Genomic DNA, 141,398 nt, shown 5'->3' with positions numbered 1-141,398 from the left:
AATGAACATTAGTTCAAATGAACATTAGTTCAAATGAACATTAGTTCAATTGAACATTAGTTCAAATGAACCTTAGTTCAAATGAACATTAGTTCAAATGAACATTCTCCCGAACAAACATCTGAGTAAAAATTAGTCCAGATGAACATATATTCTTGGAACAAATGGGTCGAAATAAACTATGTCAATTTAAAAATATTGTCTATATCAACATTAGTCGATTATACTGAACAATGAACATTTGTTCAAATGAACATTAGTTCAAATGAACATTAGTTCAAATGAACGAAAATTAGTTCAAATGAACATTAGTTCAAATGAACATTAGTTCAAATGAACATTTGTTCAAATGAACATTAGTTCAAATGAACCTTAGTTCAAATGAACATTAGTTCAAATAAACATTAGTTCAAATGAACATTAGTTCAAATGAAAATTTACCCTAATACAATAAGTTCAGATGAACGTTATTTCGATTCTGAGGGTCAGTAATAATGATATTTAAAGAACCAAATTTAATTATGTTGACAAAGAAAACAACATTCAAATTAGTCAACTCTTCAATTTACGCGATTAACAAAAACTACAATAAGGATTTGAATATTACATGTTTAGAAAAAAATAAATATCAAACATTTTTTTTAATAGATTCCCACCTATCTCTTACTTTTAAATTTCTTAATTCCAACATTGACACACCTTAATATATAGTTCCTGAAGCTTGGATCTCATGAAAATGAAAAACCTTTTAAAGTGTAATATTTCGTTTAAACCTCAGTTCAAACTTTTCCCGAGACAAACGATGTTGATTCCAAGTTTTCTACTTAGTTTATATCTGGGGGTTGTTTATACTTGTCATACCACTGAAATACAATACAACTGGTCTTTAGGGACAAGATACATTAAAACCTGAGCTGATTACTATTTTTTAAAACTACTGTTTTCATAACTATAATCTGCTCTTATGAGTAAAAATAATTTTATCTATGATTTCCAGGTGTCCTATATTTTTCAGATAAGTAGTTGTCTTGTGTTGTAAATTTTTGCGTACCAATTTTAACTTACAGGGTGTCAGAAAATTTAAGACAAATAAATCATTTTGAAAAATTTAATAAGGCAAATAGAAAATTTTTTTGCAGAAAATGCTAGATTTTTCGAGTATTGTGTGCATATTTTGGCGTTAAAGATGGAGATAATCTAATATGATATGGGGCGCTGTATTGGAAAGATAAGATTGTTTTTTTTTTCTTCAAAATTTTAATTTCTGTCGTTAATGGATCGATAGATTGATTTGATCAAAAATAAGTCTGAAATATACCTAATTGGTAAAACTCCTCTAAACATGTTCATTTGTTGCGCATTTTTATTAGAGTTATGTTCAAAGATTAAACAAATTATATCTGTATAAAATAGATCCCCTTCGTTTAGACGAGCTCATTTTTTTCTTCAAATGAGTTAACTTAGTGTTTTTTTATTTTAGGAAAAATCTATATTTTACCGGTATTGAAAAAATTCTGCCTAAAATCTGCACACAAACTATTTTTGAAAAGATATCCATACTAGGCATGCAAAGAAATTTAGCATTTGCAATTTGCATTTTATTAGTTTGTCCAATGTATCTAGTCTATAGGTGCACCTAGCAAGGATACAGATGGCTGTATAGAAATGAACACTAGTTATGATGGAACTGAGATCAAGCAACTCATTTCCCCAAGTTTTGTGAACTGCCAAGCTCAATGCGCTATTGTCAATGCTTGTGTCTGGTTCAAATTTAAAAGATCAGACCTAGCTGAAACTTGCTTTTTAATGTCAACCAAGGGTGCCAAGAATAATGATACTGATGCAGTATCAGGCCCACCACATTGTTTAACAAAAGATCTTAAAACTACATCAGTCATTCCCACTTTGGTCACACTTAAACCAAATGCATCACTTAACAACTCAACCAACTCTAATTCTGTGACCCCGGCCACTAAACCCAAAAATTTTGATCCGGTAACCTCCATGATTCCACCACTACCAGGTCCTACCGTTTCCTTCAATCTATCTGCACTATGCATGCAAGCAGTTGCATATGATGGAATTACTCTTCCAAATGTCATAGTTACAAGTGATTACATCCTCAAACATTGGCAAGAATGTCAACAGAAGTGTTTTGAAACAAAGTTATGTACATTTTTCACTTACAATACCGAAACAACAGTTTGTTCTTTAACAAAAGACAAGGCTGAAGACGTTAAACCCAAACCTGCCCCTGGAGAAATATATGGCCCCAGCACGTGTGTTAACATCACAGAAAACTGCATTAAGCAAAATCAAACTTTTTCAAATAAACTTAAACGAGCAGGGGTGAAGGAAGATTTTGGAGTCTTTGATAATATTACGAGTTGTCAGGAAGCATGTCAAAATAAAGCGGGTTGTGTCTGGTTCATGTTTTCTTCCAAAAATAGATGTCAGCTTCTATCTGCCAGGTAACCAGCTCCTTATAAAGGATTGTCATTTACTCTCAGAAAATCTAAAAGAACCAATGGAAATTTAAACCTCCTAGGGGTTCTAAGAAAAACCGATGGTCTTTTAAATCTCTTGACCATTTTCATAACAATGTAAGGTTTTCTATTTTCGAACATATCCTGAATTTGAAACATTGTCGCGCTTTCGAGACAAAACCCACTTTCCCGTTTTTTGTGTAAAATCCACAATTCAAAAAACTAAGTTTCCACATTTTATCTGATAAATTAGAGAACATTGATGATTTATTTTCAAGCCTTTTAAACAAACAGTTCCCCGCATTTCTAGTTAAATAATCTATATTGTAAGAATGAATGATATCAATATTTTGATTTCTCAATGCTGTAATGATTTTTAAATTATAAAATAACAGTCTGTTTTTATTTTCTATTTTTTTATATTTTAATGATCAAAAAATCTTGTTTTCTTATGTAAGTGCGTAGATACTTAAAAATTTTCAACGATATGAATTCCGGTAATTGTCTCAAATTGTCCGAAAACGCAACAGGAGCTGAAATCTGAGGCTCAGACATGGTTGGTTCCACCGAAAATCGTATTCATTGTTTCAAGATTTAAGCCGGTGCAAAATTGAAATCGGTTTTTGGCAAATTTAGTCGCGGCTCAAATTCATTAAATTCAGACACTGTTAATTGTTTCAATATATGAATATGATCGAAATCCAAATCAAGAATCATCATAGACTAATTCTCACACCTTATTATTAGTTTGGAATTGACATTCATTGTTTCAATATATAGTTTTAGCCATTTTTGATAAATATATGGTGTAATTTTGTTCTACTTGTCTTTGATTTAAAGATATATACTCTTGAAAAAGATAACCTTGCAGAAACCATTTCTAACACTCAGTGTTAGAAATGGGCCAAGTGTTAGTTTTGGGACTAATGTTCTCTGTATTTGCAACTGAATACAAGCGGGTCTCGATAGGTTTATACACAATCTCAAACAATACACACAGATTTAAAGGGTAATCTTGTAAATCTGACATTGCCCTCTTTGCATGGAGGGTCATTGAAACTACAATTACAATCCATTAAACATCTGTATTCCTAGGTTTAACAAGACAGGGCTGCCGGGTTATATATCTGGTCCTCCCTCTTGTGCTGAGGATAACCCTGAGAGCCCTGTTATACCTCCTCCTGATGAGAACTGTATAGAGACTGATGTAGAATATGCTGGATACAATATATTTAAAAAGACATCTAGCATGGACTCAATTCAAGACACTGTAGAAAAGTGCCAGGAGGCGTGTAGGAACAACACAGACTGTAAATGGTTTAATTATTTAGCCAGTATGAAGAAATGCTATCTCAAGTATAAGAAGGGGTACAAACAGTACAAAAAGGGGTTGAAATCAGGGCCCCCCAGCTGTGAAAATATTGAACCTGAACTAGACGAAGAGAGGCTAAATGATTTGTGCATTGTAAGAGGGAAACAACAACTTGGCTACAACAAGTATAGTTATGACAATAGGTCATCTAGTGGTATCAAAAAATCTCATTCTGAAGCCACCACTATTGAAAAATGTCAAGAGTTATGTAAAAATGACAGTGACTGTGTTTGGTTCAACTTTGATATAGAAGAAAATAGTTGTTTTTTGTTAAGCTTCTTTGGAGGAGACGATAGATTTTTTGAAATGTATGACATATGGAGCGGACCTCCGTCTTGTGAAAGGAAAGATGGCCCTTTCCCCAGAACTTATGCAAGAGATAATTGTCTTGATAAAAATATGAGATATGTTGGGTTTACTAAACCAGTAAATGACACAGTTGTTATCAAATCTGTTGAGGATTGTAAGAGTTTATGCCTTGCAACAAAAGAATGTCAAAGTTTCAGTTATTTAGAGGATAAATGCTATCTGACTGAAACCCCTGTGTTTCTGGAATTCAATGAAGGAGCTATGATGGGCAGGAAAACGGATTGCAGTTAGTTTTCTTTATGATAAATGTTATCTAATAAATTGATCCAATATTTTTTTTTCAAAAATTTAATTATTTAATTAGGATAATAATATATAAAACAAACCAATGTGTTAAAATATATCAAAGCCTCCTTCAGCGGCATGATAATCAAATTATTTCTTCCATTTCAAAACGCAGAATATTTTAATAAAACATTCCTAGAATCTCCCTTTTTTCAGATGGTTTAACCTTGTAAATATTGAGGGCCCTATTTTTAGACTATATCGATTACCTGCTGGTTATATACTTAAACATCATAGCACTAGTCAGAGAGTGTAATAATTCTCACTAGTGCTATGTAGAGCAAAGCCAGACCCTCACTCTGATTCCAACTGAGAAGATCTAGCGCTACTTCTGCGTAGCACTGGTGAGAATTAGGGTTTCCAATCGGAATTACGCTGCGCGCAACTGTTCTCAAAGTGTAAGCAATTGTTCGGAATTGTGCGCAAGTAAAATCTACTTGCGTTAGAAACCCTAATTGCAATAGGGAACCAACAACTTGGCTACAAGTGTAGTTATGATAAGAGGTCATCTTGTGGTATAGAGAATGCATACACTATTAACTGACTTAGAACAGTCATAGCGAAAACAGTACATGTGTTATTGTACATTGAGTGCACCTGAGCCTGAAACTTAAGACAGAGTATTGTAGACTGTAGTGAAACCCAGTATCGGAAACCCTTTCGCATAAATTGGGTCAGGCAGTTTTTTAGATACTATATTTTTTCTTGATTTTTGTTCAACATTCATCACTACTCTCTTAAATATCCAGCTCTGGGTGAACACAGTTGGAATTTCTTGTTTAGTGGCACAAAGATTTTTGCTGTTCACAATTCAAACTTGGTTATTTTACATGACTTTTGCAAAGAATCTGCGCGCATTTTTTGCAAAAATAATTTATCACAATTGCAAAAGCACAAAGTGCTCACTTCCGCACAATAAAAAACCATGGGCCAAAAAGTAACAGTTAAAAATAAAAATTATTAAATTAATAATATTTTATGAATGTGCTATATGCTTTTTAGTTTCCAATAATAATCCAACCTAAAATTCTTTTGACATTAAGTGCAAGGGCGGTTTCAGGGGGGGGGCTGCATTCCATTACCCCCCCCCCCCCAAGTGAAAGAATTGTCACAAAGGAAATGAGTCTTTGTCACAAACTCTGATTTTCTAATCACTATATCTTTGGAACCAAATGTTGTAGACCTTTGATATTTCAAACTATGAATTCTGTTAAATCAAATAATCAGAGTTTGAAATATCAAAGGTTTACAACATCGGGTTCTAAAGATTTTGTGGTTTGAATATTTGATTTTGTTACAAAGACTCAATTCCTTTGAAACGAATCATTTCAAGTGGTAAATACTAATGTATTTTTTAATTCTAAGAAACATTTACAAAAGGCATTTTTTGATAAAATAAAAATTGACAATCTCAAATGGCCTTTTGTGATATAAAAACGCTGGTAAGAGTGTTTTTTTTTTCTTAAAATATGTCAATATGGCCATCAAAATATTGTTCTTTCCAAGCCATATTCAACGGAAAAAACTTTTTTACAAAATAATGAAAAACAGCCGAGTTGGAGCTGAAAAACTAGGGAAAACAGCTGATTTTGTGATTTCCTTGATTTTTTCCACTTTAATGTTCCTAGATCGCTATTTCGAATATTTTTATAAACCGTTTGTATAACCGGTTTTTTGGCCAGAATAGCTATTTGGGATGGTCAGTTTTGAGTTTATCGAAAAATGCTTTTTGTAAATGCTGCTAAAAATTAGAAAAACAAAGAAAATCAAAAATACATCCGTGATAAGCCAAGTTTTCCACCATGCTGGAATATGTGCATTAGTCTAAACTTATCAAGTCTTTATTGACAACTGAAACTTTGTGATGTAAATATTGCTCAATGCTCTGATTGAATAGGTCACTTATTGCAACCGACAGGTTGGTCAACTTGAGAAGACTGGCGATGCACCCAAAGAGGCTTGTCTCAATTTCGGACATCAGTGTGTTAAATGCTTTTAATTCAAGGGACTCAAGAAAACTAAATTATTGTAGATTTAGATAAACGATATTTTAATTTTTTTTATTTTGAAAAAAAATTCCTCTATTTTCTTTCTTTGGGTTATTTTAAACTCTAAAAATAAACATTAAACCTACTTGTAGTCTCCTGCAAGAAAAATTAGCATGATTTAAGAAATAAAAAAATAATTCTCCCTTCATTAGAATAAGATGATCTTATATTAAGACATTATCCTACTCTGTACTTAAAGAAACTGTAATTTTTGATAGGGTTAGGGCTGTAAAAATAAGGGATGGGGAAAAATTTCTCTTTATAAGATTAAAGGATGGGGTAAAATTAATAAAGGGGGGGGGGTAAGCATTTTTTTGTGCTTTGCGCGATTATAAATCCTGGAACCGCCCGATTTGCAGTCCAATATCGTAGACTTTCGCTATTTCAAACTAGGAATTATGTTAGATTAAATAATCTAATTTAGAAATATCAAAGGTTCACAAAATTAGTAATTAGCAGCAAACAAAATTTTGTGCGCAAAATCCAGAATTTTTATTCTGCTGAAAACCCTGGATTATCAGAGCCACCTAAAGTGCGTTGTTAACAATGTTAGAAAAGTTCAGATTCAGAATGTACAAATGTTTTAATACCAACTCGTTTTTTACCCTTGGATACACATTCTTTATTCGCAAAGAAGTTTGTTTCTAATAAAAGCTTTGGAGGATTAATTTTCAAAATCATGATTTATATCAGACACAATACATTTTAACTCACAGTGATCATTTTGGTACTATGCAGCAATGAAGCACAAAAATGGCGGAGTGTAGCAGCGGTGGCGGTTGGAGAGCAGGAGGCGGAGAAATGGCATCAAACTAATCAGTCAGGAATAAAAAGTTGATTTAAAGGTTCAATAATGTTTTAGTCGGTTCTTGATCAAGAAACATTTTTAATACATGTTATTTAGATCAGGATGAAAGATCAAAATAAGCTTAATATTTCTTTTGACAAAATACACATATATGATAAATCAATATATGTATTGAATAAGCACGAATAAATATGAACAGATCATATTTCAGACCATAAAAACCCCAACCTAATCTAAGTAATTAAAGTTGAACAAGTATAGCAAAATAGCAAAATGATACACCTTTTGGACCGGATGAATAGGTAAATATGAAAGGGTTAGAGTGNGAAAGGTCACTACAGTTGCATAGTAGACTAAGGAAATTATGTACAATCGTCTCTGAAGTCTTCATGGGTTTTCCTGAATCTTGAATCTCAAGTACATGAAAATCATTTTAAAGTGTAATATTTCTTGTAAGCCTCAGTCTCAACTTATGCTGCCAACAGAGCGCATGATGTGGATTCTAAGTGTTCTAACTAGTTTATATCTTAGGATTTCTCAATCATGTCATACCACTGAAATACAATACAACTGGTCTTTAGGGACAAGATACAATAAAAACTGAAATAACTGATGGAAAGGAATTGAGTCTTTGCCACAAACTCTGATTTTCTGATCACTATATCTTTGGAACCAAATGTTTCAGACTTTAGATATTTCAAACTATCAATTCTGTCAAATCAAATAATTTGAGTTTGAAATATCAAAGGTTTACAACATCGAGCTCAAAGATATTGAGGTTTAAATGTTTGATTTTGTTCAAAAGACTCTGCAATTCGTTTTTCCAAAAAAAATGTTATTCCATATTTGTGAAACCCAATTTTGATATTTAAACTATGAATTATTTTTATACTCTCAAGTTGCTAAGATATTGGTATTAAAAAATAACTACAGGGTGTCCCAATAAACATGGGAATTCAGTGACGAATTCGATATCGTCTTTTTATATAATTCTTTGATTTAGTATAGTGATACCTACTGAGAAAGCTGTAATCTGTAAGAGTTTCGTCTGCTATGTTCACATTTTGTTTGTTTATGTTTTGACTGCATACGGTTGTACTTAGTAAAACAAGAAAATTGCAGTATACAAACAGAATGAACTTGTCTGTCTTCACTATTCATCTTGCGGAGACATTTTAGACACATCTTACAGTCTTCTACCCTTTTCATAAAATAAACTCTAGCAGACATAATAATATTATGGCTTTTGAAATTAGGTATTACAATGTTAATTCAAAACAAAGACGATATCCAATTCGTCACTGAATTCCCATGTTTTTTTGGGAATTTGTATTTGTAACGCTGTTATTTTGGTTCGCATTGTTATAAAGTTTTTGGACAAAAATTTTCTTTTTATCGAGAAAGTTCAAGCCTTTTTAGATTTAATTTTGTCCCGAGCTTTAAAAGGTTTCTATAACTCTGCTGTATCTATTCATGGTCAAAAGGTGCACCTAGCAAGGATACAGATGGCTGTATAGAAATGAACACTAGTTATGATGGAACTGAGATCAAGCAACTCATTTCCCCAAGTTTTGTGAACTGCCAAGCTCAATGCGCTATTGTCAATGCTTGTGTCTGGTTCAAATTTAAAAGATCAGACCTAGCTGAAACTTGCTTTTTAATGTCAACCAAGGGTGCCAAGAATAATGATACTGATGCAGTATCAGGCCCACCACGTTGTCCTTCAGAAGATAGACCCACATCCCTCTGTATGCAACATGTTGCATATGATGGAATTACAATTCCAAATGCTTATAAGGCTGGTGGGTTTAAATACTTTGATTGGCGTCTATGTCAACAAAAATGTTTTGAAACAAAACCATGTACATTTTTCAATTTCAATGAAAAAACAAAGGGTTGCTATTTAAGCGACACACCTGTAAAAGATCTTCAACTCTATCTGCTAGCTGGAAATATTGCTGGGCGCAGGACATGTGTTAACACCACGGAAAAGTGTATTTTTCAAAATGCCACTTTCCTTAATGATGACGCAATGATACGGGTAGTTGTTGACAACGATTATGGAACTTTTGAAAACGTTACAAGTTGTCAGGAAAAATGTAAAAACACAGAAGGTTGTGTTTGGTTCATGTTTTCTTCAACTAAAAGATGCCAGCTTCTCTCTGCCAGGTACACTAGATTCTATCTGCCAGGTACACTAACTTCTCTCTGCCAGGTACACTAGTTTCTCCCTACGGTACCGTCCCGTTTCCCTTATATAGTCTGTATGCAATCTGTACACGTGTACTGCTTAAAGTCTGCTCGGTACTGAAAATTAACAGAGCCCGAAATTTAAAAGAGTATCGTTGAACGAAACTCCCGAGTTTCCTTTTTGGGGTCTTAACATTTGTGTAGATTTTGATTTAAGAGATTCGAAAAAAATGGAGAATATAAATCAAGTGAAAAAAATAATATTTTATTAAAAAAATATTGATCTTCATAAAACTGCCTAACCCCATTTGTGAAACCCGGGTTTTAAAACTGGTTTTCATAACGATACCCTGTCTTAAGTTTTGGGCTCAGGAATAACAAGTGGGTATTATTGCGCATACATTTGGTTGGTTTTAATGAAAAGTTAACCATAGTTCTTTAAACTTTCTGCTTTTTTCCACTGATATGGATAAATGCACACAACATTTGTTGGTCTTTTGCCTCAGAGAGGAAATTGAGCCTTTGTCACTAACTCTGATTTTCTAATCCCTAGCTATATCTTTGTAAACTGATGGTGCACACCTTTGATATTTTAATTTTAGATTATTTAATCCAGAAACCATAGTTTGAGAACACCTGCAAGTTTGAAGTATTTATAGGGATAGAAAATCAAAGTTTATGACAAAGACTCAATCCAAAGAATCAGTTTTGTCAATTACTAAATTATGTCAACTGGCCCAAATATGTACGCTGAACAGTTAAAACCACTTTTTAAATTTTTAGCAATTTTGATGTGACTTTTGAAAACAAATTTTGTTCACATAACATACATTTTTTAGATGCATATATGCATAAATATTAGAAAGTTTTTCTTTTAAAGAAATGCTATGAAAACTGACCGGGAAAATTTTTTTAATGTTTCTTTTGTCTTCAATGATGTTTATAAGTGTAAAGATACAATTAGATTTACACGACAGGAATAATGTGTTTATTACCTGTAGATTTCCGTATTTATTTTCTTGGAGAACTATCAGAGACGGGTTTCAGAGACCGCCAGATTTTCATCAGAACCCCAATCTTTTCAATAGAGATCCCCAGATTTTCATCAGAACACCAATCTTTTCATCGGAGACCCCAATCTTTTGATCTGAGAACCCAATCTTTTCATTGGAGACCCCAAGATTTTCATTGGAAGCCCCAAGATTCCCACTGGAGACCACAAGATTTCCACTGGAGACCCTTAACTTTTCATCTGAGACCTCAGATTTTATTGGAGACCCCTAAAGTTTGATTGGAGACCCCAAGCTTTTGATCTGAGACCTCAGATTTTCATTAGAGACCCCAAAGTTTTTCTCTTACGTCCCAAACGTTTAGTTTTTGAACCCCTAATTTTCAAGGGGAACCCAAAGATTTTCAGTGGAGACCTCAAACTTTTCGTTTTAAACCTCCAATTTTCATTTGAGATCTTGGAGGGCTCAAGTGTAAATCTGTGAAAATTTGGGGTTTCAACGAAAATTTTGGAGTCTTTAATGAACATCTTGGGGTTTCTCCACTAAAAGATGATAAGCTCGGGGTCACCAATAAATATCTGGGGGTCTCCAATGAAAATCTAAAGTCTTTGGTGAAAAGTTTGGGGTCTCCAAAGAAAAGAGTAGAGACTTTCATGAAAATCTTGTGGCTCCACTGAAAATCTGGTGTTGGTCTCCAATGAAAATGAGTTTAAGACGGAAATATTTGGGTTTCCAATGAAAATCTGGGAGTCCACAATGGAAACCTGGGTCTCTGATAGTAATCCATTGATGATGATTTTCCCCCAAACTCTCAACTTTTGAGACTTGGCTGACTTCAATGTATTGCACGGGCATTTTTATTTTTCAATATCTGGGAAGTCCAGTTTAAAGGGAGTGTTCGCGAAAAATGAAAGGGGGTATAGGCTGAATGCGATAAAAAAGCGCTTTTGATCGCTACTAATTTTACTTTTATCTGTTGCGTCTATAAGGAGAAAATTGATAAAGACGTCTCATACCGAAGAGCGTATCGCCCATACAAATTGAGGAAGTTGGAACGACTTAGACCGTAAAAAATCAAATTAATATCAAACAAATCATTCAGATATTACAACCTATAGTCATCGATTGTCTTTCGACACATTTGTATATATTTAATATTTCATACTAGTTTTGATTTTGTTTTTTAAAATAATATTTAGCTTACAACTTGTTTTCGAACATTCCTAGAAAATATGAAAATGTCGTCTTCATTACCAAAAATCCTCAAAACAGGAATAAACGTTTTTATAAGTAACTCTCAGATCATAACAATTAAAATAGATTATGAAAAATCAACTATATATAAATTGATTTTTTTACGGTCTATGTCATATGTTGCAATTTTCTCAATTTGTATGGACGCCATGTTATTCGGTATGAGACGTCTTTAACAATTTTCTCCTTATAGACGCAACAGATAGAAATAAGATTAGTGGCGATCAAAAGCGCTTTTTTATCGCATTAAGCCTATACCCCCTTTCATTTTTCACGAACACTCCCTTCAAGGAACAGTTTTAGGAAACATTAGATAACAGTTATAACCCACCACCCCCCACCCCCAGATAATCTATGCCCAAAGAGAATAGAATATATATTAGAGTGGAATTTACTAAAAAAAAGTGTAAAACGGCCATTGTTTGTACTGTTTCCATACTGTAGGTGTACTTCACATATTTGCGCTATATAACCTTTTGGGCCCTGGAACATCATTTTATAGAAAAATCTAAAATTAATGTTAAAAAAAGCCAAATTATTAAGTAGGCTGGTTTCATAATTGACCAATGATCATTTCACATAGACGTATATTGTACTTATAATTTGTGAACATTTACATGATTTGTACACTTTGAACTCCTTTTCAGGCTGAACGGGACTGACAAAATTCATACCGAAGGATATAATAAATTCCACTTTGATATATATTCTATTCTCTTTGTCTATGCCCTTTGTATTTTTCTTCAAAATACGGCTACGTCTCTATATCTATTTTTGTTTACAATTTAAAACTGGTTTCAAACAAAAATATGCAGTATACAACTGCAGTTCCGGCAGTACACAGTTTGAAAAAAATATGACCTGAAAGTATGAAAATATAACGAGGATGTACTGTACATTGTAAGTAAAGTAAGTAAGTAATCATTTATTTATGAAAAATAACAAAAACATACAAAATTAAGTGCTTAAGAAGAAAATGTTTGAAAACCTCGAAAAATAGAGGTTGTGGGAATATTTCCCTTCAATTCTGAAAATAAATAGAAAATATAAATAAAAAGAAAAGGAAAGGAAAGGAAAAAGATATTTTTTGTTTACATTATGTGGATTCTTAGTATTTTTCGACGATGAACTAACAAATTTTTGAAATAAAAATGTTAGTATAGTAATGTTTAAAAAATAAAATAGGCTTTATGGGTTGTGAAAAATGTATAGGTTTTACGCAAAATGGGCATTTTTAAGCATTTTTTTATTCGCGCTGATTTTTGACATCCTTAATGTTTGATTATATCTTTTACTCTTTTTAATCTTATTAGTCTTTTCATTGTAAAATCGTCTTTGCTTTCTGTTCTGCTGATAAAAATCTTCAATTAAATTCTGTTTAAAATTCGAAATAATATTGATATTTGAAAGCTTTAAAAAGTGTCGTTTATTTTCCTTTCATATTTTAGGGACATTTTGAGGGGGAGCAGTCTAATTTTAATAGATTTTATTCTAAGAAAATAAAAATCAATTCTGTTTTAAATGTTGGTGGTAATTGGTCTTCTTTAAATTGAAATAAAAATTTCATAACATTAAAAATTCCTCTATTTCTGAAGGGGAGTATGTTCAAAGTCCAAAGAGTCTGTTTGACTTATTCTAGGTAACCCCAACAATGGACGAATATAGCTTTCTTTTGCAAAGATTCTATCTTATCAATATTTTTGTTTGAAGTTAGCATTAGAAATGTTGAACCAAATTTAAATGAGATTGAAAAAATGAGTAATAAAGCAGTTTCATGGTGTCAAAGCTTAAGAAGTTTTTGATTTTTTTTTCATAGCATAAAGTGAAAAATAGTCATTATAGTTCAATTTAGTATCCAGCCATATTCCCAAGAATCTAACTGATTCAGTTTCTTTTATGCGTTCAATTTTTCGTGTAGTTTCATCTAGTTTAAAGAAAATATCAGGACAGTCGTTTTGTGCATTTAGAGAATCTATAAATAGAATTGCATTGGTTTTCTCAAAGTTAATAGTAAGTTGATTAGACATGTACCAACAAGTTATTTTTTATAATTCTTTATTTATTGTGTCAGCTAGAGTATTCACGCTTTTACATTTCGATGCAACATTTGTGTCGTCAGCAAAGGCTACACTGATATGTTTGTTAACATGTAAGAAGTCATTTACATAAATATTAAACAGTAAGCAGCTTAGACTTGATCCTTGAACAAGACCCATCTCTAATATTTAGAATAAGTCTGAGAAGGTACCATTTGTATTGACTTTTTGCCCCTTGCCACGAAAATACGATTCAAACCATTGTAATGTGGTGTCCCTAATTCCTGCGTTTTCAAACTTTTTTAGAAGTATCTCGTAATCAATACAGTCGTCGTAAGCTTTAAAAATATCTAGCATGACAAGTAAAACAGATTCATAGTGGTAATTGACAAAACTGATTCTTTGGGACTCAACCACTTCCTTTACAAGATTTCAATATGTCAGTATACAATGTTTAATCAATGCCGCATTGGCATTAACATTTCTACTCCTAGGTTTAACAGAACAAAACTGCCGGGTTATATATCTGGTCCTCCCTCCTGTGCCCAGGATAACCCGGAGAGCCCTGTTATACCTCCTCCTGATGAGAACTGTATAGAGACTGATGTAGAATATGCTGGATACAATATATTTAAAAAGACATCTAGCATGGACTCACTTCAAGACACTAAAGAAAAATGTCAGGCGGCTTGTAGGAACAACACAGACTGTAAATGGTTTAATTACAGAGCTACAGATAAGAATTGTTTTCTCAAGTTTAAAAAAGGGTATAAACAGTACAAAAAGGGGGTGGCGTCAGGGCCCCCTAGTTGTGAAAATGTAGAACCTGAACTTGATGAAAAGAGACTCAATAAACTTTGCATTGAAAGAGGAAAACTACCAGCGGCTGGAGCTTACAAATATGAAAATAATATTGGAGCATCTAGTGGTATTGTGAGAGTTCATTCTGCAGCTAAAACCATTGAGGAGTGCCAAGAATTATGCAGAAATACTAGTGGTTGTGTTTATTTTTATTTTATTTTTGATGAAGCGGATGAATGTTTTATAATGAGTTTCTATGGAGATAGAGATGCATATATAGCGAAATGGGACACGTGGAGTGGACCTCCATCTTGTGAAAGTAAAAATGGTCAAGTCCAAACAGAATTTACTTCCGATTATGATTGTGGTATAAAAGATATTAGATATATCGGGTTTGCGATACCATTAAATGCAACAGTAATTATCAAATCTGTTGATGATTGTAAGAAAACATGTCTTGCAACTGAAAAATGTGTAAGTTTCAGTTATGTGGAGGAAAAATGTTATCTGACGGAAGCTGCTGTAATGAAGGAATATCATAAAGGAGCTTTCGCGGCTCTGAAAAAAGATTGCATTTAGTTCGTCTGTACTTTTGTAATTTACTTTCTTTTTAATAAATATTGTTTCATATATTGAAAAGTTCTTTATGTTTTTCCTTTTCATAAAACTTTAAGATTTAGTGTAAGAATAAAATGTTTAAAAATGTTTAGATGTCTTATTAAACTGATAAATCGTAGACTTATCCATAATCTTTGATTCTCAAAAGACAGTGTGCCCTTTACCTATTGACTCCAAAAGTTTAGAAGCATTTCTGACGTTTTTCATCTTTTTTCAATTTTTTTCATTTTTTGTCAAATATGATCTTGTTTGTTCCTGGTATCCAAATCTATATATAAATTTGGCTTGTCTGTCTGTCTGTCTGTCTGTCTGTCTGTCTGTCTGTTTGTATCCAATAAACGTCAAAACGGCTGAACCGATCGGGCCCAATTTTTTTGTGGGACATCTAGGGACTCCAGGGAAGGTTTATGAATCATCAAAATTTCAAATATTTGTCTCCATCAAAATTCGATCGTCATTAAATTTTTAAAAATTTTGAAAATCCGCGAAATTTTTTGTGAAAATCCGCGAATTATTTTTGTTTTGTTTTACGATGTACACAAAGAGAACATGTTCTCAATTAATTTAGAAGATGGGCGCGAAGCGCCCTCTAAGGCTAGTCTATATATAAATTTGGCTTGTCTGTCTGTTTGTCTGTTTTGGTGTTTGTCTGTTTGTTTGTATCCAATAAACGTCAAAACGGCTGAACCGATCGGGCCCAAATTTTGTGTGGGACCTCACGTGACCACAGGGAAGGTTTATGAATGATCAAAATTTTAAAAATTTATGTTTAAAAGTTTTTTATTTTTGAAAAATTTTGAAAATGCGCAAATGCGTATTTTTTGACGATGAACTAACAACTTTTAGAAATGAAAATGATAGATTTATTTGTAATGTTTAAAAAAAAATACGTTTAAGGGGCTGTGAAAAATGTATGGGTTTTACGCAAAATGGGCATTTTTAAGCATCCTTTTAATTCGCGCAGATTCTGATTATATCTATGAAATATATATGAAATCCGCAAACTTTTTTTGTTTTTGTTTTTGTTTTATACTGTACAAAGAGAAGATGTTCAGAGATAAAGCCACAATTAAAAGTTGAAATAGAAGATGGGCGCGATGCGCCCTAATAGCCTAGTTTGTTATATTTTGATAACTTAAATTAGAAATGTTTATATTTGTTTTCAAAGAGGACCCATGATAGACACACTAAAGTAGATTTAGAAAACTCTAAAACTTAGTTACTTAATTTTTAGACAGCCTTCACTTTAAAGTGTCCCAACGCCTCACTAGAATTTCCCTAGAAGGGGACTGGTTAATTTTGTTTACTGTCCCATCTTACCTAGTATAATTTGTACAGATTGCTCTAGTTCTCAGCCTGGTTCTTGAAATAAACCCAACTTAACAGTGGCCTTGGCCTTTGGTTATACCTCACTATTTCATTTGTAATTTGTTGTAGCCCTGGACATATACATTTCAAAAATACAATCACTTGTTTATAGCTTCAACTTAAATGGAGTAATTGAAAAAATACTGCTCGATTTTTGTGTATATCTTGGTTGGCAGTGACCAAAGTTGACAATGACTGGGCAATGTTAACCTGAAATATCTTGTGTTAACGCCGTTATCGAAAGTAGGATTGTTAGCAAAGGGTAACTTTTAAGAATAACGGAAAATACCGTTAACGGCCGGAATATTCCCTTATATATTACAGAAAGACAATCTGAAAAGATTGTATCCACAACTTTTATAACTAACTGTTTACGAAGAGCTTGAAAAAAGTCTAAACAATCCCAACCCTATTAGGGCTAGGCAATGATCCGTTAACAGAGGGAAAGTTTTTGAAAATGAACGACAAAAGCTGTTGATTTGAAATCGGTAACGCACGGAAATAGCAATTATTGAGAAAAAAATATCAACGGCTTTAAAAAAAAACTAATAGATGTGTTTCAAATAGCGGCTACTTTTGGTAATTTTCAACTTAAACTGCATTAAACTTACAGATTATTTTTGTTGTTGTATACGTTGATGTGATTTTAATATTTTCTTCAAAATCTTTTTTTTACATGAAAACATCGTTAATGGTTCTGTAACACCGCACCGTTAACAGGTTTTAAAACATCTCTGTTTACGCCTCTAATAAAATTAAGAAAATGAACTGATAATGAACGTTCTTGGATGACAAACAAGCGGCTACCAGAGAACTTTGTAACGATGTAAACTAACGGTAAATGAACAGCTTGAAAAAAAGCCGCGTCTCAAATCTAAGCCGCGGCTCAAATTCTTTAAATTCGGCCTCAGCCCTATGCAAGAATAAAAACCTGAATGTTAAGCTCATAAAGTTTTTAGAGAACGCCAGAATTGTCACTTTCTTTAGGTCAAGTTTGAAGTTGTCACGGTTTGGAATTATAATTCATCAAATAACTCAGCATGATATATATGCTCTCAACAGTGATACAAATTATTTCAAACATTATACCATTAGATTGAAAGCAAAAAATAAAAAAATTGCATTAAGTATAATTGCAAACTTGCAAACCAAACCCTTATTAATATTTAAAGTGAGACAACTCTCAAAACTTCGTAAGCCTATGGGGGGGGGGGGGATTTAACCCCTTCCTTATATTCTGTGTACGAATACAATATCCGACCATTTAAGCAACCCCAAGATTTTTACTGGAGACCCCAATCTTTTCATTGGAGACCTTAGATTTGTTGGAGATTCCAAGAATTTCATTAGAGACCCCTAGATTTTATTGGAAAACCCAAGATTTTTAAAAACCAAAATATTACGGGTTTCCGATGAATATCTTGGAGTTCTCCAATAAAATTCTGGGGGTCTCTCCTTAAAATTCTGGGGGGTCTCTCCTTAAAATTCTGGGGGTCTCTCCTTAAAATTCTGGGGGTTCCTCCTTAAAATTCTGGGGGTTCCTCCTTAAAATTCTGGGAGTCTCCAACAAAAATCTGAGGGTGTCCAACAAAATTTTGATCTTTATCAACTTTTAATAAAAGTAAAGCAACATCTTATCAATAAAACTCCATACAAAGTTCGTGCATTTTTGGTTTAATGTTTTCTTCTTTATGATTTAAAATATCAAATTTAGCCTTCGCTTCAAACTTCAATTTTCTAATCCCTACATCTTTGCCACGTCATGGTGTACACCTTTGACATTTCAAACAAAGACTGTTTTGTCAAACAGAATTCAAAGTTTGACATATATAAGGTCTGATATTGGTTTCCAAAGATATAGGGATGATAAAATCTGATTTTGTGGCAAAGACTCAATTCAGGGATGACCTTTAATGAAAAGGTATAAAGACATAGTTGAGCCGCGTTTACGTAGTTCAACCATTTCTTTACAACTTGAACCAGCGAACAAGGAAAGTGGTTGAACTACGTCTGTGCGGTTCAGCTATTTATTACTATTCAATAAATGGTCATGATTGACCAGATGAAAGTCAGATTATGACCAATAAATTAAAAAAGTATAAAAATTCTTTTCAATTTGGAATATCATTGTTCGACGTTGACAAGGCAAAAAGTCAGTTTTATATCCATTGAGGTCACCTCCAATGAGAATTTTACGATTGAGCATAAACATTAAACATGAATTAAGATTTTATCTGTAACGATGCTGTAAAACTAATTTCAAAATTAAACAATTAATTACAAGGGAGAGCACAGAGGGGTATACTTTCTATGACAAAAAAGAAGAAAATGAAAAAATAAAAAGAAGGAAACGAAAAAAGAAAGGAAGAAGGAAACAATATTATGTGTTCAGAGCTGGGAACTTTAGAATGGGATACCTTTAATCTCGACAGCTTAATCCGAATATCCAATGTGGACACTTTTAATTTCTTGCTTATTCCACTTTTGTTGGATATAGTATACAGAAAAATCAAAAACCGGTTTTTCAAAATAAGAGAGTTCTTCCCAATTCTATATATTAATCTTACATGGCGCGCAAAATTTCAAATTTCCCGGCTTCTGATAAGCGACTTTAATTGGTTGAATTTTATACACTTTTCATGATACAAGTACAAGATTAGGTTAGTCTCGAGATTAAGATTAGAAGCATTGATCTTTATATCCACCAATCTAAAGTTCCAAGCTCAGGATAATTTTTTCTTCAAATTAAAAAAAAATTGAGTGCTTTCTGAAATATATCATCAGGGAATTCTTATTATATCCAATCTTGTCAAATAATAGGGTTTATATTATTGTGTTTGTATTTTGAGAAGTTTATCCTTTTCCCTTCTTTTATTAGATTACTGATTCTTATGAACCCCCTTACAACAAAGTAACATGAAGATAAAATTTAAATTATGAACAAAATATGGCCAAGTGAAATTTTTTTTTCTAATTTTGAAAAAACTGAAGATTATCCTGCTTAAGCTTTTTTTGATTAAATCTTCAGTTTTCCCAAAACTATAATTCGAAAACAAAACTCTACTGCAAGCTTGAGGATGAATACAAACAGCTGCTACTAAACCTGATTTTACATCATTTACTTTCCCTGTATTTAGAACTATAATTCGAAAACAAAACTCTCCTGCAAGCTTGAGGATGAATACAAACAGCTGCTACTAAACCTGATTTTACATCATTTACTTTCCCTGTATTTTGAACTATAATTCGAAAACAAAACTCTCCTGCAAGCTTGAGGATGAATACAAACAGCTGCTACTAAACCTGATTTTACATCATTTATTTTCCCTGTATTTAAAACTATAATTCGAAAACAAAACTCTCCTGCAAGCTTGAGGATGAGTACAAACAGCTGCTACTAAACCTACTTTTACATCATTTACTTTCCCTGTATTTAAAATAAGTATTGGCTATTCGAGATTAAATTATTATCAGTTGTACATAAAGTTTAACTCAAAGATTTACATCTTATCCCTTCATTTTTTGTTTTGATGCAATTATAGCTTCTCAATTATTGAATAGCAATTGAAGGGAACGAAAACAATCAAAATATCATCTTAATAAACTATAATGTTGTTAACGGCTAGAAAACGAGATTCTCAAGATGATAGATAATTAGTCCGCTGAAATCAGTCGTTGAAGTAGGTATATTTCCCAACAATATTTCCCAATTGGAACAGCAAACTCACAATAGAATGAACCCCCGTCTCAAAAATCGATAACAAAAAAATCTCTTTATTTTCTGAAAAAATTACATATATTGATTACGTGTCAAATGGTAAAATTAATGTTTATAATGAAAAAAATCCTTCCGATGTGATAAGGGGTAGCAATGGTTGAACAGTATTAAAAGACGTTTTAAACTTCTGAAATAAGATGACAATTGTTTATTAACGAAAGTCACTAATTCTTTGTATGAATATTATTCTTTGTTTAACTTTTGAAAATATATTCACAATACTCGAGGCTTTTGTTTATGACTCCATCGGAGAGAACAAAGAAAAGGGGGTTAAAATTGCTTTGGTTTGGTGTCTCCGAGAGGGGACCTAAGTAAAAGACGACTTTACACGGAGACTTATTGTTAATGGTTGACAAATGTGTGATGAATAAAAAATCTAGCTTTTAGTCTTTTTTCATTAATTTTGACCCTTATTGAGTTGTTCTGTCCTATTTATAACTTTTGTGCCCCCCCCCCCTTTAGAAACCTGAGCCCTACCTAATTACCAGTTTATTTTTTCTCATTTCTTTCATTTAGCTATTCTTCCTTTTTTTACTTTCTCCTTTATTGAAACCTATTTTAACCCTCCTCTCCTCCTTTTTCATCTTCAAGATCGCTTTTTCATCTTCAAGATCACTTTTTCATCTTCAAGATCACTTTTTCATCTTCAAGATCACTTTTTCATCTTCAAGATCACTTTCATCTTTAATATCGCTTTTTCATCTTCAAGATCGCTTTTTCATCTTCTAGATCACTTTTTCATCTTCTAGATCACTTTTTTCATCTTCAAGATCACTTTTTGTCATGTCTCTTTCTCACCTTCCAGCACATTTAAGAACATCCACTGCAGGGTATTTCACTAAATATGAGAAAACATGAAAATCGTCTTTGATTTCCGATAATTGATAAATGACGATAAGTTTTTAAAAAGAGTTTCATAATTTTATTTAATAACTCTGGAAAAATGTTTAGATATTTCTGCCAATTTTAAAAACATAGAAAAGCTGGATAACATTTTGGAACTATCTTTATAGACTATATTGGAGTTTTCATTGATAATTGTTTTTTTTTCAGAAAATTCGTCATGGACCAAAGACGATATAAAAAACGTTTTTATCCCCATGTTTATTTCTAACATGTGTGTGCAGTGTGCACACATATGAGTGTGTAAAGATTGCTAAATGTATCCATAATTATCCAATTATAAAACCATCCCTATTCATCTTCCTTATAACTTCATTCTTGATGTTTGCAGTTCTCTGTGATATACACTATACAGGGTTTCATGAGATATACACTATACAGGGTTCCATGAGATATACACTATACAGGGTTTCATGAGATATACACTAAACAGGGTTCCCCACAAAGGATGAGGGTTTAGATTCAACTGTACGGATTTTATACTGTCCATTTCCTTATATTCATAAATTTTTAAACCTTTCTATCTATGCCAAATCATTAAATAAGTCTTTTAAAGGCTGCATTCAAGGCAAAGACTTTAAATATGCAAGTCCGCTTTAAAGTTTCAACCTTTGTTGGTAACCCTGTATATCCTGTCGGCAATGTTCCAGTGAACCTGTTAAACTCGGAACCTAAAAATCCTGCTCTATCCTGACCTTGCCTTTGGGTTTAATATAAAACTTGGTATCTATATACTTCGTACATCCATGGGAGACTCAGAATTTTAAAAGTAAAGGCCGGACCTGAGAATGATGCCCATATGTGTAAAAGTAGTTTCGCACATTTCTAAGATCATCAAAAATAAAATGGCGCATTTTCCCGCTGTTTTCAGCATGTGAGCTAAATTAGCTACCGGAGAAGGTTAAGTTGTCTTGCTCTGGGAGGTAGAAGCCCCAGGGTTCACCGCACGTTACAAGAACTGTTTTGCGTTAAGGATATCTCAGCGCGCTCGTCTGTATGCGTATAGGCAAGGTAAGACTGTGCGCGTGAGCGACCCCGGTTTCGCTAGTAGTGTATTGGTGCTCAGAGAGAGGAGATAGTGGTGCGCGCACATAAGAATTGAAATACATGTGTGCTCCAGTATGTGAAATGGCTGAAAAATAGTGTACACCGGCCGACGATATTTTCCGGTTTTTCCAAAATGCTCCGCCCTCAATTGAAATGTTTGTTGGTCGCGCTTCTAGCTCAAGGTATGAGAATGAATGGGAGGGGGGGGGGGGTACGAGGAAAGTAAAAGTTACTTCCGTAAGTTTCACCTTCTTCCCTGAGCTATATACAGATTGAAACGTGAAGTCAGCTGAGTTTACATTAATTTAAATAACAATATCAATTTAGAATTATAATCACACTTCGTCAAAGGCTTGTAATGCAATTTATAGATGTCATTAACTCTGTAAGGAATGACATTGATTGAATGTGAAATTGCGTCATTTTACCATTTAGCAATATACAATATGCATGCATGCGCAAATTCGACGTTTACAGTGTTTCGTGTAAGTTTTGCGCACATATTTTTCAGATAAATCATATTATCTTAAATGGTTTCAAAAAAAATTCCTTTAAATGTTAAAACAAATGTTTGTTTTAATATTCTACAGTACATTCCAGTTAATTTCATGTACCGAGCCGAATTTCAACTACCCTGGTCAATTAAAGTGCATTTATTTGATTCAAATTAGCATAAAGGATTTTAGTCTTTGCCACCAACTTTGATTTTTAAATCCTTACATCTTTGAAACTCAATGTCGTAAACCTTAGATATTTCAGTATATGGATTATTTTAGATCAAATAATCTCAGTTTGAAATATCAATGGTTTACATAACCTGCAGGTTGTGAAGATAGGGATTAGAAAATTTGAGCTTGTGGCAAAGACTTAATTTATTTAAACATACGTTTAAATTTGCTAACCGACCCAAATCAAACGGAACTATAAAGCATTGCATAATTCATCAAATCTTAATAAATGAGCTAAATCATGTCTTTTCTAAATTTAATTTTAAAATAGATTTAAATATAGTTAATTCTATATTTTATGTTTAATTCAATTGTTTCATTCTAACCCCAAACCACAAAAAAAAACTATTTTCTCAAACTTTTAACAATTTCAATATCAGAGGGTATTACTATTATTATTAAACATGAAAAATGAATAAACCTTTTACCAAAAAGCGATTATGACTTTTGAGGGGGCACTGTAGAAAGTCCGGTTGGTTGAGAAATGTTTTAGTTTCTGTTCCGCATAGGTTGGTTTATAAAGAGTAAAAAACATTAAAATTAAAGGAACTTGAAGGATGTTTATTCTTAAACTTTGCATCTTAGAAATCCTTGAACCTTTAACTTTTCTAAGGAAGGGGTTACACTTACAGGGTGGAACAAAATAAATAAAACCGATAAATTGCGGGTTTCTGAAACCAAACATGAAAATAAATAAAAAATTGTTTTTCCTGGATTTTTTCTTCATTTTCTTCATTTTTATTTTGTCTCACCCTGTATTCTGAAGCAGACAATATCATCATTGTTCCCTTACTTTAGTTAGAGAGGAAATATATACAATACATACATTATTTTGTATCCTGTATCCTGTATCTTACACCTATATCTTGTATGTTGTATCCTGTATCCTGTATCTTGCACCTATATCTTGTATGTTGTATCCTGTATCCTGTATCTTACACCTATATCTTGTATTTTGTATCCTGTATCCTGTATCTTGCACCTATATCTTGTATGTTGTATCATGAATCTTGAATCTTGTTTTCCCAAATCTAGGAAAAAGGCAAATACTCAGAAATGGGGCCGCAAGTTTTGATTGTTTGAAGTGTACCACTTTTATTTTTCTATTTCTCATACTTCATTCGAAAAATTGAATTGCCATTGTTAAATTGGAACGCATAAATAACTTCCAGTATATATATTTCTTATAACTTATTACTAGAGGGTTCAGAACTAGAGTCAATATCGATATCACACGTGTAGATGTTTTATCAGTACTATGCCCCGTATCCGTTCTATCTCATTCTGTTGAATCTTGTAGAACTTGTTTAACGCGGCCAGGCATCGTCTTCCACATGCCATTTTGTGTTTCTTGGAATAAATATAGCTAAAATCTTCACATAAAATCATTCTCTAATTACATATTAATTGTCTGTTAAACATCAATAAGGTGACGTAATAATTGTCATTTAGAAATAATTAACAAATTATTAACAGTTATTAGATATCATATGACCCCCTCCCACCCACCTTTTTTTAATACCCTCTGAGAATCAAATCAACCCCCCCCCCCATGTTGTTCCCCTAGTTTAGCTATGTTTATACAATTAACTACGTAAATTACCCTAATTAAGAATAATTAGCAACTGTTCAAACAAAAATGGGATAATTTGGGACAAATTGGCTGCAAACAAACTTACTTTCACACCAATTCTTGTTAACCTGTAGGACAATTTACAAATATATTTAATATTAATATTTATAGATTTATTAAACATTTTTTATCGAACAATGGGGGGGGGTTAACTCGCAAACAACTTAAGATTAAAGGTCTCTTCGTGAGCAACATTTAACATTTTTTGAGAAATATATCCACTTTTTTCCACTTTGATATTTAAGTTAAATTTTTAATTGTACTCTGTATCTCGTTTCAGACATCTTTGAGTGATGTAATTTCTTAACATTTTTTTACTTAAAGGTTTTGGAAAGTGGGTTTATATGTAATTCTTGTCGAAACTATGTGTAAATGTATCATGAGTCGAAATAAAACGTTAAAACCTTTTTTATCAAAGATTCAACAAGGTTTTTTTAACAGAGACAATATCTCCCGAATTATTTTTTTAATTGTCCTTTTTCATTTCTAAAGTCCTGAACAATTTTTAGATCTTACTTTAAAAATAAAACAATAGAAAAATCATCTTTTATTGAATGTTGTCTTTCCGCGATAAAAATGTTTATAACTGTGAAAATTATTTTTTTTTGTCTTTATAGAATTCACAAACCTCCCTTGGTAAAGATTTGTTTTATTTAGTTTGTACACCAAATATATGTCTGTATGTTCAATTTGCCATATTGTCTTCCTGGGTATAATATATTTCTTTGAAACTATGCATTGCAAACCATCAAATAACTCAGTACTTCCAGCTACCCAATATTTACATGACTGTGAACAATCTTTAAGAAAAACTAAATTTGCAGAACAGCGATTCTCTAAATTGCTTCTTGAAGAGGATGATATGAAAATTCCCTGTATAAGTATCATGCATTATAATCTGGGATTTCAGATAGAATTATCAGCGAAAATATGCTCAAAAACGCGGGATAAAATTGCTTTTCGTAGATTTTCAACTCCCACAGCCTGTCCAATTTAAATATGCATCCTCTTTAAACAAACATAAGTAACATCCAGAGATGCATTTGCAATTTGCATTCATGAGGTCTACATTTATCCACATCAAAATCTATTTAAATCTTTTACTTGCCAATCTTATTTACTTTTTGTTTGTATATTTTGCGTTGCATTTTGTTTTTACTTCCCTTTCCGGTCCTTTCTTTAGAACGAATCTTTTCTACACAGTTTTCTTTGTTCCTTTCTTCTATTCAAGATTGATCTAGAAAATGATTATACAATGATGATCAGCACTAAACAAAATCTATTAAATAGCGCAGTAGGAAATAAATGCGATTCATCAGGTTATTTTCAAAGTTAAAAAGAGAAGACCTTTGAACCTCATTGAACATTTGAAGCGAACCCAAAAATGAAAATAAACAGTTTAAATAAACAAAAACATGAATATATCAATATTACTTAATCAGACAAAGCGTTAGAGGGTACTGCTGTGAATCAAACATTGCCATCTTTGCATGGAGGATCACTTGAAATTACGCTTTCATATTTCTTTGAAGAGAGAAGGTCCCATTTTTCGACCTTAAAACGACCAAAAACTGTTTTAATTTAATATTAACTATTTCTTATGAACTATTTTTGTGTGTTATAGCTAATATATCTTTTGTAAATTGTATATTTTGTACTTCATATCTTATGTTACTTATATGTTTCTTATATATATAGTTTCAGATTAGTTTTCCCAAAGTTGCAAACACTGCAAGTTGAAAAAGAATTCCTAGTAGAGACTATAATTAGTGATATAAATGCTTACTAAACACTTTACAAAATATAAAACAACAATTAATAATTTCGGATTTTTTCAATTTACGACATTTTCGTATTTATAAATTTAGGTGCCGCAAAAGAATTTGTAATTTGTAATATTCCATCAGTTACAAAATCGAAAACCTTTAACGGCAAGATAAACTTAAAATAAGAGAGCGAAGATGAGAATGGGCCCACTTTACTTTTGTTATCACTGTATAAAACATTTTTTAGTATTTAATCTCACAGTCTAATTTTTTCATTTAACTTGAACATGTTTCGTTCTTCTTGATATTTAAAAGTGAAATTGAAATTTTTTCGAAATTTTTTTGTATAGATTTATTTTCTGGATTTTTTGAGGCAAAATTTTAAATTTTAAGAATTGTTCGTAAATTGTATAAGATTATTACCGCTGGTTTAACAAAACCACACAATATTTTATTTTATTTTCTCTTTTAATTTTCTGAAGAAAATATCCCTAAAATGTATACTGTCCCCTATTAATATTTCTTTCTACTTTGAACCCTTATATATTTTACTAAAATTTTTATAAATTTTCAATATTGTTTTTCTTCCATCAAAGTTAGGTACATGACATCAAAGTTAGGCTAGTGTTTAATTTAAAATATCTATAAAACCATAGTAAAACCAAGGCAAGAAATTTTACTGCTAAATTTCTTGCAAAATTCATGTTTTTTTTGTAATATTAAGAAATTTAACGTTCTTCTGACGTTCCAAGAAAAATCATAATTTTTTATACTTCCAACAAAGAAAAATATGAAATTTAATCCCCCCCTTCCCCCATCTTTTTATTGAGCTTAGACCTCCCATCGTGTGAATAAATCAAACAAACAATCCCATATTTGAATAAAATTAAAAAGTAACAATTTTTTGGGTTTAAAATTTATCATCCTTTGTTTGATTATTTTCCCACAAATATACTTTTTTAGATTAATTATTAAATGATAAGCCTTTAGATATATGATATAATAGTCAGTGTTAACTATGTATGCATCATCTATGTATAGAGTCTGTATTATTTAATCTATTTATAGAGTCTGTATTATTTAATCTATTTATAGAGTCTGTATTATCTAATCTATTTATAGAGTCTGTATTATCTGATCTATTTATAGAGTCTGTATTATCTAATCTATTTAAAGAGTCTGTATTACCTATAATCTATTTATAGAGTCTGTATTATCTAATCTATTTATAGAGTCTGTATTATCTGATCTATTTATAGAGTCTGTATTATCTAATCAATTAATAGAGTCTGTATTATATAATCTATTTATAGAGCCTGTATTATCTAATCTATTAATAGACTCTGTATTATATAATCTATTTAAAGAGTCTGTATTATCTAATCTATTTATAGAGTCTGTATTATCTAATCTATTTATAGAGTTTGTACTCCGTATTATCTAATCTATTAATAGAGTCTGTATTATGTAATCTATTTATAGAGTCTGTATTATCTAACGAATGTATTATCTCAAAGATTGAAAATATATCTAAAGTGTGGCGCGGAGAACCCTTCTAATTCTTATAATACCAGATATTATCTAATCTCTACTAAAAACGGATTCAGACGTTCAAGGCTAAATGAATGCATTGCTCGCCCTAAGAACCTGTCCTTTTAAACTGATTCAGTGCAAAACAAGTTTTAGCCAGATATTTCTCATGAAAACTGGTGGTAGTAGAATTTGTGCGGCAATTTGGTTTTTTTTTTGGTGGAATTTTTCGGAAAAACATTTTTAAAAAACCTTCAAAACATGTTGAAAAATTAATATTTATTTTTTTTCAGTAATTTTCGGAACACGTATACAGCCCCAGCGACTACCAGACGGACCATCAAGTAAGTTTTTTTGTTGTGCAACCTTTTAAATAGATTTGGCAAGGATCTCTCGAATCCATGGAGTTAAAAAATGACCGATTTCTTTTTTCAAAATAATTAAAAATTCGGATTCGAGATTTCTGCTTTTTGTAATCTAGAATATAAACTATCTGACTTGACTATATGCTAATATATTGACTGTAAAAAATGCTTCACATCTATTTTGCGACTAAACACCCAGCAGGAGACTCAGAGACTTTAACGACCGGAGCCTGGAGACTTGAACGGAGACAGGAACAGGTAATTATATTCTTCTTTTCTGTCCTTTCAATTCTTTTCCTTTCTATCCGTTCCTCTTCTCTTTCCTTTCAGCTTTAATATTTGTTTCATATTTTTAAAAAAAGTTCAGATTAAAGTTTTTTCTCCTTCCTTCTCTACTTTTGTTTTCATTATTTATCTTTTCTTCTGCGTCTATCTTTATATTAAAAAAAAATCAGAGTTTTTCAAAATATTATATTTCTGAATTGGTTTTTATAAATCAGTTTTATGAAATTAGTACAAAAATATGTTGCCAAATGTTTAAGATTTCTTCATAAATAAATTGTGATCCTTGTTTCATATAGAAGGGGGAGGGATTATAGCCCTTGGGAGTATGAATTATGATATTTGTCGATTTGTCACAAGTCACACTTTTCCACGTCTAGTCATTTTTGAAAATAATATTTGACATGCTTTTAGAAGGTAATTTCTTTAAAAAAGTTGGTCGAAAAAATTTTAAAAAAATATCTCTATGTTTGAGAAATACAATCATGAGTCACATGCTTTTATGCCAATTTTTAAGGGTTTTAAAAATATTTAGATTTAGAATCTAAATAAACGTTAAAAAACTGTTTCTAAATTTGTTGAATTTTATTGCAAAATTTGTTTTCAATTTTTAAAATTGGAAAAGTTAAAATTTTCAAGAACTTTTCTTTCCCGTTCATTTTCCTGCGCTTATTGTGATTTTCATTTTATTTTATCTTATTTTCATTTTTTTCATAAATTCGTGTACATGAATATAGAACGAAACTATATGACCCCCATTTTCTCGTGAAAACAATGTTTCCTATTTATATTTCTGTTTTTATTCTTCAATTGCTTTTCACAAAATGGTTTCTACCAAAGATGGAAAAATTAACTGTTGAGTCCGGAGACAATATTTCATGTTTTTTTAGAAAAGGAATATGCAAACGTTGTGAATTTTTGACTGGGATAAAATATTCTGATAATTTTAATTTTAGAACAAGTTAAAGTTTAGTTGGGAAACCGATTTCTAATAACAGTCGTTTAATGTTTTAATTTTTTTTTATTTAAATAAAATCATCATTCTTAATTGTCTCAATAATTTTATTAAAATGTAATTGTAAGATTTTTTTAAATGAAAGACTGACAGTGATCTCTATCTCTGAGTAATATAAGTGAAAAAAATCTTCTTTTTCAATCTAAAAATTTTAAATATTAGTTCATGCCTTTCAAAAAATTATCCCCAAATTTCTACAGCACAGACTAGGAAGGAAATGGCAATTTGAATGGTCACATTAAATCATGACAAAAGTTGCCTTAAGCTAAAGCAATATACCAAAGAAAACGGAAAGTTTTAAAAATCTTCGTAATTATAATATGCATTAACAATTTTAACCATTTACTTGCTTGTCTTTGGTGTCGAATAAAAACAATCTTCTTTGAGAAATTTTATAGCGTATAGCCTTCAAAGTTTCGTCGCACTTTTTAAATATGATTAATTGTTTCGATTCTAATTTCAAAACATTACAAGTGGATTCAATAATTTAACACATAATTAAACTTAGTTATTCTTTCTGAGATCTCAGACATGATAAATATAAATTAAGGGGGTATATGCGTTATTTAAATGGACTCTTTAAATATTGCAATTCCTGATTCACAACGATACCGTTCTGAATCTGGAATCTTTCCTTGGAAATTAGAAGGTCACTACAAATTGCGCTTACAGTCCCTTCAAGAGAAAAAAAATTACTTTTTATTAGATTCTATATATATATATATATATATATATACTATACTTATATACTATACTTATATTTATTATATTTAAATGACAAATTATTTAATACTTTAAATTTTAAAATTTAAAATTTATTTTTGCACTCCTGCCGTGATGACAATTTAAACTTTGGTGCTTATTTCATAGGGTCAAAAAAAGGTTAGATAAAAAAAAATAGTTTAAGACATTACAAAACATTGTCGGAACTAGAACCAAGAATAAGATTGGGAACAGGAAATAAGAACGGAAGCACGGAAGGATTTTAAAACGTGATTTTAGATTTATTTTAGATTTTTTGGGCGGATGGGGGGGTAGATTCATTTTTTATATAAAGTTAATATATTGTCACCGTTTGAATGTGGGAGGTATTCTGTTCAAAAGTCGTGATCTAGAAATATTCAAACCTTCGATGTATATATATATATATCTCCCTCTTACCCCCCCCCCTTCTACAGTCCCCATTCTTTCATTGAACAGTCACAAACTCAAAGTTTATAATCCCTATATCTTTTCAATCTGATGGTGTAGACATTTAAAATTTTATACTTAGATTATTTGATCTAAGATAATTCATAACTATAAAAGGTCTACAACATTGGATTGAAAAGATATAGGGATTAGAAAATCAGATTTTGGGACTAAAACTCAGTTCATTTCTTTATTCCATGTTTTTCTTGTTTTTTTTCTCCTCATTCCACAAGCTTTACTTATTCTTCTCAATTTTTCCAACCCACAACCTTTTTTCAACTGTTGTTAAAAGATCAATGCTTTAGCCCCGCCCTTTACCCCCCCACCCCCACTAAACAAGTTTATCTATTTTATTCAAGGTTTATAAATAGATTCCTCGTTGACGTGCCAAATCTTAATCCACTATCTTCCAACTTGTCTTTACTCCACTATCTTCCAACTTGTCTTTACTCCACTATCTTCCAACTTGTCTTTACTCCACTATATTCCAACTTGTCTTAACTCCACTATCTTCCAACTTGTCTTTACTCCACTATCTTCCAACTTGTCTTTACTCAACTATCTTCCAACTGATCTTTATTACACTATCTTCCAACTTGTCTTTACTCCACTATCTTCCAATTGTCTTTACTCCACTATCTTCCAACTTGTCTTTACTCCAATATCTTCCAACTTGTCTTTACTCCACTATATTCCAACTTGTCTTTACTCCAATATCTTCCAACTTGTCTTTACACTCCACTATCTTCCAACTTGTCTTTATTACACTATCTTCCAACTTGTCTTTACTCCACTATCTTCCATACTTGTCTTTACTCCACTATCTTCCAACTTGTCTTTACTCCACTATCTTTCAACTTGTCTTTACTCCACTATCTTCCAACTGGTCGTTACTCCAATGTCTTCCAATTTGTCTTTACTCCACTATCTTCCAACTTGACTTTACTCCACTATCTTTCAACTTGTCTTTACTCCACTATCTTCCAACTTGTCTTTACTCCACTATCTTCTAATTTGTCTATACTTCCCCATTTTCCAACTTGCCTGTATTCCACTATCCTCCAGTTTTTAATGTAAGCTCAGTGACCTAGGCTAACTGTTGGCCCATCATCTGTCTAAATCCGTCTGTTACTAATTTCTTGAGACCTAGTTAATTATTTTGACTAAAAAAAATTATCAAGCAAAACTTTTTAAGATAAACTCTGATTTTTTCATTATCAATATCATGTTTTAAAAAAAAAAATATTTAACATTTATTTTTGCAGGATTGATATCTGAACCTTCCGGAGATGCAACAACAACATTATATCTAGAGGCAACTCAGTCCTCTCAGTACCCCCTCGGAGTCCTAACCTCTATAGTAGACACCTTCATCAACGATGGTACCACCACAGAGTACATGACCCAACATGTTGGTACAGAGATTGACTCCATGTACGCCAAGATAGCTACAACCAGCTCCCGGGAGTACTATAGGATAGCTCCTACAGCCAGTCAGGATTACAACTCCCCGGCCCGACCAACTGGACTTATTGGGTCCTCTACTAGCCTAGATATACATGGTCCAGAGTCTACATACTACACTGTAGAGGAGTACAGAACATACCTAGATGGACATTATGCTCATTTAGTTTCATCCATCAGTAATGTTGTAACTGATGCTGAAGCTATTCAACCAACTCCTAGATTTGAGTTGGATGGAGCACTCAATTCAGATTCTCTGTTCAGTAGCTATGGAGTTGAATCTGGAGTAAGAATCAAAACTATTGGAGCAATAGAGGCCAAACTAGAAGAAGCAGTGGAAGAGCTTGAAAATGAAATTGAAGATTTTTCAGAATCGGTGACAGGGTCAGTCAAGCGTCCAAGGCAAATAGATCTTGATGATCTTATTGCAATAGAGTCTGAGAACCTTGAGATTGAGGCCAGTCCTGTATCCTCAACTCAATCTCTACCAACCTTTACTGTAGGATCCAATGGGGAACTCAACTTCCCAACACCCTCAGTTGAAGCTGTTGAACCTGTTGTTGAGAAGGATCCCATAGAACGTCAGCATAGGTTCCTGGCTGTCAAAGAAACTAAAAGTGCCCTTGATACTGTAACCTATGTTGGATTTGTAGATTTTACCACAACAATTGATGACACTGTTGTTATATTTAGCCCAAAGAATAACTACAATACAAAGACTAGCAATGCATTCCCATCCAGGATTGAGCCAACCAGAGCATTTACAGCAATAGGGGAATCAACCCTTGCTGAAACTACATCTCAGATTGCTGTCAGGGGTGAAATAATCAATGAGGAATTAGATTTTGAAGACACTGAGGAGGATTCAAGGAAACCTCAGTCTGGGATTGATGCTCTAAAGTCTTTGCTTGCCTCTTCTGCAGCCCAGAGAACCAGTATCAGAGGTGCAAGCTTAAGACCCAGATTTAGTTCCTCACCTTTTAGTTCTTCTGTGTCACCAACAGCATCCCTTCCTACTCCTCTTAATTCTGATGCTCCTGAACTTGACAGTGGAAATGATTTGTTGATTGATTTGGTTCCCTCAATAGAGTCGGATGTAGAACTTGTTTTTAAAACTTTGTTCACAACATACACTTATGCTACAACCTACATCACAATAAACACAACAAGAGTAAAAAGTAGGGAGGAAACCATTTCTAATGTTATTACTCTAACAAACATTTTGAAGCCAACAGATCTACCAGCTATTAGTAGCTCTTGTCAGCTGGACTCAGGGTGTCTCTTTGCATCTACTGACATTCTAGACAACTTCTCAGAGGGATTTATTGGCCGTCCCAACTTCAAACCCATTGAAGAGCCAAGAAGTGATGGAGGTAGGAACGTAGCTGCACAACTGGAAGAAGGTCTTGAAGTTGATGCTGTTCTTAACACTGTTTACACCACCTACACTTTCTTTGAAACTGTGAGTGAATCAGGCATAGCAACAACCTCCACTAGAACAGAAGTATATTCAAATATTCATACTTCAGAAGTACCAAATTTTTCATTAGCAGAATCTATCTTGCCAACATCTACGCTGAACATTAATTTAGACCTAGAAACATCTACTTCAGCACCCAGAGCAGAGGGTAGATCTATTTTCCCTGTTAGGCGACTTGAAGTTTCCTCATTCAGAAACATGCAACTTCAGAGTGATCTCACAACTCCAGAAACTGTCACCACTACAGGGTCAGATGAGATAACAACTGCTGAACAAGTTGCTGAAATTGCTTTCACCAGAGCAACAAGTGAAATCGAAGATGAGGAGTTCATTATCAGTACAGATGAGACACCAGCCTTAACAGAAGAGATTACTGAAGTGTCTTCCACTGATATCACAGAATCTGCAGAAGAACTGAATCCGGAGGCTGTGGAAAAGGTGTACAGAACATTGTTTACCACATTGAGCTACATGACAACACTGTTCTCAGACAACACCACTTCAGTGACAACTAATTTTGAAACAATCACAAATGTGATTACCGATGGAATTCAGCCAACTTTAGTTCAACCAACTGATGTTACATTTTTCACAACATTCACCTACTGGACAACATACATAGATGAATTTAACAACAACAGCTCTCTGGTAGTCAGTAGTGAGGAGACTATAACTGATGTTGTTCCCAACACTTTCCTTGCTTTAGGGGCCTCTGGAATTGAAGCAACACCCACCACAAAAACTATTATTGAACAAACTGAGTTTGCTTTGCCTGTTTTAAGTTTAGAAACAGCAGATGTCTCAGAGTCTGATTTAACGTCGACCTTCCCTCCAAATCTCCAGTCTAGTGAAGAGGAGGAAGACGTCAAATTAGCTGATGTTGCCACAGAGAGTATTGATTCTTCATTGAGCTTTGAAGATATTGATAATGATCTAATTCTAACTACTAACCCTGATGCAATGACTGAAACTGCAGAGGAGGCTACAGATGAAGATACTGAGAAAAATAATATTGTTAGACCTTCAAGAGGTAGAGGCAGAATCTCTATTTCTAGACCAGGAAACACCTTTACTCCAGTCATCAGACCATTGTTAGGAAACCGGAAACCAGCACGTTTTTTTAGGCCTTCTAATCTTGTAGCTAGTACCACGGTAGCAACTAGGACTAGAAACAGTGTTAAGCCAACCTTGATAGCAACCCCTGCTTCCAGCGCTATATTGAACACTCCAATATTTGAAAGTAGCTCAAGAATTCTTGCAAGTGCTAGTATATTTAACAGGGGGGCAAGTAGGTCCTTTGCTAGTTCTTCCTTTCAACCCTCTACCGGCTTTGCTTCATCCATAAATCCAACTTCAGTAATAGATCAAGGATCTGCCACATTTTCAACATCATCCCCAGGAGAATCAACCCCCTCTGTTGTTATTAGTCCTCTCCGCCTAAGACGCCCTAATCCTTTTAGAGCCAGACTGAAAGAACTTCAATTAGAGAAGATAGAGAAGATTAGAAAGGGTAATGATAACAGCTTAAATGGCGATGATGGTAAAAATGATGATGATGATATAAACTCTTTACCTATTCCGAATTTCCCTTCAATTCCAGGTGGTAATGCTCCAATTTTCATTTCCTCTCAACGGCAGAAAATCACAAGAAACCCAGGTGTGACACCAGAATCAAAAATTGAAATTCCTGATGACATTGCAGAAAGACGTGAGAGAGCCAGGGAGAAGATAAAGTCTCTGTTCAGTAGAAGACAACCCTTCCAGCAGTCACGACGAAAACGACAGGTAGCCTTTGGTGCTGAGTTTGGATCAAGGACATCCCAAATCCTCAGACGTTCCCAATCCTTTCCTCAATCCTATCCTCAAGATAATCCTTCCTATTCAGAATATGGTCAAACCTATAATCCTCATTACAATCCTCCTTTTACTGCATTTAGTAATACATATGATAAACGTAATAATAATGATGCTATTTATTCTAGCAGTTCAGAGAACAGTAAAACTTCCAATACCTTCAGACGTCAAGTACCTGAGGCTCCCACATCTTCTTCGAGATCTAGATCAAGATCAAAATCAAGATTCACAGAATCTCTGGCCTCCTCATCCAGTCCTCCAACCTCAGCTACAACCTCCAGAAGTAGGACTCGGTTCAGAAACTTTAGAATTCAATCAACAGAACCTACAACCACTCCTGAACCTGTTTCCTCTAGGTTCAGGCCCAGAGGCCAGTCCTCCGATAGTAGGAGTATAAACTCATTCAGCTCTACCAGGAATCAAAATAGATTTAGTTTAGACACAAGAACCAGTTCCCGTGAGCCCAGCACTAGATCAAGATTTAGTAATCCAACCTCTTCCAGAAATAGTTTGTTTACACGGGGAAAAGTTGTAGATTATGGGGATTATGATTATTATGACTATGAAGATACTGATATTCAGTCTTCAGATTCCAGTATTCCAGATTTTATCACTGTCACACATCAGGTCCCTGTTGCAACCCGGATACCAGTGGTGGAATTTGGTCGGACTGAATACCGAGATATTTTATCAACAAGCCCAAGTTTGGAGGTTCTAGCTGTGACAGCTCTGAAATCAACAGATGTCAACAACAGTCCAGTAATCTATGCCAAAGCCATCACTGCTACCCCCAAGCCAGGACTACAGGAAGTATTGTTTGATGCTCTGAGAGCAACAGAAACCACTAGCATTAGCTTTACTCCAACCAAGATAAGGGGAAGGAGAACCTCTTTCTCGCAAATTGTTCCCTCTACCATCTACAATGTTGAGACAATAACAACACAGATAGTTGAACCTATTGATCAGAACCAGCTTCTAAACAGCCTCTTGCAACATCTACTTTTGGGGCAAACTCCTTTACAGCAGACAACTGCACCAATAATCCCCTCACCTCAAGTTGTAACACAGACTCCTGGTACACAGCTGATCACTCATACTAGTACATATATTACAACAATCACAGAGGAATCTTCAAGAATTCTTCCTATTACACTCAGAGGTAGAGCTATCAAAACAACGATTGTTGAGAGTTCTTCAAAGGTTGTTACAGCAACTGAGTTTAGCACAGAAACCATTGTGCACTCTGCAATAGCTCCGACCCAAGCTCTTCAGCCTATTGCAGCAACAGAAGCTCCAGATATCAACGTTCAGCTTGCTTCTCTTCTTCCAGCTTTACTTGGTTCTAACCTCTTTAATTCTAAGCCAACTGCCCAAGAACAAGCCCTGGAGCAGCAAAAACAAGCTCTTCTTGCCGCACAGCTTCAGGAGCAGCAAAAGCAACTGGCCAGACAAGAACAAGAGCAGCTGAATGAGGAACTTTTAGCACAAATCAATCTAGATGACTTTACTGATGAAGATCTTGCTAATCTTGATATAGATGCTGTCCTGGAAGCTGTCGCAAATAAAAACCCAGGAATCCTTTTTCCTGATAAAAACCTCCTAGAGACAGTTAAACCTACTCCAGTAGTTCCTTCTGGTCCTAAATCAACCCTTGTCACTATATTCAAGTCTGGCGATAACCCTGGAGAGTTTACAAGCCTTGTTTCCACAGTTTTCCTAGAGGAAAGACGGATACGGAGAGAGATCAAACCTGCTCAGAGTACACAGATCATAGAGACAACCCACATACCCGACCCTATCAGGGTTCAGGATGAATCTAATGTGATAGAGACACTAGGAGGCCAAAGGGGTCCTGTTTATATCCAATTGTACTCAGGAGAAACATATATTGAATCTAGTCCAGTCGAATCATCCAGTAGTTTAAAAACACAGTCATTATATATTCCTTAGTCAAGTCAGACATGTTAATATTGAATTTAAAGGGTGTCTCAGAATACTATGGACGTATTCTGGGACACCCTGTATTACACTAGTTGCTCATTTTGTTAAGAATGAGTGCATTATCTTACAAATTTTCAGGCTTGCAGTCAATTTTTATGTTTAATCTTAGGTCATTTAGAAAGAGACAGACTATTTTAAACATTTACTTTAAAATTGAGTTTTTGCCACAAGGTATAATTTTCTAATCCCTATATCTTAGCAAACCAAATCTCGAAGACTTTAAAAATTTCAAACTATAAATTCTGTTAAATTATATAATCTAAATTTGAAATATCAAAGGTTTACACTATAAGGTTAAAAAAAAATATAGGGATTAGAAAATATTAGTTTGTAGCAAAGGCTTAATTCCTTTTCATAAAATTTTGCCTGTTGAAATTGCAGCTTTTTCTTATTGATTAAACATTTATTTTGTTCAAGTCTTCTATTGTTATGGTGTCATGCTTTTTACTTTTTTACTTGGTGTCTTTTGTTGATACTCTTCTCGTTTATTTGTATGTTTTTAAATATGTTCCGTTGAACAATAAAGTATAACAATGTATACCATATATCTGAAACAATGAAAAAAGTTGTTTACGGGAAATGTCTAATCATTTTTTTAAAAATTTATTTTAAATCTTAAAGGAAATGCAAGTGTATCTTTTTAAACTCTTGATTGAAACAGTGTCCTAAATTTTTCAAATTTCATACGTCTTAAAAGGTCACTTGAAATATATTGACAAATTCTAAAGTTCTTGAAATAAAAAAAAGTGAATTTTACCTGATCCTGATATTGGTATTGAATTATCTGATTCAAATCTAAGAATTAATGTATGTAATTTGCACGTAGTATTCAAATCAATTTATTTGAAGAAAAGTTGCGGTTCAATTCTGAAGGTTAAATTCCTAAACATTCTTATACTTAACAGATAGTAGACATGAGAACAAATATTATATTAAAACCCAGCATGCAAAGCTACCAATTTGAAACCTTTATCTGATAAATAATGTAAAATATATTCTTGTTTTTTCTAATTTTAAAAGTTTTTACATTTGATAGAATTCTTTAATGTTTCCAAGTAGAAGAAATGCGCAAGTCGTTTTTGTTGAGAATCCACAAATGAAATTCAGGTTTCAACCTTATAAACATTGAAATCTAATTCATACTAGGCCAGACATAGCTGATAAGGGTGCCGTTCGAATCTAAATTCTACAATTGAAATCTAATTCATACTTGACCAGAAAAAGCTAGAAAAACTGGGGAAAGGTACAATTGTGAATCAGGCATTGTCATCTTTGTACGAAGGCTCTTTTGAAATTACGCTTACAGTCCCTTGAAATCTGTTTTTTAATGGAAAGTTTTCAGCAAAATAGATCGATTCCTATAATTACATTGACGTACATACATTTTTTAATTTTTTTTTATTTTTCAGATTACAGGCTCTTTTTAAAGCAGAGAGATGTAAACTTTTTGATTCTGCAGTTAATGAAAGAAACTGAGTTTTTGCCACACAACTTAAATTTCCTAAACCCTATATCATTGCAGTCTGACTGTAAAGCTTTGATATTTTAAACTTAGACTATTTGATCTAACAGAAAGTATATAGTTTGAAATATCAAAGGTTTACAACATTAGGTTACAAAGTTATAGGGAATCAGAGTTTGTGGTAAAGACTCCATTTCTTTGCAAAATTTCTGAATAAATCAAAAGCCGTTGTTGAAAATGAAGAAATATGTTAACTGAATGTGTAGACCCTTATATATAAAAAATGAAGTGAAAAACTTTAATTTCTTCAAAGTAAGAACCGGCGTGAAAATCTTTTCTAAGAAATATAGCTGAACAATTTATTTTTTAAACTTCTGTACTCCGATGTGGTCCTTTTTCAGCATAATTTGATTTATTTAGATCTGGAAACGTTTTTATACCCATTAAGGTTTATTTTAAAATATTTTCACATTTTTGAATATTTTTTATGTTTTCATTGACACTTCTAGTTGAAATCCTTGATAAATTTTGTATTGTTTATGTTTTCGGAGAATTGAAGCAGAGAATAAAGGAATTGAGTCTTTGCCACAAACTCTGATTTTATAATCTCTATATATTTGCAACCCATTGTCGTAGACCTTTGATATTTCAAACTGTAAATTCTGTTAGCTCAAAAAAGTTTGAATATAAAAATTTTATGTTGCAAAGATATAGGGATGAGAAAATTTGAGTTTTGTGGCAAAGACTCAATTCCTTTAAAGGGACTGCAAAGGAAAAAAAGGGGGTATAGACTGAAACATACGCAACCAATCTGAAAACAACGATATCCCAGAGGAGTCTGAGAAACTCAAGTTTGCTCCTATTATTATTTGAATTTGATCATTTTTCATTTTTAATAGATATAATTGATAATATTATTTATGCGTCCGGAACATGTCACCAGAACTCCAACCAATAGCAGTGCAGTATTTTTGTCACGGGTTTCCGTCTGTATCACGTGACCAGTATACTGCACTGCTATTGGAGGGAGCTCTGGTCACCTAATACGGACGTATCTTAGATATATACGTTTTGGTATAATTTTTACACAGTTTTATGTCAATGTCTCGATACAGGAACATCAGATAGATGTCCTATGTGTATTCTTCAACTCCTGAGATTCTCAGGTTTAGCCTATACCCCCTTTCATTTTTCCTTTACAGTCCCTTTAACATCTACAATTAACTTGCATTTTTAACCTTCACATTAATCTTTCTTATTCTTAATTTGATTAAAGTCATCAACCCTTTTCATTTGTTAAAGGCAAAGTAGGAAAAAGAACACAAAAATAATTTTTTTAAGAAGTTGAAACAAAAATGTCATCTGATTTTTTGCTTTGTTGGCTTGTAGAATTCTATTTTAGAGATCTAAAAAGAAATTCTTTTGAAGAGACATAGATTAGGTTTCTAGCCCTTAGGGTTAGCGGACATAATTGATAGAGGGATTTTTTGCCTCTTCACATTTTAGAATTATTGATATGTAATATATAAATATATGTAATACTTTTATGAACATTGAAAAAATTATCATAGAGATTGCATCAATGCTATGGAATAAAACGAGGTGACGAGTGGGGGCAGGGTGGAAGGGAGAAAACAGGAGGAGTGATAGAAAATAGAAGAAAAGGTAGGAAACAGGTTGAAAAATAAGAAACAGGAGTAGTGGTAGAAAATGAGAAATTGTAAAAAAAACCGGAGAAATTTTAATGAATGGGAGAACATGGTAGGAAACAGGGTGAATAGCAGGAAACAAAATCAATAGTAGGAAACAGGAGGAAGGGTAGGAAACAGGAAGAATAGAAGGAAACAGGAGAAACGATGGATTAAGGAAACAAAGGGGAAGAAAAGAAAAATGAAAGGAATCTGCAGAGGGAAGCATAGTAAACAGTAAGGAACAGAGTAGTTAGGAAACAGCAAGGAACATAGTAGTTAGGAAACAGCAAGGAATATAGCAGTTAGTAAACAGTTAGGAACAGAGCAGTTAGGAAACAGTAAGGAACAGAGTAGCTAGTAAACAGTAAGGAACAGAGTAGTTAGGAAACAGCAAGGAACGGAGTAGTTAGTAAACAGTAAGGAACAGAGTAGTTAGGAAACAGTAAGGAACAGATTAGTTAGAAAACAGTAAGGAACAGAGTAGTTAGGAAACAGTAAGGAACAGAGTAGTTATTAAACAGTAAGGAACAGAGTAGTTAGGAAACAGCAAGGAACGGAGTAGTTAGTAAACAGTAAGGAACAGAGTATTTAGGAAACAGTAAGGAACAGAGTATTAAGGAAACAGTATGGAACAGAGTAGTTAGGAAACAGTATGGAACAGAGTAGTAAGGAAACAGTATGGAACAGAGTAGTAAGGAAACAAGCGGAATGAGAAAAACTGTAAGCAGGAGGGAAGAGAAGGGAGANCAGCCTGTCTGTCTATCTGTCTGTCCGTTTGTATCCAATAAACGTCAAAACGGGTTGAACCGATCTGGCCCAAATCTTCTATATAATAAAACATATATAGCCGGCCAAACGGCTGGAAGAAAATGTTTTTTTCTGAAATTAAAATGTTTTTAGTTACCTAAGCTTTAAAAAGTTATGTGCACAAATTTTACATAATATATTTAACCTATTTGAATTATAGACTTTTGTTGAATTTTATATAAAGTGTTTTATCTCAGCCATTGAAACAACTCGGAAAAAATATCGCCGTGAACAAACTCGGAAAAGTAACTTTTAGTACTCTTGGTAATTGAAATTGAAGGGTCACTGACTTTTGGAACAAAGATTAAAATGTGTACACACCCTGAGGATATTAAAATAAGGATAAGATCAACTGCAAAATTAGAAAAGAAAAATGTATTTTCATTTTTAGAATTGCAGTTCTTATCGATAAGAACTAAAAATGAAAATCTTCTTGCGCATGGTAACCAAAATGAAAAAAACATGTTTTTTTGTTATAAAAAGAAAAAAAGACAATATCAATTCCTTGTTTCCATGGTTCAAATAGACATATGTATCTTATCAAAAGAAGAGTTTCTTGAAAGTACAGTCCCTTTTAAGTTACATGTTTTGTTTTGTATTCCTCAGAGGTCCTCTGTACAAGGTCGATTAATCGATCAATCATATTTCTCCCACCTTATCCGTATCAACATATTATTAGGTTTATCAGAGCTTATAAACATTAAGGTACGCTCAAGGTTATTTTCATCTTTTAACTTGTTTTAGTGATAGCTAGACAACTGTGAAATAGCTAGACAACTGTGAAATAGCTAGACAACTGTGAGATAGAACTGTGAAATAGCTAGACAACTGTGAGATAGGTAGACAACTGTGAAATAGGTAGACAACTGTGAAATAGCTAGACAACTGTGAAATAGGTAGACAACTGTGAAATAGGTAGACAACTGTGAAATAGGTAGACAACTGTGAAATAGGTAGACAACTGTGAAATAGGTAGACAACTGTGAAATAGGTAGATAACTGTGAAATAGGTAGACGACTTTGTAGAACTACTTAAGCGTACTGTGTTACAAAGTAAATAGTTTCATTAAACGCTCATTGAATCACTAATTACCTATAATGGGTCTGTTTACACTGCACATTGGACTATTTAAAAGCATATCTTGTGTACAAAAGTCGTCTTCCTACTTTATAGTTTTAAGGTTATCACTTATAGACTTGTTAAAACTGAAGAAAACCGAGAGGGGAGCGAAGTGTTAGGACCAAATAGTGTCGACATTGTTTTCCCTTTATTTAAAGGAACTGTCCGCGTAATTTTAAGCGACCCTCCCTGCCAAGATGGTCATGCCCGATTCACATTGGTAAACTTAAAAGCTTTGGATGATCTGGCATGAATTAGATTATTTTCAATTGTTGTTTCTCTACTGTTGGAATGCAAATAGGAGTTATCATTATTTAACCAATTTAAACCTAGAAAAACAAGAATATTTTCAGCATTATTGATCAGATAAAGCACCTACATACAGATACAGTACAAACCGGGAACGGAAAGGTTGACCCGGCTCGGAAATTCAAATGTACTACGACTGCCCGTGATATCTTTATAAATGTTCAGAGCACTTTTTTTTAACAACTTCTCATCCATATTTCAGTAAAAGAAAAAGAAAAATATCAGAATTCCATTGTTTCTAAATTTTCACTGCAGTATTAGTTCTTATTTTTGTGTTTTCTTTTGAGGTTGTTTTTCTATAAAAGTTTAACACTGTAATAATAACTGCAAAAGTTTGCGATATAATTTTCCAGCAAATCTTTCTATAAATTTACTTTGCTTGTCTGTCAGCCTGTCTGTCTATCTGTCTGTCCGTTTGTATCCAATAAACGTCAAAACGGGTTGAACCGATCTGGCCCAAATCTTCTATATAATAAAACATATATAGCCGGCCAAACGGCTGGACCGATTGGGCTGAAATTTTTTGTAGACATTCGGGGGGGGGGGGTTAAACCCCCCCCCCCAACGATCTATATTAGACAAAAATAGCACAATCAGCATAGGGTTAAGATAAAAGAAACAACAATATTTCAACATTTTTTAGAACAGTTGAAAATATATCTGTAGAAATCTTAAATATTTATTGTTATAGGTTAAAAAAACGAAAATTTGTTTTTCCAAAAAAAATTTTAAATATTTTTTTCAAATTTTATTTTAATAATTTTTTTTTCATTGTGGCCGGGGGGGTGTATAGGTTAAAAGAATTTTTTTTCACGGGCAACGCTGGGCCCTTCAGCTAGTATATATTTATATATGAGCGAAGAGCTTTGTTATATAGACATATCACATTCTCTTTTGCCCAAATTTTTAAAGCCAAACCCTGATTTTGTTTTTTTGCCTCCACTAATTTCCAAGTTTTCCTCTTTAAACTAAAATTTAAATTTCCCTGCACGTTATAGGGTGTATGTACACTTCAATGTGTATCCTAGTCTTAGTTAAAATATTGAAAGGGTGTTTCTAAACCAAAAATTACAATTCAGTTTGGGTTTTATTGTTTAAGGTTTTATGGTCAAATGTTTATTGTTAATCATGTTAAAAAAAATGTTTGTGGTTGACCCTGTATACACATTGTGTTGATGAGTATAGTTGCCCTGTATGTCCTTGCCCCCTAGATATAAGCCAAAGGATACGAGATCATAATGGTGCGAGGGACGGTTCAAGGTCTTTACCTCAAATTTAGGTATATTTGTAAAACAAGGGCCGGCCTGTATGTTTGCCTGCCTCGCATCTTTTAATGCCGTGACGAGTGTACCAAAAATGTAACAGAAGAAACTATGGTCGGAACTAAACGGATATAAACGTTTGATCTCGATATCCTATATTTATACTTTTAAATTTGAGGATCATAGCTTGATCCCTGCGAGACTGTTACGAGGAACTGATTTAATCTGTAGATCTGCATAAGATAGATATTAATGATCCGAAGATCACAATACAAAAGTTATGACGTGACTTCTAAACACTTCTAAACACATATCTTTACAACTTTACGGTGTATACATTTGATTAGTTCGATATTTTATTCTATTATAATTGATCAAGTAGAACTTATATCAATTAAACAAATTTACGATATTAGGTTATAATGGCAAAGATTTTAGAATTATTAGTTTGTTAAAAGTGTCTCTTTAAAAGGACTTTGCCACAAACTCAAATTGTCTAATCTCTATGTCTTTGAAATCTGATGGTGCAATCCTATGAAATTTTAAACTGAGATTATTTGATCATAATATCCAAGGACTTCGACAACGTGTTGCAAAGATAAATGTAGGGATAAACAAAATCTGAGTTTGTGGCAAAACACATAATTTTCACTAGAATTTCTCTAGCTGGTTAACAGTCGACCCGCCACATGAAATGAACCAGAGCTTCTGTTGAAAAGGAAGTTTAAAAATTGAACTGAGTTTTTTGGAACGCCCTGTTGAAGAATAGTTGTTTTATTAAGGAGTTGTAAGAATATTGCCCTATTGTTCCGGTTGATAATATTGCTGTGTCTATGAAGCAAACCTTCGCCTCGTAAACATTTTACAATCCTCTTCGCGTATTTTATAATTTACAAAGAAAACAAAGATGAAATCCTCATGTGTATAATAAAAACTTTTAACAATTCTGTTTCCTGTGAATGGAAAGATTCAAATGAATTGAAATTAATAAAAATTCCCAGATTTTCAAGGAGAGAAAAATGTTTACAAAAACAAAATTGTGAAAACTTGAAATGTTGCCATGCAAAATAATAAGTTGAATAGATAGATACAATCACATTCATCGTTCGTAAGATAGTGAAATTTAAACTGATAATAAATCCCGCAAGGTTTAACATTTCTTTCATTTCTCTTTTACGAAGAAGAAAAAATACATTAAAAAAAAGGAAATGAGGGGGGAGGGGATTGCAGGTTTTAAAACATCTAGTAACAATTTTTTTCTTCAAAATTTTGTTCCTGCATTTATTCTCCAAACCTAAAATTTAATTTTAAGTTTTGTAAACAGACCCCTAGATATATAAATATTTTAATAATACAAGAGCGTGGGTCAGAAAGATTATGAGATTATTTTAAAATAAGAACTTTAATTTGACCCTTTGATGCTTGCTATAATCATGTTTACAATATATTATATACTCTGCATTAATGGAATCGGTACATGGCCAAGAGTGTTTGAAAACCTAAGACTTTCTCAGATAAAAACCAACGAAAATGTTTGAATCTAAAATAACAAGAAAAATCTAAAATATTCTAAAAAATGTCAAGTATATTGTTGAATATTTCGGCCACTCTAGCTTTGTGATATGAATCGTATAAATACACGCTAGTTCGAATTAAACTATAATAAAGTCATGCCATGCAATATAACGGGGTCAATTCTGCTATCAAATGAATTTGCAAGCCTTTAAATTGGCAATTTCATGTATGGGCTGTTCATAATTTGGCCTGAATTCATATTTGCAAAGAATTTGAGTGTCTAGTTTTTAGTGACTAGTGTCTATAGTGTCTAGTGTCTAGTGACTAGTGTCTATAGTGTCTAGTGTCTAGTGACTAATGTCTATAGTGTCCAGTGTCTGTAGCGACTAGTCTATGTGTCTAATGTCTATATCGCGACTAGAGTCTAGTATCTGCAGATGTCTATTTTCTGGGTTTTGTGTTATTAATATTTTATAATTCATTTTGGAGTTGTTTCTCGCAATTCTTTTTCTTTTTCATGGTAATTCTTTATTTTTCATAAATGAGGAAGAAAACCCAATTTCATCTTTTTAGTTTCTCTAAAAAATTATCACGATTAAAAGATCTTTTTTTGTGTTGATTCCTATATATTTTTTTCTTATATATTTGGCTCCTTTATAATTCTACATAATATAGAGTTAGGAAGTATAGGCAACGGTTGTAAAAGCAACCGCTGGAACCAGCTACAGTTCACAGTATTTAGCATACTATTTAACTTAAACTTTTTTAATAAACTCCCAGCTTTCTATTCTGACATTTTTCTTTAAGGCATTGATCGTGAAAAAAATTAAGTCCTTGCCAAAAACTTTGAGTTACTTATCCCTTTATCTGTGCAACCCGATATCGTGGGCCTTTGATATTTCAAACTATAAATTCTGTTTATTTAAATTAACGGTAAACACAAATATGTTGCAAAGATATAGGTAATAAAAACTTGAGTCTTTTAGTGCAATCAAAGCACCGTGGTTGAAAATAAACCCAAACGATTATTTAAAAAATTGGTAAAAAAGATGTATTTTTATAAAAACAGAAAAAAACGAGATGACGTTTTTGTGTTTTCAAAGGAATCCTGATCCTCATTTTTAAAATAAATCGAGTTAATCAGGTTTTTATGAATTAAAATATTATATTTTACTAATTGGATTATCATGAACAAAAAGTGAAGAGGACTTTTATCAGAACAAATTGCGCATTAACTTTATGTAGTTTAATAATTTTAGATTTTACAACGTTTGACGTTTGAATATCGTTTTTTATGTCTAACACTGGGTTAAAATAGTTTAAACTGCACAGTGATGTTGTTATTAACTCACAAATCAGCGAATTCAAAATTATCTACAACATTTGTAAATTTTTCATAGTTCCAGCTTTGTAAATTTTACAACATTTGTAAATTATCCAAAGTTCAAGCTTTGTAAATTTACAACATTTGTAAATTATCCAAAGTTCCAGCTTTTTAAATTTTACAACGTTTGTAGATTATCCAAAGTTTCAGCTTTGTAATTTTACAACATTTGTAAATTATCCAAAGTTCCAGCTTTTTAAATTTTACAACGTTTGTAAAATATCCAAATTTCCAGCTTTGTAAATTTTACAACATTTGTAAATTATCCAAAGTTCAAGCTTTGTAAATTTTACAACATTTGTAAATTATCCAAAGTTCCAGCTTTGTAAATTTTACAACATTTGTAAATTATCCATAGTTCAAGCTTTGTAAATTTTACAACATTTGTAAATTATCCAAAGTTCCAGCTTTGGAGTACGTCTGTAGTGAAACAAACGTTGAAGCAATATGATTGTAATAAAGATTTTTTTTAGATGGATATTACAGCACAAAATTGGTCTCAGGAGTTCCGATAATTGTTGCAGGTCAGACATTTTCATATTTCATTTTTTGTTTTTTAAATTATTAGAAAGAATTGAATATTTCATCTTTTTCATTGTTAAAATTAATAAATTGATTCACATAAAGGTATTCATCTTGCTCTCAAGTTCTACGATTAAAAGATTCATATATTTTATTCACACATTGTATTGTGTATTAATTAAATGTATTTTGAAATTTTTAAGAATGAAAAATATGAATAAAAAGTAATAAACTAGATGAGAAAGCTGGTCGGAATGAAGATTATCCCCTGACTCTGGCTCCTAGTATTGTATCAAATGGTTTTGCAATCAAACCAACGAAGGTAATTTCCTTGATCTTAATTTTCTTGATTCTCTTCATATTCATTTAATTTTCGTTATCATATGTTATTGATTTTAAATTCAATATGATAGATTTCTTCCATCTGCTATGCTTGGTTTAATCATTTTGCAACTTATCTATGTGTTTATGAAGTTTTCCCTCATGATTTCATACGCATTATTTTAGCCTCATGTTTTCTCCACAAGAGTTCATGATTTCATTTGATACGCATTATTTTATCCACGTGAGGTTATCCTCATGATTTCATTTGATACGCATTATTTTATCCACGTGAGGTTATCCTCATGATTTCATTTGATACGCATTATTTTATCCACGTTAGGTTATCCTCATGATCTCATTTGATACGCATTATTTTATCCACGTGAGGTTATTCTCATGATTTTATACTCAAGTTTTTATTCGCTGAATTCATCTGTATGATTTTGTTCCTTTCCTATCCTCATAAAATGATTTAAATCCTGATATATATTTATAAACCTCTTAAGCTAGGCAATAGGAGAACTTCAAAATTATGCGAAATTACTGGCACGACTTTGTGACCTCGTAGCTCCTCTAGCTTTGGTTTCCACACATGAGTATGTGGAAATTAATCCGGTTAAATAAGAAATTTTAAACATTTTTGTTTCCTTCAAGAAGAGGAGTTATGTTCTACCGCAAATATGATTTAAATCCTACGTGAAATTATCTTTAGTTTGACCTGACTCAGTAGATTTACGAATCCTTGTCCTTTCCTAATAATCCCGGAGCAATATTCGTCCCTTTAAAGATTACAGGGTGTTGTTTATTTATGACTATATAGGGTGTTGTTTATGTTATGATTACAGGGTGTTGTTTATTTATGCCTATATAGGGTGTTGTTTATGTTATTACTATAGGGTGTTGTTTATTTATGGCTACAGGGTGTTGTTTATTTATGGCTACAGGGTGTTGTTTATTTTATGATTAAAGGATGTTGTTCTATCTATGTAAATTGTTTACAGCGACCGAATTTAATTAATTTTAACTCTCTACCGCCGGTTCAAATTTGAATCGCCGATTTAAATCCTTCTATAATTATTTACTTTGAATCCGAGGTTTAAATATACTAAGTTCGGTCCTTTAAAATCTTAATCTTGAGAAGAACATGCTGATGTTTTAATATCTCTTGCTTTATTCAATACTAAGACAATTATTCAGTAGGCGACCCGGTGTTTCAGCCCTTGGAGCCTAAAACACAGTATCTGTATAGTGTATAAATATACATAGGATATCTATAATTCTATATCGTTCCATCCAATCGTTCAATCAAATTGGAAAACGATTCCGAACCAATATGGCCGCCTTCGGCCATTTTGTTTTTTCCCTTCAATCATTCATTTGAAAATAGGTAGAATTCAGCAAATGCTGACCACTCTCTGTTCCTTCCCTCCCCAGCTCTGTCTTCTCGTCAAATTAATTCTCCTCCCCCCCCCCCCTCTGTCTTCTCGTCAAATTAATTCTCCTCCCCCCCCTCCCCCTGCCTGAAGCCAATTATCTCGAACGAGGAAAATTCTTTGATGCTCTTGACATTGAGGTTGATTTGAAAGGACTGATTAACGAATATACAAAACATTTTCGAATTTTGAATGTTTTTATTTTTGTAGATTTTCACCAACTGTAAAAATTGCATAACAATTCATGTTACAATAATTTCTAATTTTCTTCTTTCTGAACTGGAAAATAGGATTCCAGCTTCAATATATTAGGATTAATTGATACTATACACAATATGTAATAATGTATCTATGTATTATTTGTTTATATTTTACAGTGCACAATATATAGTAAATATACTTTTTAAATTTGGAGCCAAAATAATATAAAATCAATTTTCTTTTTAAAGTTGGAAATCTTTGAAATATTGCTTTTTGTGCTTTTTCTGAAAAATGGTGAACTATTTGCAATTAAACATAACAATTTTTTACCCTTGAGTTTAAAATTTACCCTTGAGGAGTTACGAGGTCGTAAAGTTGTACCGATACTACCGAACAAAAAGAAGTTTTTGTCACAAACTCAAATTTTCTAATCCCTTTATTTTCGCAACCTGATGGTGTAAACCTTTTATATTTCAAACTTACGCTATTTGATCAAACAGTGCTGGGAACATTTGTAAGGTGGATATCGGGATTATTGCTTGATCCACTGTTTTTTCTTAATCTCGAGATTAAACAATGCTTGTCCTCCTCTTGTTATTAATCTCCAGATTAATTAATCAATTAACCAATCCGGATTAAGGATATCCCATTCTAAAGTTTTCAGTTAAGAATGAATTGTTCAAAATGTCAAAGGTCTACAGCATTAGGTTGCAAAGATATGTATTTTAATAAATTTTGAGGCAAAAACTCCATTCCTTTGATTTTGTAACTGATGTTTTCAGATTTATATGAGAGAGAAATTAAAGATTAAAAATTTTTAAAAATCCATTAAAATGGATTAAAATATTATGTTTTCAGAGTTCAACGGCTGGACCAGGAGGCATCACAAAAACTGAATTTTCTACGTTCACGTACTTCATCACCTCGTTGTCCAGTGGAACCACCGTCACCTCCACAGACACCGTCATCTCCTCTAACATAGTGGTGGTGGACCCATCCGTCAAACCCACCCCCGCCTTAACCCTAGATGCATCCCTCTCAGTTCAGGCCACCCCTGCCTTAACCCTTAATGATCAGGTATTTTATGATTTTTTTTAACAAATATGATTATTTCCATATTTACGTAATGCTAAGTGTATTTTAATAGATTTAAATAATTGAGTTTTTGCAACAAACTCTGATTTTCAAATTTCCTTATTTTTGTTATTGCCATTGACCTGAACTATTTCAAACTCTGACATATGTTAGATCAAATATCAATATCACATATTTGCACCATCAGGTTGCACGGATGTAAAGATTACACAATTTGAGTTTGTGGCAAATACTCTATTCCTTTGTTGATGATACAAAAGATTTTCGTTCTTTTATGAATGTTTTAAATTAAATCAAGAAGAATGAAGCTTTCTCTGCGGCGGCGGGTTCCATAGAAATAATATTTTCTAGAAATAATATTTTCTAGAAATAATATTTTCTAGAAATAATATTTTCTAGAAATAATAAGTCAAATAACAAACATTAAAATTGTCAAAAGGATTATTTTGTTATTTTGAGACGCACTTCCTTGTAAGAGAACTCTCAAAGTAAATTCAATAATTCAATTTTTCTAAAAAATTAAATATCTAATCTTTTCTTGATCTTTTCTATCTATTTTTACAAAACATTCATTAATTTAGATTATTTGGTATAGTATTTTATCAAATATCAGGAGAAGGATTAGAGGATTATTCTAAAAGGGAGGAATTTTAAGCTATGGGTAAAGAACGTGTCGGGCCGGAACTCCCTGAAATGTCTGCCAATAATTTCAAACATATGTGAGGCTATGTAGGGAGGGTTGTTTTCATGTATAATGTACATAAGTAGAAGTAGGAATGTCCAAAATGTGCGTACACGCTGTGGAGATGACCATGAGCGCGCAGTAAATAATTGCAAATATATTCCCTGCGCGTTTACCGCGTTTGAGTCTCTAATCTGGGATTAAATCTGCACACAGGAAATCTGTACTTTTGAGCAAGTTGACGGGTTGACGTGCTTAAATAACTTGGGTTTGTATCTGTTTTATGTAAACGTTTTTGGACAGTCAGTAGGATATTTGAAGCATGAATATATTTATAATTACAATACCTCCCCTCTTCCCTCATCCTGGTTTTTATCCTTGCATTTTCAGTTCTGGTTTCGAACATTTCTCATTTTGTTCTTAATTAGTTCTAAAGATATAAAAATTTTGCATATTTAATTTTGCATATTTTGTCTTTAAAGATGACATTCTATTAACATTGCATGTTTGCCAAAACACGATGTATTTAAATTAATGGGTTCTCTTTGTTCTTATTTTCATTTGCAAATTGTTTTTCAACCTAGAGGCAAAATTTAAATTGGCAATTTTTTCTTTAATTTTTAACACGGTTTCTTTGTACAATAGGGATATCATACTTTCTGTAACCAACACATCATTAGCTAAAATTAATTCTTTTTAACAATTTACCCTGACAATTAAAAGTATCGCAAATATAAAAATGTTGTTAAGAATACCTTAATTTGTTCAAAGGGCTGGGAAGGCAGGGGGGGGGGGAACCATAAATTACTTTATAGGGTGTTGAACTCTTTGCTAAAATACTGTTATAATTGTAGAATATTATAGTACGGATTAATGATTTTACCGTGACGGAATGTAGTTTCTTTCAGGAAGTTAGAAAGTTGGAAAAAGAAATATGTTTTATGTTTTAAAGTTGCATTCAATTGTTTTACATTATCTCCCCCTCCCCCCCCCCTCCAGCATCCCACTGTTAATGTCTGAAACAACTAAATTAAAGATTTTAAAGATCATAATTGTTACATTTAAAAAAATCAAACATGAATTTTGATCACATAATATTGCCGAATTTAATTTCAAAATCGAAACTGATTTGATTCCAACTTTTTACAATTCCACATTGAATTAGTTTAAGATTGTTTGGACGATATCCTTACATTTAATTTGCAAAATTTAAAGTTTAAATTTAAAATCTAGATTTCAAAAATATAATCAAGAATCAAGTTAAAATGTACATATTGAATTAAATAATAAATACTAAACAATATATATTAATATTGTAAATTGTGAATGTTCCGTGAAACCATTAAAATATAAGATGACGGGGCATGATCTTTTGTAGGTATATCCGACATTAATCCGGACCATGCCAGGCAATCTCTTGTATTCCTGGTATACCTGGTATACCTGGTATCCCTGGTATCCCTGGTATCCCTGGTATTTGGTATCCATGGTATCCATAGTATCCCGATATATCTGGTATATCCTGTATCCCTGGTATATGTGTATTCCTGTAACCATTGTATCCCTCTTATATGTGTATCCCTGGTATCCCCTGTATATGGAGTTACCTTGAAATATGATTTCTTGTTATACAGACCTGTTGAGATGATATGGTCAGAATTTGTCTTGTCAAAAGTAAACTATTCTAAACTGGTCCTCCTTAACCTTTAGTTTGACCTTTTTAACCTCTGAAAAAAATAGCTTTTTTAATTGAAATTTGGCATTTATTAAGCACTGCATTTCGAAATGCCAGAATTTCATGATTCATTCATTTCTTGCAATGTTTGAGTATCAACTCTTATGACCAGCTCGTTCAATCCTACACTTGTAACATTTAGAGCATAAAGGCCGGGGGAGTCGGTGCAAAAATTAGTCAGCATGACAATTCAAATCAGAATAAACCACAGCGTTAGATTGAGAAGAATATAAGGCTGAAGTTGAAAGGGTTTGACAGAGGGTAGAATAGTTACAGAGAAGGGAGGTTGGTCGTTAAGTAGGGGGTGGGGGGGGGGGTGTTTCCTGATCAAATGATGTTCTGGAAATTTTCTCTTCTAACTGTTATTGTCTAATGATAAAAGGATGCTAGTGATAGATGGTAGTTTAATTAATCTCACATTGGATTTATTTTTCAGATTTCTTCCCTCAACTCTGAGAACACAGATGGATTGAAGTTACTCGCCACCAGAACTTATTTTACCACCTCCACCTACTATACCACATTAATTGAAAAGTCCTCTACCATTACTAAGACCCGGAGTAGTATCCGTTCAAGGATTGTGACAGATACATACAGTGGAGGACAGTTTGACTATATTCCAGCTCCTATACAGTCAACAATAGTTCCCTTGATTGAGCAGGACCCGGAGGAGAAGTATCTGTCTGTTGGACCGAATATTTATGGTTTGGTCAAGACTTTTTATGCTACTTATACTTACTATACAACCAACCCACAAGGGTTATCTGATCAGAGTTTGGAGGTAATTACTCAAGTTTCAACATCGTTCTTCAGCACTTCACAACTTCCCAGTTCTATAGTTGTCTCGATGCCAAGTAAAGAAATAGTTCCTACAGCTTCCTTACAACTTGACAAGGACTCATTGCTAAGCATAAAACAGTCCTTTATCTTGGAGCAAGGTCAGATCAGTGGGGACATACAACCCTCACTGACAGTTTCAGATGTTACCCAAACACAATTAGCAGAAGATGGATTGTCAAGTCAGGTATCTGTATCCTCTTCCTCTCTGCTCCTTCTCCAAACTTCATCACCAGAGCAAAGTCTTTTAGACAATCTACCAGAAACTGATATATCTATACCAGTATCTTCTGCTCCTATAACCAGACCACCAGTAACAGTAGAATTATCTGAATCTGTTAAACCATCTAAACCACTAGATGTTGATGATGTAACTTCTACCTCTGCTGTTATCAGTGTAGAAACAGAAGAAGAAGTAACAACAGAACCTACTACCAACGCCCCTGAGGAATCCAATGTGTTTACAAATGGGCTTTTAGGTGCTGTTGTTGGTGGAATCTCAAGTGCTTTCACCCCACAAAACAACAATGGAGCCAATGTTGACTTAGGTCCAGTTCTGGATGCTGTTGCAACCCTATTAAGGGGCCCAATTAGAAGTGCAATTGCAAATCGTAGAAACACAGCCTATGCCAATGATAGGAGCTCTGATGAATCAACTACCGTGACTCCAACTAAAGTACTAAGTATACCTAAGATTGCCAGAGTACATAACACTGAAACTCCTAATCTTATTCCAGTGGGAGGAGCAGTTAATTCAAGATATATTAGTCAAACAGGATATGATTTCATTCCATTGAATGGAGCTCAACCCTATTCAGGACAGGCCCTTCCTCGTTTTGACGTTTCTTCAGAGATTGAAGCTGATGATAATTATAGGAGACAAAATCCGCCTCAGCACATAATTCAAGAAGACAATCCTCAATACATTGATGTTCTCAACAAATATGAGCACAGCTACCTCTCTAATAAACACCAAAAAGATTCTTTGAAGATAAAAATAGTTCCAGGACGAGAAGTGAATCAATATCAATACCAAACAAACCCTAGTTCAAACTATCAACCCTCGACAATACAAAAACCACCTCCACCGAGACCTCAGGGAGAACCTCATCAGCATAGATCCCATGGACCTCCACAGAATGCAAGACTGCCTTCTCCTCAGGGTGGAGGTCAACCTCCCCCTCAGAGCGGAGGTCATCCTCCCTCTCAGAGTGAAGGTCATCCTCCCCCTAAGGGTGGAGGTCATCCTACATCTAAGGTTGGAGGTACTTCTTCCCAAAAACTTGGAGGTCATCCTCCTCAACATAGTGGAAGGCCTCCACCCTCTCAGGGCAAACCACCTCCTCCATGGCAACAAATTCCTCGACCCAACCATCCTCCCCCACGCCATAATAATGTGTACAGTGGACTTGTGAACCCTGGACCTAACACTAACTCCCAATTGAATATTCTTTCTCAGAATAATCGTAATATCAATGTTCATTCAAATGCACAAGGCCTGCAACCCAACAATGCACCTCTCACATCCTATGTACCCTTAGCACCTAAGTCAAGGCCTTCTCCTCCACCTCAGCCATCTAACATTTCTCCATCTACTAATACTTATGTACCTCCACCAGCTCCAATAAATCAATATTCTCATCGCCCTACCAATTCTCCATCCAAGAAATACAACAATAATCCTTCAAATCCTTATCAGTTTAATCCCAATCAGAAATATGAGGATTCCAGCACTGCTGTCAGTGAAAACAGGGATGTTATTACTCCATTTAACCAAGGAATTAATCCTGCTACAAGAATCAGCTATGATACAAATAATAGACAGAACTTGGGCCAGAAGGATAAATTTGCTGAAAGTGAGATTAATGCTGGTGGAGTTATATCCTACACTAATGCGTACAACCCTTCCACCAGACCCCCAGTAAATGAATATAAAGAGACTGACACTTCTCCCAATATTCCCCCTTCTACAGCCAATCTAGATCCAAGAACATCATCAAAAATATCAAAAAATAGGAAAGATGAGGAACTTCAGAAGCCTGTGACAAGTGAGAAGAATTATGTTGCAGGATTCCTTCCAAACCAACCTATCTCTAACCAATACAGGCCAACCCAGACACAAGGCTCAGCAAAAGTTCAAGGATATGGAAATACAGATCAGAAATCTCAAACCAATATTGGGCATAATACTGCTCACTCAGAGAATACAAATATTCAAGATGTGCGTGAGAAACGTAAGGAAGATTCATCTAAGGCAGGAGTTGACATAGTAAATCTAGATTCTTATGAAGAATCTACGCATGTATACAGTGAGTTGGAACCAAGTTTTACTGTTTCATCTAGCCTTGTTCTTGGTTCCAATCCTGCATCCCATCCAACCTTTACAAGTGTCAGCTCATCTAAGAACAACTATGATTATGAGGGTTGGTTAACAGATGGAGACCCTCTGAAAAATCTTCCTCCACTACGACCAACAACTACACTTGACATTACAGCTGTGGAGCATGAAGCTCCAAAAACTGTTACTTATTCTAATGAATGGCAAACACCTTTAGATTTACCAACAGCATCATTTGAGCCTCAAAATCCTCCTCCGCCTAACTCTAACTTTGAAAGGGAATGGACAGCCTTTGAAAAGAATGCTAATCCAAACACTTCAGTTCTCAGACCTACTAAATCTTTGTCTCTGACTGTTACAGACAAGGAAGCTCCTAAAACTGTTACTTATGCTAGTGAATGGTTTGCAAACACACTAAAACCTTCCCAAGTTACCAAGCAATACAGTCAGATAACCCGTAGACCAGATCTAGGAGATGCAAGGATTGAGGTTGTCAGCCCATATGATGATGAATTTCCATCTAACAGATTCAGATCATCAACCCAAAAGTCTATAAACAAAAATACAACACCCAGAGCTACAACACCCAACTACAGAAGCCAAGAAAGAGAAAAGCCCAGACGTCCGCTTGATCAACAGAAAACATACAATAGAGGGCAGCAGCAGTATGGTAAAAAAGATAAATACCCACAAAACTCTAAAGATCAGTCTGGTTTTACTCAGCAACAGTCAACTACACCCCAACAACGACCAGAATATACTTTGCCACAGGACCAACAACCTCAACAACAAACTGGGTACTCTGAACTACAACAGCACCAACAAGATCTTCAACAGCAACCAGGACCAGGGTATCTTTCACAAAATCAAGGACAATTTCAAGAACAGTCTGGGTACCCTGTACAACAACCAGATAATCCACTTCAGCAACTAAGCCCTGATCTATTATCAAATGAATCAGTAGATTTAAATGAACCAAATCCTACTCTACAAACATATTTAACTTCAACCTTAAATCCTTCTGTTGACAATGAAAATGTCAGAAACCCATCAAGGTCAACAACTTCAAACATACCTAAGGATAGTCAGGTTTATGACCCGTATGAGGAATACCAAGCAAACTACCCTGTCTATGATAATTTTGATTATGTGGAAACCACAGGAACCTCTAGTTCAAATACAGTGTTCAACTTTGAGCCAACAAAACCCAGTTGGAATCAAGAAGCAGAAGGCCTTGACAGTGCTATCAAAGTGACTCCAGATGGGTATGTTGGATACAAGAAGATAAATAATTACCCTACATCTCCTGCTAATTATCCTACAGATCTGATAAATGAAGCTTCGACTGAATCAGTTCAGAAGATCGTTAAAGTTGAAACCATATCTGATGGATACAATGGGTTTATTGAAAGGGTAACATCGAGACCAGTTAGACCCAACCAAGACTCATATTTGGACACTCAGTCACTGTCAAACAATCAAGATTCACCAGGAACTTTTCAAGAGCCTTTTGAGAATTCTTCACCAACCATAGACTGGGCAAACTCTGATGTAAACAAGGAGGGCTCTAAATACTTCACTGAATTAATTGATCAGGGTAGAAAGGAGAACAAGAAGAGGAAATATGATGCAACCATTTTAAGATCTTCTTCAGTAAGTAATAAAGGAGAACCAACCTTTATAAACATTGGCAACATTGCTTCCACAAATGCTTTTGAGTCTCTTGTTACACCACCCAGTAAAACTACACCTGCTATTGTGACCTTGCCAGATCAAGAGGTTTCAGGAAACATTATTCAGCCTCAGAAATCAACGCAAGAGGCTGCTCAGGTTGGCAGAGCTAGAAATAGTACATATTTCAATGTAGGATTGGCAAATGGGTTGTCTTTAGATAGAGATTCTAATAAGAATAAGGATATAGATCCTTACAGGAACAAGGATGAGTCATTGGATAAGAATAAAGAAGATGGAATAGATTCTGAGGGGAACCCTGATACTGGAAGTAGAAGGGTTCAGGAATCCGACATTGAGGGAAACCTAGATGTAATCAATGGTGAGAATAATGATTATAAAGACAAAGAAGATAAAAAGAATGAGGGCAGGGGTTCAGTTCAAAATTTAAATGAAGTTGCTCTCCCGGATGGTTTGATCCGGAACCCTGATGTCAAGATCAGAAAACCGGATGGGGAGAGTGGCAGGAGTGAAGATAGGACTAGACTCCTTGAGAATAAGAAGGATGAAGAGATATCACAGGAAACTACAAATATCAAATATGATGATCAAACCTGACACTTTTTGGGGGGAACATTTTAGAATTAGGTTCTTGTAAAAACCAACATCCATGCTAGGAAGAAGCCATTTTAAATGAGATAATAACGACCCAGTGTGAGTTGGAACGGTGTTTTGTCATGTAATTTAGCTATAGCAGGCAATGCTTTAGATACACAATACATGAGTTACACTACCCACTCCCACGCGTTTAAGTCTCTACATTCAGATCATGTCTTGTTATGTTTAAATTATACCCTTGGCATTTAATTATTTTTGGTGACATTAAAGCATGGCCTTTGAGATTAACAGTAATAAGCATTAAGCACCCGAGGGTGTACATAAATACTACTTCTCACAGTTAGGAAAAGGGAGGGGAGAGTGGGGGGGGGTTATTATGCCATTACTTCTGTCAATGACCTTATTATGATATTTGTTGCTTGGATTAGAACGAAGTATTGAATAACAACTTGGAGGCAGCAATAGTAGAACAGGTTAGATTTATATCTTATTTATAGGAGTTAAAAGTACGCCAAAGAGGATTTTTAGAAAGAGAGTCATTTTAAATAATTTTTAATCATTGAAACATATTTTAATTGTTTTCTTGTTTATTTTCCTTCCTTCAATCCTCCCTGACTACAGAGTACAGGTATATTTGATCCTCCCTGACTACAGAGTACAGGTATATTTAATCCTCCCTGGCAAAAGAGTACAGGTTTATTTAATCCTCCATGACTACAGAGTACAGGTATATTTAATCCTCCCTGACAAAAGAGTACAGGTTTTATAATGCAGGTAACAGTATAAATGCATTTGATTGTTGGTTATGCAATGTTCAGTTTACAGTTACCTTTTTTGTCCTTGCTGTTTACGTGTTCTTCTTGTTCTTAATATTTTTCTTGTTTTTGTTATTCTTGTAGTCCTCGTTGTAGATTTAATTTTGTTCTTGTTGTTCTTTTTGTTCTCAATATGTTCTTGTTCTTATTATTCAAGTGTTCTTGTTGTTCTTATTTTAACGTGTTCTTGTTGTTCTTATCGTTCTAGAACTTTTTGTCATTCCTGTCGATCTTGTCGTTCTTGTCTTTGTTGAAGTTTTTGTTGTACTTGTATTTCTGGATGACTAGATATCTAGGTAGGTTTAAGATATTGTGTATCCGCCCAGTCAGGTTTCAAGTCAAACAACACAGACAGATTTATTCTTAAACAACTCTCAAAATAATTGCTTAGTTTGGGTTCAGAGTAGAGAGTTAGAGGAGTAGCTGAAAACATGGAGAAAAAAAGAAAACGAAAAAAAAATATGTTGTGGAAAAAAATTGTTTGCAAAGAATAGGGGAGATGAAAAAAGACCGACGATAAAGTTAAAAATAAAATTATAAAAGAAATTATAAATTTGAAAAGGGGGCGGGGGGATTTTACAAAATTCAAGCAAAAGAAGAAAAAAAAGGAAAAAATTTTGAAGCAAATAAAGAAAAAAGATAAAGGGATTTGAATACAAAACAAGAAATTAAGAATTAAGAAAGACGGAAATTGTCAAAGCTATTTCCTCACCGAGACAGAGTATACGAATACAAGAAGGGCAATACCCCCCTCCCCCCCCCCCGGCCTCACCTTTACATGCTCCATTTACTTCCGTCAGGTTTGTTTTAAATATTTCAAAACAATGGTGAGAATGCTAGCCCCCGGACATACGCATAACATTTCCTTTCCTTTCATCAGACCAGGCGAAAAATGGAAACTTTCGTTTTCACAATGCATGGTTATAAAGCTAGGTATGCAGTATGCATGGAATGGGGGGGGGGGCTACTTTCAACCCGTTTCCGGTCTTGAAATATTTCCTCGTATAGGAAATGAATTTGGGGAGTAAAATCGGATATAAAGGATATAGATTCAAAACTTCAATCTTTGTTCCAAGTATTCTTTATTTAATGCTGGTCGGTCTTTTTGTCTGTTAGGGTGTTTGTATTTGACAGATAAAATGTCTCAATGACAATATCAGATTCATGGTTTAATCTTGATTGTTTCCGTTTTCAATATTTTACTTCCGTTTCTTTTGCTTTGTTGCAGTCGTTGATATGTTGTTGTTGTTATATCACGGTTCAAGTTGTTATTATTGTTGTTATTGTTGTTGTTATTGTTGTTGTTATTGTTGTTGTTATTGTTGTTGTTATTGTTGTTGTTATTGTTGTTGTTATTATTGTTGTTATTATTGTTGTTATTATTGTTGGTATTATTGTTGTTATTGTTGTTGTTATTATTGTTGTTATTGTTGTTGTTATTGTGTTAATTTTCTTCTCTAGCCATTGATATTGTTGCTATTCTTATCCTTGACCTAAAAATGTCCCCTAGATCCCTGGAAATGCTCTATCTGCTGATGAATCTGACCCGACAACGAAATGCCAGAAAAGCTGTGGAGAGAATGAAGTTTGTCACATAAGGAACCAATTTTGTAACATATTTTCCCGCGCGTTGTTTAACAATATTGGTGGATTACAAAGATTTCATTCTTTTTAAAAAAGAATATTTACTCTTTCTCTTTGTAATGATATAAATTGGATTAAAGTAAATTATCTGAATGAAATTATTAATTTTAATTCAATTATACAGAATTATTGAACATAAGGGGGGGGGGGGAAATGTTCTGTGTATTTAGCAGCTAAGCCAATTTAAATCAAATTCATGAATTGAATTAAATTAAGACATCAAGGGGGACTTATTATTTTAATTTAGATCATTTTCGATTCTCAAGGAAATAGAATAATCCAGAATAATGTTAAGATGTTTAGAAAAAAGATGGAACGAAAATGTTACAATTTTTGATAGGAATGGCCCTATCTTTGAAAGTTATTATCAATTATGAACTTGGCACTGTACTTTAAATAAAACTCGTGGTAGATCTGATTTCTCTCTCAGTTCATACAATTGTAAGGGAAAATGAACAGTATATATAGGGGGAACTATAGACATGAAATCTCTAAAAACAAAACATGGAAAAGTAAAATGATTTATTGACATATAAGAAATACTTCTTTGCCACAACTCTTGTTTTCTAATCCCTATATCTTTGGAACCAAATGTTGTAGACCCTAGATATTTCAAACTTTGAATTCTGATAGATCAAATATTCTGAGCTTGAAATATCAAATGTCTACAACATCAGGTTCCAAAAATATAGGGGTTTGAATATTTGAGTTTGTGGCAAAGACTCAACTCCTTTGAGAAGTTAAAAAAAGGGTAACGGCCCCTTCCCTACCAGTCCAGAATATATAATTTTTACCATTTCACAAAATTATTAATATTTATTGATATTTGATATCTTTAAACAAAGTTTTTTTCTGCATACTGCAGTAATAAACAGTGGAATGATTGACGTATTCTTCTAGTTTTTTTATTATGAAATGTTCCCATGAATTGTATTTTCAGAAACAAATACAAATAAGATACAACATTCTGGGCTCAACTTCATGATCAAAAGATAAAAGAAAGACGACAATCTGTCTGTCTGTCTGCCTGTCTTACTGCAGTTACTGAAGAATATTTTCAGTTTCAAATCAATTATTCACTATTCATTTATTCCTTGAGCTCCTTGTAATGGTCGCCGAGTAATGTTTTCTCCGCCTTGGGCGTTGATATAACAGCGCCACATTTTCAAGTAAAATCCGAGTTATTTTACACAAATATCACAATTAGACAGAAATTTCTATTCCCGGGGAACGGGCGAGGGGGGGGGGGATATAATTAGGGCCCCATCCAATTACCGTCTCGCATTTTTTAAACAGAAACAAAGATATTATACTAGCTTGGTAACCTAGATTTGACGTACTGGAAACTAATTTTGCTATAAACTCCAACCTACTCAACTTAAATTTTTAAAACCAAGCTGATCAAATTCCCATGGTTCTACCGAGTTCCTCAATCAAAATTTGAGGCAAATCGGTTAAAGAGTTCATGAATTATGATAGGACATACAAACAAAGATTACTACTTTATTTATTACTAGCTTGGGAACCCAGCGCTGCCCAGGTTACTCATAGTTACTCCCGGCGTTTACCCGCACTAATACGATCTCTACCGGGAAACAAACTTTTCGCTATAAAAGTCGACCCACTCAAATTTGAATCTAAAAACCAAGCTATGAACATTCCCGTGGGTCTCCCGAGGCCCCCATTCAAATTGGGGAAAATCGGTCCAGGGGTTTCAGAGTAATGATCAGACAAACAGACACCCAAACAGAGATTACAACTTTATATATATATAGAAGATTAAAATGTTTAAGTCTATATAATCCCATTTAGTTACGTCATTTTTGCGTCCAATCATCATGAATCTAAACGCCTTTTTAACTGTATTTATTTAATCAAAAACTGGTGTAACTACGCATGTCTAACCTGCGTAAAATTAAGCGTAAATAATTAATTCCTTGCTGCCACTCTGCACAACTTTCACCAAAACTTGATACAAGTCGAATATTTTGAAATGCCAAATTTTTTAATTAATTTGACAGCGAAAGTTCAACATTTTGACTTCATTGTCAGTAGATCTATCTATCTATCGATGTTTCTATCTATATCTATCTATCAAAGTTTCAAACTTTCATTGAATGCATAAATATTATTGAATATTCATTATTTCACACTCTCTACTCTAGAGGTTGTCGAAAAAAAAACATTTTAGACAAATTTCCAGTACATTTCTAAATTATTTTAAAACATATTTACCGCACATAAAATTAAAATTATCTGCATTGTTCTGCTTTAAAACGTTATCTTATTTGAATAAAAGCTAAGAAAAGAACAAAAGAAAGTTTCTAAATCGGAAAATAGCAAAAAATCTAAAATTTAAATTCTAAATTTAATTTTTAACTCATTAAATATGAAAACAATAGTTCACATGTCCTTGCCGCTTCCTCACAATAATGGGGGAACCATCGTGCGTATAAATTTGCGTCAGCTTAGCGCCTGAGTTTGCGTATATGTTACGAAATTGGCGGTATTGCAGTGAGGATACGGGTATAGAGTGTAAGTGCCGACCCGGCTTCGGTAGAAGGTCGAATCTACCCGACGCAACCTGTGAAAGTGAGTACTAAAAATTTATGGGGTGTCGGGGGGGGTATTATTACTAATATTATTATTATTATTATTATTTTTAACTTTTTGTCGACCTGACCACAGTTTTAGGCTTTAGCTGAACTTGAATTTTTATGATGAAAGTAAAATGGATAAAACTAGCTCACTTGTCTCATTCTCAGCTCACTTAGCTCACCCAGCCAGCTACCCAGAACACTTAGATGAGCTCTAAGTTACCACCTACTCATGTCAATCATATCAAGCCATATCTAGACCTAGCAAGCCTTTATATGGATTTCATCTATGATCTATCGTATTCACATCATCATCCGGAATTTAAAGGTGTACCGAAAAAAAAGCACAAACAATATTTTGATTTTGATTTAAAGAAAACAGTGGAATGATTTTTGTCTTCTAGTTTTTTAATAAGTTATTTTTTTTAACATATGAGATTTCACTGTTAACTCCAGTTCATTTAAAGTACCGGGCCCACTTTTCAGCAGCTAGAGGCAAGCTGTACACTACACATATGCAGACAATGTAAGGCAAAACGTACTTTACGTATTTTAGTTTGCTCTGGTACAAATATGGACATTGCATATGTGAGATCCTTTTTTTTTTGGTTATCATGGTTTTTATCTTCTTGAAAATGGACAAATATTTATAGTGGTTGTCACGAACACCTGAGACCGAATGTAAAGAATTTGAGCCGCCGCTTAAATTCAAACCGTGGCTCAAATATGGTTGGTTTCACTTAAAATTGTATCAATTTTTTCAAGATTTAAGCCGGCGCTCAATTGGAACCGGCTTTTGGCGGATTTGAAACGCGGCTCAAATTCATTAAATTCGCGGAGATAGGTTTTTTTAGATCATAATACAATTGGTCTTTGCAACAAACTCAAATGTTCTAATCTCTAAATTTTTTCAACAAGAAGGTGAAAGCCTTTGATATTTCAAACTTAGATTATCTGATCTAACCGTATTCATAGTTTGAAATGTCTACGATTTTGGGTTGCAAAGATTACAAACCATACGTAGTTTGTGGCAAAACTTAATATTTTTGGCTCACACAGAACTTGACTTATTTAAATTCAATTATGATTTAATGATTTTTACCAGTTGACGAATTTAAGAATGAAAGAATGGGAAAGTTTTAGATTTCAACGCCCTGGGCTAATAACTAGCACCTGCAATAATATACAGAGTACATTATCAATACAGTTCCAGACAGAGTTTTCAGACAATTTCCAAACGTTTATGGGAAGGTGTTTAAAAAAACTGTTTTTGGTAATTTTCTCTTAAAAACAACTTCCCGTCTGATAAGGTACATATGTCTTTTTAAAACAATTTCCAAACTGTATGTACTGGGCCATGTACCCTTTAAAGAAATGTTGGTGCATATCTTTATTTGCCTATAAATGTTGATTCTATGTTTCCTGACCGCGTTTAATGCTGCCGGGGCTTTTAACCTTTTAAGTTTTTGGAATTTAAAGTGCAAGTTTGAAATTTTTCTAAATTAGCTTTTTTTGGATTGGTAAATCCGGAGCTAAGTTTGAATCGGAAAATTTTAACTTAAAACTCTTTATGATAGCATACAGGTTCCATTATGTCTGTTTTGGAATGTTTCCCTTTAAACCTTTATAAATGATGTCCAGATATATATATAGTTCTTCATCTTTAGTGATTTATTATTAGATTAGGGTAGCGCCCTGAGTAAAAGATTTATAACTGATTCTATTTTAAAGAATTAAAATAAAAAATAAACAAATTCTAAAGGTGTTTCTACCTCATTAAGTTTAAATGTTGAACAATTAAGAACGAAACTTGAAAAAGTCCTAATTAAAGATTTATCTGTTCATTTGCTCTTAAAGTTTAAATCGAGAGAGAAACCGGAGTAAATCCTAATGATCAGTCTATGTCTACTTCTTTAAGTTTTAATCTTGGGCAATTAATAGATGAAAACTTAAACAAATCATAAAGGTTTATCTGTCTATCTCTACCATAGATTAATTGAAATAACTGATAGAACACTAAATGTCGTCTTTTCAAAATTTCAATGACTACAAGACAGAGAGAGTCTGTTCTATGCCGACTGCGTGAAGGGCTATTGTGAACGAATTTCATCGAAATCTTGAAAAGACGACATTTAGGGTCCCATCTGTTATTCTAATAAACCTATGATCTCTATGTTTAAAGTTCAAAATGATTTTCATAAAAAACTGAAGTACATCTTTATCCCTGGAGCTTACTCTTCAGATACTGGTTTTAAAACTGAAGGGGCCGGTTGGGGAGAATGGGGGGACGAAGGGTAGGAGGCATGGTGGGTGGTTAGTCTTCAAAGATTAAAAAAGATTATGCACATTCATTCGGGATTTTTTTATAATGTTTGGTGAAAAGGTATAGGTTAAGGTTTAGGTTTAGGTTTAGGTGTAGGTTTAGGTTAAGAGCTAGGTTTAGGTGTAGGTTTAGGTTAAGGTTTAGGTTTATGTTTAAGTTTAGGTTTAGGTTAAGGTTTTGGTTTATGCTTAGGTTTAGGTTTAAGTTAGGTTTAGGTTCAGGTTTAGGTTTAGGCTTAGGTTTAGATTTAGGTTTAAGTTAGGTTTATGTTAAGGTTTAGGTTTAGGTTTATATTTAGGTTTAGGTTTAGTTTAAGGTTTTGGTTTAGGTTTAGGCTTAGGTTTAGATTTTGGTTAAAGTTAGGTTTAGGTTAAGATTTAAGTTTAGGTTTAGATTTAGATTTAGGTTTAGATTTAGTTTAAGGTTTAGGTTTAGGTTTACTTTAAGGTTTAGGTTTAGGTTTAGGTTTATATTTGATATTGTGCAAGATTAACGTTTTGTTTTTGTTGATGAGGTTTATGCTGATTAAGGTAGATATTAAGATACTTTAACTAAGCTTATCAGTTATAATGTTATCCACGGTAAGCTAGAGGTCCTGGTTAAACTAAGCTTATCAGTTATAATATTATCCACGGTAAGCTGGATGTCCTGGTTAAACTAAGCTTATCAGTTATAATATTATCCACGGTAAACTAGATGTCCTGGTCAAACTAAGCTTATCAGTTAAAATATTATCCACGGTAAGCTAGATGTCCTGGTTAAACTAAGCTTATCAGTTATAATATTATCCACGGTAAGCTAGATGCCCTGGTTAAACTAAGCTTATCAGTTATAATATTATCCACGGTAAGCTAGATGTCCTGGTTAAAAGTCCAGTGAGTTTAAATTTTACAAAATTTTTCATAGATATTAATTCAGATTTCTCGAATTTGCTTTTTAATACTTTTTTGTTGGGCTATGTGTTTTAAATATCTAAGCATATAGGACAGATTTTAATCGTTGTAGTTAGTTTTACGTGTATCTATAGTCAAATAATTACTTAGTTATCGTTTGGTGGCATTGCATTCTTGTTTTAAAAATCAAACATGATATATTCAAAGCTTAAACCTTTAATCTGCATGAACCATGCATAATGACAGTAGGCTTTAGACTAACAGTCATTTTTGTTTGCATAATACATTTTTATCAGGGTCTTTTAAAATATGATATGCAACTATAAATCTTACTTTTTTTGTTAAAGATTTATTAAAATTATTATAAATTTCGCGTGTAATTTTATTTTAGAAACATTTCTTATTATTAAACTTTTTTTGAAGGATTTCTACGCCTGTGAAATAATTACTTGTTAATTATTTCCCGGTTTTTCTTTTCAAAAAGATGATTTTTAACGATTTCTTAATTTAAGAATTGTCTTTCTTAATTTTAGATTAAACCATTTAATACTATTTTCTCTTTAAAACTGAAATGGATTGATTCAAAATGATCTAAAAATTCCAGTCCATTGTTTCAACCAACGGAGGAATTTTTCAAGCTTCCTCAATACGTTTACTGACATTTAAGGGCGTTACCCCAGCCCTGGCTTCTTGATTTATATACTGTGAACGCCCACATTTATCTCAATCCATTTTCAAAATCTAAAAAATGGATTTATTATCATAGGATTAAATGAACACGCACCGACATTTTATAAAAATGATAAATTTACAATGCTTCCCAATCCATAATGTGTTTATGAAATTTTTGGCCTAGATTCTGCCTCACTGCCTGATTGGATTGTTGCCTGCAGTCGGCCTTTATTTGATATTTTTATTGTGTCCCTAACTTACCCAGATACCTTTAGATCTGACATAGTCAATGGTCATGAGGGGTGCAAGAAGGAATTTAACAAATTGAACTGGATGTAGGGTGGTCCGAAATATTTAGAACTAGATAGGGTGGTCCGAAATATTTAGAACTTGATAAGGTGGTCAATATATTAGAACTGGATAGGTTGGTTAGAAATATTTAGAACTAGATAGGGTGGTCCAAAATATTTAGAACTGGATAGGGTGGTCCGAAATATTTAGAACTGAATAGGGCAGTAAAAAATATTTAGAACTAAATAGGGTGGTCCGAAAGATTTAGTACTGAAAAGGGGGACCAAAATATTTAGAACTGAATAGGGACGGTGGTCCGAAATATTCAGGTCTGAGGGTCAGGTCAGGTCAGGTCAGGAGAATAAGCCAGAACTTTTGTATGGTGAATCAAATCAAGCAATGATCTCCATTTTCTGCAGATTTAATCCGCTCTAAACGTCAAAAATTATAAATTAAGAAATAATAATTTTGATGAACAGCTCTGAGGTTAGACACTTTTAAATTTTGAAATTAAAATTTGGTTGACCTATATACTTTTGAACACCATGGGCCAAGATCCAGATTAAGAAAAACCAAGGACATTTGTTTGCCAGATCAAGAGGTTTCAGGNTATGACCAGAATATTTCATTGATTTTTTATGTGAAAGATGGATCCCATGTCAGGCTTCGACATCCGTTTTGTGTTTACATTATCGCCCAGAGACAGTACAAAAGATGCGTACACCTCCAAAATAACTTTTCTTGCATTGTAACCTTGAAGTGTTGGAGGAAATCTGAAAATAACTCCGAAATGTATAACTTTGATGTTTTTTATTTGAAATCATGAATAATCATGAAGTTTATATGTAAGACACATTGTAATATAAAAGCATAAAAGGAAAAATATTGAATATAAATCAGCTAATAATACACAATTAAGCCCCACCTCCCCCACCCCAGGGCTTAATTATCAGGGCTGTAAATGCACATATTACAAATATAGAATGACCAAGTGACCAATATAATGGCTGGCTATCTGAATAGACAATTACGGGCTGTAGGACTGGATCTAACCTATTGGATTTCCCCTCGGGCTAAATTAAACTTGTTGGATTTCAATGGTATGGGAAGTAAGACGGATATATAGGTTGTTTCCGGTTCAGTGCCCAGGGGTTTATATATTTTTCTGAAAACTTCCAAACTTAGGAAAACTAGGGGATTAAAAAGAATGTTAGTGGACCTATATATATTTTGTAAAAAGTAATTCTAAATTTCATGCCCCTGACCCCCCGAAATATTTAGAACTAGATAGGGNNNATGAGACATGTCAAGATATCCAATACCCCCCGGCCCCTGATTGCTGTTTTTATATTTAAATGATTTGGTTATCATTTCTTTTGTTTTAAGGAACTGGTCTGTATACGTAATTTCAGGAGACCCTTGATAGAGTGGCATGTCCAATTCACAACGTACCCTTTGAACATGATCAAAGATGAATGCAATATCCATATTTTTACCTGAAAACAACCAGATTCAATTAGATTTCACTATAACAAGTGTTTATTCAACAGAGAACAAGAGAACAATTGTCAGAATTAAACACTTTTCAATCTAGAACATCGACTATCTTCATTAATGTTGATCAGATAAAAGGTCTAAAGGTACTGTCGGGAATAGAACATGCCACTCTATAATGGGAGCAGGTCTACACTCTATAGTCCATTAAAGATTTAATTTCAAGGGTTTAGATTTATATTCTTTAAGTGTATTCAAATGATTAATTTAATATCTTTTGTGTATCACACTATCTATTGTATATATATTGAGAATGTATCTATAGTAGATATATTGAGAGTGTTCATTAATAATATAATTTTTACTATTTCATTAATAAACCTTGCCTTAGTTCACTAAAATGAAATGTATCTATAGTATATATATATTGAGAGTTTTCATTAATGATATAAATTTACTATTTCATTAATAAACCTTGCCTTAGTTTACTAAAATGTCAGCGTAATTAACTATTTAACTATTAATTTACTATTTCATTAATAAACCTTGCCTTAGTTCACTAAAATGAAATGTATCTATAGCATATATATATTGAGAGTTTTCATTAATAATAAAAATTTACTATTTCATTAATAAACCTTGCCTTGGTTCACTAAAATGAAATGTTTCTTTAGTATAGATATATTGAGAGTGTTAATTATAATAATATAAATTTACTATTTCATTAATAAACCTTGCCNAAGGGGGGGGGAAGCTTGTTTGTTTAACAAAAAATTCCAAATTGATTGAGAATGTTAGAAAGTGAAAGTATGGGTTGAGACGCTAAACAATTTCCTCTCTAAACTTACAACTATTACTTAGATTTCTACCTCACTCAATAACTTACTCATTCACACACTTATACTCTTACTGACTCAACCACTCACTCACTTTTTAACTCACTATCTTTCTATTCTTTCACTAACTTTTATATCTATTTATTAACTCAGTGAGACACTCAATAAGAAATGTATTGACTTACACACAAAATAATTACTTTATCAAAGCATTGTATTGTAGCATCTATATACTTGCCTTTAAACTTATTCACTTAAATTCATGCACCTCTATTTTGCGCATTTATTTAGTTGATGATTAACTCTTATTAACCTACCTACACTTTTAATAACTCAAAGGAATTGAGTCTTTGCCACGAATTCAGTTTTTATAAAACCTATATCTTTGCAATCTTATAATGTAAACCTTTGATATTTCAAACTTACATTATTTGATCTAACAGAATTCATAGTTTGAAATATTAAAGGTCTACAATATTGGGTTGCAACGATATTGAAATTAGAAAATCAGAGTTTGTGGCAAAAACTCAATTCCNTATTATAATTATTATTATTATGATTATTATCATTATATTTTTAAAAATTATTATCCTAGAGTCCCAGATGTACCAGATCGAGGTGTTCACCACCTCTGAGAGCCAGGAGACGAGGATAGTGAGGTTCAACCCGAGGTTGGTTCAGCAGGCCGTAGACACCAGTTTCGAGAACAAGATCAAGGTTAGTAGGAAGCCATTTTAGTTTAAAGGGACTGTTCAGGAAACACTTTCTTAAAAACGGCAATATCTTTCTCAAGTTCTCAACCTTGAATTGAAGGTTAAAAGGGTAGAGTTGGGAACGGGAAATGGATGTTTTAAAATGCAGTTCACTTGTAAGTACGTGGATAGTCTCTTTAAAATTTAGAATATAGGAACTGAATACTCTCCTCAAACTCTAATTATCTAGAGTATGGGTAGAGTACTCAGTTACTTTTAGATTAAATATTGTCAAGAATGAACTCTTTTACCAAACTTTAAATATGTCTTCTCATAAATTCCTTTTTTAACATAATTTAGTTGTAAAAGTAGAAACAAAACTTTAGATTCAATCAACGTACATTGTCAGAAACTTTTAAGGAAAAGGAGAAAATTCTTTAACTTCTTTTAAAACTTTATAAATCTTTTAAACCCCAAAACCCCTTTAGATTGAAGAAAATTTTGAAAAAATAGTCTTAGTTGTATTCTCAAAACGTTCAGGTCAACCTTCTTAACCTTCAAAACCAGATCAACCCCTTAAACCTAATTTGACCCCCAAACCTCCTAAAACTCCAAAATCCCCAAGTATATTTCTAAACCCCCTTTCAAACCCCTAGAGCCTTTTAAACCCCAAACACCTATCATAGCAAATCTAATTTGAAATGTTCTAGCTGGGATTTTAAAACTGACCTTGTAAATGTCTGTCCTAAAAACCTGCCCCTATTGCGCTTATCAAAGCTATATCAAGTGTACATTTCAATTCGATTCGACCTTACAGAGACCCTTAGCATAATTTACAAATCTTTCTTAAATAGGCTTAAAGGCACAAATGCCTATATTTATTCAAGGTTAGTTTAAGCTGTATATTCATAATTAAAATTCCTTTTATCTTAAGTTTGTACATGTACATATACACCCCCCCCTCTCTCTATAAATATCTCCTCCCCCCATCCTTATCCCTTTAATCTTAGGATTGCTAAGTAACCCCCCCCCCCTCTTTTCCAATCTGAAGGTTAATTTCTGCTCTAAACATATACATTATAAATATAGTAATGAACAATGATGGAACATTAATATAAACTTATTTTAAATTGATGCTGAAGGGTTTAATTACAGAAATATTAGAATTTGATTATAAATATAACTTTTAATTAGGTGTTATTATTATCATTGTTATCGCAAATCTACATAAACAAAGTTGTAATCTCTGTTTGTTTGTATGTCCGATCATAACTCATGAACCCCTGGACCGATTTGCCTCAAAATTTAGTTGGTGAACTCAGGAGAACCACGGAAATGTTCTTAGCTTGGTTTTATAGGGAAAAATACGACCAATCACGACTAAACAGCGGGAATAAACGGCGGGAATAAATGGCGGGAATAAACGGCGGGAATAAACAGCGGGAATAACTTTGAGTACGAAGTACCCTGGGCAACGCTGGGTTCTCAACTTCTCCAACTAGTTATATATATAGGATTAAGAAGTGATGTTACACATCAGCCAACTTTTCAACGATGTAAACACATTACAAACTTTCGGCTGTCGTCGAAATATTGCCAAAATATCGACAAACTGAGTTGAATCTTATTGAAAACAATAGTGGTTCAACTCAGTCGACGCGGTTCAACTATATCTCACTTTTCATAAAATCTGGTTCAATAATGTTTAATTCACGGTGAATTAATTCATGGCCCTGGTTCACTTTAGACCCCTTTCATATCTTTTGAATCACTTAAATATAGTAATTTATATTTTTATTTTAGGATATATTTCAAGGATCGGAGATCACCAGTATTAAGGTGAGCAACACCACCAAGAGGAACTACCCCCTCGGCACCAACAACACCAACGACAGGGACGCCAAGGACAACATGGAGATCAAGATGCTCATAAAGGTACAGATAGATAGATAGATAGATAGATAGATAGATAGATAGATAGAGAGATAGATAGATAAATAGATAGATAGACAGACAGACAGATAGATAGATAATTTGGTGATGGTGATGGACCAAACCAAAAATTGAAAATTGAAAAAAAAATTTCTACAAGTATTACATATTACACATGAATGATAAACGTATTTACGCGTACACAAGACCCCAACGTGACAAACATCATATAATTTCTGGAACTAGATCATCATTTATAGAAAATGTTTTTTTTATAAAACTATTGTGTACTTTATCATTCTTACTTACTCACTTCACGGTGAATTTTATTTTGAACGTGCTATAAAGTTAAATCAGCTGTACATTATAACGTGTTTTTAAAAGTTTTGATTGGTTTCGGGGTTTCTCCATAATATTTCCAAAATATTTTTATATATTTCGATTTATATTTCGATATATATGAAAATGAAATTAAGATTACCTTTATATTTTTATGTCTGCTTTCTTAAATTTTTTTTTATTAAATTACTTAAGACTGCGAGCCAAAATAATAATGTTATCTTTTTTCTAACAAGGGTAATAATCTATTCTCTATGGTAATAATAACTTTATTTATAGCTGTATCACACGTTTTTGACAACATTTCCTATCATGCTCATTTATAGATATATAGATAGATAGATAGATAGATAGATAGATAGATACATAGATAGATAGATAGATAGATCAGGGATGGGGAAGGATGAATGAAAAATAGATGTAAGATAATGAAAAACAATGAAGATAGAAAGATAAAGAGATGATGGAAGGATATAAGGACGGGGGGAGAACAAATGAAGATACAGATAGGCCACGCGCACTCGTCAAACAAAGATCTTTTAGATAACCCCGAATCATGAAATCTCAAAACCATTCATTTGTTCAACCCCGCCCAACTTCCGCCCCAACCCCCTTTTATCAGATGAGTTTAAAACCTCCCCCCCCCCTGGGTGGGAAAGTGGTCATTGGAGTTTTGTTATTTCTATTCCTATAGTGTGGGCTAAAGTAAACATCCTGAAGTGACGCCATTTTTTTAAAGTGTTTTACAGTTTTAGTGCTAAATATTACGAAACTTGGTTCTTGTATGTATTCATTCACGACAGGGGTGAATAGCGGAAAAGGGGGCAGTCCCCCTTTACCATTCAGTGGTTGGGAGGGGGAGGGGAGGGGGCACCCTCTTTAGAAAAGCATGTTGTCTGACATTTCCTTGTGTTTAAATTGTCTATTGGTCACTTCTCTTTGCATAAATTATAGAGAGGGGGGGTTTAATCCCCCCCCTTGACACACTTTTTCATGACCACTTCTTATCAAGTTGTTAGGGAAACATAAAACCTTGTTTGGATCTTTAAAAGCATTTTCCTGCCGACCCAGTCTATAAAAGCTTACGGGGGACATTTTATAGAATCAGATAAGCCAAGTAACATGATAGGGTAGCTTTCAAGCATCAAGGCAACATGATAGGGTAGCTTTCAAGCATCAAGGCAACATGATAGGGTAGCTTTCAAGCATCAAGGCAAAATTGTTCAAAACAATTAATTGTTGAATTAAAATTTGATTACAAGTCATACATTTTACTAAAGGAATTAAGTTTTTGTCACAAACTCAAGTTTTCTCATCCCTATATCTTGAAAAGCTGATGGTGTAAACCTTTGATATTTCCAACTTACACTTTGGATCTAACAGAATTTATAGTATGAAATATTTAAGGTTAACTACATTCGGTTGCAAAGGAAAAAGGGATTAAAAAATCAGCGTTTGTGGCAAAGACTCAATTCCTTTAGCAAAGTCTCAAATTATAATCTCCCAATATGCCCTAATCCCCTACCTTGAAATCCCTAATCCCAACCCCTGTCTTCCTATATTCAAATCCTCTAAATTCCGTAATCCCTTAAAAATGAAGGGTCTTTCTAAAAGGAAATTTAAATGTATGTTTAAATGGAATAATTCTGTTAGTTGATGTATGTACTATGAGGTACGTTAGTAAAACTCTTCCATAGATTTATTTTTCTTACGGCATACTATAAAAGTAGTTCTAATAGTCTTATTTTTCATAGGACTTTTTATAGTAGTCTTAATAGTTTTTTTTAGGGCACATTAACCATAAAAATCATAGTTTTAATATGATTCATTTACAGTTTTCCTATAATATTGTAAGACACATTACTTAAATAGTCTTATTTTCACCTACAGACTCACTAAACACTTCGGGATAAAGAATAATATTTGAAGCACGTATCTAAACCTTTTCTTATATATTTTCAATTCTTAGCCATTAAAATTACGTTATATTAAATGACAGTTTGACGGCTCAATGTCAAGATACTAAAAGATAGATAAGATAGATAAAGAAATGGATATAAAGATATATAGATTTATATTAATATATGGATAAATAGATGGATATATAAACGAATATATAGATAGATTGATTTTTACTATAAGGGTTATATAGAAAGATATCTGGATATTTAGATATGGACATATTTAATGGTAAAATATATAAATCTTTATTAGAATATATATTAGATATATAAATGTATAGATGATAACTCGAAAATATCAGAGAAAGTAAAGTTGAGACGAAATGGTTTGACATTATTCGAAACAATGACAAATATTTCAATATTTTCAGACGCCTAGTTTACGTTTTCACGTTTCTTAACTTTGATTTATAGACTTTCACTAAAAGAAGAACAATATGAACGAGTCAAAGATAGATTAGATATTAGAAGAACTTAAATACCTAACATACATCAAGGATTTAATGGTTGGTAATATAATTTACAATGTCCAGGAGTTTAATGGACGAGCATAATTGGATGAAAAATGTTATATATTTTGACAGGAATGCCGTAATGTATAATGGAATGCGGAGGAATTTTAAACCAAATAATTCAGATTTATCTCATACGAATCTTATCTTTAACAGAATAGCAAGCATTGAAATCAATACATTTCAACTGGTAATTTAAGCAAATGAACCCGGCCTTTCAGATAATTATAAGAGACATATCTTGACATTACTACAAAGACATGATACGGAGAACATCTAAATAATTATTTTATCTCCTATTAACTATATGTTAGCTTAGGTTCTGTAACAAAAAAAATTGAAGAAAAACTGAAATCAGAGACATCTTGCGACACTATTTAGAACCAATAATTAACTGTTTAGATTAATGATGAGTCTACGACCAGGAACGCTACAGAGGAACGTTTAAGATCTCTTCTTGAACCCAGCATAAAAAGTAAGTCATTCAAATTATCTTAAAAATTTATTTTACATTTTGAATTTTACACCAAGTACATTTTTTTATCTTTAATTTTTTTAATAAAGTATTTTGCAGTATTAGTTCCAGTTATGACATAAAAAAAATTACTGACTAGGTTTGAATTGACAACAACAACAAAATTCCATATGGAACAATAGATCCTTTCAGTTGTGTAACAATTTACATCTGAAATGAAAAAAATTTAATTTAAGAAACTAAATAATTCTGCATTACCCACCAATCTCAATATGTGGTAGTAGTTCAAACATCCGTATCTAGTTCTACTACGTTTTTCTATTCATAAACTACTAACTCTGGCCAAACGTAAATACATTCTGAACTATTATGTGATCTTCATTAAGATTGGGCTTTCATCCCTCCGTTCTTAAAATTATTTTTTTAGCTTTCAAATATTTTAACCTTATCTAGGAGCATTTTTCTTTGTGCATTGTTCAAAAATCACCTCTCTTATTTTTCATAGAAATGACAGTGAATGATTTAATAGATTTTCCTTTGAGGTTTTGCCACAAATTCAAATTTTCTAATCCCTATATCTTGGCAACCTGATGGTGGAAACCCTTGTTTTCAAACTTAGACTATTTGATCTAAAAAATTCATAGTTTGAAAAATCTAAGGTCTACGAAATTGGGTAGAAAAGTTATAGGTGTTAGAAGATCTGAGTTTGTGACAAAGACTCGATTCCTTTGAATCGAGTTTTTGCCACAAACTCAAGTTTTCTTAGCCTATATTTTTGCAATCATGATGGTTTAAACCTTTGATATTTCAACCTTTTATTATTTGATCTTTAAAAATTTATAGTTTGAAATATCTAATGTCTTCTGCATTAGTTTGCAAAGATATAAAGATTAGAAAAAAAGAGTTTGTGGCAATCTGATCTAACATATGATTATTCTTATCTCTAGGTACCAAGTTCCCCCTGGGAACCGAGGTGAAAGTGTCCAGGGTGAGTATCGAGGACTACGATGAATGCGAGACCGAGGAGTACAACGATTGCAGTCCCTTCGCTACATGTACAAATACAAAGGTACAGTACATAGTTATTATTATGTACAAATACAAAGATATATTACATACTTGTTATCATTTACAAATACAAAGATGCAGTACATACTTATTATTATTTACAAATACAAAGATATATTAAATACTTATCATTTTTTACAAATACAAAGATACAGCATATACTTATTGTTATTTACAAATACAAAGATATATTACATACTTTTCATTTTTTTCAAATACAAAGATACAGCATATACTTATTATCATTTACAAATACAAAGGTACAGTTCATTATTATTATTATGAAAATATACAAAGGTACTGTACATATTATCATGTACAAATACAAAGGTACGTACATACTTATTATCATGTACAAATACAAAGGTACAGTACATTCTTATTATTATGTACAAATACAAATGTATAGTACATACTTATAACTATGTACAAATACAAAGGTATAGTTCATACTTATTATTTAGAAAGGTATATGTATTCTTTATCATTACATTACAGTACAAATTTACATAGACAAAGACACTTTACATAATTAGTTCTGTGTGTTACTTTTTATGATTACTATTCATAGTTGTTTCTAATATTCTCAAAAATATCATAATCATTATCATATTTTTATAATTATTATTATTATGATCAGGGTTCCTACAATTGTGAATGTCGATCTGGATTCCTGGATCTCTCATCAACAGGTAATATTTATATTTAAACTTATAAAACTTTTTTATATAGAAAATGTAGTAAGATGATTTAATGACATTCATGACTGCATTACGTCGTACACGGTACTTGCTTTATATACATGTGTGTGTGCACGTAATTAACTAACTACAAATTCAAATTCCGTCAAAATTAGCATAAGAGGCTTTTTTCGTAAATACTTAAGATAAATAGACCAAAAAAAAGTATAAAATAGCAAATACGAAAGAACTATATTAAATGGGTAAAAAAGTATAACTGGACTTTTAACCAGGACCTCCAGTTTGTCGTGATTGTGGAACTCTTATATTGTACAGCAGTTTAGAATTCTGCAATTAACATAGTAGAATATATATTTCTTAAGTAAAAGGTTATTGTGAATATTGAAAGGTCATAGTGTTGAAAGTTTAACAAAAATATGAAGAAAAAATGGGTGTTTGACTATGGTTGGTATTGAGATAACTTATAAATTTGAACTTTTGGAGATTATCATTTACAAAAATTTTCATTTTTGCTGAAACTGATCCATTTTTCTCTCAGTAGTTGATTGCTTTAATAAATCCACGAAAAGGTAAATCATTTCGAGGTTGCGTGATTTAAAAAATTGGACTTGAGGTCAGAACTATTGTGTGGAGTATCGTTAATCTTGAACACTTGATCTAGATATCCAGTGTGGACACTTTTAAATTGGAGGATCAATACTTTATCCTTTAATTACAGTTATCCATACAGGTTATGACCATCACGGGATATTTAAGATGAATTTAATTAATCAGAATGTCTGCATAAGATTGAAATCTATTCTTCGTCCCGAGATTAACAAAACCAAAGTTCTAACTCCTGAAATGTTTAAGGGTTGACCGGACGAGTTTGCACGAGCGCAAGCACGGAATGTGATCTTTGCAACAAGAACGGACAATGCGTCCTGGAGAAGGAACAGGTAATGTTTTTAATTTTATAAAACTGTGGAATAGGAAGACGACTGTTTGATGCAAGTAAAAGTCGTCGTCCTATTTCACTGTATTTTGAAAACGAAATTCATTATAGTTCATTCTACCAACTGTGTTTAGTTATTTAAAATCAGAGATTTATGGATTCGCAAAATGCTTTTTTAAATATTTAATGTGTTTTATTGAACGTTCTGATCATGCAAAAATCGGATCGGGTGTACCCTTCTAGTAAGATTAATGTTAACTCAGGTATCCTGTGCATGTAAGCCCTGGTTCGCTGGTAAGAACTGTCAGATTAATCTTAAACTCCTCCTGATTGTCGGAGCAGTCTCCGCCACCCTCATGATGCTGATCGCCTGCGGGGTCTCCTGCTTCTGCTGTAAGGATCGCAGGAAGAGAAATATTCCAAGTAAGCAGATTTTTATTTTTCCTCGTATAAAAACATTTCTTTGAAAACCCACTCTTTTTAAAACTAAACAAAAATGTAATTTTGGAAAATTATCGTGATTTCCCATAAGGAAGCTATGTATTATTTTTCGTACATTTTTATTTAAAAAAAGAAACAGTTAAACACATATATTTGTTGAAACATGATTTTAGATTTTTTCATTTTACGATAAACAATTGGTTTGAAGATACTCTTGCGATAAAAAAATGTTATTTTGTATAATTGTTCAGTGCCCTATGGAGTGAGTATGGCCCGTCTACCTCCGAATATGAGGCATAATTTGATTATGGATCATGGCACTGTAAAGTCAGGGATGTCGAGCCGTACACGACAACAGGTTGTTATTATCTTAGTAGTAGTAGTATTGTTGTAATCATTATAATTAATAATATTAATATTATCATTATTATTATTATTATTATCATCGTTATCATTGCAGAGGCAACCCAGTTCTCTTCAATCCAATCAATCAATGCGGAGCTCTTCCCACCCCTGGCAAGACCATTTTGGGTCTACTGGATCTCGAGGGAGCCACGCCCCCAGCCTCCACCCCGCCCCTCTGACCAGCCGACCTGCTAAACCATCTCTAGCCATCCCTAGAGCTAAGGTTGGTCCGACCCGGAGTTCAGGGTTCAGTGATGACGAAAGGGAAAGATTCAGCACTCCCACCACAGAGGTAGAGTAATAATCATAAAATTGTGGAATACGACTCAAAAACTAAATGATTATAAATATTCCAATGGACATGAAACATAGCAATTTAGCAGAATAGCAGACCCATTTTAGTTAACTAGTTGGTTCTACTGGTAGCTATTTACTTTTTAAGAAGTTNTATATTTTGTATAGAAAAATCGTGCAATCTCCGAGGTTGCTTCTTTGGCATCCCGCCACCGCCGCCCGTCCGTACCATCCTTTGCCGGTGGCTTCAGAGGCAAACGCGGCGGTTCCGTGGACCCGCTCCTGGAGGGGTTCCAGTCCGATGGCGGTGAGTCCGTGGGGACCTTCCATAGGTCCGTATCTCGAGGGGACCTGGACATGGTGGAGAGAGCAGACACACACTCTGTCTCACGGTCATACAATGAGACTATTATTAGGTTGGTAAACCTTTATATTATGAAGCTGTGATGTATGTATGCCTACAAAACGTAAAACTAACTTCAACGAAGTATAACTTCCTGTCTGCACTTTATACCAATATGCTCACTCATATTTGGTCAAAAGACTTTATACTTTACCATTTGAATAAATACCCCAACAAAAAAGTATAGTAAATGTATACACAATTAAACCTAGCTAAGAAAGTGAAAAGTGTCTGGATTTATATAATAGACTATAGGAGAGAAACAAGCTAAAATCTGCAACTTGCAAAGAACCTTAATTTAATTGTAAGTAAACAGTCTGAATAATTTCCATGTTGTCGTCTGTTAAAACGTCTCATTTTTACAGGGTATCCCTGTATCATGCGTAAAAACATGTTTTTTTTGTGTAAAATAAATATTTTAGAATCGACACTAATTTGAGATTTTTAAAAATATTTTTTGCGTTGTTTCATATTTACATAATTTCCACTTATTCTGTAATTATCTTTTTATGATTATTATTTGCTATGTGTGCGGAGCTTGTATTTGATTAACATATAGATAAGGTTTCCAATTATCTGGAGATTGGAGAAAAATAAGAAATCTTTTATCACAAAAAACATCAAATTTTTTTATTTAGGAATTTTCATTTAAACAAAATTTATTGTTTAAATGTTTTTGTTTTATTTACCTTTAAATTTTTTTATTTTTTTTTTATTTTATATGGATGATTTATATCATTATTGTAATTAATTTTATGGTTATAATTATTTGTGTTATTTAGACCTGTTACCCGTAAACTCCATACCCCTGCTGGTACCTCCTACAGGAGTAATAGGTCAAACAGGACCTCAGAGGTATTCATTCATTTATTCCTTCATCAATTAATTCAACCTTTATTCATCCTTTTATCCTTTCATTCATTCTTTAAAAACCTGCTGGAACCTCCTAAAGGAGTAATAGGTCAAACAGGACCTCAGAGGTATGCAGCATTCTTTCATTCATTCTTTCACCGTGTTGCCGAATCCGTTGGATCAAAATTAAATGGATCCTAAGCACTGCTTTTCTCTTAACATCCTTTTGATACAATTTTCTTTCATCCTTTCATCCTTTCATCCTTTCGTTAAAGTTTATTTAACATTTTTTTTATCTTTTGCTTATTCATATATAGTATTTTTTATCTAATATGTATTCCTTTTAAATTCATTAATATAACACTCATTTATTTAACATTATTTAAAATTTCTGTTTTCATTTAAAGAAAATAATCTAGGTTTTTCATTCATTTTCAAAATTTAATTAATTTTATAGCATCTGTTTAACCCTTGCATTAACTTTATGTAGTTAAAAAGGTGTTGTGGTTGAATTATTTAGAAATTATATGATACTACTTAACCAAACCAATTTTGAACTCTCATTGAACAGCAATTAAACTATGTAGACTTTAATCCTAGATCTGTGAAGCATGTTTTCATGTACGTATGTCACACTTGTGGCGTCCCCAATGTTTGTCCTAAAAATTTAGCGCTCCATTTAATGTGTTCTCAATAGTGTGCGTTCTTTATGTACGTCTTCAATTTGCTTTCTAAATGACGTCTTTAATAAAAAATGCACAGTCCTCAATGTCTCTCATCAAAATACGTCATCAATATGCGTCCTTAATTTACAATGTACGTCCTCAATAGTGCCTACTTAAGGTAAGTCCTTAATGGGTGTCCTCAATGTAAGTCCTTACTACGTGCGTTCTAAATGTCTATCCGGTATGGGCTTTCTCAATGTATCTTCTCAATGTGCAATCTCAATGTGTAAGTCCTAAATGTGCGTCCTCAATGTCCATCCGGTATGGGCGTTCTCAATGTATCTTCTCCTCAATATAAGTCCTAAATATGCGTCCTCAATATACATCCTGTATGTGCGTCCTCAATGTGTGTCCTCATTGTGTGTCCTCATTGTGCGTCCTCACCATATGTTTGCCCTGATAAGTGCGTACTCTTTTTGATTTAATATTATTAAAGGAGGGTAGGACCATGGCGGATAGGGACGGTGGTTCTTCGTTTAATTTAATATTATACCAGGAGGGTCGGACCATGGCGGATAGGGACGGTGGTTCTTCGTTTGTAGTTTCCCCTCATCAACAGCTGTATAGGCTTCAGGTTAGAAATTTAAAGAAATAACAGAAATAACTATAAAAATATCTTAAATTTTATTTTTTTCATTTTTGTTTTAATTTCAGGATAGCGATGGATCCTTCGAATCACTGTAATCCTTGAAATCTTCAAATTTCTAGAAAAAACAATTTCTAAAAACTTTTTGTTTGCTCCTTTTTCAAGTAGAGCTTTATATCTGGTTATAATAATACTCATGTTATCCAACGCGTGCACCATCAGAGCTAACAAGCTTCTTCCTTTCGAATAGATGAAAATTTACTTCCTATAGTCCGATCACTTCCGAATAGTTTCGATCATTTCCGATTATTATTGATCTATAATAATTAGTTCCGATTGCAAAACATGTTTAAAAATCGCAACTCTGCAGTAACAGCTCAATGGTCTTCCTAGTAATCTGCGAAAAAAAAATTCTTCCATTTTGCAATTTTTTGTTGAATCAAGAATCTCAAACTTTCCATTTTGTATTTTTTGTTGAATCAAAAATCTCAAAGCTTTCCATTTTGTATTTTTGTTGAATCAAGAATCTCAAAAATTGTTTTGAATCTCATTTTTGTGAGAAACGTGTTTCCAATTAAACTGATGAATAAATTGTTAAAAACGAGATTGTCAGTCGAAATCATTTCAACAATTTAACTGGTTGTTATTAATCTATTTTTAATATATAATGTTATGAATAAGATGTTTATGATTTGTTACTTTATAGTTTTTATAGTCATTTTATTGATGTTAGTCATTCAAATACATTTTTTTTGTTATTTTTATCACAATTTAGTCACAAAACTAGTTAAATCTGAAATACTCATAATTACAAAATTACTTTTTTCCTTTAATTTCTTTTAACTTTCTGTTACATTGTACAAACAGTCAAAAGACAAAAATATGAATAAAAAATAAAAATGAAAATTTTGAATTTTTCAAGACTTCCTTTAAAATAAAAAAATTCTCTTGTTCAGTTTTTACTTACTAATTATTTGATATATGACCAAAGGATTTTTTTAAAATTTGATTTCTCCTTTTTTCTACATTGTGATTTATAAAACCTATAGTGTGATAACCTAACTACGTCATTTGTTACTGTTTATAAAACCCATCGATGTAAAAAGTGTTATTTAATCATGTTTAGTAAAATAAATAAATTTAAAAAGATTATTTCTAGAAGAGGTTTCGCGATTATATAATTAAAAAATACAGATACAGATACAGATACAGATACAGATTCAGATACAGATGCAGATACAGATAAGTAGATACAGATACAGATATATATACAGATACAGATACGTAGATACAGATACAGATATAGATACAGATACAGATACAGATACAGATACAGATACAGATACAGATACAGATACAGATACAGATACAGATACAGATACAGATACAGATACAGATACGTAGATACAGATACAGATACGTAGATACAGATACAGATACAGATACAGATACGTAGATACAGATAAAGATACAGATACAGATACAGATACAGATACAGATACGGATACGTAGATACAGATACATATATAGATACAGATACAGATACAGATACAGATACAGATACAGATACAGATACAGATACAGATACAGATACAGATACAGATACAGATACAGATACAGATACGTAGATATAGATACAGCTTCAGATACAGATACAGATACGTAAATACAGATACAGATATAGATACAGATACGTAGATACAGATACAGATATAGATAATTGTTATATTTATGTGTTTTGATGTAAAAAAATAGATTGCATGCAAAAGTAATTGTTTCACGCATCCCAATTGTGCAAGGGTAAAATGTCATTGCGAAGAAATCATTCTTTTGATTTTAGGGTCGAAGTACCTCCCAAAATTAGGGTCGAAGTACCTCCCAAAATTTTGATTTTAGGGTCGAAGTACCTCCCAAAATTTTGATTTTAGGGTCGAAGTACCTCCCAAAATTTTGCACAACTAATGACTAGTTCCAGTTTTTAACTAAAAGTTAATAACCACAACTGGCTGAAGTCAGGGGCGGATCAAACCTATATCACAGGGGGGGGGGGGGGCACATATTTGCGTAAGCGCGTAAAAAAAATTTGGTGCCACCCCTAAGAATCTAAAACAAGCAGTAAATTTCCAATTTCTTAATTATTATCACATTTAAAACAAATTTTCCATAAAAAAAACAATATGAATTTTCGATGTTAGGTACTTTCTCATAGGATTTTCCCAAGTGGCAACGTCTCAAGGGTATTTTCCTAAGTGAAAACTTCCCAAATGTGCAATTTCCCAAGCGGCAACTTCCCAAGTCTTTCCTAGCCGCAGCGCTCATCCCCCAACCTGTTCTAGCCGCGGCGCTTGGTCCCCATTGCACCCTGCAGCGCCCGAGGGCCTAACCTAACCTTTTGGAAGTTGCCGCTTGGGAAATTGTCATTTAGGAAGTCGCCTTTGGAAAAATGCCTTTGGGAAAGTACCTCATACCAAATTTTCTCCTTTTTAAATTAGTTAGGACTTATGATGGTTGGAGAAAACGTGAAAGAGTGAAATATTTGCCAAAAAATATATTGTTTGACTGGAGATATTCAATTATGAGACCTTCCAGACCTCTGATACTTTAAACTTGCTAAAGTTCAATATAAATTTTTACATATCAAATCAAAAGTAATAATGTTGGTGATTATCTATTCTTTTTAGAGCACTAACTAATAATTTAATAAATCCTTTTTATTACGTGTTTAATGAATTTTTACAGTGATAAACAGAAAACTCTGAAATAGGAAGATTACTTTTAAACTCAAGCTATGACTTAAAGTAGTTCAATGAACATTAGACATAGCAATTTTACAGTGTAGACGGACCCATTTCACTTAAATAGTGTTTTGCTAAGTTACTAGTACAAATATCTGCTTTGTACCATACACTTGAATATTGCTATAATGTCGTCTTTATATTCTATTGTTTTCTGGTTATCACTGTATGAAATATTTAACTCAAGAATTTTCCTTTTTTCAAAAACACAAAAATAATGTTTTCTGGTTTTTAAAATGATAAAAAGAAAGATAATTCAAAAAAGAATAAATAATCATTTAAACCACCCTGAACATTTTTCGTTTTGAATAATTTCCTTTTTTTAAGAGAAAGATAAACATTTATGATTTATGATTTATAATGAGACACACAACCAAATGGCATTCGTGCATATTAGTAATATAAATATAATAATGAGAAAATAATTTTAAAAGGTATTTCTGAGGCCAAATTTAAAGAATTTGAGCCGCGGCTTAAATCCGCAAAACCCGGTTTAAATTAGGCGCAGGCTTAAATCTTGAAACATTTGAACAATTTTAAGAGGAACCAACCATATTTAAGCAGCGGCTTAAATTTAAGCCGCGGCTCAAATTCTTTAAATTCGGATTCAGTTCAGGTCATTTATTCAATTTACTATTTTCGTTGTATCTTTCATCCCTTAATTCTTTTATTTCATATCAATAATTTCCTTTTGAAAGGGCCGGCCCCCCCTCCCCCTCCAGGTGCTTAGGAGACTCCCCCTGGTATCCGCCCCTGGCTAAAGTGAGGATACATTTGTGTATAGGGAGAGCCAGAAAATTGCGGGATAGGATACGACAATGATTAGATGTATTTAATTTTGGGGCAAAGCAAATAGGTTTACTGGTAACTTATTAAATCACTTATTGTCTGTTCACTATTTGCTGTGTCTTATGTTTATTGGGCTAAAGTCTGCCTTAAATTCGTTAACTATTCTTTTCTGGTTCTCGGTGTGTATAAAAGCTATAGATAACTGTGTCGGTTCTCAAGTCCCCTGGGATGTTGGAGAAAATAACCTGACATAGATATACTTTTACATAAGAAAATAGAAAGGAAAAATCTACGCAATTAATTATTTCAAAAATCTAAATTTCAAAACCATCATCAGAATTGTTATGAACAATTAAAAAAATTTCTTGTTTCTGAAATTTTCAATATTTGTAGAAAAAACCTTTGCGAAAAGGGGTTTGGCCGATGGCCAATAGAGTACAAATGTTTAATTAATTTTTTGTAATTTATATAATTAAAAAGTTTCCTTTTATTTTATATATTGATTTTTGTTGAAAACAGAACGTTTTAATTTTAGGCAGAATCTTTGATTTTTTTGAGGTTTTAAGGTTTCGTTATATATCTACTAAATTTTAGAAATAACAACCAAAACATCGGTGATTTAAAAACTTGTCATGTGTTAAAAGAAGACCTACCGATAAACTTTAGTTTTGAACGTTTCTTTAAAGTTACCAAGCATGATACAACATTTTATGGGGAAAAAATTTGGCCACATGTGTCACTAATAAGCCAATAAATTTATAAAAATAGTATTTTTAATTATTTGTACTCTAGAAACACCCCTTGGGAATGGAGGTTGAGTAAACATTAAACAGGAATACGCAGCCTTTGCTCCGTTAATTGGATTTGAGAACTAGATAAATATACTAGCTCAGTTTAACACCGTTAATACGAAAAGGAAGAACCGCGAATATCCAGAAAATGATGATCGACGGTGTCGCAATAATTGTTCGTCCGTTCTATCTCTTTAATTTATCAATTGCCTTTTTTAGCCAAAAAAAAGTCCCGGGTATTTGGAATAATTACAGTGTTTTAGAGGAATTCCAGAGTTTTAAAGGTATGGCGGGTTTTGAAGAAATTCAGGAATTTGTGGTATTCCAGGGTTTTGAAGAAATTCCAAGGTTCCGGATGGATTCCAGAGAGTTGAAAGGACTACAGGATTTTAGACAAATTCCAAGGTTTGGGACAGATCTCAGGGTTTGGGACGAATTCCAGGTTCTCCGAGGAGTTCCATCGGTTTTAAAATGAATTCATCGGTGTTAAAGAAATTCCAGGGTTTAAAGAAATTTGAAACCTTAATCTCATCGTTTTTCTCAATTAAAAAGTGTTTGTTTCTGTAAATTTTACCATTGCTTCTTATACGCAAGAAATTCGCAAGTAATGTTTGCATAGAAACCACCAATGATGTAAATAAACATTTTAAAGAAACAAAAACAATGCTTCTAAGGGTACTGCTCTTGCCATCTTTGCATGGAGGGTTACTTGAGATTACGCTAACAGTCCCTTTAAGTTTCCAAATCCCTAGACACATTCTCTCTGTAGTGTCTGTCACGTATAAAAACAAAGCTCAGTACTCTCTAACTCTTCTCTTTATATTGTCACCTTCTACAACTACTGGACTTCAGCAAGGCGCATTTTAGATTTTAACTTTTAAAGGTTGCTCTTTTTAATTTTTTTTTTTTAATTTTGAAAAACAGTCAGTCTTTTCAATTCTAACAATTCCCTGGGGCCATGTGCGTTTTGAACCCACTCGGTTCAACCGTTATGACGTTTATCAGTTACAAACAAACATACAGAAAATCAAAGCATATATACAAAACAGATAATCCAAAGCAATTGCTTAGGATTATCGCAAATTTTACGCTGAATTGCGAATTGCTTATGCACATCTGTGAGCGGCAAAATAGGTTAAGTTGCGTTGCTAAAAATTTTAATATCTTTAAATTTTGAATTAAGAAAACCATTCCTTTACATTGATAATTTGTTTTACATCAAACATATAAGTTGAATTATTTTATATTTATTTTTTTAATGATGTTTTCTGTTTATGAGGGGAAAATTGTAAACATCACAATGTATACAATTAAACTAGTTGAAAACCTTTCAATGGTCAAGTCAAAGCTAATAAAATAAACAAAACTATCTAATGTTATCAACAAAAATGTTTACTTTCGGAGTTAATTGAATGAATACTAAAACGTATCCCAAGAATGTTTAATATAAGAATAGAAAGTTAAAAAAGCAAAAAGAAAATGCGCAAAATATGGTGCTGAGATCTAAATCAAAACCAGTGAAGCTTTGCAAGAGTTTACGTATATATATATTTCAAGTCAAACGAACCACGCAGACTTTATAAACCGTAACAATTAATTCTTCTAACGTTCCTTTCTCTTGAAACATCCTTGAAAATAACCGGTGGTCAAAATTATTCTACGAACTAGAGCTAATCTACAATGCTCGATATTCACTGTTCAGGTTATCTCTACAGAGTACGACCATCACACAGTGACGGAATAAAAAGTATATATTTTAAATCCATATAGAACCATTAATTTAATCCGACCGCGCACTAGATACGTTATACTACTTAATCCAGAGATTTGAAATTCAAAACTTTGATCTCACAGTGATCCAAATCAATGCGAATTTTGCCAATTATTTATTAAAACCTAAACCTATAAACAATTGCTTTAAAGTTACAAAATGTACATGGCATTGCCCAGGGCTACACAAAAGTTATATGTAAGTTAGTGTGCGGCAAAATCAAAGGCCAAGACGACCCTTTAAAGGCGACCCAGTCTTAAACATTGATGCAACTTATCATAGAAGTCTGATTCTATGTAGGGCTGTTAATCGTTTTTTTTAGAAGGATCTTTAAACGATCGTTTTTTGCGTCGTTTTTTAAAAAACAATCGCTTTTGAAAAAAAGATCGTTTTTGAAAAAAATGTATATTATGTTAACGATCATTAACGATTGGTCGTCGTTAACGATCATTAACGAAACGACGAACTTTATAAATATGGTCGTTTTTGGAAAAACGATCGTTTTTGAAAAAAAATGCATGCAACTTTATTGAATGGTGTCTTACATGAAGTTAAACAGTTAAGGGGGAGCTAAAACTTCTAAATATTTTCTTAAAAACTACTCAATGATAAGTACAGGTGCACTTAAGGTCGGTTTCCTCTCTTCGTTAACGATCGTTAACGAAACGACGAGTTTTATAAAAATGATCGTTTTTAAAAACGATCTTTTCGTTTTCGATTTTTCGTCGTTGTTTTCATAACGAAACGATCGTTTAAAAAAATTAAAACGTTAACATCCCTAATTCTATGTAATCTCTTCCGGTAATTTCAAGCTGTAGTGAAATATGTGCAATGAATTTATAAGGTTTAAATCATGTGTTTATATAATGTGAGTAATGAGTAAACATATGAAGGAAAGATAAGGGAAGAGAACTAGTTCTTTAGTTTTTACTTACATTTTGTAAAGAGAGGTGGTTCGCGCCCATTTTCTGTTTGTTTATGATAAAGAAAGAACTACAGTAAACCATACAGTGAGAACCAGTAAACTATAAAACTGTGTAAAAAAAAAGACAAGTTTTAGACTCAAGTTAAAATTTAGAACAGTCAAGTGAACATCAAGCTCAGCAACTTTTCAGCGTACACAGCTAATCCTTTTAGTTTATTTTTTAAAACTTTTAATAAAACTTCTAATATTTAAAAACAGGGTTTTGTTAAACTTTGCAATATTCATATATAAAACTAAAAAATATGAGAAAACGAACCTAAAAAACTATCTTTGTGAATATGAAATATTAAAAATATTTAGAATATACAATATTAAAAATATTTAGAATATATACAATATTAAAGATATTTAGAATATACAATATTAAAAATATTTAGATTATACAATATTGAAAATATTCAGAATATACAATTTCAAAAATATTTAGAATATACAATATTAAAAATATTTAGAGCATAAAATATTAAAAATATTTACTTTTCATGGCATATGCCAAATGATGGCTCTAAGAGATCGAATATGCAAAAAATCGTTCCAAAAACCAACCAAAACAATTAAAAACACTCTGCACTGCACAGCAGACCCATTTTACTTGATAGTAGCTAGTGGTTCAATCATTTGCTTTATAGCAATATTAAATACCCACCGGATTGCTTAAAGGTAAGGTAGTTGAACTGAGTATGCAGTGTTGTGGACAAATTCTTTAGGATTCATTTAAGACGTATAAAACTTTTTAAAGATCTGTAAATCCTGAGTTTTAGCACAAAGTCAAAGTTCAAAATCGTACTTTTGGGTGGATACTTTTTCAGAATTTTTTTTATTATTAAATAACGACAACAAAAAATGTAAACAAAATTCTACAGTAATCTAATTAGTTGTTTAGGAACAGGTTGAGAAAATGAAAATTAATCTTAGAAAATAAGTGATCTTATTCAATTATTAGTTTCTATAATCTCTCAATTATTCACAAGATTTTCTGGAATTTTTATTAAAAAGACGACATTTGAAGAATTTGTAGAAATCTGCGAATAAATTCATAGAAAATAAGAAATTCAATACAATGATGAAAACGAAAAAATTGATTCTAGCATTGATTTATTTATTTTTCGTCATTGCTAAATTGAATAATTTAAGAAAACCCTATTCTGAAAACCTACCCACCCAAATTCGTGATTTTGAACGTCGACATACACTCAAACTCAGTAATTATACATCGTGGAAGCATTTTATATGTCTCAAATGAATCCTAAAGAATTTGTTCACAACTCTGCATACTCAGTTTAACTACCTTACATAACCGGTCTGTCCCATTAATTGTCGTTTTAATAAACCACAACTTTGTGGATCTATGTACAATTAACGAAATCATCTGTTCGCGTCACGTAAAACTAACTAAACAATGAAGTACGTCCTGCCTGGATTGACATTTTTTCAGTCATATTTAAATCCGTCGAAAATATCGCAAAAGACTTTTTTAATTTATTATATAAAATTTTACGGTCAACAAAAATATATAAAATAGCCAGTACATGGTTTACCATTTTAGTTTGAAAGCAACCAAACAAGCTTGTTTTATCTTTTGGATATATCATTAAAATTCACGAATCAATTTTCTTGAATCTAGGATGGAATTATTAATGTGTCATTGATGACAAATCAATGTGAGTAAAAGTTAAAGTGAGTCATGTAGTGATTAAGTGATTAAGTAAAGTGAATAGTGAGTCATGTAGTGATTAAGAATTTTATTATTAAAGGCTTGATCATATAAACACCAGACAAGTTGTTCTGAATTTATATTTTTAGTTTAACTCATCCTATTGTAGAGAAGAACCCTTATTTTACCATCAGAAAACATGTTCTTTTCTCGAAAAATGTCATAAAATATGTTTAGCTTTTTTTAGACCTTCACGCTATAGAGTATATAGGGCCGGTCTGAATTTAATAAATTTGAACTGACCACCCCCGGTTCAAATTTGAACTGACTACCCCCGGTTCAAATTTGAACTACCTACCCCCGGTTCAAATTTGAATCACCTTACTTACTTCTTTAATCTTTAACTTTGAATCTGTTGTTCTGTACTTTATAGCTTTATACATTCATTACTTTTGGCTTTATACATTCTGTTATTTGAAAGAAAAACGTATACGCATTTTTTCATTTGGTCATATTATAGTGTTTTGTGCTTTGATGTTATTTTTTATGGAAACTCTCGACTTTTCAGCAGAAAACCAAAAATGTCCTCTTAGTGTGCGAAAGGGATTAAAGATTATAAAAATATTTATGAACATATTGATCATTTGCATATAAATAATAACATGTTGCTATTGATAATTTACGACATTTTCAAGCTAGTTCTTTAGAAAAATATATACAATGTTGTAACTTGGAGTGAGCTATACGATTTGATTAAACAAAAAGTTGAAATATCTGATGTCTCTTAAATTATATATTACTAGCTGAAGGGCCCGGCGTTGCCCGTGAAAAAAGAAATAAACTAAAAATATTTTGAGGAAAATTTTTTTTCTCAATTTTTTAGCCTATAACGGTCCCCGGCCACACCTGAGTGTCCACAAAAAGTTTCAGCCCAATCGGTCAAGCCGTTTGGCCAGCTATACGCAACATATATTTGAATGTCTTGTTTTATTATATAGATAATATAAAAAAAACCATGGATATCTATAATTTTAATATTTATATTTATCAACTGTTACCATATTTTTTTTAATTTTTTTAACCTAGGTAACCCAACTTTCACAGAAAAGATGATATTTCACCAAAAATTCATTAAACTTTTTACTTTTATTTTTTCATTGAATTACCCCCCCCCCCCCCCAACCCGGCAAACACCACGGCACTACCCCTACCCTCGCAGAATTCATACATTATGTGTTAATCTAAAACGCAATACAGATAAGAGAAAAGGTGTTTAACTGCATGATAACTTAATCCTTGTAAAACAGTAAATTTTAGCAAGTAAACAATGTTCATTGTTAGTAACATTTTTACGTATTATTTTTTTGTGTGAACACCTTGCTTGGGTTTCGAGTGGGCTTGATCTTTTTTATTTTATATTTTTTTCAGAAAATATGACTGCGCAATGAGATTTGTTAACAAAACGATATACTTCACACAAAGTCTAGAGAATAAAATGATGGTGTGAGAAGATTTCAAAAACAAAATATCCAAGAATGAGATCTGTAATATATCTCGCTGTGCTCGTGATATCAAGAGTGTATGCCCAAGAAAAAGCTGAAAATTTAACTATTACAGCCCCAGGCTTCAAGGTAAATTTCAGGGTTTTATACACAAATACTCGTAAACATTTTTCTGTCATAATTCAGGGTTACCCACAAAGGATGAGACTGAAAAGACGACCCAAAACTAAAAATATGACGATTTGAATTTTGGTTTCTGCATTTAATTGAAAGCATGAAAACAGTTAAAACGACTTCCGTACAATCGTTTCTGAAATCTAATTTTTTGTGAGTAACCCTGTAGAAGCCAATTATAATTATTTATCTTATGCGTTTTTTTGTTTTCAAAAGTCTCAACGAAGATATTTTTAAATAAATGATTTCTGTAAATTATTCTTTCCGTGGAGGGACACTTTCCATTACGCGAACAGTCTCTTTAAGAAGAATTGGGTTATTTCCAAGCTCTAACACGTGAATCTTTTAAATTTGAAGAGATCAATGCTATGAACTAGAATCCCTTAAAAGGATCCTCTCTAAACTAGAATCCCTTGAAAGGATCCTCTCTAAACTAGAATCCCTTGAAAGGATCCTCTCTAAACTAGAATACCTTGAAAGGATCCTCTCTAAACTAGAATCCCTTGAAAGGATTCTCTCTAAACTAGGATCCCTTGAAAGGAACCTCTCTGAACTCGAATCCAATAAAAGAATCCCTTGAAAGGATCCTCTTTAAACTAGAAAACCTTGAAAGGATCCTCTCCAAACTAGAATCCCTTGAAAGGGACCTCTCTAAACTAGAATCCCTGAAAAAGATCCTCTCTGAACTAGAATCCCTTGAAAGGATCCTCTCTAAACTAGAATCCCTTGAAAGGATCCTCTCTAAACTAGAATCTCTTGAAAGGATCATATCTGAACTAGAATCCCTTGAAAGGATCCTCTTTAGACTAGAATCCCTTGAAAGGATCCTCTCTGAACTAGAATCCCTTGGAAGGATCCTCTCTAAACTAGAATCCCTTGAAAGGATCCTCTCTAAACTAGAATACCTTGAAAGGATCCTCCCTAAACTAGAATAACTTGAAAGGATCCTCTCTAAACTAGGATCCCTTGAAAGGATCCTCTCTAAACTAGAATACCTTAAAAGGATCCTCTCTAAACTAGAATCCCTTGAATGGATCCTCTCTAAACTAGAATAACTTGAAAGGATCCAGGCTAAACTAGAATCTCAAGTTTCCCTCTGGGAAATAGATTTCTTCAACTTCCTTTATAAATAGATGGAAACCCANCTCAATTCCTCAATCTCCCTCCCTCCCTCTTATACATCTTCCTCCCTCCCCTCCTCTATCTACTCCATCTTCTCCAACCAACAATTTTCTTGGGATATAATTGCTAGAATCAAAAGAGCTAGAAATTTGTTAAATAGAAACTGATGTTTATAATTTGCATGTTTTTTCATCAATACTACAGAATACTACAGAAAGAAAAGCAAATTAATACTAAAAGTAAACAGTTATCTTTCTCTTCTAATAAACGCATTTCTAGCTTTCGTGTTTTTAGCAATTATATCTGTAGCTAAAAACGGGCATTGTGTTTTTTAAACGAACGACATTTTTTAGAAGGAACGAAATTTTTTGTGAAAAAGGTGTCGTTCAGGAAAAAAAATAAGTTGGACGAACGAAATGGACCGTTCAGAGAAATGAAAAAATGATCATTTTTGAAAAAAGAACGAAAAAAACGAAATTGAAAAATACTTATGTTTTTTACTGAACGAACGAATTTTCTAAATGATTTTGAAAAAAAAACTATCGTTTTTTACTGAACGAATGATATTTTTTGAACAAACGATAAAATTGAGAACGAACGAAACCAATGTTTTTGAATGATTGATAAAAATGGGTCGTTCACAAAAGCTAAACGAACGAAATGAAAAAGTCGAACGTTCCCATCTCTATATGTAGCAGAATGTATTATAAAAAAATCTGTATTTTCTAATAAATTTAGTTGATAACGGAACATACTGAGCTGGAATTAGATTATATTTTGGTGAAAGAACAAGAAGACATTACTTTAAGGTAGTATTTAAAATTCAAGTAAAAACTAAATCAATTTTGGTGAAAATACGAACGTTCTGTCCACAACAAGGTGTTCACAAATACAAAAATGGCACGCACTATGAGCGGGGTAACTGTTTTTATTATAATATGTTCTGTGAGTAATTCCTGAAAATTGTAGGTCTCTCTTAGCAGTTTGTTTTTTCTCTTTCTCTCTCAATATTTAGCTTTTACTCTTTCTCTCTCAATAGTTTGCTATTTTTCTTTCTTCCTCAATAGTTTGCTTTTCCTCTTTCTCCTTCAATAGTTATAGCTTTCACTCTTTTTTCCTCATTAGCTTACTTTTTCTCTTTCTTCCTCAATAGTTTGCTTTTCCTCTTTCTCCTTCAATAGTTAGCTTTTACTCTTTTTTCCTCAATAGCTTACTTTTTCTCTTTCTTCCTCAATAGTTTGCTTTTCCTCTTTCTCCTTCAATAGTTAGCTTTTACTCTTTTTTCCTCAATAGTTTGCTATTTCTCTTTCTCTCCAAATAGTTTGCCTTTTTTCTCTTCCTCTCTAAACACTTGTCTTTTTCTCTCTTTATAATATGCTTTTTCTATTTCTCTAATAAAAGTTTGCTATTTCTCTTTTTCCCCCACAAGTTTACTATTACCATCACTTTCTGACATTTATTTCCCAATTTCACAAATATTTAAATCCAACACTACAGTCTATGCAGTCTACACTCGGCATGCACTCACGAAATTAATTTTAACATTTATTACTATTTTAAAAATAAATTCGCTTGCATTGCTCATACCTAGAGTTACCAATAGGGGTCTTTGGATACTTTGGAGTATTTACCATATTGTACTTTCGGGTCTGTCCTAGTGAACGATTTTTGGACCCCCCCCCCAGCCCCCCCCCTCCTATCAATTTTATACATGACCAAATTAGTATTTATTTAGCATTATTTAAGGCTAGGTTAGGTTAAGACACTTTCTGGGCCGAGCGCTGAGGCTAGGATGGGCTAGGGGGCCGAGCGCTGCGGCCACGGGTTAGGTTAAGTTGAGACACTTTCTGTACGATCCATGACAAAATTGATAGGAGGGGGGGGGGCCTGGGGGGGTGGGTCCAAAAATCGTTCTCTAGGAATATACCGTACTTTCTTTTTACTGTACTAAAAAAGTAAGATAGAAGGAGTGTTTATACTGACTTTACTGTACTCCACACTGTATACTTTACACTATATACTGTACAGGTGTAGTGGGGTATAGAGTGTACAGTGTATACTGTACACTTTTAACTGTATATGTGTAGTGGTGCTTAGAGTGTATGCTGTACACTATAAACTGTACAGGTGTAGTGGTGTAGAAAGTGTGTTATGGGAATGGGAGTATGCTGGGAGTAAACTGCTCCAAGAGGAAATGGAAACCAGGTAAAATCTGAAGAAAATAAATATTAAAGAATACAAAAAAATTTGGTTATATTTATTTTTGTTAAAGAATCCAGATGGTGGAACTAACGGTAGACCCCGGAGCTCTTGAACCCTACTCTTCAGAGCTGAGACTAAAGAATGCAAAGTTCTCCGACACTGGAACATTTACATGCAGGTCAACTTGGGAGGCAGTCAAATGCAAGAAGCAGGAAGGGGCAGGAAGGGCGATAGGCGGAGGTAGGAAGGACAGCAGGCAGAGAAAGGAAGGACGGTAGTTAGAGGTAGAAAGGACGGAAGGGAGAGGCAGGAAGATCGGCAGGCAGAGGCAGGAAGGACTTTAGGCAGAGACATGAAAGGCGAAAGGCATAAGCACGAAGGACGGAAGGCTGAGGCAGGAAGGATGGTAGGGAGAGACAGGACGGACGAAAGGCAGAGGTAGGATTGGCGAAAGGTAGAAGCAGGAAGGATTATACGAATGTCGACAGAGTACAGACAGAGGTAGGAAGTATGATGAGATGAATGGCAGGAAGGACAGTATAAAAGGCAATCTAGTTCTATAATATTTTCTTGAGTGGCGTTTCAGATTCACAACGGTACCCTTCAAACCTTCTACTGAGCGAAATTTACTAAGATTTCTCTGGATCCGAAAATGTTAATTGTTCTAACTCTTAAAACAAATTGACGGATTTGTGGCCCAGAGAAAAGGAATAGAATTGACAGAATTCAACCACGATATCTTCATCACTGTTGCTCAGATAAAGATGTAAAGGGTACTCTTGTGAATCCGAAATATGAAGGATTTAGTCCCTTATTATAATTTGTTAAAGGTTTCAGAGTCATGCTAAATAAAAATAAAATCTATTTCATGGTTCCATTTTGAATTATATGAGAGAAGGCTTGTAGCAAGCGTCTGAGTTAGTACTGCTTAATGTTTATAGTTTCTACGTGCTAAACCGTATTTGTTCAGAGCATTGTCTATTGCACTGTAAAAAGATATGAACAAAACTAAACAGAAAATATATAATTAGGACACAAACCTATTAAACCATGCCATGTCTGATGTCAACTGTAGGTTATTGAGATTTTTTTGCGCTGAATTGCGCACCATTTAAGCCTTGCTTTCACAAAAATTATTTTCGCGCAAAAATTCGAAATTTGAGGAACACGCAAGCAAATTTGCTCATTATTGCGGAAAAATTTGCTTCCGCTATGGAAGCAAACTTTTGAATAAAAAATGTTATCGTAAATTAATGTCTTTCGAATTTTATATTCGGAAAGAGGAAAAAAGATTGCGGGTGGAAATACAAAAATACAGTAGATTTGTAAACCATCTTGTTCGTTTATGTAGCCTAGGTTTTTTATATTTACAAATATACTAGGTAAAGGGATTGTTCAGATGTTTAGGAAAGTTGTAATTGGTACCAATAATGATACAGAGGATTCGATTTTTTATAAATAAAAGTGAGTTTACTTGTTTCGATCTGGGGTGTATACAGGATTTGATATAGGATGTGGAGGAGGGGGGGGGGGCTATTTAGTATTTCCCCTTTAAGAGTCTGAGTGGGGGGGGGGGGCATTCCCACTTGCCCCTTTTCTGAGAGGCCCTTGGTATATATCTAAAAATAAAAAAATTGATCTCGGATAATGTGAAATTACTTGAAGGGTTGCAAACTGAATAATTGGTACACTCTATAGATCATATAAATATGTGAACAGTCCATTAAATACAATATTTATTATCAGGACTAGGGATGCTAGTGTGTATAACAAAGTGTACATCTACGTGGAAAACAAGAACAATTTGTTCAGAAGAGATAAACATTTCTATCAAGGTAAAAAAAAACTCTAGAAAGATGTATTTTTGAAATTAATAAAAAACTTAATAACCCCAGATAGTTATTCTTGCATATTTTTAAATAATATAGATAAAACGTTAGGAGTTACAATTTTGTGTTTTCATTTAAAAAGGGCATATCTTAGATTCTGTTTTGATAAGGCAAATAGTCAATATATAGAAAAAAATTCTTATTATTTTATTTCCTAAAAAAAATGTTAGTTTAGATTTTCAAAAGGTTGAAGACAGACCCAAAAAATTCATGATCAAATACTTGAAAAGTATTCTAATTTTTAATATTCTTAAGTGAACGTTGATCCAGCCAACCCGACTTATCTGGGCTGCAGGCCATCTACACCCAGGCAGATTATATATATGTTTATGTATTTTGTATTTTAGGATCCGTCCAGTCCAGCCTATTATATATGTTTATGTATTTTGTATTTTAGGATCCGTCCAGTCCAGCGTTTTCTTTTGTGCACTTATTTTAATGTGCTCAAATTTACCCGGATTTTTCGCGCCTGTCGGGCAAAAATTGGGCTACACCTTTTCTTTATTAGAATAGAGTTCAGTGTCAGGCAATTATTGACTCACCCTAATTCTCACAATTCATGCAAAATATGATTTTTCTAAATTCGCAGCAAATTTAGAAGTTTTTATCAAAATAAATGCTCAAATATGCAAAATTCGTTTCGAAATAAGTTATTTAAGTATTTCCGGCTTCATTTTCGTTTTAAGCAGGTTTTTAAATTTCATTTTTTAGACTAAAAAATTTAGAGTTTCAGAATCCGAAAATCATTAGTTTGAATAAAAGTCATGTTTTCCATGAGTACATGAATGCTATGAGCGGGAAAAAACTGAAAAAAAAACAAAAGAAGTTCTTGATTGTATTTGTTTTAAAACAGAGGACAGATGAAGATTCTCAGCCAAAAGGTTGATATTACAAAATCGTTAGGTAGGTATTACCCCCCCCCCCCCTCCTTTTTCTCAAGTTTTTATTTTTATTTTTATAGAAATTACATTACTTTAAAAGATCTTTGCAAAATATTTTATTTTTTATCTTAAAACTACATTTAAAGTATGTATGGAATTATTATGCAAAATTTTTTGCAAATAGAAGTAGATAAAGAAGATACACGGGTTTTGTTTGTTTGTCTGTGTTTCTGTCTGTCTGTTTATCTGCTTGGTTTATTTTGTATTAGGTATCCAACCTTGTTTACCTTGCTCAACAATATTAATGATATTTCCGACAAATTGGATTTAAACAAAAAAGAAAAAAAAAATTTTGAAAAAATAATTTAAAAAACAGTGGAGCAAAGGAAAGCTCATAAACAGCAATAAAACAGAAACTGCTCGAAATGAATGAATTGGTAAGGATTTTGGAAATAATTGGGAATGAATTAGGTTTAAGCTGAAAATAAATTGGAAATTAACTGGGAAAAAATTGGAAATGAATAAAGAATAAATTGAGGAATAAATTATCATTTAATTTGGAATTAATTAGGAATTAATTGGGAATAAATCAGGAATGAATCAGGAATGAATTGTGTATGAATTGGGATCAAATTGTATTGATGAATGTATGAATATAGTTGTGAACATATTTAGGAGAACATAATATGAGATATTCACCACAAACTGGCCTTTGGATTACTGATGCCAGTGTGCATGATGCAGGAACAATAGAATGTATCATTCAATTAGGTAAGATCATGATGAGAACTATTTGATGCATAAGTCAGCTAAGTAAGATTATGATGCAGGAACCATAGAATGCATCATTCAGTAAGGAAAGATCATGATACAATAACCATAGAATGCATCATTCAGTTAGGTAAGATTTTGATGCAGAAACTATATGATTCATAAGCCAGTTAAGATCTTGACGTGGAACTATATGATGCATAAGTCAGCTAAGTAAGATATGATGCAGGAATCATAGTTTGCATCATTTATTTGGGTAAAATAATAATGCAAGAACTATAGAATGTATCATTCAGTTAGGTAAGATCATGTGCGAGAACTATAGAATGCATCATTCAGTCAGGTAAGATTTAAAAGATCATGATGCATGAACTATAGAATGTATTATTTAGTTAGGTAATATCATGAATGCACCATGCAGTTAGGTATAATCCTGATGCAAGACCAGTAAAATATTTCATTAAGTTAGGTAAGATCATGATGCAGGAACCATAGAATGTATCATTTCAGTTAGGTAAGGTTATGATACAAGGAAGCATAAAATGCATCATTGTATCCAAGAATTATAGAAAGCATCATTCTGTTATCGGTAAGATAATAATGCAAGAACCATTCGGTTAGGTAAGATCATGATGCAAGAACCATAGAATGTATCATTCAGGTAGGTATAATCATGATGCAAGAACCATAGAATGTATAATTCAGTTATGTAAGATCATGATGCAGGAACCATAGAATGTATCATCATTCAGTTAGGTATAATCATGATGCAGGAACCATAGAATGTATCATTCAGTTAGGTGTAATCATGATGCAGGAACCATAGAATGTATCATTCAGTTAGGTATAATCATGATACAGGAACCATAGAATGTATCATCATTCAGTTAGATATAATCATGATACAGGAACCATAGAATGTATCATCATTCAGTTAGGTATAATCATGATACAGGAACCATAGAATGTATCATCATTCAATTAGGTATAATCATGATGCAGGAACCATAGAATGTATAATTTGGCTTAATATTAAAATATTAAAGAATATCAGTGTCCGCCCCTGGCATTAATTTAATGAATATTTACTTTTCCAAAACACAATTTAACAAATTGATATTTGTGTTCTTTACTGAACTAATATACAAATTGAAAACATAATTTCATTAAATTGTTGAAGTACATATGATCAAATATTGAGTTTGAAATGCCAATCAAATAATGAATTTTGAAAGTTTGATAATAGAAAAAATAAAATTAAAGAATTTGAGTCAAATTTATAACTTTTATTCTTAATCCAAATTTCTCGCGTAATGTCTCATTAATCCGTAGATTATATATGTTTATGTATTTTGTATTTTAGGATCTGTCCAGTCCAGCCTATTATATATGTTTATGTATTTTGTATTTTAGGATCGGTCCAGTCCAGCCTGTTTTTGTTTCTTACCATAATGGATACACCAACAACGATACTGCCAAAACCAAGGTGACATTTATCTTAAAGGGACAGACCGGCTATGTAAGGTAGTTGAACTGAGTATGCAGTGTTGTAGAAAGCTTCTTTAGGATTCATTTGAGAGATATAAAACTTTTTAAAGATCTGTAAATCCTGAGTTTGAGCGCAAATTCAACGTTCAAAACTCCTACTTTGGGGGTGGATAGGTTTTCAGAATCGTTTTTTTTAATTACTAGATAACGACGACGAAAAAAAGGTAAAACTCATACAGTAATCTAATTAGATGGTTAGGAACATATTTCTCAAAAGAAATTTGTCAATAAATCAAAGCTAGAATCAATTTTTTCGTTTTCAACAAATTAGTTTACTGTAAAGTTTTCTTTACATTTTTTGTCGTCGTTATTTAATAATTTAAGAAAACCGGTTCTGAAAACGTATCCACCTCCAAGGTAGGCGTTTTGAACGTCGAATTTGCGTTCAAACTCAGGATTTACAGATCTTTAAAAAGTTTTATATGTCTCAAATGAATCCTAAAGAAGCTTTCCAAAACACGTATATACAGTCCCTTTTAGTAAAAACTAAAACTAGACATTCTTTAAAAAATGTTTAAAGACATTAAATTTCGCCATATTTTTCCCCCTCCCTCTCCTTTACGGATAAAAATAAATCTCAGATTTTTTAATCTGGAATTCTGGATTGACAGGAAATATTTTTTCAATTTACCATTCATCTTTTTTTACAATTCTTAACGATGGTTCTTGTCCAAGAATTTGCGTGCATTTTTCACATTGCAAACACAGAAACGTGCAGACTTGTGCACTTACTCTGCACGGTTCAATCTTTATTGGCTGTTGGGCCGGGTATATTTTATAGGGGCTGCTAACAAAACCATTTGTAGTTAAATGTTAAATATTATTAGAAACCGGGGATTTAATAGAAACTAATGTTTACCGAGAATATACTTTAAAGAATTTAAATTATACTAAAAATATTTAATAACTATTTATAACACTGTTATTTTGGCTCGCAGTGTTATAAAGTTTTTGGACAGAAATAATAGTGATTTATGTAATTTTATGAGAGTTTGTGCACTTGTCTTATTTCAAATGGCTGCTTCTGCATCAAATAAGCTTTAAAACAAAGCAAAGGTCAAAATATAAAGTTGATTTCAATTTTATTTTTATTTCAATTGAAAAAAAAAACATTTTGGAAATATCCTAAATTTGTTTGAGAAAATCCGGGAACCAATCAAAACTTTATAACACACGTGCTATATTGTACAACTTTATAGCACGATGATTACTTTAATAGCACGTTCATTATGAAATTCACGATGAATTGAATAATAGTGATAAAGTACATTATAGTTTGATAAAAAATCAAGGATTTTTTCAAAAATTTCACACCGAAATCTCATCAAGGCAAATTTTTAAATCAGATTTTTTGGATGAAAACATCTAACGACATCTTTTTATAGTTTTCTTTACTAAGACTCAATAAACAAAGATATATAGGAGCATGTTTCGGCTACAACATTTATTTTTACATTTATTTTAGTTTTGGTAAAAGATGTGATGGATTTGTTTGATTTTTCACAAAGGCATTGAGTTTTTGCCACAACCTCAAATTTTCTAATTTCTATATCTCTGCAACCAGTGGGTATAAACCTTTGATATTTTAAACTTAGACTATTTTATCCAACAGAATTAATAGTTTGAAATATCTAAGGTCCACGACATTGGGTCGCCAAGATATAGGGATAAGAATATTTAAGTTTGTGTCAAAAACTCACTTCCTTTACAGAATTAAAAAATCTTTCTAATTTTCGCTCTCTCCTTACAAAATTATAAAAACTGTAAACTATGTTGAGTATCTGTTGTAACTATTGTTGTGCAAATTTAATAACTTTGCACTTTTGCACTAATTAAAAAGTCTGGCAACTCTTTTTTATTAATTCACAAACTTAATTAAGTAATTAGAAGCCTTTCTGTTAAATGAACATCTCATTTCATAATTTAATAATATTTGTTTCTTATTTATTATTCTCATGAATTTCTTTGCCCGTGTATTTCATATTTTCATGTTTAACCATCTTGTAAACCCAGCTTTGCCTGGAGCTTTCTTAACAAAAGTCAACCCCTACTTAACTTAGTTTCTGAATTATGACATCAAAACAGACAACCATAGATTTCAACTTTATATTTAAACTATCTGAAGTGCCTGGTGTGCCCGTGAAATTTTGAAGAAAAAATTGGAGTTTAAAACAAATGTTGAATTTTGAAAAATAAATCCAATTTTGAAAAAAAGGCATTTACAGGGTACTTAAGGGTTTCCTCAAAAAAATTCAGCCAATTTGGTTTAGCCGTTTGGCCAGCTATAGCTAACATAAATGTAAATATATATATTTGAGCGAACAGATCTACTATATAGATAGACACATTATTAAGAGGGTTACACAACTCTATTGTAATATATAGGAAAAGATTATGTTAGATTTGCTTAAATTCTTCACCACATTACATAGTTGCAATGATTTCGTTTGCCACAAACTCAAATTTTATAATCCCGATATATTTTCAATCTGAAATAACATCTTAATTGCTACAAACTTTGGTTATTTATTCAAACAGAATTCATAGTTTGAAACATCTGAGGTCAACGATATTGGATTGCAAAAATATAGAAATTAGAAAATCAGAGTTTGTGGCAAAAACTCAATTCCTTTTCAAATATCTTCTTACAAAATAAAAGGGTTCATAGTTGAAAATAACACTTTTCTCTAGAAATGTTTCGAACTTTCAAATCTGAAGTTAAAGGAAATGTAATCGGAATTTCAAGTGACCCTCCATGCAAAGACGGCAATACCCCATTTACAACGGTATCCTTTAATATTTATATTTCTTAACCCTATCAAAATTGGACTTTCTTGTCCAATTGTTTTGTTTCTTAACCCTATCCCCGCTGGGGTACTTGAAAACCAGGATACGCTGGGGGGGGGGGTCAATTTGACCCCCCCTCTAAATCCCATGTTTTATGTCCAAATATGACAAATGATACATCATTAGAAAGCTCTTGTGCTCTAGTTTTAGAATCTGCAAAAAAATTTGCAAATTTGCGAAAATTGAATTTTTTATCGCAAAATCCAGTTTTATAGTAAAAATGTTTGCAAAAAAAAATTTGTCCAAAAAATGACAAATTATACATTTTTGAAAAGCCCTTGACCATGCCATTTCAAATATGCAAAAAATTTTGCAAAATTTTAAATAACCTGATTTTTAATCAAGAAAAACTAAAAATGTGCAAATTTCCTTTGACAGGTTGTTTGCAAAAAATTTGCAATTTTTTTTCGCAAAACTTGTGCAATCCGTTTCCTTATGTCATAGGCTTTCCAAAAAGCTAAATTTTATCAAAATCTGACAAGTGAAAGTGGGTCAAAACAAAGATTTAGTTTGCTACAGGCAAAAGCAGTCATTCAGGCAGTGTGCCTGAGGACTCAGGCAGTTAGTATTAAAGCCCGGTTTTAGGCCTAAAGGGAGGGCTTTGGGTATGTAAGAAAAGTCAGAAAATTTCAACAGCCTCAGACCAATACTTTTTGAGTTATGTAAAAAAAACTCCGGGGGGGGGTCAAATTGACCCCCCCCCAGCGGGAATAGGGTTAAAAACCAAAAATTAGTTCTTGTCTCCTGGAAGTTTATTTTGGTGGGACACGAGTCACGAGGCCATTCATTCAAAACATCGATTTTTCATTGAATCCATTTCCGTCATCAGGAAATCCATTCCATTCATTTCATTTATACTACTTCAACAAGTACAGTGGTAACCAGAAAACAATAAAGTTATTGTCGTCTTTTCCTTTCCTTTTAAATAAAAATTTAATAAACAATTTATTCGGGATATACAGGGTGTCCCAAAAAACATGGGAATTCAGTGACGAATTGGATATCGTCTTTGTTATGAATTAGCATTGTAGTACCTAATTTCAAAAGCCGTAATATTATTATGTCTGCTAGAGTTTATTTTATGAAAATGGTAAATGGCTGTAAAGGTGTGTCTACAATGTCTCTGCAAGATGAACAGTGAAGACGGACAAGTTACTTTGTTTGTATACTGCAATTTTCTTGTTTTACAAAGTACAACCGTATGCAGTCAAAACATAAACAAACAAAATGTGAACTTAGCAGACGAAACTCTTACAAATTACAGCTTTCTCAGTAGGTATCACTTTACTAAATCAAAGAATTATCTAAAAAGACGATATCGAATTCGTCACTGAATTCCCATGTTTTTTGGGACAGCCTGTATCTATATATAAATTTGGCTTGTCTGTCTGTTTTGATGTCTGTTTGTTTGTATCCAATAAACGTCAAAACGGCTAAACCGATCGGGCCCAAATTTTTTGAGGGACATCACGTGACCACAGGGAAGGTTTATGAATGATAAAATTTTTTTAAAAAATGTGTTTTGAAGGTATTTAATTTTGTAAAAAAATGTTAATTCTTGAAAATCCGCGAATTTTCTTTCAAAAATCAGCAAAAAAATTTTCTTCTTTGCTTTAAAATGTAAACAAAAAGAACATGTTCACAATTTAAATAGAATATGGGCGCGAAGTGCCCTAAAAGCCTAGTATATATATGCTTTGCTTGTCTGACTGGGTGTTTGTATCCAATAAACGTCAAAACGGCTTAACTGATCGGGCCCAAATTGTGTGTAGGACTTCAAATGGCCCAAGAGAAGGTTTATGGATGATCAAATTTAAAAAATTAGCCTCCAACAAAATCCGATTTTCATTTAATTTTGAAAATCCACGAAATAATCTGATAAAATCCGCCATTTTGTTTGTTTTTGTTTTACAATGTATACAAAGAGAAAATGTTTACAATTGAAATAGACGATGCGCGGGAAGCAACCTGAAAGCTGTGTTGAAAGCCTATAATATAAAAAATGTAGCGTCCATTGAAAACATTCAAAAAATAGTTTTTTTATGCTCATGAGTTATTTATTTTAATTGTTCTTAATTTGTGCCTTTTCGTAATATATGAATCTGCTCAGAACATTGCATTTTTAATCGATAACATTGATTAACATATTGCTCATATTACTCATATTGTTAAATTCTGAATCTAATTAATTTAGAATATTTTGTTTTGTTTAGATTGGTGAAGGAGTATCCTCCTGGACCTTATCTAGGAGGTAGTCTCATTCTCTCCTGTACTTTAGAGGTAGGAGGGTTCTTCGGTTTTCTGTCAAAACGCTTGTCTGCATTCTTTTATTCGCTTATTTCATAGATTTCAACTCACAAATTTTCTTCTTTTTGAAATAGAAACAAGTTTTAGATTTAAATTATTCTAATCGTCATTTGTTTCTATAGCTAGAGGTAAAATACCAAAATCATTTAATACGTTGATTTTTTTTTGTCCAATGTTCCATTCAGTATTCAGTATTCAGTATTTAGAATTTAGTATTCAGTATTCAGTATTTAGTATTTAGTATTCAGTATTCGGTATTCGGTATTCAGTATTCAGTATTCAGTATTTAGTATTTAGTATTCAGTATTTAGTATTCAGTATTCAGTATTCAGTATTCAGTATTCATTATTCAGTATTCAGTATTCAGTATTCAGTATTCAGTATTCAGTATTCATTATTCAGTATTCAGTATTCAGTATTCAGTATTCAGTATTCAGCATTCAGTATTCAGTATTCAGTATTCAGTATTCAGTATTCAGTATTCAGTATTCAGTATTTAGTATTCAGTATTCAGTATTTAGTATTTAGTAGTTAGTATTCAGTATTCAGTATTCAGTACTGCACATTACACAATGCACATTGCACACTGTTCATTGACCATGCATATTGCACATTTTGCTTTATATTTTTATAATATTTGTTCTGTTTCTATTTTCCGCTTAAATGTACAATTTGTCGTGCATAATTAAACTGAAAATAACTGAAATTGCAAAGGTTTCAAAGCATGCATTATTTTTCATACTAACTTAGGCATTTTTAATTTTATACGCAGAATGAAATTATATCAAACATTTTGAAATCTTAAAATTATAAATATTTATAAATATTATAAATATTTGTTAATCCCTATATATCTTTCCAACCCAATGTTGTAGACGGAGGCCTTTAGTATTTCAAACTATGAATAATGTTAGATCAAATGTCAAAGTTTGTAATATCAAATATGCCATCAAAAATCGTAATTTGTATGTAAAATCTTTTTTTAATGTTAAATGTGCGTTGTCTAGCATACTCTTTTTTAGTGCAAGCATGAAATAGATGTTACAGAGTAAACATGGGTACTAACTCTTCTTTTATTCGAAGTGAAGCTTTTTACGTTGAAAAATATTTCCCTCATTTAAAAAATATTTAAAATGACTTTAAAGAAAGATCTACAAACTCCCGAGTTTACTCTAATTCAAATTGTTCTCCGGAAAATCTTTTTTGAGCTTATTTTATTTAGGTGTCATTAAAAATGTACATAAATGGAGTAACTTTGGATTGGACTACACCCTCCCCTTCACAGGAACAGGTATCCCCCCCTCCATATTCCTCACCTATTTCAATTAGAACTCCTTTAATTAAAGAGCTATTGGGAGACCGGAAATGTTTTGATTTCTAGTATAAACCAGATAAATATGCTTTTCATATACTTGAGCAGAAAATTTAAACTATTGGAGCTACAAGGTTACAAAGTCGTACCGTGAATTTCGCATAAATCCTTCTCCTTCTGTATAGTTTCAGCCAGATATTTTAACCATTGAATAGTCTAATAAATATTCCTTATTTACCTACTGTTAAGTTGCTTTTTATTATACGTAACTAGTAACTTAAACATTATTTCTTCGTTTATATATGACCCACCCAATGCCAACTCCCCTCCCCCACACCCAACCTACCCCTAACCAACCCTTCCCCCCCTTAACCCCCTTTCATTCTCCTTTCTCCCCCTAAACTCCTCCCACACTTTTTAATCAATTATGTAAACATTCGAACCTTTCCCAGTTTATAACTCCATGAAGGTAACACGTTTTTTAACCTCTAATTAAAGTTTCTAATCGGAATTCCGTTGTCCCGAATCGTGCGGAATTATAGGGCTCGCATATTCACCCAAGTAAAATCAACTTACGTTGGAAACCCTAATGCTGGAGATGTTAATTTTATTAAAAAAATTAATTAGTGTCACCCTCTTGGTCAAATCATTGTTTTGAACTAATTTCCCCTGCTCTAGATTTTCTAGATTTTGAACTGATTTCCCCTGCTCTAGATTTCAATATGTGTGTATTATTGGTAACGTAGAATATGGATAAAATGTTTAAAAGAATATACGAATACTATTCTAGGATAAATCCAATGGTAGGATAATTCTATAGGAGAATATACATATTCTAGGATATATCTACTGGTAGAATAGTTCTATTAGAATATACATATTCTAGGATATATCTACTGGTAGAATAGCTCTAGGAGAATATACATATTCTAGGATATATCTATTGGTAGAATAGTTCTAGGAAAATATACATATTCTAGGATATATTTACTGGTAAAATAGTTCTACGAGAATGTATATATTCTAGGATATATCTACTTGTAAAATAGTTCTAGGAGAATATATATATTCTAGGATATATCCACTGGTAGAATAGTTCTAGGAGAATATGTATATTTTAGGATATATCTACTGGTAGAATAGTTCTAGGAGAATATATATGTTCTAGGATATATCTACTGGTAGAATAGTTCTAGGAGAATATATATATTCTAGGATATATCTACTGGTAAAATAGTTCTAGCAGAATATATATATTCTAGGATATATCTATTGGTAGAATAGTTCAAGCAGAATATATTTATTCTAGAATATATCTTCCATGGTAGAATAGTTCTAGGAGAATATATATATTCTAGGATATATCTTCCATGCTAGAATAGTTCTAGGAGAATATGTGTATTCTAGGATATATCTACTGGTAGAATAGTTCTAGGAGAATATAAGAATGCTGTTGTGAACCAAGAATATAGAACTGATCAAAGTCGACTCGTATCCAGGTATTTTGAATTTTTTCCACCTGATCTTTTTAGTCGGGGTTTCCATGATTATCGAGATTTTATAGTTGTCAAGGGGCTGTGTGGTTTAATGGACCCTACTCTCCAGTCGCATTTATAGTCCTACTCGGTTTCCAGTGGATTAAATAAATGAACTCGATTAAATTGTGTGCTGCATTGTGTATGAAAATGTTCAAATTCCACTTTTTGTTTATTGCTTTTTACACAAAATGAGCAAAAAGTGTATAATTTCAGACAGAGCAATAGAAAATATTACTCACTGCTAACGAACATTTAACAGAATAAAAAATAATTGATAAACAAAAACTTTCAGAATGCTTATTTATTTTACAATACCCAACTATTCCCGCTTCAAGAAATATAACAAGAATTCGTGTTAATACATAATTAGTTCGCGCAATTTCATCACAATGAGAAATAAAAACAAACATTGAAACCACTAATATTAAGTTTTGAAAAATGCACTATTTACCACTAAAGGAGCTAGTATCAACCTTAAAAAATGACGCTTTACAATTGGTGCAAAAAAGAGATAAATCATCTCCAAATATACAGGGTTACCCACAAAGGATGAGACTTTGGTGATGGCTGTACGGAATCCATAGAGTCTGTTTCCTTATATTCTAGATACTCAGTAACTGTAAACTCGTTTTATTATTTGATAAGCTAGTAAGACAGAAGATTTAATTTGAACATGGGCTGGTCAAATTGTAATAATTCTAGGTCATCTTTACAGTCTCATCCTTTGTGGGTGACCTGTCTACCTTGTATTGTTTAGGTATATAACCACGTGTACAATCTAATTATATCGGATGGAGGAGATTATACATGTACAGTACTGTTCAGGAATATATATCAGTGTACAACCTAACCGTATATGATGGAGGATACCATACATGTACAGTACTGTTTAGGAAAATAACCATGTACAAGCTAACTATATCGGATGGAGGATATTATACATGTACAGTACTGTTCAGGAATATAACCGTGTACAACCTAACTATATCGGATGAAGGATACTTTACAATATACATTCACAGTACTGTTCAGGAATATAACCGTGTACAACCTAACTATATCGGATGGAGGAGATTATTCCTGTACAGCTACCAGTATTAATGTACAGAAACCTAGTAAACAATCCATTCATATCAAGGTAAAACAGAAATGTATATTTTTAAACCCCCCCCCCCCCCGGGAAAGAAAATAATTTTTGAAAATAGGGGGAGGGAAATGATTTTTCAAGAAAATATACACCTCAGAGGTAAAATACTAGTTTTTAGATTAGTTAAAGGGACTGTAAGGGAAATTTAAAGTGACCAAACATGCAAAGATGGCTTATGGATGGGATATGGTAAAAATGAATTGCGCTATTACACTGCAGGAAACCATAAAGGAATTATCATAATTATACATTTTAAAACCTAGAAAAACGACAGAATTTCAAACATTATTGATCAAATAAATGTTTCAATGGTACCATTGAATCTTTGCATACGGACACTTAAGATTACGCTTTAAGTTCCTTTAAGGTTTTAACTTTTATTACATATTTTACAAGCAAAATATTATAAATGATGGATTTATTTCATCGTTATAATTTTAACCTTCTACATTAATCATGTTACTATTATTTTTAGCCGATAAAAAAAAGAGAGATAACGAATTCATGATTGTTCTTTATACAGAATATAACATAAAAAATGTCAATTAACTTTCATAATTCTCCTAAATTATTTTCTTCTTTTTTTAACTGCTTAAATACTCTTTAATATTAAACAATTTCTCGGCGGAACAAGAAAACATTTTAGAAAAATTTATTTTTACAGTGTTTTTTCCACGTCCAGGTTGACAAAATCTTTTTCTTTCATAAAATATTTAAAAGTTTTTTAGTTTCCTGTAAATCAAAACCTGAAGCTTTTGAGAATCCACTTTTAATAATTTTTTTTATTTTCAGACCTTACCCCCAGGAGAAATTTTCATCAGTGACTTTAGTTTTAACGGGGGAGGATCTCTTGTCAGAATAAAGGAACAGTTCTCTAAATATATTTATTAAAGATAAAGGGACACTTCCCGGAAAAAATCGATTTTATAAATAATCCAGTTGTTGATTGTGACACCCACGAACTAAAGAAGTAAAATAAGAGATCGTGTATAGGAGAGAAAGGATGAGGTTCGTTGGTTGTTTGATGTTGAAGCAATTCCTGTAAATAGAACACAGTACACTTGGATCCTGCCTTCAGGGGACCCTGTACCCCACAAACATCTAGGTACACAGTACACAGTACACAGTACACAATACACAGTACACCGTACAAAGTGAACAGTACACAGTACACAGTACACAGTACACGGTACACATTACACAGTGAACAGTGAACAGTATACAGTAAACAGTACACAGTACACAGTGCACAGTACACAGTACACAGTACACAGTACACAGTACACAGTACACAGTACACAGTAAACTTGGATCCTACCTTCAGGAGATCCTGTACCCAACAAACATCTAGGTACACAGTACACATAGGTACACAGTACACAGTACACAGTACACAGTACACAGTACACAGTACACAGTGAACAGTACACAGTACACAGTACACAGTGCACAGTACACAATACACAGTACACAGTACACAGTACACAGTACACAGTACATAGTTCACAGTACACAGTACATTTGGAGTATTCCTTCAGGAGAGCATGTACCCCACAAGCATATAGGTACACCGTACACACTACACAACTAGTACTCAGTACACAGTGCACAGTACACAGTACACTTTCTTTATTAATTCCGGCATCCCAAACACATCTATATATATATAGTACACAGACCACAGTACAGTAATATAGGAGTATTTTACTGGTCTTTTTAAACATTTTATTAATTAACATTTATTTGGATTTTAAACATTTTATCAATTATAACATTTATTTTGATTTTAATTGTTTAGAAAAATATACGAAGGAGATTAATGGCAACAATGTAAAACTAACTATTAAGGTAAACTGTCAAAAAAAATATATTTACCTTTTTATAATTACATTTTTTCTCAAGGATGTTTCAATCCATGATATGGGGACCTATCCCTTTACTGTAACTGTAACCTCAGATGCTGGGAAGCAAGAATCAAAACAAACTGAACTAGGAAAGCTAGCTTATGTATAGCAGATGAAAGGTTCTGCTTAAAAATAAGAGAGCCAACTTTAGACCCATTTTAAACCAGTAAATGAAGATACAAAATTTGTGTTCTAAAATGAATAAAAATATAAAATCTAACTCCACTCTGGCACAAGATGAAAAATCAATAAATTCATGAAAAAAAATAGTTTTAAAATTGTAAAGCACGAAGAAAAAATTCGTACACAGTACATAAGCTGATTGTACTGCAGAACTAGTTGTACTTCAGGAGCCTGTACTTAACATGTCTGTACAAGGCTACAATAACTCATTTTACATACAAAAGGTAAATAAGGACAACGTATTTTATTGATTAAATTTAAAAACAACATTTTATATATCTATAAACATTAAATGTTCAATTTATTTAAGAAAAGGAAAACTTTTTCAAAGTTTCAGGAGAAATGATGGACCAAAATCTAGGTTTGAAATATCAAAGGTTTACACCATCATGTTACAAAGAAATAGGGATTTAAAAATATGATTTTATGTGAAAGACTAAATTCTCATACTGTTTAATTTATTAAGAAAATTGATAACATTTCAAAGTTGTAGAAGAAATAAACTTTTTAATTATATCTATGCAAAAAGCATGGAGATCAAATTTAATTTATAGCGAAGAGAAGTAGAACTGCGTAGAAGAACTTGAACCACTAATCTTTTAACTGGATCTGGTGCACAAAAGAAGTGGTTGAACTACATCTACGTAGTTCAACTACTTCTTGCTATTCCTAAAATGGTCCCTGAAACGGAATACTTCAAACTTAAAATTCTGCTAGATCTAATAGTTGAAGAGTTGAAGATTAAATTATCAAAGGTTTACACCATCGGGTTGCAAAGATATAAGATTAGAACATTCAAGTTGAATGCGAGTAATGAGTTTTAACTTGATTCAGGAGTTCTATACAGTATCTTGTGAAGCTCTAGGGTATCCTATAAACAGGGATTCAATCTACTTGGATTTTTATCCTTGCTCAGACCTGGACACTTGTCATACAAACAAACTTCAGAGGTTAGAAACCCTTGATAATATAATTCCCCTCCCCTAGCATCAAAACAATAGTTTTTGATATATCTGTAAAAATAGTTAAAGTAAAAGAAAAAGAAAAACAACTGCTTGAAGTTTCAATTTCTTATTTATACCCCTGAACACTCCCCTGGACTAACTAGGACGACATTCGTTTTTCTTCACTTTAAATTTAATTGCATTTTAGACTTTAATTCATCCATCTTAATCTAAACATATACTTTTATTCCCATCCGCCGACAAAAAAAGTTTATTTAAAAGCAAAAATTATACGTTTAAGTGGGTAAATTGTGATGGAACAGAACATCTTTCTGGGAAAATCAGCGTGACCCACAAACAAACAGAAAAAGTAAAAAAAAACCGGATTATTTTATGATTCACCTATTTTGAAGGATATACGATTTAAAAACCCTTTAATCTCACTGCTATGTGCTTGAAGGAAGGGGGGGGGCAGACAAATTGGGCCAAAATTGACCTAATTTCTTATTATCATTTCTCATAATTCATTAGAAATATTTATTTTTATCTTATTTGAAAAACATGAATAAAAAATTAAATGAATTGGATCAAAAGAAAAAGAACTGATTTAGTTTCTTTTACAAAGCTTTGTTTATCCACCCGTTCTGTAAGAAGTATCGACTTCAGATTTTTATTGAGAACAAAATCAAAAAATAAATCTTGTTCATCCTAATATTTAAACTTGAAAAATAATATGTTTTTGATTGAATCCAACGTCACGAATAAAGAATTGAGTTTTTGTTACAAACTCTGATTTTCTAGTCCCTATATCTTTGCTGCCCAATGTCACATTATGACATCTGATAGATCAAATTAAACTTACTTCAAAATTTCAAAGGTTTACGTTGCAAATATTTAGGAAATAGAAAATTGGAGTTTGTGACAACGACTCAATTCCTTATTTATGACGATTGATTCAATCAAAAGCATATTATCTTCCAAGTTTAAATATTAGGATGAACAAGGTTTATTTTTGGATTCTGTTCTCAATAAACAGTAAACACTCACTTCCTTTATTTTTAGAGTTCACCCTGGAGCATTAGAACCAATAGACGGGGTTCTAAATCCAGCATATCATTATAGATATATCTCCCATACACTTGTACAGGTAGGTAGGTAGGTAGGTAGGTAGGTAGGTAGGTAGGTAGGTAGGTAGGTAGGTAAGTAGGTAGGTAGGTATGTAGGTAGGTAGATAGATAGATCTTAAGGTAGGTATTTAAGTAGGCAGGTATGGTACTAGGTATGATGTGGGAATGAAAGAGAATATAAAGAAAAGAAAGACAGGAAAGAAAGTTTAGAAATGTTTTATATTATTCTGTTTTAGGCTGAACAAAGCGGAATCTTTGAGTGTAAGGTAGATGTTAATTACAACTCCTTTTATTTAACCAAGGGGAATTTTGGAAACCACTTGAAGAATTATCAAAAATAAAAACGTATCTAAGAAAAAAAATATTGTTTGTCACTAAACAAAAAAGAAAAAGTAGGAATTTTGGTACATTTTTTTTTCAAAACTACTGGATCGAAAATTTACCAGGGTTCGGTAAAATCTTTTTTTTCTGGAATTAGCTGCTAACATTTGTTTTGCAGCGGAGGACTTTTTACACCATATGACTTATAATTTAAATTACTTATTTATTACATTCTGCAAAATTTATACTTTGACACAAAACAAAAGGCTAGCATATCAAATTGTTTAAAAACTGTTGAATTGTTTTTGATATTCGTTCTGTATTTTTTTGTCACAAAAGTAAAAATGTTTCACAATGTTATAAAAACAAACTTACAAAGTATACAATTTTGAAATATTTAAAATATCGTAAAATCTTGTGGGGCCTCCAAAAATGTTTTTAATAAACCAAAAACTTAAATCATTTTTAAGGTGTGCACTGAGAAGCAGTTTGTTTGTAACACAACACAACTTCCCTTCTTCCTGGCGGATTCAAGGTCAAAGAATAATTCAAAAATAATTTTAACTTTTCTAAAAATTTTATATCGTAAGTAAATTAACATCTTCAGTAACTAACTAAATAATAATAATAATTTTTAAGCAATTATTTATTCTTTTTTTCCATGGAGACGTCTGATACTTTTAAAATCATTTTACTGAGTTAAAAATTTTAAAAGCTTTTGGGGGTAAAAAATAAAAATGTCCCTTCAAATCTGCAAATTTATTTAATTTTGGATACTTTCACCGTTTTATTTTCACCTGGCGGCTGGAAGGCCATTTATTGTTTTTTCAAAAATGTCAAAATCAACGAAAAAACACTCATACATATACTGGTTAGAAAGTTCCAAGAGATACCAGGACAAAAATAATTTAAGTATTCCGGGATTCTATATTACGATATTAAATCAATGTTTATTTGTTTATACAGTGCAAGGATATATAAAGCTAGTTTTTTATTTGCTCATTCATTGATAAGATTTATAATTGACACTTATTAAATAATCAAAACAAAAAAATCGAGAATCTGAATTTATTTAATTAATTCTTAATTTATTTAGAGATGTAGAATGTGTACTTCAAATACAAAACTAGCTAAATTGTTTAAACGTTTCCTTTCTGCCTTTTGCACAGTCCCGCTATCTCCGTATTCTGCATTGCATATGTTAATTATTAGCTTTAGGTGTGAAGTACGTTTTTGAAAAGTTTATTATGCCATAACATAATAAATAATTGACAATTCATACTCTTTGAGGGTCAATTAGCTTTGACAATCATGTTAAAGTAATTTTAACTATATTTTAGCTCCGGGTTTGAGATATCTGAGTCTCGTAACCAGAGCTATGTTGAAGAGGATGAGCTAACCCTAACCTGCTCCGGCTCCAAGTATAAATACACGGAGCTGAACTGGTTCAAGGAGGAGAAGAAACTTCAGGCTCTTCCTTCTTCCTCAGAGTTCAGGAAATACAAGATACGATCCAAACATTTTTAGAATTCTAAAATTTAAAAAAAAAATATTAAAGATTACCAATAATTATCATTTAACCCAACCGTAAAACAGCTACATTATGCAAATTTTAAGTATTAAATAAAATCTAAAGGCAGACTTGTGAACCACTCTCAAGCCCCAAACATTCTCTACCCGCCAGCTAGTATGTGATCGTGAATCTTGAATTTTCATAGTTTGTTCAAGACATTGATTATTGATAGTTTACGTCAAGAAGATATTGCAGATTATACTTGTAGAGCTCAAACTAAAGCAGGTTAAGAATATTAATGTAAATTCGTGTGACCCCAATTTGAAGAGTTGAATGCCCGATTCACAACGGTACCCTTTAAACCTTAAAAGGAGCAATACTAATTAAAATATTGTCCGGTATAATTACAAATATAGATAATTTTCTTCTTTGGTTCTACTTCTACCTCACAAATCCACAAGTTGATTTTAATTTATAGAGTAACCACATTTTTCAAAATATCAATTCTCAGATGTAGCATAAGAATATCTTCAGCCGAAGATTCAAAAATGCAATTTATGAAATCGGTTCACTTTGTAATATAATACTTACCTTTTCATTACGATATATAAAGTTATAAACAAATCTGTAATAATATCTCTATTCAGCATCTTTATTTAAATGTTCTTACTTTTTACTTCTTGTGGCCCAATCAATTAAAAAAAAATTTGCTCGTATTTTGTGCAATTTAAATAGTCTTTATTATTTATTTCAGGGTTGATTGAAGAATTAGATATTTTTATTATTTATTTCAGGGTTGATTGAAGAATTAGATATTTTTATTATTTATTTCAGGGTTGATTGAAGAATTAGATATCTTTATTATTTATTTCAGGGTTGATTAAAGAATTAGATATTTTTATTATTTATTTCAGGGTTCATTAAAGAATTAGATATCTTTATTATTTATTTCAGGGTTGATTGAAGAATTAGATATTTTTATTGATATTTTACCGATTCTTCCCCCGGAAATAGTTAAGGTAAAGAATATATTTGTAATTTTTGTCATGGTGATTTGGTTTTCATAATATCAAAAGCTCGAGAACATGTGTGTGAAAAAAAGTAAGATGCAATAAAAAACTTTATCCTATAAATAAGAAAAAAAAGTTGTATTTTGCATAAGATTTGTAACAAAATTTGTTTTTTGGAATTACAAGTTTACAAGTAATTAAAAAGAAGTTTTTTTAATTATCAGCTTCTCTTTGTTTCCATGTCTTTGTGTCTCCATTCTGTTCAAATGCTTGATATAAATCAAAATTGAAATCAAAAGTCTTCTTCATTATGTTGATATAATTTTAAAATTGCCTACCACCGTATATAATATAGTTCAAAGGACTATATTTATTGATTAACGAAGAATTCCGCAAATTATTTTAAAGATCATTGGCAATCTTCATGCCCTCTCTCAACAGTCCTGTTTAGTCGAATATGAATGGAACCCAAGTTGACCAGCCAGCTGAAGAAGCCTGGGAGTTCATCTGTGATATAAGGTATAGGTAAAAGGGATTGTACACAAACTTCCATTTAAAGAGCGTCATCCTCATTTCAAACCTTTAAACCTCTGACTGGTCATTTAAGGCAGAGAAATCGTTAATCGTGTGTAAAAACCGCCAAATTGGCGTGTACGCTTGTGTACTGAGTGAACTCAACGCGAATGACGTCACATTTATTCCTGAAAAATCTAGAATATTCTATGCCACACGGAGCTTTAAAACATTTTGAATGTAAATATTCATATTCTGCCACTTCTAGAAATTAAATATTTATATTCCTGATTTATAAAACAGCTTGCAAACAAAGTGTTTAGCAAATTAGAAGCAACAAATTGGGAAAAGTCTGTCTTCCTTTATCAGTTTAAGGTTTAATTAAAAGGTCACTAGAAATTACACTTGCACTCCCTTTATCAGACTATGTTGTGACCGATGCGGTACTTTTAACCACTTTTTAAAGTAGCATTATTCTTAAAGTTTTGTTAAACTGGAGAACGAATTTAAAATTTTCTTTCTAGAATTCATTTTAAAAAAATTCGGCATCTTAATCTATTCAGAGGTCGACCTCAGCCTGAGATAGTTTGGTCCAAGGATGGAGATCTTATCGATTTATCAAATCCAGATCAACCAATTGGAAACAGTCTTATTAAGCTGATGGACGAAAATAGAATACTCAGGTTAGCATTGGGACAATAACAATAACGAAGACAATTACAACATTAAAGATAACAATAACACAATAACAATAAAAACAATAACAATAGTAATAATAACAAAGTAATAATAACAATAACAATAAGGATAACAATAACAATAACAATATTAACAAAAACATTAGGAATAGCAAAACAATAACTAAAAAAAAAACAATAATAACAATACCAAAATAAGCAATAACAAAATCAATATTAACAATAACAATAACTATTTGCCTTGAATTTTTTTAAAAAGCAACAAGTTGAAAACTGAGAGATGACTTGAAAACCGTGTATTTTAGTTTTATTATTTGATGTAGAGTGATAACCGAAAAATAGGGAGACGACTTTCTTTTAATACTTATTGCAAGTGTGTTTTATGTTGTTACAAAGCAAATAGTTTTACTAGACGCTTATAAAATCACTAATTAAGTAAAATGGGTCTGTTATCACTACACAATTGCACTGTGCCCCATATGCTTATTAGACTATTTAAAGTCATAACTTGAGTCCAAAAGTCGTCATCCTATTTCAGAGTTTTCTGGCTGTGAAAAACTATATAGATAAATGATGGGTTGAAAAATAACATTTTAAAAAAGCTTTATTTTCTATATAAAGAATACAAAATTCCTGTACAGGCTGCAGTACCTGCTGGGGAAGGATTCTGGAAAGTATATGTGTACTGCAAAAAATAGGAAAATCGGAAATAAAATTTTATTGGAATTTTTATCTTCAACAGCTGGATTATATTCCAATTCTAGAATTTTTTTAAACAATATATTAAACCTATAACATAAATCGTATTGAGTAAAAATAAACAAGTTAGCTGTTGTTTAGAAAGATATTTACATTTTTTCAAAATGAATTTCCTGTTTCTGTTGGTTAGAGGAGGAACAATATCCCTAGCATCAATTCTACATGTAGAAGAACCAACAGATAACACTCTTCTCTACTTAGTTTTAGGTAAACACGGAGTTTGCGCATCTTTAAACAAGGTCGAGATTATTTAAATGAACATTCACTTATTTGATTACTTTCATGATAAACTAAACAGCCTATTAGTATTAGCTATTCACTTGTATTAGTCTTACTTTTTAATATCTATGGCCGGAGAAAAAGCCGACTTATCAAGTTATCGTTTAGAATTCCAGCGCAAAGGTACCTTTGTATATTTAGGATATCCCGAAATTACCCAAATAAGTGAACGGTCATTTAATTAGCTGCGGTTTGCCCAGCTTTATCTTTCTTCCGCTGAGATGAGTTTGAAGCAAAGTGGTTTAGTTGAACGGATGGATATCATTTTCAGATCCGTTTTTCTCAATATTCAATGTTTTTACCCTTTTAGAGGCTACACAAGAATCTAAGGTGTAAGTAAGTTTTTTTATAAAATTGCATGCTAGATATGTTTGCTTTTATTACAGTGTGCAAAATTTTAGATATTTTAGATATTCCTCCAAACGATTAATGAAATCGTTTTCGTTTGGAAAAATCGCTTTAGTTATCATTTTTGATCAGAAAAAAGAATTTGTATAATTTAAAAATAATTTCAAGAATGAAGTTTTGCAATTTAATATATAATTCACATTTTTGTAAAACACGATTAACAATACAAAACTCTAAATGTCTCAAAACGATGCCCATAAGTAGGTAGAAGTAGTTAAACTAACCGTAACTAGTTCAATTCACCATTTATAATTCCGACCCTAGGGCTACCAATAATGTATAAGACTTATAATGACGATCTAGAACTTTTAAAATAATGTCATATAAAAGTTGAATTCTTAAAATATAATCTCATTAAATTACAAAAAATATGTTTTATTAGCTGAAGTAACCGGCGTTGACCGTGAAATTTATTTAAATCAAATTTGGAAACAAAAAAAATTTTGATTTTTGAATGAAAAAAAAATTCTAATTTAAAGAAAAATTTTTGTATTTTTAAAGAAAAAAAATGTCGACAATTTTTTAGCCTATTTCCCCTCCGGGGTACTCAAGGGTTCCCTCAAAACATTTCAGCCCATTCGGTTCAGCCGTTTGGCCAGCTACAGCTAACATATCATATGTATACATACAAATATATATGAGCGAAGAGCTTTATTATATAGAAGATTAGGGCTGTGTCTAACTTAAAATTTAATTAACAGACCTAGAAAGGCGTCTTTGAATAATCTTACTTTGTGGGTAACCCTGTATATGTCAGAACAAAGTGAAGGTCTATGAGCAATGTGCAATCTGCGCACTTTACTAAATAGGACTTTTTGCATATTTTAAACATCCACTATTACATTTTCTTTAATTGATGAAAATTGTTTCATAATAAATAAAAATATTCATCTGTAGGAGGAAGTTTGGCTGGCCTGGTGGTTTTAGGCTGCATATCTATAGCAGTTTGGCAGATATTTATATACAGAGGGAAACTCAGGTGTGATACGGTGTATGCGTATATATCAATACAGATTACGATTTTCACTGGAAACTCGGGTTCAGTTGAAGTATTGAGCACACATTTGGGTAGCTAAATAAAATTGTAAAGTATACACGCATACAGCAAAGTGAATAAATACTAAAGTGGACCAAACTCATAGTTGGATGACGACATTTTATGTCCCAAGTATTTAGAAATATGTATATATATATATGTATATAAATTGTTCTGTATACGGAGTGTACAGTACAACAGAAACTGGACTCCCTTTGTTTACAAACACATATTTACATATAAACTACATAGAAACGTACAAAAAATTTTGATTTTAAATCGTGAAAATTTCGAAGTTCTATCTGAAGACGACATTTACATGGGTCTTTAGTCTATTTTTTCTAGTCTTTACTTTCCAAACGAAATCTTTTCATGAAATTATTTCCAAACCAAATAAAACCTTGTGGCCCAACCTGTCGTCGTTTCCTTAGTCTGTTCCACTTTAGTATTTATTCACTTTGCGCATACAGAAGGAAAAAGAGACATTACACTATATGAATCATCCTCTTCTAGATTAAGGAACTGAGTTTTTGCCACAAACTCAAATTTTCTAATCCTTATATCTTTGCAACCGAATGTTGATATTTCAACTTATGAATTCTGCTAGATTTAAATTTGAAATATCAAAGGTTTACATCATCAGGCTGCAAATTTATAAGGATTAGGGAATCGGAGTTTGTGGATCGAGTATGTACACCTAACAATTTAACAAATAGAAATACTGTATTGATATATACGCCTAGCGCCGTATTAATGTTGTTTCTAACTCGATACACGTCAATATTTCAGAAAGCTGTGACTTTCGATAACATTTTGACCCCCTTACATAATTTTATAACCTTTTTTCTTAAGTAATTTTTTGTTGGCATGTACATCTTGAATGAAAAAGTATAAAATAAACATATCTGTAAGTTTAAAGACTGTTGAATTTAAAAAGACTATCATAAAATTATTTCCAACGCCAAATTCAAACTTAGTAACGGAAGATGGTAGAGATATGTAGACATTTTCAATCATCTTTTAAGAATTCGCAAGAAAATGGTAAAATGTTGTCCGAGATAAAAAAAAACTTTCTTCACCTTATTCAGATAATGGGTTACAGGATGAGGAGTAATTACAGAGATTGTCGTCAAGTTAGCGTAGTTTCAAGTGACCCTCGAAGCAAAGATGTGATTATAAGCTTTGTTTGATTAAGTATGTTAGATATCTACGGTTTTGTTTCTTTAAACTGTAAAATTTTATTTTCGGGTTCTCTGCGAACGTGATTTGAGCATTTCTTGTTTATAAGAGGCAATGGAAAAATTCACTCAGAAATTAACACTTTTCGTTTAAAAAAATAGCGATATCTTCAACATTTTTGATCAGATAAAAGTTTCAAGGGCACCGTTGTATGTCGGGCATTATCATCTTTGCATGGACGATTACTTGAATTTACGCTTACAGTCCCTTTAAGTTCATGGTTTGATTAAAATTATTTTCAAAAAATGTTTTAACATTATTTTTTTTTTCAGAGTGCTGACAGCAGCTGAGCTAGATTTGTTCGAACGTGGAGATCCAGAGAGTATAAATCCTGAGTTAGGAGTAGATGAACAAGCAGATCTACTCCCATATAATAGGTACTAATCCTGGGTTAGGGGTACATGTACTAAGTACTTATCCTAAGTTAGGAGTAGATGTACTCCCATATAATAGATACTTAGCCCTAGGTTAGGAGTAGATGTGAGTAGATGTACTCCCATATAATAGATACTTAACCCTAGGTTAGGAGTAGATGTACTCCCATATAATAGGTACTTAACCCTAGGTTAGGAGTAGATGTACTCCCATATAATAGATACTTAACCCTAGGTTAGGAGTAGATGTACTCCTATATGATAGATACTTAACCCTAGGTTAGGAGTAGATGTACTCCTATATAATAGGTACTTAACCCTAGGTTAGGAGTAGATGTACTCCCATTTAATAGATACTTAACCCTAGGTTAGGAGTAGATGTACTCCCATTTAATAGGTACTTAATCCTAGGTTAGGAGTAGATGTACTCCCATATAATAGATACTTAACCCTAGGTTAGGAGTAGATGTACTCCTATATAATAGATAGTAATCTTAAGCTAGGATTAGGAAAAGCAAATTAGTGTAAATGTTTTTTTTGCAATTCAGGTTTCCTCAATATAATTATTTTTATTCAAGTGCATCTAGAATCTAGAATATATTAATTAGATTAACAGAACAAAATAATCAGGTGCATCTATGATCTAGAATATATTAATTAGATTAACAGAACTAAATAATCAAGTGCATCTAGAATTAGAATATATTAATTAGATTAACAGAACAAAATAGTCAGGTGAATCTAGAATCTAGAATATATTAAATATTAACAGAACAAAATAATCAAGTGCATTTAGAATCTAGAATATATTGATTAGATTTTTTTTAAGATCTAAATATTTTTATTCAGTAAAAAGTTAAATGCATACATTATTGATTAAGATTTGTACGATTACATATACATTTTATGTTTGGTTTTTAAACATTTTCACTATTTTTATCAATTAAAAGGATTCAGTACATTTTCTTTTTTTTATAGATTTTGTATATCATTATATGTCAGGCAGATTTTCGTTTTNCCTGAGTTAGGAGTAGATGAACAAGCAGATCTACTCCCATATAATAGGTACTAATCCTGGGTTAGGGGTACATGTACTAAGTACTTATCCTAAGTTAGGAGTAGATGTACTCCCATATAATAGATACTTAACCCTAGGTTAGGAGTAGATGTACTCCTATATAATAGATAGTAATCTTAAGCTAGGATTAGGAAAAGCAAATTAGTGTAAATGTTTTTTTTGCAATTCAGGTTTCCTCAATATAATTATTTTTATTCAAGTGCATCTAGAATCTAGAATATATTAATTAGATTAACAGAACAAAATAATCAAGTGCATCTAGAATCTAGAATATATTGATTAGATTAACAGAACTAAATAATCAAGTGCATCTAGATTCTAGAATCTAGAATATATTGATTAGATTAACAGAACAAATTAATCAAGAATATGAAAAGTTGTCAGTTTAAAGGTCTAAAAGAGAGATTAACAGGAATTAATCCTAAACCCCCCTCCTGTATAGACCCCTGATAAACCCTATTCATGGTTCAGGGGTGTTGAGTTTCCTAAAGACAGATTGAAGCTTGGGAAACAGTTGGGTTCTGGAGCTTTTGGAAGAGTGCTCAAAGCTGAAGCTACGGGTAAGAGCATGAAATTTAAAAAACAGGATTAAATTGTGATCCGGACTTGATCCGAGTAAATACTGGGATCATCTTTGGATCATGGTCCTGTAACCGGGCTTGTAGACTTGTAGCTTAGATTAAAAAACATGTACAGGATGTAAAGTAAGTGTAAAGTACAATACACTGCACTGTACAGTACACTGCACTGTACAGTTTAGATTAAATTTGGCCATAACACACAAAAAATATGCCACAGTTTTTGACCAGAATGCAAACAGTGGGGATCAGGCTAAGTTTTCTTTATATTTCATTCTAGACACACCAAAGCACGTTTTGTAAAAAGATTTGGGATTTTGGTTTTTTTTGGCCTTGGATTTATGCGCCCATAATTTTTAATGATTTGGAGAGAAAAAAAATGAACTTTTAAATGCATTACATTCTCTTATTTGTTAGTTTTATTATGTTTTCCACACAAAATCATGAGATTGTCTAAATAATAGGAATTAACAGTTGGGAGCCGGTTAGTATTGTAGCAGTGAAGATGGTTAAACCTCAGGCTGATATTACGTATATAAAGGTAAATACATTCTAAAATTTTATTTTTCTTTTATGTGTAATATGTAATTTTAACAATTTTTCCATCTCTGATAGAAATACACCCTCCACCCCTTTCTTTTATTAGAAAAAAATTCTTTCCATAATGTTCAGGGGGAGTAAGTTCCAAATCATGATTTATTTACCCGAGATTTGTCACTCAGTGTCAGCTTGGGAACTTTCGTCCCATGAATTTATCATTTTATTTTAAGAACTAGCTTGGACACACAGCGCAGCCCAGGTTACTAAAAGTTACTTACGCCGTTTACCCGCACTTGAACGAGAAACTAAATTTAGCTATTAAAGTCGACCCACTCAATTTAGAATCTTAAAAGTAAGCTAAGAACATTCCTGTGGGCCTCCTGAGTTCCCCAATCAAAGTTTTCGGCAAATCGGTCCCGGGGTTCCTGAGTTATGATCGGGCAAACAAACAGACAGACAAACAGAGATTTCAACTTTATATTTACAGATACATAGATATTTAGATTATTTGATCTAACAGAATTCACAGCTGAAAATATCTAAGGTCAATGAAATTGGGTTGCTAAGAGGCATTATAAAAACAGAGTTTGTGGCTAAGACTCAATTCCTTTCAAACGTTTCAAAAAACAGTACTTAATAATTATATATATTTTCTGTATGAAATCATGCTTATATAGTCCCTTCCAGACCTTTTGTTCAGGCCTTGATGTCGGAGCTGAAGATAATGATGCATATTGGAAAACATCTAAATATAGGAAAACCAAAATATTCAAAAGATATAAAGAAGAACATTCTGAAGTCTTGAGTAATAAAAACTTTGCTATCCATTAAAAGAGAGCAATAATGGGGAATTTGTAAAAAAAAAAGTTTTTTAAGCATTTTGAAACACTGTTTGTATTTTTACGTTTTAAATGTATTAAGTATTGCATATATCATCGCATATATACTTGCGCAAACACTTGATTTTTTTAAATACTGATTTTAATTAGAAATGGCACTTGACCTTATATATTTTTCAACACTGTTTTTTATAGAAATCTTATAATATAATGTTTTTGGCTTTTTAGTTAACGTTTAAAAGTTTTTCTATTTTAGTTTGAAATAATATCATGATAATTCTGCCATAATTTCATCTATACATTTTATAAACTTGCAAATCTTTATTTTCTACAGATTAAAACAATAACTTTCTACAAGTCATTGGCAAATCAACGCTTCATGCGATTATTAAAAATCCTATTATTAACCAAACCAAATAGTTAAGTCTAAGGAAAAAAAAGGAAGCAAGATCAGCCCGCGCAAAATAAGTGTTCACTATGGTTTACAGGGTTACCCAAATAGTCAAGTTTTTAAGACAATGGTGCAACCCAAAACGTTGGGGTGTATGACTTTTAACTAATCTTGAGCAGAACAAAATAATAGAAAGACTTTGATAACAAACTGGAAATAGATTTATGGATATTTCGTTTTTATTTTGTATGCGTGAGCTTGTGCCCACAACCCTTATCCAAAAAATAAATTATTAAAGTTAAAAACAGATTAAAACAAAATTTGATTTTTTATGCTCAATAATTGGTTTTGGAGAAAGAAAGAAGATCAAGTTAACGTTAATTTAATGATTTGGAGAGGTCGTTGAACTACTAAAGTACCACTGCATTCAAATTCTTAATCATCGATTCAAATCCTTATCTTTAACTTGAATAGGTGATTCGAGATTTGAACCGGAGCTAGGTAGTTCAGCGACCTAGCTAAAATTCATTTAATTCCGTTTTTAAAGCTGATTTTGAATTATTTCACGTGGTTTAGTTAATCTGTTGGGAGCATGCACTGATTCATTAAACAAGAGAGAACTTCTTATTATTGTAGAGTACTGCAGGTATATATTGTAGAGTACTGCAGGTATATATTGTAGAGTACTGCAGGTATATATTGTAGAGTACTGCAGGTATATATTGTAGAGTACTACAGGTATATTTTTGGTGTATTTCATGGTTTTTATTGGTGTACTTAATTTAATGCAAGTACTGAATGATCTGGAAAAGACTACAAAATTCAGTTAATTTCAAGTACCGCGCCGACTTTAAATCAGCTAGAGCAAACTGTATAGTACTATATATATATATATAGTATGGGTGTCGTTCCTTTGTTCAATCATTCTTTCACCGGAACGTTCAGAACAGAATGAACAATTTAAAAAAAGTAGGAATATGCCCAGCTCAAGGGCTGGGTGTCGTTCATGTGGAACGAATGGAACGGAATGAATGGAATGGAACTAATGGAACGGAATGAATGGAATGGAACAAATGAAACAAAACAAAAGATTTTAAAAAGTATGAACACGTCCAGCTTAAGAATCCTTGGAACTAATCGTTATTTCACAGAAACGAATGGAATGGAACGAAGGAAACGAAAGGAATGGAACAGAATGAAAGATTTTTTCAAAAAGTAGGAACACGTCCAGCTCAAGAGCTGGGCACCGTTCCTTTTAACCGATGGTTATTTCATAGGAAGAAATAGAAAAGAACGAATGATTTTTTAAAAAAGTAGGGAACACGCCCAGACCTAACTAGAACATTTTACGGAGATCTATTTTTTGTTCATTTATAATTTATGATACATAGTTTGGATTTCTTCTTTTCTTCAACCCAATCCAATTATGTATGAATCGATCAGATTGAAAACATAACTATACGTATAAGAAAAGATTATTTTTTATGGTTTTCACCTATTATTTTATTTGAAACATTTCAGCTAAACTTTAATCTTAAAAAATAATTTTATTTTTCTGCCTGATCTATTGGGAAATAATCTAACCAAACACAATCCAGGCAGTCCAGCATTTTCACATGAAAAGGAAAAAAGAAAGCTATTTTATTCTTACAACAGAGTTTTTCATTTAAAATCTTTTTTGTAGGTTTGGTAACTTGCAGAAGTATTTAATCCATCATAGGAACAGTTTTATAAATCAGATTGATCCTAATACAGGACTAATGGATTTCAAAATAGGCAAACATAACAGGTAAAATAATATTTTTTTTTAACTACAAAATGCAGACTTTAAAATATGATCATAGTTTTTGAGGCTCGCTTTCCTTAAAATTAGCATTTTCATGAAAGTTTGTTTTGCTCAGTCTTTAGAAATTTTTAACTGTTAATTTTTAATTTCTATTATATTTATTTTTCTAGTGAATCTGAAATTGTGGATTATTCTGCCGAGCGAGAACGTTTTGAAACATCTGCGCACTATGTCAGGTAAATACCGCGGAAAACTCTCCCATATAAAGACGACATTTCATTAATATAAATGTTTATGTAGAAGTGCGTCTGAATTTGATGGACCTGTTACACCCGAGGGATACATTGGTAAATTTATTAATTTTTGCAATATTTGGACAATACATTTTTTCGAGAACTTTTTTTTCTTCAGACATGAGATCACCAGAACCCAACCCAGATGCACAGTTCGACTTCAACAGAACTTCAACCAAGTCTGTCAGGTGAGTTGACCCAGCTTTAAATGAAGTATATGCGTAGTTTCAAGTAAATGTCAATGCCCGATTTACAACGGTACCCTTTAAAGCTTTGTCCCGATCAATTACATCCTTTATTTTCATTTGCGATTTCTCTAAGAAAATGACTTGCGCATTTCTTGTCTATAAAAAGCAATGGAGAAACACACGGAAATAAACACTTTACGAGTCAGAAAAACTACAGCATATCTTTCAAATTATTAATTAAAGGTTTCAAGGAATAATACCATATTTGCATGGAGGGTCATTTGTAGTTACGCTTACTATCCCTTTAAAGGGATTGTTCAAAATTAAAAAATCCACGAATTACATTTGTCAACACTTTCTTTCAAAGTATTCATACGATTTGTTTTCCAGAAAATCAGTTATCGTATAAAGTAATTGAGCCTTTTTGCCACAAACTCTGATTTGCCAATCCCTATATCTTTGCAACCAAATGTCGTAGACCTTAGATATTTCACACTATGAATGATGTCAGATAAATTAATCTAAGCTTGAAATATCCAAGGTTCACACAAAATTTATAATATCTTGTATTGCAGATATACTAAAGAACCGTATCTAATGAGCAGAGAGCCGTCTGTAAGCACAGGTTTGAATTTTCTTTCTGATAAATTTTTCTTTTTTTTAACTTTTCCATTTTTTTATCGAAAAAATAATAATGGAAAAAACGATCAAAAAACGGTCGTTATGACACGTTTGTTTTTGCATCGTTTGTTGGAAAATTATTGGATCGTTTTCTGCACATATCTTCTGTTAGGGTCAACATTTGACATAGTATTACTTGTAAGAACAGAAAACGTTAAGAAAAAACATTTTTGAAAACATTTGATCTGCATAAGAAAATATAGGGGGGAAAACGAACTATGATCCACATTACTACCCCTAGGACAGGTTCTTGTATGATGGAAATAGTACTCCTAGAATCTGGTATGATAGAAGTATTGTCTGATATCTATTGTGTTCCTAGGTTCTGGTATAATGGAAGTATTGTCTGATATAGTACTCCTAGGTTCCGGTATGATAGAAGTATTGTCTGATATCTTTTGTGTTCCTAGGTTCTGGTATAATGGAAGTATTGTCTGATATAGTACTCCTAGGTTCTGGTATGATGGAAGTATTGTCTGATATAGTACTCCTAGGTTCTGGTATGATGGAAGTATTGTCTGATATAGTACTCCTAGGTTCCGGTATGATGGAAGTATTGTCTGATATAGTACTCCTAGGTTCTGGTATGATGGAAGTATTGTCTGATATAGTACTCCTAGGTTCCGGTATGATAGAAGTATTGTCTGATATCTTTTGTGTTCCTAGGTTCTGGTATGATGGAAGTATTGTCTGATATAGTATTCCTAGGTTCTGGTATGATGGAAGTATTGTCTGATATGACAGAAGTTACACACTGCACTAACACCGGAGGACGAGAATCTAGGTAGTTTCAACATTTAAAGGGACTGTGAACCTATTTTCTATTGATCCGATCCCTTTAAAGAGTCACATTGCACAATTCACAACGGTGACCTTTAAATGTCTATAAACCACGTTAGATATTCTAAAACTTGTAGAATTTTGACAGTTTTATTCTTTGTCACTTCAAAAAACAATAATCTATGTTCAGCTAGAAAAAAAGGTTATCGCATTTATTTTCGATCAGACTAAGTTTAATTTTATTTGGTACTATTGTGAATAAAACATGCCAATCTGGAAATACTGGGTCATTTGAAATCATTTTCCTTCCAATATCAGTTCTTAATATTTTTACCGAGATGTATTAAATAAGGATAAGTAGTCTCAACTAGGAACAATATTATTTATATAAATTTCCAAACTAAACAATATCAAATGAATAATCAACTTTTGAATGAGAGTTGTAGAATTGTTTTTTTGCCAAATTGATTATCCAAGTGCTTTAACAAGCAAAACATGTTTTGGATATGGTTTGTCTAATTTATTTTGCAAAATGATCACAATTTTTACATTAAAGATTCAAAACTTTTGCACGGATGACAACTACAAACTAGATTTCTAATTTAATGTTTATAACATTTACAAAAACTAATTCTGTTCGTAACATTCCCATATTTGCAACATGCATGGTATTTTTACAATATTACAAGAATGTTTTTTTCAAAACTCACATGGCCCCACAAAAAGTTATGTTCCTTTATAATAAAAGTGCAAAAAAAATATAAGTTCGCACATGCACAATATAATTACCCTTTCTTCTTAGCCTCAGATTATCCCTATTTTAGAACGTATTCTGTTGGATCTCGACTGAGTAAGACAGGGCCAGGTTGGAGATCAAATGTCCGGGGTGATTACAGGTCATACAGGGGTCAATATTTTTTTACATATTTATTTTTTTAATTTAAATTTTAACAGAATTCTGTAAATAATTAGATGATAGCAGATGCCAGTAATTTTACATTTCTGTTTTTCTAATTTTCTTTTTGTTGTTTGTAAATCATTCATCATGGTCGTAAATCATTCATCATGTTCTTAAATCATTCATCATGTTCGTAAATCATTCATCATGTTCTTAAATCATCCATCATGTTCGTAAATCATCCATCATGTTCGTAAATCATCCATCATGTTCGTAAATCATTCATCATGGTCGTAAATCATTCATCATGTTCTTAAATCATCCATCATGTTCGTGAATCATCCTTTATGTTCGTAAACCATCCATCATGTTCGTAAATCATCCATCATGTTCGTAAATCATCCATCATGTTCGTAAATCATCCATCATGTTCGTAAATCATCCATCATGTTCGTGAATCATCCATCATGTTCGTAAATCATCCATCATGTTCGTAAGTCATCCATCATGTTCGTAAATCATCCATCATGTTCGTAAATCATCCATCATGTTCGTAAATCATCCTTCATGTTCGTAAATCATTTATCATATTCGTAAATCATCCATCATGTTCGGAAATCATCCATCATGTTCGTAAATCATCCATCATGTTCGTAAATCATCCATCATGTTCGGCTAATTTTAAAAAAGAAAAGAATTTTTGTGTGGAGTCCTTTAACAGGGGTCAATATTAACATTTTAAATTAACACAATTTTGATAATAAGTGATTGTTTAAAATTTGACACACTGCAACTTTTTTTGATTGATCGGTAAAGCTTATCCTATTATTAAATCCAACACACATTCCAGTCAAATATAGAGGGAGGAGACTTCAGAGACGATTGTGTGAAATATTTACTTTCTTATAGTTCTGATTTCTTTCCACTACAAAATTATTCCTTTCTATGCCGAATCTTTCAGTAAGCCATTAAAAAACCCACATTTTAGACAGAATACTGAATTCAACCTTGAAGTTTCAGGTTATCTGTATAGTCTCATTTTTGTGAGTATCCCTGTATATATTCAAAATATTGACCTTCGACATTTAGAAATCAAGATGTGAAACCCTTGACCACTAAGGATCTCATATGCTGGGCATATCAGGTTAGAATAATTTTTTTAAGCTTAAAAATCTTAAATAAAATATAATAATAAATATAAGAGGAATCTTGCTGCTTTTAAACTTATTCTTTATTTATGTTAATTCCGAATTGTCCCTTTAAGATTGCCCGAGGGATGGACTACCTAAGCAGCAAGAAAGTGATGCATGGAGACCTGGCTTGTCGAAATATACTTCTAGGAAATACAATTTAAACAATTTTAATTTTATCATTTTAAAAAGAAGATTTGATTACGAAGGATCGGTATATACTATATATAAAAGAATTAAAGGGTATTGAAAAACACTTTAAAATTTTCCTCACCGAGCATAAAGAAGTTAAAGTGATTGTCTGTCTAGACATGGTAGTTGAGCTAAGAATGCAGCACTGTAGAGACATTATTAGGTTTCTTTTGACACCTTTCAGACGTTTTTACGACATTTCCTTTAAAGCCACAGTATCTCTACGATGTAAGGACTACATGATTAAAAATGATCCTGCTCCGAATGACGACCCTTTATCTCCAGGGATGAATCTAATCAGCTTACGTGCAGGATTTGGTGATCTTCTGCTATAATTAAGCATTTGAGAAAAAGTTTAACACCCTTTAAGGTAGGGGGGGGGGGGCAAACTTCTTAAACGCCTAGTATATGGTTAATGTAATAAATATAAATTCTAGCGGAAACATGGGGTACATACAACCACAGCCTCCATCTTATTTTCCTTGAATTAATGTATATAAACCCCTGCGGATTTCACAAACTTGACTGTACAGTGATCATTTTATCTTTTAATTTTCATTTATTTCCATTTCTTATTTTTGAAAATTAAAATATTGTATTCCTATAGCTTCGGATAACGTTGTCAAGATCTGTGATTTCGGGCTGGCCAAGGATATTTATAAAACTAATAATTATCATAAAAAAACTGATGGTCCTTTACCCATCAAGTGGTTAGGTAAGTAAGTAATTTAGTAAGTAATTAAGGAAATAAGTAAATAAGTGAGTAAGTAAGTAAGTGAATGAGTAAATAATTGAGTGAGTAAGTAAGTGAGTGAGTAAACGAGAAGGTAAGTAAGTAAGTAAGTAAGTGAGTGAGCGAGCGAGTGAGAGTGAGTAAGTAGGTAAATGAGTAAGTAAATGAGTAAGTAAGAGAATAAGTAAGTGAGTAAATAAGTAAAAAAAAAATATGTAAGTAAGTGAATAAGTAAGTCAAGAAAAAAAGGGAGAAGCAAGTGACTGAGTGAGTAAGTAAGTGAGTGATCAAGTATTTGGTTTAGTAAGTTAGATAGTGATGAAGTAAGAAAGTAAGTGTGCGAGTATGAGTGATTAAATGAGTAAACATTGAAATGTAAAATCTTATTTTCAGCAATTGAATGTTTGAGAGACAGAATATTCTCCACACAATCTGATGTTTGGGCTTTCGGTCAGTTTTATCATTATCATTATTATTATCATTATTATTATTATCATTATTATTATTATCATCATTATTATTATTATTATTATTATTATTAATGTATCTAAAGTATGTTAAATGTATCTACAGTAATAAAAAATTATTAAATCAATAAAACTGATTACTTTTCTCAAAATCTAATTTCCAACCCCTATACCTTCGCAACCTGATGCCATATGTCAATCTATAGATAATGAAGTTTTCTAGTTAGTCAAACTTCAAAATATAGTGGGCCATTCATATTTAGAACGTTAGCAACTTCAAAATATAGTGGGCCGTTCATATTTAGAACGTCAGCACCTTAAAAATATAGTGGGCCGTTCATATTTAGAACGTTAGCACCTTCAAAATATAGTGGGCCGTTCATATTTAGAACGTTAGCACCTTCAAAATATAGTGGGCCGTTCATATTTAGAACGTCAGCACCTTAAAAATATAGTGGGCCGTTCATATTTAGAACGTCAGCAACTTAAAAATATAGTGGGCCGTTCATATTTAGAACGTCAGCACCTTAAAAATTAAATATTGGTTTAGGGATGGAACCTGGAGACAGATTTTATGATAAACTTGCTAATGGGTACAGGTAGGAACAGACAAACCTAAAGGGTCTGTCAACGATATTCTAAGTGCTCAATTCACAACAGTACCGCTTAAACATTGATCAGAGTAACAGCGAGGAAGATATCTCTGTCTGGAAAACTTGTTCTTGTCTGCGCTGCAAAAATCTAAAAGTCATTTTGATGTGAAAAAAAGATTATCTCCCGTAGAGATCCAATGCAAAATTGTACGCAAAGAAAAACGACAATATCTTCCACATTATTGAACAGATAAAGGTTTAAAGGGTATCGTTGTGAATCAAGCATTGCCATCGTTGCAGATGGATGGTCACTTGAAATTACATTTAAAAGAGAGAACCATTTAAAATCAAATCTTCAGGTGGTTTTAACAATTGTTTAACTAAGAACAATACGTAATGCTCTTTGTTTGAAAAATAAAGAAATAAATACAGCAAATAGAAATACCAAAACTAATCTCTGCAGAAAAAAAGTTATTAAATTTACGACTAATATTATGTAACATTCATGTTTTTCAGAATGCAAAAGCCCCATTATGCTCCAATAGATATCTATAAAGTAAGTATTTAGAAAAATAAAAAAAAACCTTCCCAAATTATAAGATAGTATAATATTTCTGAAATTTTAAATGAATAATAATTTAGACGATGTCAGACTGTTGGCTCGCTGATCCTGTAAAAAGGTTTTTGTTTTTATAAAAATATTTATCTAGATATATATTATTGTGTAGGGTAGATGAGGAGAATAGAGTTGGGTCTAATGGATCAAAATATCTAGATATATATTATTGTGTAGGGTAGATGAGGAGAATAGAGTTGGGTCTAATGGATCAAAATATCTAGACATGATGTCAGCACCAGACTACCAGGTAAAGAACTGATTACTAGCCGCAAACTCAAACTATCTAATCTTTTTATTTTTACAACCAGAGCAGAGATTTTAAAAGAAAAGCCCGGTCTTCTGTAAGCTTAAGACTTGTAAAGTTTGAGTCTTAGGTTCGCTTCTCTTTTTGGTTCTGATTCAACCAATGAGAACTGCTTTCAAAGATCTGTCTGCATTGTCTGCATATTCTCTTTATTATCAGCTGATAGATCCAGATTTTCTCAAAGTAAAACTATAAAACTAAAACTTCACATATATCTACAATTATTCTCATAGTGTGTTTATTTAAAAATCTAGCCAAAAATCACGAAATTTACAATTTATTTCAATTAAGATTGAGCTAAGACTAGATAAACCAAACCTAGAGCTAGGAACTTTAGAATGGGATATCCTTAATCCCGATCGGTTAATTAATATGGAGATTAATTACAAGATGAGGAGAACAGCATTATTTAATTGGAGATTAAGAAAAAGACGAGATCAAGCATTAAACCTGATATCCACCATTCTAAAGTTCCTAGCTCAGATTGCAAAATATTGACGGTAGGAAATTTAGAGTCCCAAGAAAATGTAAATTTTTCTTTTAAAAGAAAAATATCCATGGTTTGTTCTATTTTTTAGATGATTGTCAACTGTCCCTTCAACGAGATTCAGGAAGAAAATGGTTATTTACTTCCGGACAAAATCAGGTAATTGTCTACTTCCGGTTAAAATTAGATTATCATCTATTTCTGATTATGTATGGGTAATTATTTACTTCCGGTTGAAATCATGTAATCATCTGCTTCCAGTTGAAATCAGGTTATTATCTACTTCCGTTTAAAATCAGGTTATTATCTAATTCCGGTTATATATAGGTAATTATTTACTTCCGGTTGAAATCATGTAATGATCTGCTTCCAGTTGAAATCAGGTTATTATCTACTTCCGGTTAAAATCAGGTTATTATCTACTTCCGGTTATAATCAGCTAATTATCTAACTCCAGTTAAAATCAGGTTATTATCTACTTCCGGTTAAAATCAGGTTATTTTCTACTTCCGGCTAAAATAAGGTATTTATATACTTCCGGTTAAAATCCGGCTATTCTCTACTTTCGGTTAAAATCCGGCTATTATCTACTTCCGGTTAAAATCCGGCTATTATCTACTTCCGGTTAAAATCCGGCTATTATCTACTTCCGGTTAAAATCCGGCTATTATCTACTTCCGGTTAAAATAAGGTAATTATCTAATGGGTATCTCATACCTAGTAATATATTACTCTAGGTCTCCTGTTAATAAATATGAATCTAAGGAGGAGAATGGGTATCTAATACCTAATAATATATTACTCTATGTCTCCTGTCAATAAATATGAAACTAAAGAGGAGAATGGGTATCTAATACCTAATAATATATTACTCTAGGTCTCCTGTCAATAAAGATGAAACGAAGGAGGAGAATGGGTATCTCATACCTAGTAATATATTACTTTAGGTCTCCTGTCAATAAAGATGAAACTAAGGAGTAGAATGAGTTTCTCATACCTAGTAATATATTACTCTAGGTCTCCTGTCAATAAAGATGAAACTAAGGAGGAGAATGGGTATCTAATACCTAGTAATATATTACTCTAGGTCTCCTGTCAATAAAGATGAAACTAAGGAGGAGAATGGGTATCTAATACCAAACAATAAGCATGAGAGTGTTGCCTAAAGGTAAACTTGTCCTTTTTTAATCAACTCGATCAAAAATATTTTAAAATCATTTCTATCTTTAGTTTGACAAAATTTCAGATCAGATTGCACAATTTTGTGAAAAAAAGTAGGAATCTGATATAAATCCTTCAGATCAAAGACCTTTGGGTCAAATTATTATGATGAGATTAACTTCAGAATAATTTGTTTTAAAGGTTAAATTCTGTTGTCTATCAATAAGGATTCTGTTTTTTTTTTATATTTAGGGTTACCCACAATCCAGGCGCGCAACTAGACATTTGGTTAGGGGGGGGCTAGTGGGAAATATTTCGCGCGAAGCACGAAAAATTTGTTGCCCCCCCCTAAACATTTTTAGGGGGGGGGGGGGCAAGAAAAATGGAAGTCCACCCTGTTTTCACAATATAGAGCTGCTGATTTCTTCAAACCTAGATAATAACAAGTTGATATATACTGCACAATATGAATGATTAAAAATCCGCATTTTCTGCAATGCTGCACAAAAGAAATTATTAGCTAACAATACCAAAAAAGATTGCAATCTTTGGAGTCCTCTGGGTGACTAAAATTTAAATGTTTTGCAGTCTAGCCCATGTCATATCATCGCCACAAGAGTTGGAAAGGGAGGAGGGAATTGCATAGTATTTAAAAAAAGTTTTTTTTACACTTTTCGAACATTTTCTTTTACTGATAAAAGAAAACGTTTAGCAGATATACAATTACAATTATTGCAAATTTATTGATGAATTTACAATTCCTAAAATACATAAATTTTCATTAGTTATCCATAAATCAAATATGTACATTGTACTCAAAAACTGGCAAGAAATGCCTTTCATTAAAAATTCATGATTTTACATAAAAAATTTTTTTTATAATATGACACATCACACAATATTTGCGGTGAACATGTATAGGATTAATTTAATAGTTGTAATACAGTATTAAACCAATATCATAATAAGTGGCAGAACTGATAGTGAAAATATCTAAAAAATACTTCATAAACCCCCTTTCCCTTTCCCAGGAAAAAACAGCATAATGAAAAAAACAAAGATTAAGGCAAGTTGGAACCTTGTCAACCTGTTCTGATCTACGGCAGTAGTTAGGCACGGAGACGAAGGGGGTCTGTGTGTGTGTATATGGTGTATTAAGTGCTATATCGATTGAACTATAAGCTCAATAAACTAACGTTCAATTATCTTTTTTTATTTTACGATAAGAGCTCTTAAATTTCCTCAGGGTCAGGATTCATGAATCCCTAAATTGCAAAACAGGGTGGACTTCGTCACTTCTTGCCCCCCCCCCTACAGGGGGGGGGGCAAGACTTCCTAAGGGAGGGGCATGCCCCCCCTTAATCAGGCTAGGGGGGCCTGGCCCCCCCTAGTTGCGCGCCTGAGGACAAAGGATTAGACTTTAATGACGACCTTAAACTTTTTAAGCATGAAGGTCAAGTCTTGAATAGTTGGTACATGAAATCATTGTTTAAATAAAAGAGTTAAGTTTACAGCTGAAGGAAACTAAACAAGTATCTAAGTAAAAAATGTCATGAATTAAGCATAGTCGTCTCTCAGGTCTCATATTTTGTGGGTATAACCCGTGTTCGAATTCAATGAATTTAAGCGGCATCTAAAATCCCCCAAAAACCGGTTTTAATTGAGGCCAGCTTAAATCTTGAAAATTTAATACAATTTTCAGTGGAACCAACCATATTTAAGCTTAAATTTAAGCCGCGGCTCAAATTCTTTAAATTCGTTCTCCGGTATTATGAATCTGTTGATCTAACATATTTTTCATTTAATTCAAAAAATTTATAATTTTTTATGTTTTTTAGGCCGAGATGTCCAATTGTGTACCTTCTATTCTTGCAACCTGAGTACATTTTTGATATTGTAAACACTTGCATTTTGAACTGTAAAGTACAGATCAGGTAGACAAAGAGGCAGAGTTGACGCGTACCTGGCCTCTGACCTGTCGGTATGTGTCGTGTGAAAGTTATCAATACCGCAATGTTCATGTAAAATGCACAATGGGCTTAAAGAAAGAAAATATTTGTATTTCTCTAATTACTGATACCGAGTTCTAGCCGCGCTCCCTCCCCGGACCAGAACCACTGAGCCCAGTTTGGAGAGTTTTTGTGCAGATAACATGTTCAAAAACCCCAAAATATACACCTTGATTGATTGATTGATTTAAACACCCTCAACTAAGCTTTTGGTACATTCTGCAGTAATTTGTAGTACTGTGACCGAATATAAAGTAGCGTTTAGTGGACAGTGCGAAAGATACTGCTATATGTAGCTGTATGATTAATAAATCCCGTCCGTGCTTCATGGATAGGGCGGTCCCATCAACGCTGCCTCTTGTCTACCTGATCTGTGGTGTTACCGTGTTATGTGATTTTTTAGATCAGTGTCATCCGAATAAAAGAATTTTTTACATAAATGTTGTCAATCCCTATAAATTGATCCATGGACCGACCAGTCTAAAATTATCATACTGTGTATGCGTTTATGTTGGTTCCAGCCGTTCCAGTGTACCCAGTAGCACGTTCCAGTGTACCCGGTAGCACGTTCCAGTGTTCCCAGTAGCACGTTCCAGTGTACCCGGTACCACGTTCCGGTGTACCAGTAGCACGTTCCAGTGTACCCAGTAGCACGTTTCAGTGTACCTAGTACCACGTTCCGGTGTACCAGTAGCACGTTCCAGTGTACCCAGTAGCAAGTTCTATGCCGATAATATTAGCTGGCTGGATTCGTGTCAAGACAATATTACCTTTTCTAGAAATTTCCATAAAGTTTAAAATTTTTTGTTACAATATGAACATCTGGGAAATGTTAAAGAATCTTTTGACAATCGGTGTTCTTTTTACCGATAAAGGAATACTTTACTAGCTGGTATTACAACCTGTGGACAATGTATTTAAATAAATAAATGTATCTAAAGTATGTTAAATGTATCTACAGTATGTTAAATGTATCAGCACAAAATATTTATTCTTAAATGTGAATATTTTATCTCTTGCTGTTTTCTTTTCATTATCAATAGTATCCATTTGTAAATGATTTCAATGTAAATAAATAATAAATCTTCTTTTTCTTTTTTTGAGAGAATTGTTATCTCGCTAAATCGCTGATTGAGTCTGCTAGGAAGAAATCAACATCATTGGAGTACTATTGGAGACCCCATATTTTCTTTGGAGACACCCAGATTCAGGTTGGAGACCCCAAGATTCTGGTTGAAGACCTCTATATTTTCATTGGAGACCCCAAGATTTTTATTGGGATTTTCATTGGGGACCCCTTAACATGGGGTTGTCCAACGAAAATGTGGGGTTTCCAATGAAAATCTTGGGGTCTCCAATGAAATTCTTGGGGGTCTCCAATGAAAATATGGGGGTCTCCAACGAGAATCTGGGGGTTTTCAAATAAAATATGGTGCCAATGAAAATATTGCGGTCTCAATCGAGAATCTGGGGGTCTCCAATGAAAATATGGGGTCTCCAAGAAAAATGGAGTCTTCAATGAAAATATGGGGTCTCCAATGAAAATATGGGGTCTCCAACGAGAATCTGGGGGTTTTCAAATAAAATATGGTGCCAATGAAAATATTGCGGTCTCAATCGAGAATCTGGGGGTCTCCAATGAAAATATGGGGTCTCCAAGAAAAATGGAGTCTTCAATGAAAATATGGGGTCTCCAATGAAAATATGGGGTCTCCAATGAAAATGTGGGGTCTCCAACGAGAAAACATGGGGGGTCTCCATCGAGAATCTGGGGGTCTTCAATGAGACGTCCATAGGGGGTCTCCATTCTCCTCAGTCTAATACAGAACATTTTGTCCGAGAAAAAATCGGGACCGATTCTTGTAATTTTCGTTGATTTGCTTGCAAATGAACTGATTTTTTTCCACAAAGTTTGGTGTTTTAATACCTATATCTTTGCAACCCAATGTGATAGACCTTAGATATTTCAAACCATAAAGATCAAATATTTTAACTTTAAAATGTTAAAGGTTTCAGCCATCAATGTAAAAAGATATATGGATTAGAGAAATTGTGTTAGTGGCAAAATTTCAACTCTTTTCTAACATAATTAGATTAGATAAAATATGACATTTATATATAAAGTAGTAATCTCTGTTTATCTGTCTATTCATAACTTAGGAACCCCTGGACCGATTTGACTCTAACTTGGATTAAGGAGCTCGGTAGAACCACGGGAATATTCTTAGCTTGGTTAAAGAATTTAAGGAGCTCGGTAGAACCACGGGAATATTCTTAGCTTGGTTAAAGAATTTAAGGAGCTCGGTAGAACCACGGGAATATTCTTAGCTTGGTTAAAGAATTTAAGGAACTCGGTAGAACCACGGGAATATTCTTAGCTTGGTTAAAGAATATTAGTTTCCAATCAAATTTAAGGATTAGCAATTATGGAATTTAGTAAAAGTTGTTTCAAGAATAATTTAATAAAAAATAGGCTCACGAGTGAATGCTGCAAATAATTTCATCGATCAAAGACGAATTTATCAAGCCATCTTTCAACTTTCATGTTTCGTGGGACACCTGTAAAAGTCCCATACTTGAATAATTATTTAATTATCTTTAAAATCTTTTGCATTTTTAATATAATGTTTACAGATATTAAAAAAATTGTATGTCTATTTCTTTGTTATTTTTTGGAGGGGGGGG

At 32.6% G+C, this 141,398-nt stretch overlaps 3 protein-coding genes and 2 long non-coding RNA genes across 7 annotated transcripts; all 5 read left to right on the top strand.

Moving 5' to 3' along the window:
• Nucleotides 1-771: 771 nt before the first annotated feature.
• On the top strand, nt 772-15,291 carry LOC111697195 (micronemal protein 4). Of its 3 annotated transcripts, none has more exons than XM_023467102.1 (3): nt 772-890; nt 8,853-9,537; nt 14,353-15,291. In XM_023467102.1, exons 1-3 carry the CDS (start codon nt 803-805, stop codon nt 15,236-15,238), a joined length of 1,659 nt encoding a protein of 552 aa, XP_023322870.1. In that variant the 5' UTR covers nt 772-802; the 3' UTR covers nt 15,239-15,291. The 3 variants fall into 3 exon arrangements, with proteins under 3 accessions (XP_023322870.1, XP_023322868.1, XP_023322869.1); XM_023467100.1 differs by lacking the exons at nt 8,853-9,537; nt 14,353-15,291 and adding exons at nt 1,631-2,471; nt 3,582-4,505 and having other exon boundaries at nt 779-890; XM_023467101.1 differs by lacking the exon at nt 772-890 and adding an exon at nt 7,833-7,949.
• A 7,090-nt stretch (nt 15,292-22,381) lies between these two features.
• On the top strand, nt 22,382-83,633 carry LOC111697198 (uncharacterized). Its single transcript, XM_023467105.1, has 22 exons — nt 22,382-22,555; nt 28,324-28,374; nt 47,706-47,756; nt 47,991-48,076; nt 50,571-50,789; nt 53,661-58,652; nt 59,117-59,161; nt 61,014-61,102; nt 63,663-63,739; nt 70,849-70,970; nt 72,749-72,880; nt 76,092-76,164; nt 77,112-77,233; nt 77,873-77,924; nt 78,786-78,871; nt 79,131-79,290; nt 79,560-79,666; nt 79,769-80,005; nt 80,176-80,423; nt 81,193-81,265; nt 82,484-82,561; nt 82,642-83,633. Exons 1-22 carry the CDS (start codon nt 22,507-22,509, stop codon nt 82,669-82,671), a joined length of 7,179 nt encoding a protein of 2,392 aa, XP_023322873.1. The 5' UTR covers nt 22,382-22,506; the 3' UTR covers nt 82,672-83,633.
• Nucleotides 83,634-83,726: 93 nt separating this feature from the next.
• Nucleotides 83,727-129,982, top strand: LOC111697182 (vascular endothelial growth factor receptor 1). The gene is made up of 42 exons (XM_023467085.1): nt 83,727-83,737; nt 92,787-92,989; nt 94,895-94,965; nt 96,284-96,361; nt 96,429-96,536; nt 98,105-98,193; nt 98,503-98,557; nt 99,101-99,150; nt 99,804-99,899; nt 101,313-101,385; nt 106,508-106,574; nt 107,824-107,892; nt 109,321-109,412; nt 110,484-110,589; nt 111,391-111,462; nt 111,592-111,703; nt 112,397-112,446; nt 112,501-112,591; nt 112,836-112,909; nt 113,520-113,635; nt 114,692-114,776; nt 114,993-115,022; nt 115,548-115,612; nt 116,418-116,573; nt 116,796-116,875; nt 117,545-117,609; nt 118,052-118,119; nt 118,677-118,796; nt 119,453-119,509; nt 119,701-119,777; nt 121,155-121,236; nt 122,805-122,909; nt 124,456-124,544; nt 125,027-125,103; nt 125,803-125,857; nt 126,909-126,978; nt 128,017-128,121; nt 128,289-128,354; nt 128,419-128,465; nt 128,530-128,599; nt 129,175-129,224; nt 129,733-129,982. Exons 2-42 carry the CDS (start codon nt 92,894-92,896, stop codon nt 129,972-129,974), a joined length of 3,426 nt encoding a protein of 1,141 aa, XP_023322853.1. The 5' UTR covers nt 83,727-83,737; nt 92,787-92,893; the 3' UTR covers nt 129,975-129,982.
• Nucleotides 129,983-134,038: 4,056 nt separating this feature from the next.
• Nucleotides 134,039-134,806, top strand: LOC111697199 (uncharacterized). Its single transcript, XR_002764243.1, has 3 exons — nt 134,039-134,139; nt 134,650-134,689; nt 134,776-134,806. It is a non-coding gene; the product is annotated as an uncharacterized LOC111697199 (long non-coding RNA).
• Nucleotides 134,807-134,896: 90 nt separating this feature from the next.
• LOC111697197 (uncharacterized) lies at nt 134,897-139,800 on the top strand. The gene is made up of 4 exons (XR_002764242.1): nt 134,897-134,999; nt 135,635-135,702; nt 136,631-136,711; nt 138,543-139,800. It is a non-coding gene; the product is annotated as an uncharacterized LOC111697197 (long non-coding RNA).
• Nucleotides 139,801-141,398: the final 1,598 nt, after the last annotated feature.

The sequence above is a fragment of the Eurytemora carolleeae genome, unplaced genomic scaffold (assembly GCF_000591075.1).
Source record: "Eurytemora carolleeae unplaced genomic scaffold, Eaff_2.0 scaffold273, whole genome shotgun sequence".
Lineage (NCBI taxonomy): Eukaryota > Metazoa > Arthropoda > Copepoda > Calanoida > Temoridae > Eurytemora > Eurytemora carolleeae.
This window is presented reverse-complemented; position numbering and strand designations above follow the sequence as displayed.

Excerpts from the sequence above, each read along its gene's own strand:
- LOC111697195 (XM_023467100.1), top strand. The coding sequence starts at position 803 with ATGTTGATTCCAAGTTTTCTACTTAGTTTATATCTGGGGGTTGTTTAT. Across the intron at positions 891-1,630 it reads ACAATACAACTGGTCTTTAG|GTGCACCTAGCAAGGATACA; the intron begins GGACAAGATACA and ends TCTAGTCTATAG. Across the intron at positions 2,472-3,581 it reads TGTCAGCTTCTATCTGCCAG|GTTTAACAAGACAGGGCTGC; the intron begins GTAACCAGCTCC and ends CTGTATTCCTAG.
- LOC111697198 (XM_023467105.1), top strand. The coding sequence starts at position 22,507 with ATGCTCCGCCCTCAATTGAAATGTTTGTTGGTCGCGCTTCTAGCTCAA. Across the intron at positions 22,556-28,323 it reads GGTCGCGCTTCTAGCTCAAG|TAATTTTCGGAACACGTATA; the intron begins GTATGAGAATGA and ends ATTTTTTTTCAG. Across the intron at positions 77,925-78,785 it reads CCTGGATCTCTCATCAACAG|GGTTGACCGGACGAGTTTGC; the intron begins GTAATATTTATA and ends GAAATGTTTAAG.
- LOC111697182 (XM_023467085.1), top strand. The coding sequence starts at position 92,894 with ATGAGATCTGTAATATATCTCGCTGTGCTCGTGATATCAAGAGTGTAT. Across the intron at positions 112,910-113,519 it reads ACTCATTTTACATACAAAAG|GAGTTCTATACAGTATCTTG; the intron begins GTAAATAAGGAC and ends AACTTGATTCAG. Across the intron at positions 115,023-115,547 it reads GCGGAATCTTTGAGTGTAAG|GTGTGCACTGAGAAGCAGTT; the intron begins GTAGATGTTAAT and ends ATCATTTTTAAG.